General features: G+C 35.9%; 3 protein-coding genes across 3 annotated transcripts; 2 read left to right on the top strand and 1 right to left on the bottom strand.

Annotated features, from left to right (window-relative positions):
* Positions 1 to 5,677: 5,677 nt before the first annotated feature.
* Positions 5,678 to 75,761, bottom strand: LOC109789553 (vacuolar protein sorting-associated protein, putative (DUF1162)). The gene is given in 37 exon segments (XM_083068391.1): positions 5,678 to 6,142; positions 6,145 to 6,343; positions 6,614 to 6,757; positions 7,248 to 7,331; positions 8,456 to 8,578; positions 8,697 to 8,792; positions 8,892 to 8,974; positions 15,045 to 15,193; positions 15,265 to 15,371; positions 15,473 to 15,562; positions 15,650 to 15,772; positions 15,924 to 16,091; positions 16,243 to 16,356; positions 16,857 to 17,176; positions 18,658 to 18,754; positions 18,838 to 19,245; positions 19,321 to 19,582; positions 19,695 to 19,781; positions 19,869 to 19,954; positions 20,069 to 20,346; positions 20,422 to 20,838; positions 39,050 to 39,263; positions 40,026 to 40,081; positions 40,520 to 40,671; positions 41,231 to 41,322; positions 41,560 to 41,676; positions 41,762 to 41,879; positions 41,984 to 42,639; positions 43,043 to 43,167; positions 43,248 to 43,374; positions 43,551 to 43,984; positions 44,060 to 44,333; positions 44,522 to 45,391; positions 56,960 to 57,074; positions 71,974 to 74,180; positions 75,061 to 75,157; positions 75,253 to 75,761. Coding segments are annotated over 37 exon segments (9,411 nt in total). The 5' UTR covers positions 75,534 to 75,761; the 3' UTR covers positions 5,678 to 6,101.
* A 23,842-nt stretch (positions 75,762 to 99,603) lies between these two features.
* LOC109800142 (uncharacterized) lies at positions 99,604 to 103,797 on the top strand. Its single transcript, XM_020360857.3, has one exon. The coding sequence runs from the start codon at positions 100,528 to 100,530 to the stop codon at positions 103,324 to 103,326; it is 2,799 nt and encodes a 932-aa protein (XP_020216446.2). The 5' UTR covers positions 99,604 to 100,527; the 3' UTR covers positions 103,327 to 103,797.
* A 6,168-nt stretch (positions 103,798 to 109,965) lies between these two features.
* Positions 109,966 to 115,341, top strand: LOC109801515 (extra-large guanine nucleotide-binding protein 1). The gene is made up of 8 exons (XM_020362597.3): positions 109,966 to 111,378; positions 111,467 to 111,604; positions 111,716 to 111,820; positions 111,911 to 112,108; positions 112,570 to 112,747; positions 113,362 to 113,603; positions 114,220 to 114,383; positions 114,514 to 115,341. Exons 1-8 carry the CDS (start codon positions 110,368 to 110,370, stop codon positions 115,103 to 115,105), a joined length of 2,628 nt encoding a protein of 875 aa, XP_020218186.1. The 5' UTR covers positions 109,966 to 110,367; the 3' UTR covers positions 115,106 to 115,341.
* The last annotated feature ends 8,563 nt before the right edge of the window (positions 115,342 to 123,904 follow it).

Raw genomic sequence — 123,904 nt, 5'->3', positions numbered from 1 at the left:
AGTTTTGTTTTAAATCTCATGTATTTATTACTTTTACCTCTTATAATATTAATATTGCTTTTATTTTGAATATTTTTAAATAAAAATTTAAATTAAGTTGATTAAAATTTTTATAATTCAAATTACTGAAACGAATATTACTTAATATTATACGTGTTTTATATTTTTTTTTCGGAGAAAAGGTAAGTGTATTTTTTTCTTCACATAATCATGCAATATTTATTAGTTATAGAAAATGCATTAGTAGTAAAATAAATACTTTAAAAAGTAGTATTTCTTTTAACAATATTATAATAAAAATTTTATTTAAGATTTATTTATATATGATATAAATGTACTAAAATTACAATTGTATAAATTTATAATAATATTTGGAACAAAAAACTTATAAAAATGAAAAGTATTATAGCATACTAATGTGGCGAGAAAGAAAAAAGTAAAGTTATGTTTATTGAAAAGAAAACACACACACACACACATATATATATAGAGATAGAGAGAGAGTTATGGAGAGAAGGTAAATTAAATTAAATTTATTAAAAAAGATAGAGAAAAAAAACATGTTGAGCAAAAACGTTTTTGAAAAAATCGTGATACTTGTTTAGAAAAAAAAACTTCCTTTATATATAATATGATAATTAACAAATATCTTGATAAAATTGATTAATATATATATATATATATAATTTATGCTTACTTTAATATTTCAAATATTATATATGAAATATAAGCTAAATATTAATTTAAAGTTTTTTAATGTTGATCCTTCCAATATTTTAAAATTATTTTTAATCCTTATAGGATTATCCTTTCTCAATTTCAATCTTTATAATATTTTTTTTCAAAGTTTAGTCAATATAACTTTATATTTTTTCTTTCTAATTTTTAGTTGTTAGTACGAAGTTACATGAACTAAAGTGAAAGAAAATTATAATATATATTTAAAGAACTAAAATTTGAAAAATCCATATTTATATGGATTAAAATTTAAAGAACTAAAATTGAGAAAACATGAACTTACAGAGACTAAATTCAAATATAAATCAAAATAAACAAAAATATTTTAAATTATCATAATTAAGAAAACAAAACATATACGGACTAAATTCATATTGTAAACATATAAATTATATTTAAAATTTATGATGATATATATATATATATATATATGTGTGTGTGTGTGTGTGTGTGTGTGTGTTTGTGTGTATGTGTTTTAAAAAATCTATATGAGTGAAAATTCAGTTACTTCAAAAGTAACTCTTAAAAGAGTTATTTAATGAATGTAATTACGTTATATATATTGAATTTCTTGTTCAATAAATTAAGTCTAAAAATTTGTATATATACTTTATCTTTTAATCAATAGTTTTATTTAATAGATAATGTTAGATAATACTTAATAATTTTTAAAATTAATATTAGATAATATTTAATAATTTTAAAAATATTTTTAAATATTCAATAATTAAAAAAATGAAGAGATAACAAATAAGATAAAATATATATAAGTAAAATAAAAAGAAAAAAATATGAGAAATTTCAAATTCTTACTTTTATGGGAGAATTTGAAATTATACTATTTCAATAAATTTTACAAATACTTGAATTTCAAATTCTACTAGCAACGAAATCTCTTATTTGCAAGGGATTAGCGAAAAACCTTTTCCCTCACTAATTTGCGACGAATTTGCGAGGCATTTGCGAGGGCTATACTTATAACTCATTAGCGAGGGATTTGCGACAAGAAAACGCCCTCGCTAAATGAAAAATTCATTTTTATATTTTGGCTCATAATTTGGCGAGGGATTTGCGAGGGCCTCAGTTCCTCGCTAAATAAGCACTAGCTTTAGCGACGGATTTGCGAGGAGATGAAGGTTGGTCGCAAAATGATCCTATTTAGCGAGGGATATAAATCGAAGCTATTTCCTAGCTAATTAGCGAGGGATTAGAGAGGGACTGTATTCCTCGCTAATCCCTCGCTAATTAGCGAGGAAATAGCTTGGATTTATATCCCTCGCTAAATTCCCTCGCTAATCCGTGAAATTCTTGTAGTGATTGGACCCTGGAGCACTTGCTAACTCTTAAATTTTCTTAAAATAAATATGATTTCAATTTCATTACCTCCATGTTCATTTAGTAATCCAACAAGATTCCTCAAAGTTGAATCCTAATTAATCTAAAACATGATTCCTTTATGTTTTGAAATTAACACTTTGCATTAAGACCAATGACTTGAACAATAGTGACTAACCATATCAAGTCTATCCCTAGAACAAGAGATGATTAGGTGCAAGATTCAGTTCAGGTTTTCAAAAACGTTTTCCAACAGGATTCAAAAACCAAAAATTCATACAACGGGTGATCAATCCGATATAAGCATTAAAAGTAGAATCAAGCACAAGTAATGAGGATGAAATGCATATATAGATTTAAGAAATAGAAGAGTTAGTAGTTAGACCAAGACCAATCCTCAAAAGGTTTAGCCCTTCATGGCCATTTACAAGATCAAAGGAGTAGAAGAAAAAATTACAAAGGAAGAGATGAAGAAAAGGAGTTGATCCTCATTCCCAAGTGATCCAGCCTCCCAATCTTCGTTCCCACTCTGTTCTTCCCGGCCCCTTCGTGTGCTCTTGACCTTGTTTTTGCTCTGTTTTTTTTTTCTCTTCTCCAAAAGTTCCTTCTTTCCCTTTTATATTAGCTTCAAAACAGGGGAGGAATTGTAATTTTTAAGTCCACCGCTGCAGCTGTAGAATCACAGCTATGACTGTGGAGAGTTCTTCAAGGTGAAGTAAGCTTCACAGTTGCAGCTGTGGTTTCACAACCATAACTGTGGAAACTCCTTCAAGCTTAAGGAACCTCCAACGCTGTAACTGTGAATTTCACAGCTATGGTTGTGACTCTCTGGTGCTCTCTCTCAATCATCAGTGTTCCATGGCTCAAGCTGTGAGCCTATAGCTTTAGCTTCAAGTCTTTGGACCCTTAAATTTGCACTCCAGATTTCCACAGCTATAGTTGTAGAACCACAACTATAGTTGCAACTTTCTGACATTCTGATTTCTTCCCAAATTTCCACACCTATAGCTCCAGAACCACAGCTATGGCTGTGGAATTTTGTCTTCCTAAATTTTCTGCAAAAAATGAGGGAAATCATCATTAATTTTCTACTACTCTTCTATCTTTTAATATAAACTTAATTCTTCCTAATTAGAGTTAAATTATCATATATATATATATATATTTATATTTATAATTTATAAAAAAAGAGTACCAAAAGTTGAATGTAATTCATGAATAAAAGACACTCGACAATATCCTAGGGATAGTTAGTTTTTCTTCCTCCTTTTGTTTTTGTCTTTTCCATTGATAAAAAAATGGAAGGAGAGTATATTCTTAACATTTTTCTTTACTACAATACACTTTATGATGAACTTGATACTCTATCTAACTTTTTATAAAACTCAATTACCAATTCATTAGAATAAAACAAGTTAGTTAATTAGTTTTATATTTTTGGTAACCATGATTTAGGTACAAAGAATCCACTATTGAAAACAACGATTAATTTTCACCGAATATTGTTAGCATGTATAAGATAGATATTTTTCTTCCAACATACTCTTTTCCATACTTAAAGTCATGAATTAGTATAAACAATGGTTAATTAATTTAGTTAATAATATTAAATTTATAATTTTATTTTCAAAACTACCCTTAATATTAATGAAACTCACTCTACAATTACATGAATTTAGTTAAATATATTTCTTGAAAAAAAAAAAACAATACAAAAGACATTTTAGATTAGTTCTTATACATAAAGTTAATACCTTTTATTTGACTTTAATTAGAGCAACTCCAACGTAGTTGCTTGTTGAGTTGCTTAACTCTTACCTACTGTTAGTTGACAATTTTTGGCAATTGGAGCAAATATTGCGGGATTATAAGAACAAATTGCTTATATAAGCAACTCTATGATTGGTTGCTTAGTCTTTTTTTAATAATAAAATAAATAGAAACTAGTTGAGATAAAGAAGAAAAACTTGACAGTTTTTTTTTCTTTTCATTAGAGCAAATATTGTGACATTAAAAGAACAAGTTGCTTATAGTTGGTTGCTCAACCATTTTTTTTAATGATAAAATAAATATAAACAAGTTGAGATAGAGAAGAAAATAGGACCCACACCATAAAAAAGAAAGTAGTAAGAATTTTTAAGTAGGATGTGATGGGTAAGACTCATTAAAAAAAGTATTTAAATAACTATGAGTTTAGCATAGAGATGCTGTCATTATAAGATTTCAAATCCTACTAAGAAATTGAAATATTGAAATGCTTCTTATCTATGTGATAAACGCATATGTTGACTAGAATAAATAGAATAAAAAAAATGTAATATATTATTTTACTCATTCCTTTCCACGATGACCGTAATTTTAGTATTTAAAAAATGTTTGAAAATAATATTCCCACCTTTTAATATAATATTAATAAACTTTTTTTTCCAATTTACTATTTCATAAATTATTTAACATCATAATGCATTTATTAAAAAAGTGAGTTATTTTAGCAAAATTAAATAAAAATATTTATTATTATCTTTAATGTGTGTATAAAAACTTTAAATACAATTATTGTAAGAAGGAGAAAGTATTAATCATGTGTTTCAAGCCACCAAAAGGTTATTATTTAGAAATCAAGATATTGCTGTGATTAAGGCTAAGTCTACCATGAGTCCCAATTGAAGTGGTTCACTGCTGAACTAAGTCATTTTTGCTTTTCAAGATGTGGTTCATGGATGAATAAATAATTTTTAACCGTAAGATATATAGTTATAAAATCAATAGTCAAGATTTATCACCGGTTACTATTTGACAAACAAATTAATTGTAAATTAAGTTATTTTAGAATATTAAATGTTAGCTTTTTCTAATTTGTAATTTCAATTACCATTGTAGTTAGAAGGAAGTTTATTGGACAAATTTTGAAGGTTCTACTTCGACCTCCTTTGTGAGTCCATTACGGAATCCGCCAAAGAACCGTGACAAAGGTGATTATGTCTTCAATTTGGGTTATTGTTAATTATAATGATTTTAATAGAAGCAAGGGTTCAAAGGTAATTATGAATTCAATGAGTTATTGTTAATTATAATGATTTGAGAGGGCAACCCTCAGAAAGCATTAGATGCATATTATGTTGAGAAAATACAAGTAAAATGATGAAGCAAATCATCTCTAATTGCAAAATACAACTAAACTTTTCAAAATTCCCACCTTTTCACCCGAAATAGTAGTAAAAATTGTGAATTTATTGTTGCAGCAAACAATCAAGAGAAGCAACTATGATGTGCTAAAAAAAATGGTGGCCACTGCACTCTGGTGTCTCCGCTAGTCGGACTCCGCTTTTGCGATCTGCATACTATCATCGTCATTCTCCATCGTGTTCCAATGTCGCTCATGGACGAGCTGACACAAGAACAGGACGCCAACACACAGATGGTACTACACTATGCTTTGCGGTGGTGGATCTCGACACGGTGGTGCTATTACGGAGAAAAGAGACACATGCAGTATGTGGGTGGCGAATTGAGCTAAGACGTGAGATGAACTTGCTCGTTTGAGTTTGCGCCGTTTCGGTGAGTGGAGGAATGAGAAAGAAAAGTCTTACTGTAATTTTACACATTTAAATAATTAACAATTTAACCATTAGATGTAAAATTTGTAGAACTCATTAAATCATCTTATTTTATGTTTTACTATTTTCCTACTTCCCTTGCACTACTTTCGATACAAAGACCCTAAAACCTACACATTTTTGACTCTACTAAGCACCTAGTATCCAACTTCTTTCTTTCTTACTATTTCTCACTTTACCCAAAAAGCGTTAATGTTTACTACCTACTACTAGCCATAGGGTATTGACTTTGAACGTGAAGCTACGCTAGCATGTCGCGGATATTCTCATGCACCAGCGGGACTTGACATCCTATACAATTATAGGCAATATTAGTATTACTCATCATCACTTTGGTCAATATAACTCAATAGAAAACCACTAACTACTCTCCGTGCTACAGGATTGGGAATGCCACGACATAGACGTCCATCAATATATGCCAACAAGCCAGAAAAGACAAATTTGCCGATGCCCCATCTTCGAATGAAACTCACTTTCTGCACTTTTTGACTAGAGTTTTCCGCCACATCTGCATGACTGCCAACCTCTGACTTCTTTCCCCATTTTATTCTGAGTATAAAATTGTTCGCCTGCCTCCGAAGTATGCGTATGGCAAAGCTAACAAAAAGATGTTCGCACAAAGTCGAGACTGTTGGTCCTATTCTCCATTCCTGACATAAATATCCCCGAATCAATAACTTTACATCGTGAAATGTTAGTTTGGGAAGCTATTTAGCACATCAAGAATATATAAACCCCTGATTCTCGTATAAAAAGACCAGGATACTTTAAATGAAAGTAGAAAACATTTGCGGGTCATCATTATAATCATGGAAAGTTATTGCTGTGACAAAATATAAGAAGGAAGATGGAAATGCCAAATAGAGAAAAGGATGAAATAAGGGGGATAAATGAGACGTGCTCACTAGAATAGGACATACACTTTCTCCTCGAAGACGGCTTAAAGGGCGAGATCTGGCTGAGGGATCTCCTTTTAGCAATGCCTTGCTCACAAGGAACTCCTTAACACGATCCGTGATCTCATTGATAAGAGAATGATTTGGAGGTAGGTTTTTCAGGATAACCTAAACATGTACAAGAGTCCATCACAACCACACAGTAAAGAGCAAAGTTTAATATTTTTTTTACATTGAAAAAATTCATTAAGAAAGCAAATAATTGAAAGATAGGAGGATAACAAGTCATCCACCAGAAAACTAACAAGAAAATTACAAAGAATCGAAACAAAACTCGACAGTAACAATGCACATCGACAGCTCAATCACGGTGCAGATCAGAATCAAGACTCCTTAATAAGATGTCCTGCATGCATACTTGGATTTTTAGATTAATTATTATCCAATTTGTATGCTCTCCGGTATTATTATTAAAATCAAACCAATCACTTCACCGTATAACATGCAAAGTTCCATGCTGAAACGAATCAAATCGAAAGAATTTGCTAGTGTTCTTCTAAGGCATGTAAAGATATTTTTCCAGATATGATAAAAAACTTGAAAGATAATCTTTTATGCCTACACGACAAACTAAATGTACTCTTAGCTCAACTATTACCTGATTCTCAATAACCCTGACTCTAAGGTACTCTTGTCTGTATACTGTATCCAGCATGGCTTGTATATATCCTTCAATGTATAACTGTAATAGGCCACATATCAAATTAGTAAACTGACGACCAAATCAAGATTTTCAGAAACCAAGATGTAAGAACTGAAAGTATAAATATTTCTTTTGATAAGCATCAATGTATCAACATAATTACAAAAAGTGAGAAATTAAAGTCATAAGCACAATTAATCAATATCCTTAGATTTATAAAACTTTGCAGATTTTGTTAGAATATCTAAAAAAATATAGCATAATACATTTACAGCATCTTAGAATAAATAACATCTTAGGAGTGGTTTCCATATTTCATTATATTTCTTAGTAAGCCCTGAGCTGGTTGCTATCTGTTAATCAACACAGTTAGTGACGGTTACTTATCATTCTAACAGAATTTGACAGATATATGTTATAGAGATTGCATCTGGGATTGAGATCAGGGCTCTGGGACAAAAACTAGGGCCAGATCAATTGATATGATGTGATGCATTACAAAATGAGTTGCAAAACATGAAGCACTAACCCTTATTTATACTAATTCAAGAATCTTAATTCTAAAGAACAAATAACTTCCTAAAGATAAGATCCCCTATGAATAAGATAAAGTTCCTAAAAGGATAATATATTCAAAGATATAATCAATATACTATAGGATATTTTCATATATACCAACAAGATTAAATATTCTCCGTATTAAATTCCTTCCTTCAAATAGTTTTCTAATTAATATTGTATAAGTTATATATTGTGTTGTAACAGTCCCACATTGGTAGCATTTGAAATATTGTAATTACTTTCTAGATCAGAACAGAACATTAGTAACCATAGAAATATATTTTAGGGACGCTGAATACATTTATTCAGAAAATAATATTCAGTCCTCTTTCATTCAATTATTGTAAGTTGTAACCACACAATTTCTAATTTTCTTACACCCCCCCCTCCCCTCAATCATATGTTTAAAATTTTGATACATGCATACATTCCTTCAACCTAAGAAGTCTGAAACGATTTTATTTTAAAACAAAAGAATTAAGAAAGAGATATCCCTCGTATAAACATACATCCCAACACCCTAAAGAATAAAATACAGAGTTTTCAACTTTAGTCATTTAAATATTCAAACACTATAAGTGAAACAAGATATTATTTAACACCTCATCAACTCCTGGACTTCGATCAAGCAATATTTTTCTATCTGGACCACCTTCCATCAATGCAGTTCCCAAAACTGATGGCTCCATAGCCAATTTTAGAATTCCTTGGTGAAAGCCACTCATCTTGAAAATTAAATTTGTCAAAAATGCAAATATAAAACACATCATAATTTAATAGAGAATAAGTCCTTGCTAAAATGACAGTAACTGAATTAACAAACAAAAGGTGGTAACTCTTTACCAATCCATTGAAACCATTTGCTTCTGCACCTTTCAGAACAGAGTCTGATATTTCCGCTACAGCTGCAAAAGCTACATTGGAGCCTGCTGATCTCAACTGCTGAGCAGTCATGAATTGATTAATATGCTGATACTCTATAATCACATTTTTTATTCAATGAAAAAAATAATAGACAACAAGGAGCTAAGAACTTACAGTTTTCCCTAAATCACCAAAGTACCGTTTTGTCCCTGAAAAACCTTTACCTTTGATACATTTACTTATAATTTTAAAAGTACCTAATAGCAGGAAAAAAAATACAAATAGTTAGTAGAAAATACATAGGAATGCTTGTCCTAATGTCATATCTCACATTTGAAACAGTAACACAAAAACACAATTATCAGCCTGCATATTAGAAAATAAATAATTGAGAAATAAGTGACTATTGTAAATAGGCACTAATTTAGGATAGATCATTTTTTGAGATGGCTGAAGACAAGCATTCCTCCTCCTAGTCCGTGGGTCCCAATAAGCCTTCTTTTAGCAAGTAATCTCATTAAGTTTAGTAAATATCTTTGATGTTATATCTGTTAAATTAGACCTTTTGTTATCTATTGTATTTTATTGTACAGCTTTTACAAAAGCTACTTTTGGCTGTTTCTTAAGATCAGTGATAGAAATCGCTGTCTTTTCTTTTGACTTCTTTTTGTATTTTGTACTGAACCTTTACCCATATAAATATACGTTCTACATCAGTGAGGTAACTCACTGTTTTGTCCACTGTCGAGCATATTTTCTAACAAACCTAGGGTTCGGTGTGTCTCATTGAGCGTGGCCTAACCCAAGAGAATTTGGAGGCATCAACCTCCTCACACTCACACACCCACGTGTCTGTTTTTTGGGAGCCTCTATAAGGCACATGTGATACATGCGTCGCCTTCTGGATGTCAAAGCTTTGTCACGCCATCGTCTTTGTGCTCATCAGTGTTGTTTGGGTCCATTCCAACGCTTGGTTACTTCATATTGGAAGTAGTTGGTTGTGTTTCTATTCTTACCATCTTCATTTGGGTTCTTTTCTCTTGCATTCTTGTTGTATGGCATCTCCAAGCCCTTGCTCTCTCAATTTTTGGGACTCTCACCATTACCACTGAGAAGCTCAGTGGTAAAAGTTATTAATCATGGGTTGCCTTTGTGGAGCATTGGTTTCTTAGTCAAGGATACCATGACCATTTAGAAAAAAAAGGATGTACAAGGATCGATAGAAAGCTGAGCTTAGTGGAAGAAGTTGAACTTTCAATTATGAGTAGTTTTATGGCAATCTATAGAACCAAATATGTTAGGAACCCTTTGAACTTTTAAAAGTTGTTATTCCTTTTAGAAGAAGCCCTAAAACATCTATGCAAATGACATCTGACACCTGTACGATGCTGCCCAAAATATAGCTTCCCTCAAACAAACTAGTCATGATATGATTTCCCATGTTGTTGAAGCTCAAGCTATAGTGGAAGAGCTTAGGATGCTTTTGGATGATGATGATTCATTGGAGGGAATAAGGAAGAAACATGGTAGATTGTATAAGTTGATGATTTTGTGGACACTACACTCTAATTTTAATCATGTGCATGACCAAATTCTGATTGGTTTTGAAATTCCTTCAATGGACAACCTTGTTACTAAACTTCTCTGTTTCCACTAAATTGAAAGGTGAAAGCTCAACTGGGTTTATTGAAACTTCTACGATGGTTTCTACCCAAGGAAAAGGTGGATGTGGAAACCATGGAGGAAGAGAGGGTAGAGGTGGTAGTCCTCAATGTTCTTAATACAAGAGGATGGGCCAGACCCAAGAAAACTACTACTCACTTCATGATTTTCTAGAGAAGACAACAAACCTGTCTAAATCTGAAAATTTTGAAGGTTCCCAAAGATGGAAAGCCACATATCGATCTCAGCCATCTTCTACTCCCACTTCTAGTGTTTCAACAACTTGTGTTTCTCAGTCAAGTGCTAATCAGAGTCCATGGATTATTGAATTAGGTGCTTCTGGCCATATAATTGATAATGGTTTTCTTTTCTCCTCCAAGTCTCTTTTTAAATTTCCTCATCTTATTACCCTAGCCATAACAGATGGGTCCACTTTACTCCCAAAGGAAGTGATCAAGTTTCTATTCAAAAAGGATATAAATGATACTCTCCAAACACCCAAAGGTACTACATGTTTGGTAATGTTACATTCTCTGATGAAACTCCTTTATATTCTTCCTCATTAAAATATTTTGCCAAATTCAATTGGTTTTACTTGTCCCTTTAATTTTTGGTCTAGCTTGTAAATTGTGGAGATCTTTTATGGTCTCAAATAGTCTCTTTGAGTTTGGGAAATTTAGCCATGTGATGCAAGACTTTGGGTTGAAATAAAGTGAAATAGATCGTTTAGTTTTCTATTGTCATCCCTCTCTCAAAATGTGTTAATTTAGTTGTTTATGTTGATGACATGATGATTACAAGAAATGATGTTGCTAAAATTTCCCAGCTAAAAGGGCACTTATTTAGTCAATTTTAGACCAAAGAACTTGGTTGCCTTAATTACTTTCTAGGCATTGAGGTTGCCCAATCAAACGAAGGCATTGTAATCTCATAAAGGAAGTATGCTTTAGACATTTTCAATGAAATAGGCACGATTGAATGCAGGTCTGTTGATAGTACTATGGATTCAAATCAAAGTTTAATGGCTACTCACGGTGAACAATTCATAGATTCAAAGAGATATAGGGTCCATTTGTTTAAACTTTTTCTTATAAAAGCACTTTTTTTTAAAAATAAAATAGTCACTATTTTTACTTTTTGATGTATTTGTCTAAACTAGTTTTTTAAAAATAAGAAGTTTTGCTTTTTTTATGAAGCAACTCCTTTCTACTTCTTAAAGAATTGCTTTTTTAAAATCACTTGTTTAGAAACACTTTTTTAATGTTTAAACAAATGGACCCATAGAATTGGTGGGGAAGCTTATTTATCTTACAATCACAAGACCTAATCTTTCTTTTACTGTGGGGGTTGTATGCAAGCCCCTTATATTGATCACCATAATGTTTTATGCATTCTTAGTTATATCAAAAAGGATCCAGGACAAGGATTCTTGTATGAAGACAAGGGGGACAAAATTTCTGGATATTGTGATGCTGATTGGGCAAGTTGCCCTATGTATAAGTGCTCTACTATAGGATATTGTATATTTATTGGTGAAAATATCATTTCTTGGAAGAGCAAGAAACAAAATGTTGTGACCCAATCTAGTGTAGAAGCAAAATATTAAGCTATATCCTTAGTTACTTGTGAACTTGTGTTGTGTGCATTAAACAACTCTTATAAGAGTCAAAATTTTGTGAAGATAACCATATGAAGTTATATTGTGATAATCATGCAGCTCTATACATTGCCTCTATCTAGTGTTCATGAGAGGACTAAGCATATAGGGGTTAACTACCATTTTGTTTGAGAGGAGTTGTTGTCCAAAGAGATCAGCATCGAATTTATCAACTCCTGTGATCAACTTGCAAGCATGTTGACCAAATCTTTTACAGGACCTTGGATACAACTCATTTGTTCCAAGCTTGGTGCAAAAAATTTGTATGTTTCAGCTTGAGGGGAGTGTTAAATTAGACATTTTGTTATCCATTGTATTTTATTGTACATTTATAAAAGCCGTTTTTGGCTGTTTCTCCAAATCAATGATAAAAGTCACTATCTTTTCTTCTTTGTCTTGTTGTATTTTGTGCTAAACCTTCACCCATATAAATATGCAAGTTTACATCAGTAAGGTAACCCACTATTTTGTCCCAAAAGATCACAACTTTAACTATATCTTTGATATTATTAGGATTATATAAATACATCATTATATCTTTGATATTTTGCCTATTTACATTTTATGTTAATTTCCCTATTTCCCATAATAGGATTATCCATTTAGTCTATAAAAAAGGGATTAGAGCTAGTCTTCAAAACACAAATACACTTCTCTTTGTTACTCAAGATGACTCTGGTGCTAAAGGAATAAAGGATGTTCCACCAAAGGAGCTCCCGACCGTGCGACCTCTTTATGCATATGAATGTCGCTAACACCTTATAGTTATTCTGCACCAACCCCTAAGAGAGGCCATGCGAGAGACTCTTCCCTGGCATCAACTCCTTTACTATATTTGGGCCTGCCCCTTGATATTGAGTTGTCCATTGCTATGAGAAAAGGTACACGTTTTACTCGAAACCCATCTCCTCACTATATTATCACAATCTTTCTCCCTCGCATTATATGTGCCTTTGTTCTGTCTTTTTGTGTCTACCCACAATACTCTACCCACAATACTCTATGGGAAACATTATCTCATCCCAAATGGTGGGAAGCAATGATTGACTATTTGTGCACTCCAAAGCAGTTGTATCTAAGAACTAGTTCCTCTTTCCCATGGAAAATTTGTTGTTGGGTGCCAATGGATTTTCATCTTTAAGGTTGGCCCTAAAAGCAAAATCAACTATTTCAAGGCACACCTACTAGCGAAAGGTTATACTCATGTGTTTAGGGAGGACTAAATTGATACTTTTTTCCAATGTCCAAAATGGCTACTATCAAACTCTTGTTCTCCATGTCCTCCATTTGCCACTAGCCTCTTTCAGCTTGATATTAAAAATAGTTTCATGCATAGAGATTTTCAAGAAGTCTACAACAAGCGATCACCTAGTTTTGTGCTCAGAGAGAGTCCTTTACTATGGTATGTCAGCTTCATAGGTCCTATATGAATTTAAGCAATCTCCTTATGCCTAGCTTGGTCAATTTTGCACAATTTCCCAACAATTTTGTATAGTTCGTAGTTAAGTCGATATTGTCACAATGGTATAATTGGGACCAACATGGCCTTCACCACTTGTTGGTCACAACTGCTAATTATACCAAATTGTTGGGCAATAGTGCAACATAGGACAATATTGTCATTACACATTGTGACCAACATAGCATTCTCCACTTGAAATAGGACCTCTCACATTAGCTCCAAATCAAAGACATTTGTAGGTTTCAGTATTTCCTAGGTATCAAAGTTGTTCAATCCAAGAATGGTTTGGTGATTTCTCATAGAAACTATGCTCTTGACATCCTTGAAAAGATTGGTCCATTGAATGCCATGCCAGTGGACACTCTTATGGATCCTAGTGCCAAATTGCTACCCAATCAGGGAGACCTTATTGGATCATGTGAGATATAAGAGGTTAGTTGGAAGTCTAAACAATCTCACTGTCATTTGTCTAGACATTTCTTTTAGTAAGCGTGGTAAGCCAATTCTTGAAATCTCCCTATCAAGATCATTAGGATGCAATAATTCAAATACTAAAGATCATTGAGATGGATGTAATAATTCAAATGCTGAAGAGTGCTCCAGGAAAAGGCTTCATATATGAAGACAGAGGACAAGCTTAGATAGTGATCTACTTAGATGTCGATTAGGCTGGGTCACCCAATGATACGCAATCCACTTCTAGGTATTGTGTGTTAATTGGAGGAAACTTGGTATCTTGTAAAAGTAATAAGTAAAATGATGTAGCAAAGTCAAGAGCTGAAGCATAACACAGGGCCATGGCTTGTGAACTCATGTGGCTGCAACAATCGAGAGCTCAAGCTTGAAGAGACTAGACAAATGACGTTGATTTGTGATAATCAAGCAGCTTTCATATTGCATCTAAACAAGTCTTTCATCATAGAACCAAACATATTGTGGTTGATTGCAATTTCATCATGGAGAAGATCAAATCACGAGATATTACCATGAGCTTATTGGCTATATATGTAACAAGCTGGATGCATGTTATTTATATGCTCCAAATTGGGGAGAATAAATTATTATTTTGTATTTATTGAAATATAGTGGTTTATAGGCATGTAATCTTTAATTTAGAGGGAAAAAATGTCCTTTATTTATGTATAATTAATGTAATAAGCCTATCAAAACCTGCATCCATTGTGTATTCAAAGTTCAAAACACACAGTTTCAGCCTAATATGTCTCTATTTTTCCTCTCTTCTAAAAGTTGTAGAAAGGGGAAATATGTAGCTATTATTCCTCTCTTTTTAACAAGTTGTAGAAAGGGGAAAGCCTTGGAATTGAAAGGAGAGTTTTTTTCCCTTTTTCAGCTTAAAGTTACTATGGTCTTAGTTTTTTAATTTAACAAAACCTTGCATAAGTATTCTTTCACTTTTTTACTTTACTGTTCTTTTAATCCCTTCTACCGAAACTCAGAATCTGTTTCTGGGTCCTTAAAAGAAAGTGAAAGTTATTAGAAAATAAAAGTGGGAGCAGACAGGAAGCTAACAGAGCATATCATATACCTAAGGTGAATCCTGGAAGATTTGCCAATCCACGAGACGGATCAAAGAAGACATCAAGAGATGATGAAGCCAAGTCGTCAAAAATAGAAACAAAATCTGGGGGAAGCAAGGGGCTTCCTTTAGCAATATATATGGCCCTCATTGTATACCTGAACAAGCTCTTCAATTTTCAGTCGTAACTTCGATATAAAATTGAAAAGAAAGTATGTCATAGGCTTACCATGAATAATGTTGTGCACATTTAATAAATAATTCACGCATTGTTATCAGAGCATGGGTAATCAGGACCCCATTCAATTCTACTACCATATTTTTTATGGGAGGTACCTGAGGAGAAAAATAAGGATTCAACATGACTAAGTACATAAGCATCCATCGTGGTTTGGATTCTTTAGGAAAGAAAAGAAGACTAATGTATGTTAAACAACCTTAATCACACTATGAATTAAGGACCTCAGAGCCTCCTGTGTTGAGCTGTAACTCGAACGTGATTCCCCAGGGATAAAGTTTGCAATGATCTAGAAAATACAGGATAGATTCAGAAATGCAAATTAAATCAAAATATTCAAATTAAAGGAAAAATAGACATTAACGAAGAAGGAAACCTTTATTGGATGGATTTCAAAATGATCAAAGTAAATCCGCTGACTCTCTGAGTCATTAAGAGACGTTCTCCAAAATGACGCAATTTTCATTAGTGTCTCCTCATCAAGGTTCAAATCAATTGGCTACACAAAGAGGTATGTCAAAACACATATGGAGCTGTTCAACTGATTCCTTAATTGAACATTATTGGCTTCTAAAAGTCTAAAAGAGCTTAAAAGAAAACATCCAGAAAGAGATGGGGGGAAGGAAGCAATAGCTAGCGTTCAGCTTTACCTGAAGAAAAACTGCCGAGTATCTAAATTGCTTAACATTGGAACTTGACGTAAGTAGAACAAAAACAACCTTAAGTACGCTATCACTTGAGTCACTCAAATCTAACTGATGCTTTCGAAGCATTGATGCAAAAGGAGCTCCATTCCACTTAAGCTCCAAATTCATGTACTGGATCAATAACATATATATAGCATATAATTAATAAAACACTTAACTGCAATAATTTATTTCCTGAGACTCGGCTTGGTATTAAAAAAAACAAGAATTAAATTGTACAAGTCAGTTATAAAGTTGAAATTAAGTATTTTAATCATATTACCTGTAAACTGAACTGGTTATATGTCTGGTGATTATTAGAAACAGTAATCAAGTGCAGATTCCCAAGCTTTGCAATTACAATTGGTGTAAAATCATTGCACTCGTTATCTTCCTCCTTCAAATAGAAGCTTAGCAATCAGTAGAAATTAGAAAGTGCACAAATGTTTCAATGCAGAAAACTGGAGTTTAAATCTTTACGGAAAAAATGGCACAACTTTACCAGCTGTGCTTTCATTATGAGTTGAATACAATGGCATGGTAATTGGTAAACAAGGAAATCATTTCATGACATTAAAACTACACAATTACAACATTTTCTCAATGTTTGAAATTGAACCACTGACATATTATCCATGTAAAATCCTTACTTACATATGTATGTGAAATACCCCTTTCCATTTAGATGGATGGATTCAAGAGCTCTTAAACTACAAACTGAGAAAAGCTCAGTATCACCTGATAGACACAAATCAATATATGTCTTTTGTTCCAAAACTATATTTGTTTATGTTCACACATTACCAATAAATATTAAACATGGAAAGTACAACTTCAATGACCATCAACAGACAATAGATGTTCACAGATTCCAGCACCCAATATAAGCATGAATACCTGTATTGCATGTTCAAGTAGGTGAACTGCAAACTGAGAAACTCTCAATTGAATCTTTGCACACAAATCAAGAACAGTATCTCTCTTGAAACTATCAGAGATCTCACAAATCCGCAAAACTCGGGTTGGACCCTCTGCATATATTTCATACCCCACTTTTTTCATTTCCAGGCTATTATGCTCACTGAAACTCATCATCCGATCTCTTGATCTTTTGTCTACAAGCAAACGTGGAGCCAATACCCTCTGTTGCTCAAGTTTGTGAAAAGGTTTCCATGCTCGCACCTTATCCAACTTAATCTCTCGTAATTGAAGGCTATCTACAACAGAAATCAACAGTGCTATTAGACTTTAACAAAAATGAGTCTTGTAACACTACCTACTTCAGACTTGAGATCCACCTACGTGCTAAAACAAGAGAGGGCTTAACAGTACAACAAAATAATGCAATCATAACAATTAGCACGCTTAATTTTCTTATCAAATCAACAAAATAATGCAACCTTCTTCAAGGAGGGAGAATAGTTGAAAATTCGACAAAATACCTTTAAAATAACGAGTCAAACATGTTAAATAATAGAACTAGTCTTGTGAATGATGAAAATTCTACAATTCATGACTTAGTACAGGCATATGAGAATACTAGTCCCAATCCCTATCAAGCAAACAACAATGAGGCCAAAATCAGAAAGGGAATTGAAACTGAGACAAAACACATGTATAGAACCCTTTGAAGTTTGAACACCACACAAGGAAAAAGAATTCTTATCCTTTATACCACCAAGAATTCGAGTACCCACCAGGTAATTCTTATCCTGAAATTATTCAATAAATGAAACTGGTTCTGAATCTGTTTTACATTCGAAACCCACTGTGTTAGTTGATCATGATCTTCCTATTGCTATTGGGAAAGGTGTTAGATAATGTACCCAACATCCCTCACCTAATTAGGTCATATGAACTGTTACCAAATTTCCATGCTTTTACTTGATTATTGTCATGTATAGAGATTCAAAAATAATGTATAAGATGCCTTTGAAATTGTCAAGTGGAAAGAAGTTGTCCTAGAAGAGATGAAGGCTCTTGAGAAAAATCAAATGTGATAAATGATGGAGCAGCCAAATTGGAAGAGTACAATGGGATGCAAATGGATATTCTCTATAATGTAAAAATGGGATGCAAATGGATATTCTCTATAATGTAAAACTATGATGCATCTATTGAAAATTAAAAGGCTCGCTTCGCTGCCTTTGACCTTTAATTATGGAAAATGCAGCAGTACCATTCTACCTTTTACAGAAATTCAACTTTTTTTTTAATAAAAGATCAGGCGCAACAAAGATGAAAGTCTAGAGTCTAAACTGCATGGGCATAGAAGTTGTGTAACATTAACATGTCATGAACCAACTATCCCGAAAGTTCCATTGGGGGAAAACATGTGTCGAGTATAACTAAAAGTTTCTTATCTAATTCTTAACAAGAAATTTAAGATCAGACCATTCACTTTAATTTCAATGTCAAATACTTTTTTTGTTCAGGAAAGCACAAAACAAGAACCACAATTTAGATAATCATGACCAAAAGTAACTAAAAAATCCAACATTGGAACATTAAACACTGTAGAGGCTAGTGTACTAAGCTCATGCAGACTTAATCATTTAAGAGGTTGATATTCACTAATTGGAAATTCTTCTACCAAGATATACTAAATTTTAACATGCGCAATCATAAGCACCACTCTAGCATTAGTTATACTAATAATTGTTGAGGAAAGATTCTATAACAAGGTTCAAACGACAACCATTGATGCGGATAACCAGTCTTCGAGGAAGAGTTAAATCATCCCACACATAATCAGCACTGCATGCAGGTCCAAGGACCTCTGGCTCCAACAAACCCTGGAAATTTCTTAAATGATGTGATGAGAAAAAAGACAAAAGATTAAGAGAAAATACAAAAACAGACAGAATTGTTATACAACCTTTTGATAGTAAGTTATTGACAGACTATGCAAACAATTCTCAATTCGGTAAGGCAGACTCATATTTGGTGGGTTGTAGAACCTTGAAACAAGAGTAGAACCTTCTTCCACCACATGCACAGCTGCAAATTGTGTCATTTTGTTGTCTGACATTGTAACTTCATTAGTCTGTTTTCTGAATTTCAGGAAAAAATGTCCTAGCGAGGCTATACAGACTGGCCCAGACCATCCCAATCCAGCCTCATTTAGTTGAATCTGAATATATAACAAGGAATTGTCACTGGAGCTTCTGTGCTTTCTAATAAAATGCTCAAATACACTGAACTCTCTTGTCTTTTTAAACCCTTCCTTCAGCTGTAGTGGCATTCGCTGTTTGCTGTTGATGGAGATAACACCTGCCACCTCATCCTTCACAGACAGCTAAATCACTTACTGAAGACAGATATATGAGCACATATAAACTGGTAAATACATAATGCATACCTGAAAATAGTATTGGCGAACAGTGATACATTCTTCAGATTCGTTGCAAATAACATACCGTGGAACCAAAGTCACCATTCGTGATGGCACAACAATTTCTCCTGAAGGAGGACCTATAGAAACTCCAAGCTTTGTTACATATTTAATCCCAGATCCCTCTTCTTTCTCAAAGCTTATTTCTGTAAGGCCTGATAAAGAACCCAAGTCAAGTAATGCCTCTGATGTATGGTCCTCCAGCAATTTCAGTAGCACTCTTTCAGATCTGGGAACAGGGAGAAAGATAAGACACTACAAAAATAGAAAGCATAATAAAACAGTATGTAGCATGGTTTAACATATTAAACCAATAAGCGACAGACAATAAACCATCTTACTTCAAGAACCATGAACTAGTTGACTTTGGAGGCAAACATAACCCTAGCTCTGAAGGAATGCTCGGATTTAAATTCTCTAGTTCAATTCTGCATATGGAGTGCCCAACAATATGTCAAGAATGGATAAAGATGCAATTAATGTTTCTATTAACTGTCTAAAAGTGTGGGAATCACCTGGATAAAGGTGACCTTTTAGTTTCAAGAACATATATGGGGAAGTCTGTATCATTCTTCACAGAATAGGATGTAAAAATGACAACCTGCAAGCAGCTCCACAGATTCACAAGAAATTAGAGTAACTAAACCACCAATGTATATATAGAACTTCACTAGATATCAATTCTACAGAATGAAACAAAGGCTAGCATAACAACCTCTAGTACGCCCCTTTTTCCACGATACAACCTCAAGGTTGCAAAAAATTTTCCTCCATCGAAGTCCAATTTTATATCCAGATGTTGGACATCATTCTTCTGCTTCAGAAACTTCTTTACATAATCCCCACTATTTAGCGGCTTGGAACTTGATTTAGAAGAAGTTAAAGTAACAGTGAAGAATATAACTTCTGGATTGGCATAAAAATCAACTGTTGAACCACATGATATAACCGCCTGCTTCCCAATTTTGTCATACTCAACCAGGTTCAACTGATCTTCACCATAATTAACATCAAAACATTAATTCAAAGTTAAAAGAAATACACTCTTGAATATTCTGATTTCTATACCTGTTTCACTTAGAAGGACATCTATCTCAGAATGCAACATATTGGTCATCCGTACAGTAGGAAGAAGATATATTTCTTTCTGCTCTAGCAATGAAACTGTTGGATTCTCGTTTTTCAATGCAGCAGCAGACTTTTCAGGTGCAACAGGGATATCTCGAGCAACTGTCTGAATCAGAAAATGCATATTGGCAACACGCACCCCCTCAGACTTAAGGATGCAATGTGTTGTGCTAAAGGAACACTTGACTGATTTTACAAATAATGCCTTGCGAACTCTGTAGTTTAATTTATTAAATATTCCAGATAGACGAACAGCTTTTCCACCTTTAACATAATCCGACCATTCCAAAGAAAGAGAACTTTCAGAATTAATCAGTTCCTCTGTTATTTTGGGTCTAAATGAAAATAAGAAGTTACCTGAAAAGTAATCATTAAAATACATCAACCTAGGATAATGGTTAAATAATACAACTAAGAACAAATAATGGCAGATCCCTCGGAAGAAAATATATTTATCAAGAACAAAGTAATAAATAAATAATAATAATAATAATAATAATAATAATAATAATAATAATAATAATAATAATTGTTGAGAGTGATGGTGAATGAAGAGAACATATTCCTTGTGTATTGCAAAGCAAAAGATGTGTTTAAATACAAAGTAGTGGGCCTAGGCCCATAAGATAAAAACTATAAGATAAAAGACTATAAGATAAAATTATATCTAACACTCCCCCTCAAGCTGGTGTATATAGATCATATGCACCAAGCTTGTTACAAATATAATCAATCCTAGGACCCCGTAATGATTTGGTGAAGACATCTGCCAACTGATCAGTAGAGTTAACAAACTGAGTAGTAATGTCCCCAGATAAAATCTTCTCACGAATGAAGTGACAATCTATTTCAATGTGTTTGGTCCTCTCGTGAAATACTGGATTTGAGGCAATATGCAGGGCAGCTTGGTTATCACATATGAGAGTCATCTGTGTAACTTCGCCAAATCTCAGTTCTTTAAGCAACTGTTTGAGCCAAATAAGCTCACACGTAGCAGAGGCCATGGCACGGTATTCTGCTTCTGCACTAGATCTTGCCACTACATTCTGCTTCTTACTTTTCCACGAAATCAAGTTATCGCCAATAAAGACACAATAACCTGAGGTGGATCTCCTGTCAGAGGGAGAGCCTGCCCAATCTGCATCTGATTATCCCACAACTTGGGTATGATTGTTGTAGCCATATAATAAACCTTTTCCTGGAGCACCTTTGATATACTTCAGAATGCGGATGACTGCATTCCAATGTCCTGCACATGGAGAATTGAGAAATTGACTCACCACACTAACCGCAAAAGAGATGTCAGGCCGTGTTACTGTGAGATAATTCAATTTCCCAACCAGTCTTCTATATCTCTCAGGATCTGAGAAAGGCTCCCCCTGACTTGGTAGAAGTTTAGCATTAGGATCCATAGGTGTATCAACGGGCTTGGAATTCATTAGCCCAGTTTCCTCTAAAATATCCAATGCATACTTTCTTTGAGATATTACAATTCCATTTGTAGACTGCGCTACCTCAATCCCCAAGAAATACCTAAGTTTACCAAGGTCTTTTGTCTGAAAGTGATGGCAAAGATGTTGTTTTATCTGAGAAATGCCATGATGATCACTACCAGTGAGAACAATATCATCAACATACACTATCAAGTAGATGCACCCAGCAGTGGAATGTCGATAAAAGACCGAATGATCAGCTTCGCTTCGAGTCATACCAAACTGTTGGACTACAGTACTGAATCTACCAAACCATGCCCTTGGAGACTGCTTAAGACCATAAAGTGATTTGCGGAGACGACATACCAAACCGGAAGACTCCCCCTGAGCAACAAACCCAGGAGGTTGCTCCATATAAATTTCCTCAAGCAAATCCCCATGAAGAAAGGCATTTTTAACATCCAGTTGATAGAGAGGCCAACGGCGAAGAGCAGCCATGGCTAAGAATAATCTGACAGAGGCCATCTTGGCAACAGGAGAGAAAGTGTCACTATAGTCTAATCCAAAAATTTGAGTATAACCTTTGGCGACCAAACGAGCTTTGAGTCGATCAATGGTGCCATCAGGACCAACCTTGATTGTGAAGATCCATCGACATCCAACCACAGACTTCCCAGGAGGCAGAGAAACAAGATCCCAAGTACCATTGTTCTGAAGAGCACACAGTTCATCAAGCATGGCTTGTTTCCAACCAGGGTGGGCCAAGGCATCACCTACATTTTTAGGAATAGACACAGAAGAAAGAGAAGAGAGACAAGTATATTGGGAGGGGGATAACCGGTGATAACTCAGAGTAATATAATGAGGGGAAGGATTACAAGTAGAACGATTACCTTTCCGAAGGGCAATAGGGAGGTCAGACTCAAGTGGTTGGGCCGGAGGAGACAGAGGAGGTGGCACCGAAGTAGAGTCGGGTGAGAGTCCAATGGGAAGGCTGGAGCGTTGCCGACGATGATAAACTTGAAGTGGAGGCGGAGGTGGTGGGTCGGGTGACACAGCAGACACAGGAGGAGTATCAAAGACAAGAGGTAAGAGTGAAGGGGCAAGGACACGTGTAGGAGAAGAGGAAGTAGATGAAAAGTAGAGAGAAGACTCAAGAAAGGTGACATCGGCCGAGATTAAGTAGCGACGAAGGGAGGGTGAGAAACATTTATACCCTTTTTGAGACCTAGGATACCCTAAAAAGACACATTTATGAGACCGAGCGGAGAGTTTGTCAAGACCAGGACTGTGATTATGGACAAAACACGTAGATCCAAAGACGCGAGGAGGTAGGGGGTGGAGAGGTTGAGAGGGAAATAAAATAGAGTGAGGTATTTGGTTGTTGAGGACAGAAGATGGCATTCGATTGATGAGATAACAAGCAGTGAGAAGAGCATCACCCCAAAAAAGTTTGAGGAACGTGACCATGAAGTAAGAGGGTGCGAGTGGTCTCAATTAGGTGTCTATTTTTGTGCTCAGCCACCCCATTTTGTTGAGGGGTATATGCACAAGAAGTCTGATGAAGAATGCCATGGGAAGCCATGAAGGCTTTAAAGGAGTGAGAGAGGTATTTACGAGCATTATCACTACGAAAAGTACGAATAGAAACACCAAATTGAGTTTGAATTTCATTATAAAAAGATTGAAATATGAAAAATAATTCAGAACGAGATTTCATTAAAAATAACCAAGTACATCGAGAGTAATCATCAATAAAAGTAACAAAATACTGAAATCCTAAAGTGGACGGGACCCGACTCGGCCCCCAAATATCAGAATGAACTAAAGCAAAAGGAGACGATGCTCGTTTGTGAATGTTGAGAGTAATGGTGAATGGAGAGAACATATTCCTTGTGTATTGCAAAGCACAAGATGTGTTTAAATACAAAGTAGTGGGCCTAGGCCCATAAGATAAAAACTATAAGATAAAAACTATAAGATAAAATTATATCTAACACTCCCCCTCAAGCTGGTGTATATAGATCATATGCACCAAGCTTGTTACAAATATAATCAATCCTAGGACCCCGTAATGATTTGGTGAAGACATCTGCCAACTGATCAGTAGAGTTAACAAACTGAGTAGTAATGTCCCCAGATAAAATCTTCTCACGAATGAAGTGACAATCTATCTCAATGTGTTTGGTCCTCTCGTGAAATACTGGATTTGAGGCAATATGAAGGGCAGCTTGGTTATCACATATGAGAGTCATCTGTGTAACTTTGCCAAATCTCAGTTCTTTAAGCAACTGTTTGAGCCAAATAAGCTCACACGTAGCAGAGGCCATGGCACGGTATTCTGCTTCTGCACTAGATCTTGCCACTACATTCTGCTTCTTACTTTTCCACGAAATCAAGTTATCGCCAATAAAGACACAATAACCTGAGGTGGATCTCCTGTCAGAGGGAGAGCCTGCCCAATCTGCATCTGATTATCCCACAACTTGGGTATGATTGTTGTAGCCATATAATAAACCTTTTCCTGGAGCACCTTTGATATACTTCAGAATGCGGATGACTGCATTCCAATGTCCTGCACATGGAGAATTGAGAAATTGACTCACCACACTAACCGCAAAAGAGATGTCAGGACGAGTTACTGTGAGATAATTCAATTTCCCAACCAGTCTTCTGTATCTCTCGGGATCTGAGAAAGGCTCCCCCTGACTCCGTAGAAGTTTGGTATTAGGATCCATAGGTGTATCAACGGGCTTGGAATTCATTAGCCCAGTTTCCTCTAAAATATCCAATGCATACTTTCTTTGAGATATTACAATTCCATCTGTAGATTGCGCTACCTCAATCCCCAAGAAATACCGAAGTTTACCAAGGTCTTTTGTCTGAAAGTGATGGCAAAGATGTTGTTTTATCCGAGAAATGCCATGATGATCACTACCGGTAAGAACAATATCATCAACATACACTATCAAGTAGATACACCCAGCAGGGGAATGTTGATAAAATACCGAATGATCAGCTTCGCTTCGAGTCATACCAAACTGTTGGACTACAGTACTGAATCTACCAAACCATGCCCTTGGAGACTGCTTAAGACCATAAAGTGATTTGCGGAGACGACATACCAAACCGGAAGACTCCCCCTGAGCAATAAACCCAGGAGGTTGCTCCATATAAATTTCCTCAAGCAAATCCCCATGAAGAAAGGCATTTTTAACATCCAGTTGATAGAGAGGCCAACGGCGAAGAGCAGCCATGGCTAAGAATAATCTAACAGAGGTCATCTTGGCAACAGGGGAGAAAGTGTCACCATAGTCTAATCCAAAAATTTGAGTATAACCTTTGGCGACCAAACGAGCTTTGAGTCGATCAATGGTGCCATCAGGACCAACCTTGACTGTGAAGATCCATCGACATCCAACCACAGACTTCCCAGGAGGCAAAGAAACAAGATCCCAAGTACCATTGTTCTGAAGAGCACACAGTTCATCAAGCATGGCTTGTCTCCAACCAGGGTGGGCCAAGGCATCACCTACATTTTTAGGAATAGACTTAGAGGAAAGAGAAGAGAGACAAGTATATTGGGAGGGGGATAACCGGTGATAACTCAGAGTAATATAATGAGGGGAAGGATTACAAGTAGAACGATTACCTTTCCGAAGGGCAATAGGGAGGTCAGACTCAAGTGGTGGGGCCGGAGGAGACGAAGGAGGTGGCACCGAAGTAGAGTCGGGTAGGAGTCCAATGGGAAGGCTAGAGCGTTGCCGACGATGATAAACTTGAAGTGGAGGCGGAGGCGGAGGTGGGGGGTCAGGTGACATAGCAGACACAGGAGGAGTATCAAAAATAAGAGGTAAGGGTGAAGGGGCAATGACAGGTGTAGGAGAAGAGGAAGAAGATGAAAAGTAGAGGGAAGACTCAAGAAAGGTGACATCAGCTGAAATTAAGTAGCGACGAAGGGAGGGTGAGAAACATTTATACCCTTTTTGAGACCTAAGATACCCTAAAAAGACACATTTGTGAGACCGAGCGGATAGTTTGTCAAGACCAGGACTGTGATTATGGACTAAACATGTAGATCCAAAGACGCGAGGTGGTAAAGGGTGGAGAGGTTGAGTGGGAAATAAAATAGAGTGAGGTATTTGGTTGTTGAGAACAGTAGATGGCATTCGATTGATGAGGTAGCAAGCAGTGAGGACAGCATCACCCCAAAAAGGTTGAGGAACGTTACCATGAAGTAAGAGGGTGCGAGTGGTCTCAATTAGGTGTCTATTTTTACGCTCAGCCACCCCATTTTGTTGAGGGGTATATGCACAAGAAGTCTGATGAAGAATGCCATGGGAAGCCATGAAGGCTTTAAAGGAGTGAGAGAGGTATTCACGAGCATTATCACTACAAAAAGTACGAATAGAAACACCAAATTGAGTTTGAATTTCATTATAAAAGGATTGAAATATGGAAAATAATTCGGAACGAGATTTCATTAAAAATAACCAAGTACATCGAGAGTAATCATCAATAAAAGTGACAAAATACTGAAATCCGAAAGAGGACTTGACCCGACTCGGCCCCCAAATATCAGAATGAACTAAAGCAAAAGGAGACAACGCTCGGTTGGGGACACTCGGAGAAAAAGAACTACGACTATGTTTGCCTAATTGACACGACTCACACGACAAATGAGACAACTTAGACAGACGTGATACAAGTTGTTGAAGCTTGGCAAGGCTAGGATGACCTAATTGAGCATGGATGAGGGAAGGGGAATCTGCCACCAAACCAACAGGAGCAGAGGTGCGTAGGTGATAAAGGCCATGAGACTCACATCCGGTGCCAATCATCCGTCCCGAACTCCGGTCCTGTAAGAAAACAGAATCTTTAGTAAAAGAGATAAGACAATCAAGAGAGCGAGTAAGACGACTAAGGGATAATAGATTAAAGGGAGACTCTGGGACATAAAGGACATTGTCAATGGAGAGAGAAGGAGAAAGGTGGACAGTACCAACACCATGAGATGTGGCGCGAGAACCATTAGCCATAGTGATAGAGGGTAAAGAAGCAAAAGTAGAAAGAGATGAGAAAAGAGACCGATTACCAGAAATATGATCGGTAGCACCAGAATCTAGGACCCAAGGGCCAAGAGAGGTGGAGTGAGTGAGACCAACAAACGAAGGACCTGTGTGCGCAACAGAAGCAGTGAAATTGGAAGCTTGACGTTCTTCATACCATTTAAGGAAGTCATTGAAGAGAGCTGGGGGCCCAGAGCCAGAACTATCAGAGGGGATAGCACCAGATGCAGTAGAGACAGGAGAGGCAGTGTGGGCAACAGCAGTAGTAGGGCGAGGGGGACGACCATGTAAGACATAGCAACGGTCAATTGTGTGGCCCAGTTTGTGACAGTGATCACACTTGGGACGACCTTTGCCCGGTTTGCGAGAACGCTGACGATCATCACGTTGAGAAACCAAAGCAGAGGAGTCGCTAGTGGGAGCTGAAGAAGGTATGTCAGGGGAAAACTTGCAGGGCACACGCAACAGAGTGGACCAAGCCGAGTTCAAGGTAGGCACGGTCGGAGATCCCAAAATCTGATCACGAATGGAAGAGTACTCATCAGGAAGCCCATACAATGCCATCAACATAAAGAATGTTTGGCGTTGCTCTAGTTCCTTGGCAGGAGTGTCAGCAGGAGGCAAAAGTTCATTGAAGTCATGTAGGAGGCCATGAACTTTGCCCAAATACTCAGCCATGGAGCCATCAAGACGTCGTGGGGAGATGATATTCTGGAGGTTTTGACACACACCATAGAGACGTTGAGTATCATTGGTGTATAACACTTGGGCTTGTTCCCATACATCCACACATGTCTCATGGGCACGAAAAATTTGCTTTAAGGAGGGATGAATAGTCGACTTAAGGACACTACAAATTTGAGCGTCAAATTTCAACCAACGAGGACGATCCTTCTCATCAAGAGAAGCAGCTGTTTGGGTAAGGTGAGCAACATAATCCTGTCCCTTAAGCCAAAGTTTGATATCCGAAGCCCAAGTATCATAATTGGTGCCATCTAACTTGTCAATGGAAAGAGGGACATTGACATAATTAGTGAAAATAGCAGAGTCAGGCCGATCAGCGGAAGAGGAAGCCATAGATGCTGTAACAGGAGAGAGAAACAGCAACAGGAGAGAGAAAAACGGCCCAAGAAGGAAGAGATCCGGGACAAACGATGGCCGATCACAAAACAAATCACAGATCTGGGTAGAGGGGGTATGGGCGAGTCCGGCGCCGGTGATCGCCGCCGGAAAAGTCGCCGGACGCGCCGCCACGCGCGGCGGCCGATGGAGAGGAGAGAGAAACTGCGCGAGCACGGAACCGGCGCGTGGGGGCGAGTGCGGCCTCCGTTTGCCACGCGACTGGCGGCGTTGGGTTCGCCGGAGGAAGGCGAGTTGGGTGGGGGGGTCACCAGCCGGAAAGGCGGCGGCGGAGGCGGCGGACGGCGGCGGCAGCGAAGAAAAAACCCTAAAAAAAAATAGGAAAAAAATTGCCGGAAGGAGACACGACAAGGTGGGTAGCTGGAAAACGGAATGAGACACGTTCTCCGGGCACCGATGAACAGTGGGTCCACCGGGAGGTCAAGGATTAGGCTCTAGATACCATGTTGAGAGTAATGGTGAATGGAGAGAACATATTCCTTGTGTATTGCAAAGCACAAGATGTGTTTAAATACAAAGTAGTGGGCCTAGGCCCATAAGATAAAAACTATAAGATAAAAACTATAATATAAAATTATATCTAACAGTGAACACTCGGAGAGAAAGAACTACGACTATGTTTGCCTAACTAACACGACTCACACGACAACTGAGACAACTTAGACAGACGTGGTACAAGATGTTGAAGCTTGGCAAGGCTAGGATGACCTAATTGAGCATGGATGAGGGTAGGGGAATCCGCCACCAAACCAACAGGAGCAGAGGTGCGTAGGTGATAAAGGCCATGAGACTCACATCCGGTGCCAATCATCCGTCCCGAACTCCGGTCCTGTAAGAAAACAGAATCTTTAGTAAAAGAAATAAGGCAATCAAGAGAACGAGTAAGACGACTAAGGGATAATAAATTAAAGGGAGACTCTGGGACATAAAGGACATTGTCAATGGAGAGAGAAGGAGAAAGATGGACAGTACCAACACCATGAGATGTGGCGCGAGAACCATTAGCCATAGTGATAGAGGGTAAATAAGCAGAAGTAAAAAGAGATGAGAAAAGAGACCGATTACCAGAAATATGATCGGTAGCACCAGAATCTAGGACCCAAGGGCCAAGAGAGGTGGAGTGAGTGAGACCAACAAACGAAGGACCTGTGTGCGCAACAGAAGCAGTGGAATTGGAAGCTTGACGTTCTTCATACCATTTAAGGAAGTCATTGAAGAGAGCTGGGGGCCCAGAGCCAGAACTGTCAGAGGGGTTAGCACCAGATGCAGTCGAGACAGGAGAGGTAGTGTGGGCAACAGCACTAGCAGGGCGAGGGGGACGACCATGTAAGACATAGCAACGGTCAATTGTGTGACCCAGTTTGTGACAGTGATCACACTTGGGACGACCTTTGCCCGGTTTGCGAGAACGCTGACGATCATCACGTTGAGAAACCAAAGCAGAGGAGTCGCCAGTGGTAGCTGAAGAAGGTATGTCAGGGGAAGACTTGCAGGGCACACGCAACAGAGTGGACCAAGCCGAGTTCAAGGTAGGCACGGTCGGAGATCCCAAAATCTGATCACGAATGGAAGAGTACTCATCAGGAAGCCCATACAGTGCCATCAACATAAAGAATGTTTGGCGTTACTCTAATTCCTTGGCAGGAGTGTCAGCAGGAGGCAAAAGTTCATTGAAGTCATGTAGGAGGCCATGAACTTTGCCCAAATACTCAGCCATGGAACCATCAAGGCGTCGGGGGGAGATGATATTCTGGAGATTTTGACATACACCATAGAGACGTTGAGTATCATTGGTGTATAACACTCGGGCTTGTTCCCATAAATCAACACATGTCTCATGGGCACGAAAAATTTGCTTTAAAGAGGGATGAATGGTCGACTTAAGGACACTACAAATTTGAGCGTCAATTTTCAACCAACGAGGACGATCTTTCTCATCAACAGAAGTACCTGTCTGGGTAAGGTGAGCAACATAATCCTGTCCCTTAAGCCAAAGCTTGATATCCGAAGCCCAAGTATCATAATTGGTGCCATCTAACTTGTCAATGAAAAGAGGGACATTGACATAATTAGTGAAAATAGCAGAGTCAGGCCGAGCAGCGGAAGAGGAAGACATAGATGTTGTAACAGGAGAGAGAAACAACAATAGGAGAGAGAAAAAACGGCCCGAAAAGGAAGAGACCCGTGACAAACGATGGCCGATCACAAAACAAATCACAGATCAGGGTAGAAGGGGTCTGGGCGAGTCCGGCGCCGGCGGTCGCTGCCGGAAAGGTGGCCGACGCGCCGCCACGCGCGGCGGCCGGCGTGGAGGAGAGAGAAAAACGCGCGAGGAGGAGATCGGTGCGTGAGGGCGCGTGCGATCTCCGTTCGCCGCGCGACCGGTGGCGGGTGAGTCGCCGGAGCAGGGCGACCTGGGTGGGTTGGTCGCCGGCCGGAAAGTCGACGGCGACGGCAGTGGACAGCGGCGGCAGTGACGAAGAAAACCCTAAAAAAAAAGGAAAAATTTGTCGGAATGAGACACGACAGGGTGGGTAGCCGGAAAACGGAATGAGACACGTTTTCCGGGCACCGATGAACAGTGGGTTCACCGGGAGGTCAAGGATTAGGCTCTAGATACCATGTTGAGAGTGATGGTGAATGAAGAGAACATATTCCTTGTGTATTGCAAAGCAAAAGATGTGTTTAAATACAAAGTAGTGGGCCTAGGCCCATAAGATAAAAACTATAAGATAAAAGACTATAAGATAAAATTATATCTAACAATAATAATAATAATAATAATGATCAAAGACGTAATAAAACAGTATTCAACTTAACACATTGACGATGCATCTTGAAAGCAACCACAAAAGAGCCTCTTGTGTAGTATAATTACAACAATTAGAGGATATTTATTTCCATGATTAGGACAGATTTGATTAGACTTCATTTGTCCAGTTTTTATTCTCTTGCAATTTCATAATTTGGCTAAATGTCATCAATATATATGATTTGTTGTAAGCATCCTCCAGATGTTCTTATGGTTGGGGATCCCTGTGTGGTTTGCCTTTTCCCATTATTTCTCAGTTTGGTTGATAACAATGAGCACGGTCCAACTCAAACCGCTAATTCAGCCTTGCCCGAGGTTGATTGGGATGGGCTTCCCGAGGTTGATTTAGATGGGCTTCGGCTTTCAAATTAGACCCAATGCATTTTATGATGGTTCAGATTATGTCCAGGTCAATCCGGTTTGATAACTAATTTTCTCTTAAAAAGAATAAATTTTTTTAATTATTGTGTATTAATAATAAAAAATTTAATTATTAATATTTTTATAACAAAATATTATATTTATAATGAAATTGTTTATTTCACGATATATATTGTATAATATATCAATTTAAATTTTGTATTTCTTTTATTCTACAATTTAACTATACACAAAGTTAAAATTAGTAGTGTTACAAAGTCAGGTCGACTTGAGCTCTCTGTAATCTATTTGGGTGGTGTCAAGACTGTCAACAGCCAGTGGTGATTTTGACATGTGATAGCCAACTGTGATTCACAAGTGTGTTTGCTTCTTTGCTTTTGTTGAGAGAAATGGTATATGCAATGAACATTTCCTTGTGTATTGCAAAACAAAAGATATGTTTATATGCCAAGTAGTGGGCCTAGGCCCATGTGATAAAACTATATCTAACACTCCCCCTCGAGCTGGTGTATATAGATCATATGCACCATGCTTGTTACAAATATAATCAATCCTAAGACCCTGTAATGATTTGGTAAAGACATCTGCCAACTGATTAGTGGAGTTTACAAACTGAGTAGTAATGTCCCCAGATAAAATCTTCTCATGAATGAAGTGATAATCTATTTTAATGTGTTTGGTCCTCTCATGAAATACTGGATTTGAGGCAATATGAAGGGCAGCTTGGTTATCACATATGAGAGTCATCCGTGTAACTTTGCCAAATCTAGTTCTTTAAGCAACTATTTGAGCCAAATAAGCTCACAAGTAGTAGAGGTCATAGCACGATATTTTGCATCTGCACTAGATCTTGCCACTACATTCTGCTTCTTGCTTTTCCAGGAAATCAAGTTATCACCAATAAAGACACAATAACCTAAGGTGGATCTCCTGTCAGAGGGAGAGACTACCCAATCTGCTTCTGAGTACCCCACAACTTGAGTATGATTGTTGTAGCCATATAATAAACCTTTTCCTAGAGCATCTTTGATATACTTTAGAATGCGGATGACTGCATTCTAATGTCCTGCACATGGAGAATTGAGAAATTGGCTCACCATACTAACCGCAAAGGAGACGTTAGGACGAGTTATCGTGAGATAATTCAATTTTCCAACCAATTTTCTGTAGGTGTATCAACGGGCTTGGAACTCATTCGCCCAGTTTCCTCTAAAATATCCAATGCATACTTTCTTTGAAATATTACAATTTCATTTTTAGATTGTGCTACCTCAATCCCCAAGAAATATCTAAGTTTACCAAGGTCTTTCGTTTGAAAGTGATGGCAAAGATGTTTTATTTGAGAAATGCCACGGTAAGAACAATATCATCAACATACATTATCAAGTAGATGTACCCAGCAGTGGAATGTCGATAAAAAAACAAAATGATCATCTTTGCTTCAAGTCATACCAAACTGTTGGACTACAGTACTAAATCTACCAAACCATGCCCTTGGAGACTGCTTAAGACCATAAAGTAATTTGCAGAGACGACATACTAAACCGGAAGACTCCCCTTGGGCAACAAACCTAGGAGGTTGCTCCATATAAATTTCCTCTAGCAAATCCCCATGAAGAAAGGCATTTTTAACATCCGGTTGATAGAGAGGCCAACGATGAAGAGTAGCCATGGCTAAGAATACATAGGCTATCTTGGCAACGGGAGAGAAAGTGTCACTATAGTCTAATCCAAAAATTTGAGTATAACCTTTGGCGACCAAACGAGCTTTGAGTCGATCAATGGTGTCATCAGGGCCAATCTTGATTGTAAAGATCCATCGACATCCAACCACAGACTTCCTGGGAGGCAAAGAAACAAGATCCCAAGTACCATTGTTTTGAAGACCACACAGATCATCAATCATGGCTTGTCTTCAACTAGAGTGGGCTAAGGCATCACCTACAGTTTTAGGAATAGACACAAAGGAAATAAAAGAGAGACAAGTATATTGGGGATGGGGATAACTTGTGATAACTCAAAGTAATATAATGTGGGAAAGATTATGAGTAGAACGATTACCTTTCCGGAGGACAATAGGGAGGTCGGACTCAAGTGGTTGGGCCAGAGGGGGTCAAGGTGGTGGCACTGGAGTAGAGTTGGTAGGGTGCCCAATGGGAAGGCAAGAGCGTTGCCGACGATGATAAACTTGAAGTGGGGGCTTTGGATGACACAGCAGACATAAAGGAGTATCAAAAACAAGAGAGGTGGTTGAAGGGGCAAGGACACGTGCAGAAGAAGAGGAAGTAGATGGAAAGTAGAGAGAAGACTTAAGAAAGGTGACATCAGCTAAAATCAAATAGCCACGAAGGGAGAGTGAGAAACATTTATACCCTTTTTGAGACCTAGGATATCCTAAAAAGACACATTTGTGAGACCGAGCAGATAGTTTGTCAAGACCAGGACTATGATTATAGAAAAAACATATAGATCCAAAGATGCGAGGAAGTAGAGGGTGGAGAGGTTGATTGGGGGAATAAAATAGAGTGAGGTATTTGAGTGTTGAGGACAAAAGATGGCATTCAATTGATGAGATAGCATGCAGTGAGAACAACATCACCCCAAAAAGGTTGAGGAATGTGACCATAAAGTAAGAGGGTGCAAGTGGTCTTAATTAGGTGTCTATTTTTGCACTCGACCACCCCATTTTGTTGAGGGGTATATGCACAAGAGGTCTGATGAAGAATATCATGGGAAGCCATGAAAGCTTGAAAGGAGTGAGAGAGGTTTCACAAGCATTATCACTACGAAAAGTACGAATAGAAACACCAAATTGTTTCTGAATTTCATTATAAAGAGATTGACATATGGAAAATAATTCGGATTGAGTTTTCATTAAAAATAGCCAAGTACATCGAGAGTAATCATCAATAAAAGTTACAAAATAATGAAATCCTAAAGTGGACCTAACCCGACTCGACCCCCAAATATCAGAGTGAACTAAAGCAAAAAGAGACAACATTCGGCTGGGGACACTCTGAGAAAAGAAACAACGACTATGTTTGCCTAATTGACACGACTTACACGACAAATGAGACAATTTAGACAGACGTGGTACAAGGTGTTGAAGCTTGGCAAGGCTAGGATGACCTAATTGGGCATGGATGAGAGAAGGGGAATCCACCACCAAACCAACAGGAGTAGAAGTGCATGGTGATAAAGGCCATGGGACTCGCATCCGGTGCCAATCATCCATCCCAAACTTCGGTCCTATAAGAAAACAGAATCTTTAGTAAAAGAGATAAGACAATCAAGAGAGCGAGTAAGACGACTATGGGATAAGAAATTAAAGGGAGACTCTAAGATATAAAGAACATTGTCAATGGAGAGAGGAGAAAGATGGACAGTACCAACACCATGAGATGTGGCACGAGAGCCATTAGCCATAGTGATAGAGGGTAAATAACCATAAGTAGAAAGAGAAGAAAAAAGAGACCGATTACCAAAAATATGGTCAGTAGCACCAAAATCTAGGACCTAAGGGCCAAGAGAAGTGGAGTGAGTGAGACCAATAAACGAAGGGCCTGTCTACGCAACAGAAGTAGTGGAATTGGAAGCCTGACGTTCTTCATACCATTTAAGGAAGTCATGGAAGAAAGTTGGAGGTCCAAATCCAAAACTATCAGAGGAAGTAGCACTAGATGCAATAGAGACAAGGGAGGCAACATGGACAATAGCAGTAGCAAGGCAAGTGGGACGACCATGTAAGACGTAACATCGATCAATTGTGTGACCAAGTTTATGACAGTGATCACACTAGGGATGACCTTTGCCCGATTTGCGAGCAAGATTATCGATGGCGGATAACGGTCTATGACGATGAGGCCAAAACTCCTTTATAACTCTATGGCGGATGCCATGGCGGCCTATGGCGGACAAAAAAATAATAATAATAAAAATATTTATATATATATTTTATACAAAGAAAACAGCAAAACAATAAATAACAAGCAACAAAACTAAATTAAAACCAACATAATATCAACTTAAATACTTAAATATCATAACAACAATACCATAATTCATTAAGTCTCATAACATAATTGATTAAAACACAACAAAAAATATAGAAAAATGAGTACAAAAAGAATTTTAACAGAGTTTGAGGATGTTTGACTTTGAGTTTAAGGATTGCTAGACATTGTCCTAAAAAAACAAAATAAGAACAATAATAAATAAAATAGAAATTAAAATTGAAACAATTAGTAGAAGAATTAAGATTAAAAAAATTGATGTTGCAGATGCAACAACAAACTCATTAAAAATTAAAAAATGACTCAAAGGAGTAGGAAAAAATAAAGGGAGAAGGAGAATTAAAACTGCCGAGTAAAAAAAAAACTTTCAGGTTTTAAGTCACCGAAGCGTTAGACCACCACAATTCAGGTCGCCGGCCAGAAACGTGACCAAAGGGTGGTGGGCAATGATGAACGATGATCAAAGGAGGTTTCGAACAACCTTCTTCCTGTTCACGCGCATGTGGTTCAGGTCGTCGGAGTCGTGGACCACCGCAGTTCAGGTCGTCGATCGAAGAGGTGGTCGGCAGTGGTGGGCGACAGTAGAGGAACGTCAACGGAGACGGGTTGAAGAAGGTAGATGAGCTGCGCGAGTGGTGGTGGCTGTCGTGCCTTCTCATTGATGAACCCTAAAACCATTAAGGCATGCTTATTGGGCCTAGGTCGAAGCTCAAAATTGGCCCAGACACCGTTATGTCCGCCATCGCCTTCATAGCGGAACGGCTCAAAACGGCCATGGCGGCCGCCATGGAGGAAATGGCAGACGGCACCACAAAACGCCATTTTTCGGATGGCAAATGGCAGTGAGGCCCGAAACCGCACCGCCATACCGTTATAACGCCGTTATAACGGTTATTCGATAACCTTGTTTGCGAGAATGCTGATAATCATCACATTGAGAAACCAAAGCAGAAGAGTCACCAGTGGGAGCGAAAGAAGGTATATCAAGGGAAAACTTGTAAGGCACACGCAACATGGTGGACCAAGCCGAGTTCAAGGTAGGCACGGTCGGAGATCCCAGAATTTGATCACGAATGGAAGAGTACTCATCAGGAAGTCCATACAATGCCATCAACTTAAAGAAAGTTTGGCGTTGCTCAATTTCCTTGGCAAGAGTGGTAGCAGGAGGCAAAAGTTCATTGAAGTAATGGAGAAGGCCATGAACTTTGCCCAAATACTCAACCATGGAGCCCTCAAGGCGTCGTGGAGAAATATACTCGGGAGATTTTGACACGCACCATAGAGACGTTGAGTATTATTGGTGTACAACAATCGTGCCTGTTCCCATACATCAACACATGTCTCATGAGCATAAAAAATTTGCTTTAAGGAGGGATGAATGGTCGACTTAAGGACACTACAAATTTGAGCATCAATTTTTGACCAACGAGGACGATTTTTCTCATAAACAGAAGCAGCTGTCTGGGTAAGGAGAGCAACATAATCCTGTCCCTTAAGCCAAAACTTGATATCAGAAGCCCAAGTGTCATAATTGGTTCCATCTAACTTGTCAATGAAAAGTGGGACATTGGCATAGTTAGTAAAAATAGAGGAGTCAGGCTTGACAGCAATAGTAGAAGCCATATATGCTGGAAGAGGAGAGAGAAACAACAATAGGAGAGAGAAAATGGACCGAGAAGGAATAGACCTGTGACAAACAAGGTCTGATCACAAAACAAATAGCAAATCAGGGGTAGAGGACATTGGGGCGAGTTCGACACTGGTGAGCACTGCCGGAACGTGGCCTGACGCGTCGCCACACAAGGCAGCAGACAAAGAGGAGAGAGAAACGATGCAAGAACTAGATCGGCACGTGTGGGCGCGTGCGACCTCTATTCACCGCATGATAGGTGGCATTAGGTTCGTCGAAGCAAGGCGAGCTAGGTGGGTGGGTCGCGGGCTGAAAACAGAGGTGGTGGTGGTGAACGACGGCAACAGCCAAAAAACAATGCCAGAAAACAGGGAAAAAAACTATTGGAAAGAGGCACGGCGAGTTGGGTAGCTGGAAAACAGAATGAGACACGTTTTACAGGCACTGATGAACAATGGGTCCACCAGGAAGTCAAGGATTAGGCTCTAGATACCATGTTGAGAGAAATGGTAAATGCAATGAACATTTTCTTGCGTATTACAAAACAAAAGATATGTTTATATACAAAGTAGTGGGCCTAGGCCGATGTGATAAAACTATATCTAACAGCTTTATTATCAAGGATTCATGAGTTGAAGACTTTGGACTGTAGTCAGGGTCTTGTTTGTATTACTAGGGTGGCATAGGACAGACCCAATGTTCTAGTTTGGAGGTCATGAGGGTCATTAAATGTGTGTATATATATATATTCACACACATCTGTGTGTGTCTGTGTATGGTCAGGACATGTGCCAATAAAAAGCTGAAAGAAGATCAAGAAGGCCAAGAGAATGGCCAAAGACTTCTAGGAGCTGTCTTATAGGAACCTTGGGAGAACAACACTACAAAAGGTAACTGTCTGAAGCATCGACTCCGACACAGGATATAAAGGACTAAGATTTATATATATTCACATTTAAAGTTAAGCTTTACAATTTTTACATGATAATGATTCTTAGAAGATATATCATATCTTTTAAAAGTTAAAACAACCGCTAATTCATATGAAAATAAGCCTCACAAAAAAATGTTGAGCCTTGCAATATTTTTAAATAAGTTGATTTTTTTTAAAAAATTATAATAAGTGTTTAGCTAATAGTAGTTGTTGGTTCACTCTCTTGGCCCCTGTGCAAGTCATGTCAAAAAGGTGTCCAAGTTGTATCAAAGAGGTGTCTATCAAAAAGGCGTCTAAACAAAAAAAAAAAAATGAATTGTGACACAGTGTAGAGGTGTTAGACATATTTGGCAAGTGTCATATCTGAAACATGTCGGACACACCCCATGTTATGTAAATGTGTCCGTGCTTCAACGGAGATCCCAAGGCCTTATAAAACCTCACACCAGACTTCCAATATGAGACTCAAGTTCCAACCTTGCAATTAGAGGCATAAAAGTTGCTTAAGTTAATCAGTCGATACAGGTTGTAGTTGTATTATTTGTCTTACGTTTGAGGATCTTCTACTTGTAATAAGCTATAGCTTAGTAAGTTTTATATTGAGAAAGTGAGAATAAATACATTAGGGTTATTAGTGTTATTGTTAGTAGACTTGGGCTGGCTTGTACTGGTAGTACTAGTACTTGACTTGATTATAAGTGTAATCATTGGATTAGAAATTGTATCACACACTCATACCAATAATAGAATCAGATATCTTTCCTTTTTTCCTAATTCTCTAATCCTAAATTTATAATTCAATTGATGCTAAAGCTAAAGGCTAGAGGATCCTTGTGGGGTCCCTTGTGCTAAAAAAACCTTCCCTTTTCTGGTATTAATGTTTGTCTGAATAATACTTGAGAATGAGAAAAAAGCAGCATTGTTAACAAGGATAAAAGAGTTAACAATACTAAAAGCAGCCACATACACACTATCATCATATTCATGTTTCACACAGTAAAATGATGCATTAGAATGGTAAATGGGTAGAATAATATTTGAAAAATATCACTATAACTTTTAAGCGTGAATAGTAGAGAATAGCAATAGAAGTAAAGTTGCGTGAAATGAAAAGGAATAGCAGTGAATAAAAGTAAATGTAGATCAAACTGTATACCAACACTTAAAGAAATCAAAGCCCTCTTTACTCCCCCAGAGAAGTTTATGGCATCAAACATGGCCATAGAATCATCAATAGAATCCCCTGGTCTTAACAACAGAGATGCACACTCATCTTCCTTTGGCTCAAGCCGCTGGAATTGAAGTTCCATTGAAAATCCAGTTCCATTATGTATTCTAATCAAAGGAGAAACCTCAACTGACAGACCGACCTGATAAAAAATAAAATCACTAAAGCTTATAGATGTAGATGAGCAATCTATCTCTATGACTTGTTATACATACACACACATTCAGACAGGTAGACAATTATGTTTAGTTTTATTAATTTATTGCTTACTTCATAAATATATTATTATATTTTTTTTTAATAATATACTATTATCAATTTTATTTAATTAATAAATTTACAATTAAAGGACACTTGGTACACAAAAAACTTTTACTTTCTCATAAACCTGACATTGAGAATGCTAGTTTTTCATGTTTCCATAAGTTTCTCACAGAATTGTTCCCATGATGGAGGTGAGAAATTAACATGTTCGAGTTAAAAATAAAGTTTAAATGTGATAAAAACATCACATCACCTTTATTTGCTTATTTAATTTATTGTAGTAAAAATATTTGATTCACCTTTATTTGCTTATTTAATTTATTGTAGTAAAAATATTTGATTCCCAAGTAACTTTTATAAACATTCTAAGAAACTTTTATAATTAATCAAACAGATTTTCATTACTCCTAGGAATCATGATTCTCAAGCATAAAAAAATATTTCGTGTACCAAACAACCCCTTAAAGTACAGGTAAACTATTGAATATTATATACTCATTTTCTAATATTATATTGTTTATCTTGATATTTCATTTTTCATGCTATTTAACTACTTAATTCTATCCATTCCAAACAAAATTTATATTAACTTATAAATGAAAGAAATTGTATGCATTCAGAACAATGACATTGCAGATACCTCTGAACTTCTGGAAATGTTTACCACAAAAACTGGCCCAGGGAAAGTTCTTGAACCTGCTCATTGAATAATGAAAATAATAAGGACAGTCTTTGCGAATTTTCCACGATCTCAAATATGCACATCAATAAATAAACTGCAAATATAAAAAACATACAACATCCTTAATCACTCAATACCTCCAACCATGGTTAAAAACTGCATAGTAATTAATGAATATGAAATATATTGTTTGACAATAATTGTCATCATGGTCAGACAATCACATTTATATTGCACGCCATAAACCATTCAAGAAGATAAGGTAACAAAATTAATATTTCACTGAAGGCAATTCACTGCATAAGAAATGTAATTCAAATACTTGGCTTAGGTTTCTAGAAATAACATTGCAAAAGTAACAAAAAAATGTCTTTAAATAGTTTTATCGGAGACCATTTTAGGTCATGTCAGTTTAAAAATAATGCATGGGAAAGAAAGTAGTTAAGAAAAACCTTCTGCAGACATAATTCGGGATCTCCAGGCAAGAGTCTGTGTTTGTGAAAGTAAAAGATGATTAGAAGAAGTTGCAAAAGAACCGAAATCAGTAAGTTGGATAGAAATAGAAGTTGCTTCTGAATCTTGATTTTTGAAATCAGAGTTCCTCCTGTCACATAAAATTCACAATCATCAAAAACACAGGTATTCAATAAGAATTAAAAAAAATCCCTTCACAAACAAAAATGAATAAGTAATAACTTAATTACACGGCACAAATTCTATACCTAAAATAGAAGCGAGTACAAAAGAAAAAGGAGAAATGGGATTCTTAGAAAACAATATAATAACATCAAATAAGCACAAAATATGAACACAACTTTATCAAGAGCTACCATCAAATAAAATATCAACTTCAATTAAGCAAAAATCAATATCCTGGATCAAATAGTTAAATTTCCAATCAAATGATTGTGAAATAATAATAATAATTATTATAATAATAATAATAATAATAATAATAATAATAATAATAATAATAATAATAGTAGTAGTAGTAGTAATATAGAGTATGTATGCTTTGCATGAAAATAGAAATTAAACAAGTGTGGGAACAAAATTTCTTTTCTTTGCCAGAAAGCCTACACTTTCCAGAGTCCAGCATAAGAACAAGGACTCATTGATATTTGATAATGTCTTATACATGGAAATGAATCACAATTGCATACCTTAATATTATGGAAGCAGACTGTTTTCTCGGTATTGTTACACTTTGCTGATCAAAGTGAACAAGGAGATTTAAGCCTGACTGATTTTCCACCTGCCATCTAGCAATTATTATTAGTTGATCATAATGATACCCAATAGTACCATTAATTTGTAATAGCTTAAAATAGTAGCTTATTTGACTTCAGGTAAACAAGATATAGACAAGGAGAAGCTCACAAAAAATTATGAGCTTAAGAAAAAATGGAACATGAGAAAAGGACCATCAATTAGGTTCTTTTGTTTCTTTATTTATAATGGTAAAAACACATCGATGCACTAGGTCTAGAACCTTGCAGCAGTTAGCCTGAATGATGGAGCTTCGCAGTGAATAAGGACCAGATAGGTTCAATTTCCCAGTCACAAAGAGAAGCACATCCAACGAATTCTCATTCAAGTAAATGTCCAGCTGCCCAAATAATCAATAAAATTTAGAAAAGTGTCTAAATGCAAATATAAAAGGAGCCAACAAAGACAAATATAACTCTAACAACCTCTTTCATTCTGCAGAAGAAATTAACAGGCACAGCATGAGATCTATATTCTGAAAGCTGGGCTTGAATATTAGATCGGTAAAAGATGCAAATTTCAACAGGATGGAGAAGTTCTCCCCTAAGATTTAAAAACAAAATAAAATAATAGCATGAATGTAGTTCAGTTGAAATGTGCATAAGAAGTGTGAGGATCATATATTTCAAATGGGAATTTAGACTAACCATAAGTTCCTTTCAGCATCAAAATAATGTACTACTGCACTTGATGTGCAAATGACCCTGGATTTTGTTTCTAAACATTGTATAATAAGTTGTGTATGGTTGATGAACAAGCAAATGAGAGGGAAGAGATATTCTGTATCTGAAAGTTTATGAACAATATTCAGAGAAATTTTTTCAATTTTAATATCAATACAAGGATGTTTTCCAGCCTGCCATGAAGTACTTTCTTCTTCTGTGTGCAGAGTAGTTTGTGGAGCTGTCCTAGGATAGCTAGCTGTCTCTGGAACATCATAAGCAGCAGTAATATCATTAAAAATTTTAAACTTGATTGGACTTCCAGGTTTCCTGACAAACTCTAGAGCACCATCGACAAAAGCAATAGCAGAGTCATTCTTTTTGTTCACAAGGTAGAAAGTTCTCTTTATTGATTCATTGCTAGCCTCTATGTCAGGGACTCCTGCATAGTTTTCACCTTGAGGAGGATAGACTCTCCAAAGTGCACATCCTTCATCATTTGTACAAGAGATGTCAACAAAACATGATCCTGGTCGAAAATTTAATCTCAATGGCACACCCATATCATTCTTAGCAAACAATGATATAAAGGAAAACCACAAAACTGTAGACTTCCACCTCCTTTGGGGACAGTGTTTGACCTGTAGAAAAGCTTTAGCTGATACATTTGCTAAATATACTCAGTAGAAAAACTATGAACAACCAATATTTCCAATGAAGAATAACAATAAGATGTGAAAGTTTAGCTCAAAAAAAATATATACTCAGTAGAAATCAAGGGTGGAAACAACCTTTCTCACTTTCTCATTTTAGAATAGTTAAATCCAAACTATAAACTCCAATGCATTGCTAAGACCATAAAATTACTTTATTTTTTTAAAACAGATAATTAAGAGTATGACAAGGACATCGAGAATTTATTACTTAAAGGAGAGGGAGATCTGCAAAATTTGCAGCAATTGAGAGATAGAGCCGAAGATTGAACAGTTAATTAAAAAGAATAAAATAAAATGGAAATGCAGATATGTTAGACATATTTCATACCCTGAAAAGAGCCCTTTCTCCTACAAGAGAATAATGAACGACACCACCTACACTGAAAGTCTTTTCTTCACCTTCAACTGTAAAATACATGTGTTGGTTGACATCTTGAATAGCAACAATTGCCCCTACACAAGATTGTTGCTAATTAAAACTGAAATTTATCGAAAGATTAGAAACAGATAACATATAGCTGGAGTCTGAGTACCGTCAGGAATCATTGCTTCCAAACTATTGTCAACTTCATGGCTAGTAGACCAGTGATTTCTCTCCAATTTTTTTATTGTATTCTGATTGGATATCCCTGATACTGAGGAGGACATTGACAAAATTGTCTGGCAAATTGGCATAAAAGAGTATAAGTTACAACAAATGCATGACTTTGGTAGCAGTAAAAGCAGGAAAAGAAAAACAATAACAAAAGACTGCCAAATTTGATTCAAAAAAGAAACAAGCAGGGAAAACTATTGACTAAACATTATAATAAACTAATAATACTATGAAAGTTCACCTGAATTTCAGAAACAGAAAGTGTCATATCAAAACCTGAAAGAGAACCAAAGCCAAACCAACATCGGGACAAATGCATAGTACCATTATCTGGCCTCTCCAGTGAAATGAAAGCTTTTAAATTTTTCAATATTTGGTTCTGATGAATTAACTGATCAGGAAAACTGTTTTTTGAACTACTTGCATCACTAATTGAGTTCAGTTCACCAAAGTTCTGAAATCCTGAGAGAGGATCCTCTGAAGCAGGCTGAGATGACAAATCTTTTGACATGACAGAAGAAAAATGAGGAATTTCTGTTTGATCTTCTGCTCTCCCTTGAATAATTTGAGATAGGATTGATAAACAAGAAAGATCAATTGTTAATTTCCTCCCCGTAGTCACCAATTTAAAATTCAGATGGATGTCAACCTCTACTACAATTTCTTGGATACCACCTGCAGTAGTGAATTGTATTATATTTGAAATAAAATTTCCAAGTTAAACTACAAACTAAAGATGAGATTATGTACCAGATTTGTTTTCAAGAGCTAAAACAACAGTAAAGTGAGACAAAGATAAGAGACATGAATCTGGTAATCTACTTGCAGCTTGTTGAGATGTGCTAACTGTCCCTTGATCAATCACATCATCTAAAGCATAGTTCTCTCTGCCATTCTCTTCATTCTTGACACCTTTATATCCGTGCTGTGCGTCAGAAGTGAGATTGCCAATATAATGAAGATATGAAGAATAGTTATCAATGGCCATTGCCAAAGATGTTGTTTCAAGAAAAATGAACCCACCCTGCTCAATAACATTTCTAATTTAGTATAACATGTAAATTTTAAATCCAAAGATATTAGCAAACAGATTCAGTTGTAAAATAGATACACCCTGAGGTTCTATTTATAATAAAAGGTGCAAAAAAATAAAAAGATACATGAACATGCCTGAGAGAATATTTTTCTCTTTCTAGCTCCTTAAATAATTACCTGGATCTCCCAGGATATCATACGAAACTCTCCACAAATTGAAAGAGAAGACTGAAGCTTATTCAATTTATGTGCTTGAATCAGATCACTCTTCAGTGAGCATCTCCCTATGAAGATATTAGTTACTGCAACATCTATCATTAACCAGTAATTTGCTGAAGTTGGCACACTGACTTTTGTAGGAGAGCGCAATTTTATAACTGGTTGGGAAGATTGATTACTTAACCTTTCAAAGACTGTCAAATTAGTTTCTCGTACCAAGTAAGATGTATTGCCATTAGTATTAAAACTACCAAATATTTTGCTTTCATCTCCTGAAGATGAGGTATTTTGTACAAGGCCCGTGCATAAAGTAAACGAGCAACCAGAAAGAGATATTTCATGTAAACAGCTAATAGACCGCAATAGTAAATTTTCAAGTACAATATGATCAGCATTTTTTTCAATTCCGTTCTGGTATTCAAAAACAAAAGACAGAATTCCTGATAAATCAGTCAGGAGATCCATTTTCCCTTCTTCACAAGATATTACAATAGTTGTCTGCTGAACAGAAATCCAAATTCCACAGCCCGGCAACTTATGCACAGCCATTTTGTTGCCAGTTAAAGAGTGGAACTTTGTGGTATAACTCTCCAAATTATCACTTGTCCTAGAATTATGAAGAACAATCTCCATAGGCTTTAATCTGCAGGTCACATCAATAAAAAAAGGGCAGACATTATTTGTCAGTAAAGTCCCCTGTGCAGTTAATTCACCGCCATCAGGTGCTGCAAATAATGCTTCTTGTTTCACAATTTCAGGATGTATGAAATCAGAATCACCAAAGCTACTAAACACATAAGATGCCCCAGAAGACAAACTTGCAACTGCCTGTCAATAGGGAAAAGATCGCTTAGTCATGACTCGGTAATATACATACATAAATTACAATATACCTGCGTTTATTAAATATACAGTTGAAAACAAAGCAAAAGGAAATAAAAAATAACCATATAGTAAGTAGTTACCATATTTTTAATCTAGTTTAAGGAATGTAAGCATATTGGTTAGCCTATATAATCTAATCCCTTGTGCAGTTTTAATATCCAGAAATAATATCAAGAAATTCTTCAAGTTGGCATCATCATTGAACACCTTAAGTTTTCTAAAATTATTAAAAGGATGTTTTAATTAATTAAATGAGTTTTAGAAAATATTTTAGCGGCTTTTAATAATTAAGAGTGTTTTTAATTAAATAATACATGTTTGCGAGATTGTTTTGTATAATATTTAATTGGAGAAATGTGTTTTAATGATATTTTCTTATAATAAGTATTTGGAGAAAAAAAAGTTATTATAATTGTTTTATGTGTTTTATTTTATTTATAATTTTGTTCAGAAAATATGTTTATTTTATATATTATTTATAATTTTTAATATTTGAGGGAAGGGAAGTGTGACTATGACTAAAGTGTTTTACTAAAGGGTTAAACATAGGTTGGGAAGTTTTTAAAGTGGTTAGCATCAGTTTTCATGTATAAACTTCTCTCATATGCTTATGCGTTTTTCTCTTGTTACACTTCCTACTCTAAAGAACTAAGAGAACTAGAGATAATTGAATATCACCCCGAAGATCCATGTCCTTCGTCTAGCATTCACCAAAATAAGAGGGAAGTAAGTAATCTCGTTCTAGGCATGGGATAACGGATGGGTAGTGAGATTAACCCCTAATCTCTTCTTTGTTATATGCATTGTATGAGGGGGAAATCCCAAATTGTATCTTATCTTATGTTTTTGCATTCCACTTTCATATAACTCTTCAGTGCTCTAATTGATGTTCTTAACATGTTTGTAAGTTTAATTTCATTTATTAAACTAATCTTGCGAATCTTGGATTTCCATGGGTTTCTAGGGAAACCCTAGGGAACAAATGTATTGGGTTAATAAGGGATAATTGAGATGTTTTGCATGAATGAGTAAATTGTAGAGTTATGGATGAATATTTGAACGTTAATAGCACTTGTAATTGTTTGAATTAAGAGAATTGAGTTAGGTGTGAGTTGTGCAATTTTTGCACTTCTCTGTAGTGAATTTCTCCCCATGGTAGCAAATGGCACACCCGTGATTGCCATGTTGCTGCCATGATTTAATTGCTCATTGTATTGTTGCGTGTGTTTGGGCTATACAGCTATATTTTAGTCATATGTTCGAGTGAGATGTTTCTCACTCCCCGTTTCTTGTGATTGCTTCCTTTGGATGTTGCAGATTAGATGCATCATAATGTTGATGATGTCAGCAATAAGGCCTAGTTCTTGCTTTTGGGATCTTTGCTCTAATAAAATGTGACATTAGGACTTAGTTAGGATTTTATTTCTTTTGTTATGTTTTTAGGACAATTGTTATTTTTATTATTAGATTTCAATTGAATTTCAGTTAGTTATTGTTTAGTTAAAATGCGATATTCTTGTTGGATTACTTGACTTTCATTAATGATGAATTCTTTTGAATTAATTCTACTTATTGCATTAATTATGATATGGTAGAGAGTGTCACAATCACTCCTAATCTAGAAGCCTCCTTTCCACTATTCTCAGCTTTCATCACTGACAAATTGTGTACCCAACCTCCATAGTAGACCCCCTTGTGCCTATCCATTATTATAGGCAACTTACCCAAAGTTCATGACAATATCACTTCCAATTTCACATTTCATCATCCAGATCACTTTTGTTAGATAAAAGAACGATCTAGTACCCCTCAAAAGTTATATTTTAATGTTCACAAACAGAAGTTTTTACAAATGCATACAAAGATCAAATACTAAAGACAATTGTACAAATCCTAGGCAAAGACAATACAGAGTGTTAATTATGCATGATAGTCTTTCATATTTGTTAGCTATAGTTTGACCACATGGGCTTAGGCCCACTATTTTGTATATAAACATATCTTTCATTTTGCAATACATACGGAAATGTTTATTCTATTTACCATTTCTCTCAACATGGTATCTAAAGCCTCATCCTTGACCTCCCGGTGGACTTATTATTCATCGGTGCCCGGAAAACGTGTCTCATTCCGTTTTCCGGCAACCCACCTCGTCGTGCCTCTTTTCGACTGTTTTTCTCTATTTTTCGGCGTTTTCCTTTGCTGTTGGCGCAGTCCACCACCGTTGCCGTCAGCTTTTCGGTCAGCGACCCACCCACCCAACATGCCTTGCTCCGACAAACCCAATGCCACCAGTCACACAGCGAACGACGGTCGCACGCGCCCAAACATGTCGATCCTGTTCTCGCGCATTTTCTCTCTCCTCTCCGCCGGCCGCCGCACGTGGCGGCGCGTTCGACCACTTTTTTGGCAGCGATCACCGGCACCGGACTCGCCCCGATGTCCTTTACCCCGATCTGCTATTTTTTTCTTGATCGGACTTGGTTTGTCACGGGTCCCTTCCTTCCCAGGCCATTTTCTCTCTCCCGTTGCTATTTCTCTCTCCTCTTCCAGCATATATGGCTTCTCTTACTGTTGTTCGGCCTGACTCCTCTATTTATACTAACTATGTCAATGTCCCACTTTTCATTGACAAATTAGATGGAACCAATTATGACACTTGGGCTTCTAATATCAAGCTTTGGCTTAAGGGACAGGATTATGTTGCTCACCTTAACCAGACAGCTGCTTCCGTTGATGAGAAAGATCGTCCTCGGTGGTCAAAAATTGATGCTCAAACTTGTAGTGTCCTTAAGTCGACCATTCATCCCTCAAGCAAATTTTTCGTGCTCATGAGACCTATGTTGATGTATGGGAACAGGCACGATTGTTGTACACCAATGATACTCAATGTTTCTATGGGCTTCCTGATGAGTACTCTTCCATTCGTGATCAGATTCTTGGATCTCCAACCGTGCCTAGCTTGAACTCGACTTGGTCCACCCTGTTGCGTGTGCCCTGCAAATCTTCCCCTGACATACCTTCTTCCACTCCCATTGGTGACTCCTCTGCTTTGGTTTCTCAACGTGATGATCGTCAGCGTTCTCGCAAACCGGACAAAGGTCGTCCCAAGTGTGATCACTGTCACAAACTTGGTCACATAATTGACCGATGTTATGTCTTACATGGTCATCCCACTCGCCATTGACCGATGTCACTATTGTTGCCCATGCTACCTCCCCTGTATCTACTGCATTTGGTGCCACCCCCTCTTATGGGTTTGGATCTGGACCTCCAGCTCTCTTCCATGACTTCCTTAAATGGTATGAGGAACGCCAAGCTTCCAATTCCACTGCCTCTGTTGTGGACACAGGCCCTTCGTTTGTTGGTCTCACTCACTCCACTTCTCTTGGCCCTTAGGTCTTAGATTCTGGTGTTACTTGTCATATTTCTGGTAATCAGTCTCTTTTCTCCTCTCTTTCTACTTCTAGTTATTTACCCTCTATCACTATGACTAATGGCTCTCGTGCCCCATCTCATGGTGTTGGTACTGTCCATCTCTCTCCTTCTTTCTTCATTGACAATGTTCTTTGTCCCAGAGTCTCCCTTTAATTTATTATCACTTAGTCGTCTTACTCGCTCTCTTGATTGTCTTATCTCTTTTACTAAAGATTCTGTTTTCTTACAAGACTGGAGTTCGGGACGGATGATTGGCATCGGATGTGAGTCCCATGGCCTTTATCACCTACGCACTTCTGCTCCTGCTGGTTTGGTGGTGGATTCCCCTTCTCTCATCCATGCCCAATTAAGTCATCCTAGCCTTGCTAAGCTTCAACACCTTGTATCACATTTGTCTAAGTTGTCTCATTTGTCATGTGAATCGTGTCAATTAGGCAAATATAGTCATAATTCCTTTTCTCGGAGTGTCCCCAACCGAGCGTTGTCTCTTTTTGCTTTAGTTCACTCTAATATTTGGGGGCCGAGTTGGGTTAGGTCCACTTTAGGATTTCAATATTTTGTAACTTTTATTGATGATTATTCTCTATGTACTTGGTTATTTTTAATGAAAACTCGATCTAAATTATTTTCTATATTTCAATCCTTTTATAATAAAATTCAGAATCAATTTGGTGTTTCTATTCGTAAGTTTCATAATGATAATTCTCCTTAATACCTCTCTCACTCCTTTCAAGCCTTCCTGGCTTCCCATGGTATTTTGCATCAGACATCTTGTGCATATACCCCTCAACAAAATGGGGTGGCCGACCGCAAATATAGACACTTAATTGAGACCACTCGCACCTTCTTACTTTATAGTCACGTTCCTCAACCTTTTTGGGGTGATGTTGTTCTCACTCCATGCTATCTCATCAATCGCATGCCATCTTCTGTTCTCAACAATCAAATACCTCACTCTATTTTGTTCCCTAATCAACCTCTCCACCCTCTACCTCCTCGCATCTTTGGATCTACTTGTTTCGTCCATAATCACAGTCCTGGTCTTGACAAATTATCTGCTCGGTCTTACAAATGTGTCTTTTTAGGGTATCCTAGGTCTAAGAAAGGGTATAAATGTTTCTCACCCTCCCTTCGTCGCTATTTAATTTCAACAGATGTCACCTTTCTCGAGTCTTCTTTCTACTTTCCTTCTATTTCCTCTCCTTCTACACCTGTCCTTGCCCCTTCACCCACCCCTCTTGTCTTTGATACTCCTCCTGTATCTGTTGTGTCACCCGACCCACCACCTCCACCTCCCCTTCAAGTTTATCATCGTCAACAACGCTCTCGCCTTCTTACTGGGGCCCCTACCGACTCTACTCTGGTGCCACCACCTTTGTCCCTTCTAGTCCAACAACTTGAGTCCGACCTTCCAATTGCCCTCCGGAAAGGTAATCGTTCTACTCGTAATCCTTTCCCTCATTATATTACTTTGAGTTATCACAGGTTATCCTCTTCCCAATATACTTGTCTTTCTTCTATTTCCTCTGTGTCTATTCCTAAAACTGTTGGTGATGCCTTCGCCCACCTTGATTGGAGACAAGCCATGATTGATGAACTGTGTGCTCTTCAGAACAATGGTACTTGAGATCTTGTTTCTTTGCCTCCTGGGAAGTCTGTGGTTGGATGTCGATAGATCTTTACAATCAAGGTTGGTCTTGATGGCACCATTGATCGCCTCAAATCTCGTTTGGTCGCCAAAGGCTATACTCAAATTTTTGGATTAGATTATGGTGACACTTTCTCCCCCGTTGCCAAGATGGCCTCTGTCAGATTATTCTTAGCCATGGCTGCTCTTCGTCCTTGGCCTTTCTATCAAATGGATGTCAAAAATATATTTCTTCATGGGGATTTGCTAGAGGAAATTTATATGGAGCAAACTCCTGGGTTTGTTGCTCAGGGGGAGTCTTCCAGTTTGGTATGTCATCTCCGCAAATCACTTTATGGTCTTAAGCAGTCTCCAAGGACATGGTTTGGTCAATTTAGTACCGTAGTCCAACAATTTGGTATGACTCGAAGTGAAGCTGATCATTCTATTTTTTATTGACATTCCACTGTTGGGTGCATCTACTTGATAGTATATGTTGATGATATTGTTCTTACTAACAGTGATCATCATGGCATTTCTCAGATAAAACAACATCTTTGCCATCACTTTCAAACAGAAGACCGAAACTTAGATATTTCTTGGGGATTGAGGTAGCACAATCTAAAAATGGAATTGTAATATCTCAAAGGAAGTAAGCATTGGATATTTTAGAGGAAACTAGACTAATGAGTTCCAAGCCCGTTGATACACCTATGGATCCCAATGCTAAACTTCTACCAAGTCAGGGGGAGCCTTTCTCAAATCTTGAGGTACAAAAGATTGGTTGGAAAATTGAATTATCTCACGGTAAATCGTCTTGACATCTCCTTTGCAGTTAGTGTGGTGAGTCAATTTCTCAATTCTCCATGTATAGGACATTGGAATGCAGTCATCCGCATTCTAAAATATATCAAAGGTGCTCCAGGAAAAGGTTTATTATATGGTTACAACAATCATACTCAAGTTGTGGGGTACTCAGATGCAAATTGGGCAGGTTCTCCCTCTAACAAGAGATCCACCTCAGGTTATTGTGTCTTTATTGGTGATAACTTGATTTCCTAGAAAAGTAAGAAGCAGAATGTAGTGGCAAGATCTAATGCAGAAGCAGAATATCGTGCTATGACCTCTGCTACTTGTGAGCTTATTTGGCTCAAACAGTTACTTAAAGAACTGAGATTTGGCAAAGTTACACAAATGACTCTCATATGTGATAACCAAGCTGCCCTTCATATTGCCTCAAATCCAATATTTCACGAGCGGACCAAACACATCGAAATAGATTGTCACTTCATTCATGAGAAGATTTTATCTGGGGACATTACTACTCAGTTTGTTAACTCCATTAATCAGTTGGCAGATGTCTTCACCAAATCATTGAGGTCCTAGGATTGATTATATTTGTAACAAGCTTGGTGTATATGATCTAAATACACCAGCTTGAGGGGGAGTGTTAGATATAGTTTGACCACATGGGCTTAGGCCCACTACTTTGTATATAAACATATCTTTCATTTTGTAATACATAAGGAAATGTTTATTCTATTTACCATTTCTCTCAACAATATTGAACATATCATCTATCATAGACAAATGCTTTAAATATCACATTAAATATATTTGATGTTTCTATCATCAGTTGTCTTGATATTCCTTAACAGATCAAAAAAAATAAAATGTTTCTTTGGTATTCAACGCATAAAAGAACGAGATTTTGCTTTACGTAAGAAAAATGACAAGCATATATCTAAAAGTATGCAAAGTTAGCTAAAAATCGTTATTGAGTGACACAAGTGATAGTTCCTATCTTTTTGTATTCTAAAGATGATAACTAGCCTCTGTGATCAAACGAGAGCTAACTATTTGGTAAAACACATTTAATGCAAACATTTATTACACCAACTGACACCTCGCTCTAATAGGAAGTAAGACGAAGCAAGATGGAACAAGTTGACGAGTGGAACTCAAGGATTTGTAACAGTCACCTTCAAAAGACACCTATATAAAGAAGTTTGAACAATTCAAAAAAAAAGTGAACCAACAAACAATCTTATTCTTTATTCATTCTTAGTAAATTACACTATGTACCTAACAGTTTATGACATTTTGTTTATAAGAAAAATTCTTCTTTTATTTTACTCAACTAAAAACGTGTTTTATCTTGATGTCTAGAGAAGCTTTGTTATTTAAAGAATACTTGATGTTGAACCTTAGAGAAGCTTTGTTGTTCAAAGAATACTTGAATAATTTGCTTGAAGAAACAAATCAAACAATACTTAATCTTTGTAAAAGATAGTGGAACTTAATCAAGTTGATCAAAAACTAGACAGTGTCGATAGTTAAGACAAACTAGTAGAAAAACTGTATTTTTTGCTTTACTTCCTCTGCATTCCTTCGGTCTTACAAAAGTACTTCACTATTTCAAAAAAGTATGTAGTTTTTTATTAACACTATTCAAACTCTCCTTCTAGTACCTTTCTTTTCTCTACAACTATCAATTTCACATTCATCTTGTTCGCATTAAAGAACCTATGCATGGTGGATCTAAGATGAGCAAAAGAGGAAATCATGGCAATAAAAAAAATGATAGAAGTATCTTAATATCATGTTAAAATTGATATTAGTCCAAGAAAAATCATAAGTTGGGTGAATTGTTCAATATCAAAGTGCTGAACTGATATCATATTCTGTTACATTGATAATGAGCAATAATGAATCTAGAAAGCAAAAATGGATCCAAAAAGTAGGAACTATTCAACAACTAATGAACCTAGAAATCATAATTCTATAATTTGAACTATTTCTACAACTATTAACTCTCCCTTTTAGTCAAATTCAATTATCTTGGATGTTATGTTCAACTATACAACATAGACTTGATTGTTAGCTTACGATCAAGCAATTAGGTTTGATTAGTAAAACAGGTGTATGGATGCGAGTGAAATGAGACCACTAGTAAGGTGAACAGAGGTCAAGAAGGTGATGAATCAATCTTATTAAAATAATAGTTTATTAGTTTAGTATGGTTGTATAAAGTTGCTTTTTGTTGTATTTTGTTGATGGGTCAAGAGTCACAGGTTGTAGCCTTTTACCTCTGATTGTACCCTTTGTACTAGTTTACCTATAATACACATATATATAAAATACTTCAGTTGAGGGAAACTCTAATTTTACCCCATTTTAAATCTTAAGTTGGTATCAAAGCGAGTAAGATCTCGTTATGTCTTCTTGCATTGTCGATCCATCATATACGTCATTGTCCATAGTTGTTTGATTGTACTTGTTTTGTTCATAATGTCTCTCCAAGTTTAGACAAACTTTCTGCTAAGGCTATTAAATGTGTTTTTTTGGTATATTCTCACTTCAAAAAGAATACAAATGTTATTCCCCAACTACCAAAAGGTACATGTGTGTTGATGTTACCTCCTTCGAGAAACACCTTTTTTTTCTCATCCTCCATAAAAAATCGTGTTTCCATTCGACAGGTTCTTCTAGTTTCATCCTTCAATCCACTAATTATTCCCACTCCTTCTAACTCCAACCAAGATGGAAATCAGCCTCAATCTCACACACATAGTTCACCTAAAGTTGCTCCGCCACCCTTCATTACATATCGGCATGACACAGAGAGTTGATTCTACATTGCTTGAAAATCTTCTTATGATTCAAATCCTCCTCCAATAGCTCCTATAGTACCATGGATCCTTCATCCTCAACACCTTCTCATGACTCCAATTCAGATTGGCCCATTGCTATAAGGAAAGGTGTTTAGTCTACTCATAATCCTCATCCTATTTATAATATTTTGAGTTATCACTAGTTGTCTCCTTCATGCTTCTTTTTCATTTTCTCTTTGTCCTCTCTTACTGTTCCTAAAAATATCCATGAGACACTTGATCATCTTGGATGGTGACAAGCCATAATTGATGAAATGTATGCTCTTGCAAATGGCACATGGGAGCTTGTCCCACTTCCTCCTGGAAAGAAGATTGTTGATTGTAAATAGGTATATGCTATTAAAGTTGGGCCTAGTGAAGTTGATCGCCTTAAGGCTCAATTGGTGACCAAGAGATACACTCAAATATGTGACCTTGATTACTCTTCTTATGTTTGTCTTTACTTCACAATGTTGTTGCTCTTGATCCTCACTAATGCTTCCCACAAAATCCTTTTTTCTACCATGGAACAAGTTGCATAGGTATTTACAATAAAACATGGCGTGTTTAACTCCTTCCGCACTCCTTTTAGACCCAAAAATCTAGCTCCCAAAAAAGACTGACTTCAATAGTTCCATGTTATTCTATGCACCAATATGAATAATAAAATAAACTCACCCCTAACTATCATAAGCGATTCTCATGGTGGGTGACTATAGTAGGGTGGTCTTTTGACTTGAAGTCACTATGATTTTTTACATGTAAGAGTTGTAGGATTTGCTACTATCAGACTTTATCCATAATAGGATAGTTATAAAAGTAGTTAATTAGGTCTTTCTTGTTATGGTTGTTATTCGTCATTGGTCTTCCACCAGCTTGACATTAAAAATGTTTTCCTTCATGGTGCCTCAAGGAGGAGATTTACATGGAGCAACTTCCTATGTTTGTTGCCTAGGGGGAGTATGGTCTAGTTTGTAAATTGTGTTGATCTCTCTATGGGCTAAAACAATAACCCCAAGCTTGGATTCGTAAATTTAGTCATATTGTGCTGATTTTTGGATTGAAACCAAGTGAGACAGATCATCTTTTTTTTTCATACTTCTCTTGGGAAGTGTGTTTATCCAATAGTCTATGTTGATGATACAGTAATTACAGGAAATGATACTACTAGGATTTCTCAACTAAATGAGACTTATTCAACCATTTTCAAACGTAAGATCTAGGTTGTTTGAAATACTTTTTTGGTATTGAAGTGGCTTGGTCAAAGGAAAGTGTTATGATTTCACAAAGAAAACATGCCCTTGATATTCTAGATGAGACAAGTTTGGCAAATTGTAAGCCCATTAATAATCCCATGGACCCAAATCAAAAGCTAATGGCAGACCAAGATGAATTTTTTTCAGATTCAGAGAGATATAGGTTGGTGAGAGATATAAGGTGAATTTCTTTTGCTGTTGGAGTTGTTAGTCAATTCATGCAAAATCCTCACATTGACCACTAGAATGTTGTGATTTGGTTTCTCAAATATGTCAAGAAGGCTTTAGAACAAGGATTACTACATGAGGACAAGGGAAATACTCAAATTTTAGGATATTGTGATGCAGATTGGGCTAATTGTCCCATATAAAGGAGATCCACCTCAAGATAGTGTTTTCATTGGAAGGAATATTATCTCTTGGAAGAGCAAGAAACAAAATGTTGTTGTATGGTCCAGTGCAAAGGTTGAATACAGATCTATGGCTTTGGCTACTCGCAAACTCATGTGGATTAAATAACTCCTTCAAGAGTTGGGATTTTGTGAAGTTGAGAAGAAATGAAGTTATACTGGGATAATCAAGCAACCCTTCATATTACCTCCAATCCAATGTTTCATGAGAGAACCAAACATATAAGATTAATTGTCATTCTGTTCGAGAGAAGTCGTTGGCCAAGGAACTTAGTACCGAGTTTATCAACTCTAACCAAGATTCAATTTATATGTTCCAAGTTTGGTGTATACAATTTATATGTTCCAACTTAAGGGGGAGAGTTAAAAAAATGTTTATTATTTTAGTACAGCTGTATAAAGCTGCTTTTTGTTGTTTTTTGCTGATGGGTCAAGAGTCATAGGCAGTAGCCTTTTATCTCTGATTGTACCCTTTGTACTAGCTTATCTCTCATACACATATATAAAATACATCAGCTGAGAAAAACTCACTGATTTTTGCCCCATTTTAAACCTTAAGTGATCTCACACTACGATCTCTGTGAGCATGGAGAGGCATGGGGCTGTTTCTGCCGGCAAGGCTCTAGGCAGTGGCCAATTTCAGGTGTCTAACAGATCGTGACCTTCCATTAGCAGTATGGACACAAGACACACAGGCTACTGCACAGTCTATAACAAAATAGGGCAAGATGCACAATGAAAGAGCGAAGCACTCCAGTAACAAAGGCATGCCTAAGGCACACTGAATAAACAACAATGACAGCTATGCAATGGGAGCAGAGACCCTACAGACTGCAGAAACACTGACACCAACTATAAAGAAGAATTTTAGAACATTATTTTTCAGAATTTCAACCTCTCTTATGTCCAAAGTTAAATATTTTGGTTATCTTAAAAGAAATTGAAATTGAATTAAAATATTTTGACACCAGCACTAACTGCTTTAATACAGATTAAATATTACCACATAAATAAGAAGCAATACGTTAGAAATATCTAATGCCTCTCTGACAAAGAATTTATTCATGTAAACTGTACTACAAAACAATAAATATCATCTGACTTAAATAGGGAGAAAAGGCATTCACCTTATAGATCATATACACTTCATCCAAAAATGACAAAACAGTGAATCCTTCGGTAGTTATGTCAGCAGCAGCTGAAAAGGCAGACATTGTTGTGCTCAGGGAATAAATGTAATCCCTGCAATATCAAAATTAATCATAGGTTCACAATCACAAGAAGGCAGAAGCTTATGAAACAACATTTTTAAAATATGGAAACGAAACAAAGAAGAGCCCCAAAATTTCTTGCTCCCAATATTCTCTGATTCTAAGACAGTATCAAACGACCATTCAAGACGCTTTTCCTGTATTTCACCTAGAGGACAAGGTGAATCGTTTGAAGGGGTGTATTTTTAGAAGCTCTCCAATAAGGAAAGTCTATGTTAGGAAGAATAAAAGTGAGTGTAGAGAAGTGGAGCCATAATCTATCATTAATAGAAAATTAGAAATTTGTAGAAAATAAGAGAGACGAAGTAATACTAATGTTGTGGGTGAACGTAGCAACTCACTGTATTTTTTATTGAATAAGAGATGGCTTTTAAATAGCCATTGTACAACGTACCAAATTAACAAGAAGATAACAAAATATCTTATTAAAACAAATCTTATCAAAAACTATCTTATTTAAACTGAAACAAATAAAACAGATAAACTAACTCGGATATCTCTAAAATTTAAGATTATCTAACAAAACTCCCCCATAAGGTTAAATTTCTCCTTCTTCTTTCATTCCGAGTAACTTCCTTAACTCCTGAAATGTTGTTGTCGGCAATGGTTTTGTAAAGATATCAGCTACTTGCTCTTTACTTCCTACGTGTTCGAGCTCCACGCTTCCTTCTTTCACCTTCTCCCTGATGAAATGAAATCGGACGTCGATGTGCTTACTTCTTTCGTGATTGATTGGATTTTTGGCTAACTCGATTGCCGACCTGTTATCTACTCGGATCAATACTTTCTCAGCTTTCATAATTTCCAGTTTGCTTAGCAAGTTTCTAAGCCAAACAGCATGTTGAACACTCCAAGATGCTGCTACATACTCGGCTTCACACGTTGATAGAGCTACGATTTGTTGTTTCTTTGATAGCCAAGTAAAAGCTGTGTTTCCCATGAAGAATACGTACCCAGCTGTGCTTTTCCGATCATCCACATCTCCACACCAATCACTGTCCGAGTATCCAGTAAGTCGGTAGTTGTCCGACTTAGTGAAACACAGTCCAAGTAACATCGTCCCCTTCACATACCTTAGTATCCTCTTCAATGCTTTCCAATGAGAATACCTCGGATCCTCCATAAAGCGGCTTGCAATTCCCACACTTAGCATCAGGTCGGGTCTTGTACTTGTCAAATACCTTAGACTTCCGATTAGGCTTCGGTACTTGCTTGCATCAACTTTTTCAGCTTCTCCATTTTTAGATAACTTCGTTCCAGGTTCCATGGGAGTAGAAACTGGATTGCAATTCAGCATCTTTGCCTTGCTCAAAATCTCCTCGGCATACCTCTTTTGGGACACAAAAATACCTGTTGTTCTTTGGTCCACCTCTAAACCCAAAAAGTACTTCATGATGCCCAAATCGGTCATCTCAAACTCCCTCTTCATCACTTCTTTAAACTCCTCAACTAGCTCAGCTTTGCTTCCCATGAATATCAAGTCATCCACGTATAGAGCAACGAACAATATATCTCCTCTGTACTTCTTTAAATAGAGAGCATGTTCATAAGGACATTGTTCATAACCATTTCTCTTGAAGTAGGTGTCTATTCTCTCATTCCATGCTCGAGGAGCTTGCTTCAAACCATACAAAGCCTTTTTGAGCTTCAGCACCTTCTTCTCTTCACCTCTCCTCATGTACCCTAGAGGTTGCTCCACATAGACTTCTTCCTCCAACACCCCATTCAAGAATGCTGACTTCACGTCCATTTGTTGTATCTTCCATCCATGTTGAGCTGCTAAGGACAGTAATAATTGAATCGTTTCCATCCTTGTCACGGGTGCAAAGACTTCATCATAATCAATGCCTTTCTGCTGTTTATAACCCCTCGCCACAAGACGAGCTTTGTAGCGCTCCACTTCGCCATTTGCATTTGTCTTCCTTTTGTATACCCACTTCAAACCAATTGGCCGAGCTCCTGTGGGTAAATCTGTTGGCTTCCACGTCTCACTCTTCTCAATTGATCCAATCTCCTCATCCATTGCTTTCTTCCATCTCTCATCAAGTACCGCCTCTTCAAACTTTATATCTTCTGTTCCTGTCAATAGACATACTACATGTAACTCGTCAGTGGAGTTGTAGATGTCTTGCTCCTTTGCTTTGTATTCGGAAGAGCTCGGAAAACTTGTTCTTGAATGCCCAACACCACGTAGTCCGTGCACCAACTCCTTCCTTGATAGCTCGGCCAAACCTCCAAAGTTTAAATGCCCAAAACGAAAATGCCACATCATGGCTTCATCCTTCACGTCCAGCTTTAAGCACTTATTTTGAATGATGTTCAGCTCCAGTTTATACATCCGATTCTTTTTCATCTTTAAAGGAATTATATGTGAGAGAGAGTAAGAGAGAGAGAGAGAGAGAGAGATGAGAGAAGATTTGCAATAGGCAAAGAATGTAATTCATTAACTACTGAAAAACAGAGTACAAGACAGGTTTTATAGAGCCAATTAAGATTGGTCTATAATAACCTAATTATCTATAATAACCGAAAGATAACCTGATTATCTATAATAACAGAAAGATAACCTAATTATCTATAATAACCGAAAGTAACAATAAAGGAGTAAAACTGTACTCCAATAGCCCCCCGCAAGCTCAAGTAGGATGAGGAGACTCAACTACTTGAAGCTTGGACCGAAGTTCACAAAACCGCGTAGGTGAGAGAGCTTTGGTGAGCACATCAGCACACTGATCAATAGCTGGAACATGAACAACTTGAAGACACTTGGCAGCCACTTTCTCGCGAACAAAGAAAAGGTCTAATTCCATATGTTTGGTGCGTGCATGAAGAACCGGGTTGTGAGCGAGAGCGACAGTGCTCAAGTTGTCACAGAAGATAATTGGAGTAGAATGAGTGACTTTAAGTTCAGATAGTAAAGTTTGTATCCAAGTGACTTCTGTTGTGGCAAGGGCAAGGCTTCTGTATTCTGCTTCAGTACTAGAGCGGGCAACTACAGTTTGCTTTTTGGACCACCAGGATACGAGATTTGGTCCAAGGAAGATGGAGGCGCCAGATGTAGAACGTCTGTCGTCAGGATCAGACGCCCAGTCTGCATCACAATAGGCATGGATCGAGAGGGAGGAAGAAGAAGAGGCAGGTTGTAGACGGAGACCCCAAGATGTAGTGCCCTTTAGATACCTGAGAATTCTTTTGACAGCTGCCCAATGATGTGTAAGGGGATGGGACATGAATTGGCAGACTTTGTTTACAGAGAAGCTAATTTCGGGTCTTGTAATAGTAGCATATTGTAATGCACCTACAACTGAACGGTAGAGAGAAGCGTCCAAGAAATCTTCAGAGCCTACTTTTGATAGTTTGCTTCCAGAGATCATGGGAGAAGAAATAGGTTTTGAGCCTTCCAGAGACCAGGTGTTATTGTGAAGGAGAGCATTGTATTCTGTTTGCATGGCAGCAGACCAGGTCGGATTAGATAAGGCTTGTTTGGTGGTTTTTGGTTCAACCTGGGTTAATAAAAGGGTGGGTTGGAGGCGTGGTTTAACTATACCATCTTTTGCTCTTGTGGTCATAGGGTGCACATTGTGAGGGTGAATAATAGGAGATGAGGAAGGTTCAAGGTTGGAGGATGTGGGAATGGATAAAGTGGAGGGAGAGGTGTGGGCAGCAGTGTTGGGGCTGTAAGAATCAGAGATTAGGCTTGGTGAGGTTGTTGGTGGATTGGGAGAGGTGAGTCTGGTTGCATGAGTGGGTGTGGGAGTGGGATTTATAGTAAGAGGAACTGAAATAGGAAGTTGGGAGTCACTAGCCTTGGAAGAGGAGAAAAGATCCTTGTAGGGAAATTTAGTTTCATTAAACACTACATCTTTGGAGATGTAGAGACGTCCATCAGCAGCAAGGCATTTGTAACCTTTGTGAGAGGTAGAGTAACCAAGAAAAACGCATTCTTGGGATCGGAATTGAAGTTTGTGTTTGTTGTAGGGCCGAAGATGTGGGAAGCAGGAGCAACCAAAGATTCTAAGAGAGAGATAATCTGGTGGTTGATGGAAGAGCTTATGATAAGGGACAACATTTTGAATAGATGAGGAGGGGAGTCTATTGATGAGATAAACGGCAGTGAGAAAGGAGTGATCCCAGAACTGCATAGGTAATTCAGCTTGAGCCATCAACGTGAGACCAAGTTCAACAATGTGTCTGTGTTTTCTTTCAGCAACTCCATTCTGATGGTGAGTGTGTGGACAGATTAGACGGTGTTGAATTCCAACTTCATTCAAATAAGTAGTGAAGGAACGATACTCACCACCCCAATCAGTTTGCAAAGCTTTGATTGGGTGGTGATATTGATTTTTAACCATAGCGTGAAATTGTTTGAAAACATTAAAGGTTTGAGCTTTAGACTTGAGAAGGTAGATCCATGTAAAGCGTGTGTGAGCATCGACAAAAGTTACATAGTATTGATATCCACAAGTTGACGTAACCGGAGCAGGTCCCCACAAATCGCTGTATACTAAATCAAAGGGTGTATTGTAAATAGTTCTGGACAGATTGGAAGGTAATCTGTGGGATTTACCAAGACAACAAGGAGTGCAGAAATTTGATTTATTATTGCTCACAAGTTGAATGTTGTAGTTCCGTGAAACATGTTTCATTACATCAACATTGGGATGTCCTAATCTAGAGTGCCAAGTGGCAAAGGAAACAGGGCTTGTTGCTGCAGTATTGACAGAAAAAATTCTGGCCAGTTGCTGTTGCTGGACAGATTGCGTACTGGGATTAGGAAGGAGTGCAGGGAACTTGTACAGGCCATCTGAACCAACCGAGCCTTGGAGAAGAACTTCATTAGTGTCCTGTGATTTGACCAAGCAAATGTGGGGGTGAAATTCAAAATATACAGAATTGTCCTTGGAGAATTGGCTAACACTGATTAGATTTTTTGTGATGGATGGTACAAATAGAAGATTGTTTAGAGCAAATTGAAACTTAGGGTTGATTGGAGAATGAAAAGTGGTAACACCTGTGGAGTTAATGTGAAGCCCTTGTCCATTGCCAACATGGATTTGATCGGGTCCTTCAAAAGGAGTGAATTGATGAATATTTTGAGAAACATTGGTAACATGATTTGATGCCCCAGAATCCGGATACCAATTGTTGTTGCTGGAAGAGGAGGATGATGCAATCATGGCTTGAGGTTGTGGCTGGGTGGAGGTGAATTGGACTTGAGGAGTAAATTGAGGTCTAGGTCCAAGAATTCCATGCTGATAAGGAGAAGACAAGGTAGGTTGATTGTTGTACCATGCGCCTGGGTTTGTATGTTGGTTGTTGGAGGGGTACGCGGGTGCTTCAAGGGGTGAGGATGGGACATAGGTTTCATCAAAACGATAATAGCAAGCAGAGGCAACATGTCCATACCTGTGGCAGACTTGACATTGGTACCCAGCGAATCTGCCTCGACCACGTCCTGCCCAATTGGAGAAACGACCACCACGAGAATTGGTACGACCCCCTCGACGATGAGAAGGGCCAGACTGATTGTTTTGATGAGTAAGGTGTGCTTGTGGGTTTGTGGCAGATGGGTCAGGTTCAGTGACGGCAGTGGTGACATTAATGGAGGCAGCGGCTTTCTTCTTGAATTTGTCAAGACGGGATTCATGGCCAAGGAGCAAGGTCTCGACTTCATCAATGGTTAGAAGGTCAAAACGGCTACTAATTAGAGACACGGTGGATTCGTATTCTTCGGGAAGACCTTCAAGAATTATATCAAGATGTTCCTTTGGAGAAACTGAGTCGCCTATGGCTGTGAGGGCATCAACTAGGGTTTGAATTCGAAGCACATATTCAGAGATGGACAGATTGTCAAGGGTGGTGCTGCGAAGTTCATTGCGCAATTGGCGGGCTTTGGCATTCATATGAGAGTGGAAGTAGGTGTGAATTTTGTCCCAAAGCTGGAAGGAGGACTTGCAACCAATGACTCGTGTAAGCATGTCTTTAGACATGGAGGACTGTAGCCAAGATAGTAGCAATTGATCTTGCTGTTCCCAGGCAAGATAGGATTCAGAGATGTGACCAGCATCTCGGTCAGCAAGCGTTGCAAATTTTTGAGGAATTTGGGGGTTGACAAGATAATGGTGAAGACGGTGACCTTTGATGACGGGTTCAACCTGTTGACACCAAAGAAGATAGTTCTTGGTGTCAAGCTTTTCGGAGATGGTGTGAGAGAAGGTGAGAGACGGATGGGTGTTAGCGGGAGGATTCTTGGGCGGGACGGTGTTGACTGGGTTAGCATGAATTGGTGGAGGAGGCGGTGGTGGTGGGGAAGAATTCATTGTAGAGTCAGATTCAGCCATAGGGAGATGTTGGACGAGCGGAAACGGAGAGAAGAAGAAGAAGGGGATCAAGAAGCTCTATGATACCATAAAGGAATTATATGTGAGAGAGAGTAAGAGAGAGAGAGAGAGAGAGAGAGAGAGATGAGAGAAGATTTGCAATAGGCAAAGAATGTAATTCATTAACTACTGAAAAACAGAGTACAAGACAGGTTTTATAGAGCCAATTAAGATTGGTCTATAATAACCTAATTATCTATAATAACCGAAAGATAACCTGATTATCTATAATAACAGAAAGATAACCTAATTATCTATAATAACCGAAAGTAACAATAAAGGAGTAAAACTGTACTCCAATAATCTTTACTCGGGTTATTAAACGATCATGTTTGTCCTTCAAATAAAGCACTCGATCCTTCATCAGAACCGAGTTGCCTTTCTCCATCATCTGTCCCATGCTTAAGATGTTACTCTTAAGCTCGGGAACATAGTAGACATTCCTTATTTCTCCAACTCGTCCATCCTTCTGCATAAGCTTGATGGTTCCATGCCCTTTTACCGCCACCTTGGAATCATCCCCAAATGACACGAATCCAGCCTTCACCTTGATGAGTTCGTTGAAAAAACTTTCTTCTCCACACATATGATTGCTCGCTCCAGTGTCCAAATACTAGACCGAGTTGTTTAAGCAACCCGAATCAAGCTCGGCTTCTGACTTCTCATCTGAGCTTGGAAGCTCAACTACTGATCTCTCCACGCAACTCAAGTTTAGCTAAACCTCGGAGGCACAACTCGGACGTAGCTTGGTCTCCGAGCTCTGCATCATCATCAAAATTCCTGCTTTCTCGTCCTCTTCTTCTGTGAGAAGATTCTTCTCTTTCTTTTCACTTCGGCTTTTAGCTCGGCAATACTTTACTATGTGACCGTATTTGCCACAATTGTAGCAATTTGCCGATCTGCATTCCTTTGCGTAGTGGCCGAGTTTGCCACACTTATAACATTCCACCTCCGACCTTGGCTGACTTCCTTGGCTACGATCACCTCGTCCTTGTCCACCTCCATGATCACCTCGTCCTCTACCTCGTCCTTGATCACCTCGTCCTTTGCCTCGTCCTTGATCACCTCGTCCTTGTCCACTTGATCTTCGGCCCTGGGTGTTCCGAGTTTCATTCAAATCAAGTTGCGCCTGTAATGCTTGATCAAGAGTACCCTTCATCTTCCTCCTCCTTTGTTCGTGGGCTTCGAGTGACCCAGCGAGCTCTTCCACTGAGAGAACTGACAAGTCCTTTGACTCCTCAATTACGCATGCAATACTCTCGAAATCATCTGTTAATGATCTCAAGATTTTCTCCACAATTCTACTTGCTGGCATTGGCTCCCCATTCCTTCCGAGTTGGTTAGCCAACTTCTCCACCCGAGTTATGTACTCGGATACTTGTTCCTTATCCTCCATCTTCAAACACTCAAACTCTCCTCGGAGAGTTTGAAGTCGGATCTGTCTGACACGGTGGTTACCTCTATGCGCAACCTCCAAGATCTTCCATGTTTCCTTTGAAGATGTAGCGTTTGCAATCTTCTCGAAACCTGACTCATCCACGGCATTGTACAAAAAATACAAAGCCGATTTGTCCTTCACTCGTGTCTTTTCCAATGCGGCAATCTAAGCCACAGATTGGTCTTCGTCCTCCTCGGGTTCTTGGAACCCCTTCTCCACTATGTCCCATAGACTTTGGGAACCCAACAGGGTCTTCATCTGTAAACACCAATTATCATAATTGGTTTTCTTTGACAGTTGTGGTACGGTCATTCCATTAACAACCTTCGCCATTACTCTCTCTTTCTTCTTTCTTCCCCTTCACAGGCGCATACTGTTTTCCTCTCACACTCGGCACTCAGAGCATAAAGCTCTGATACCAATTTGTAGAAAATAAGAGAGACGAAGTAATACTAATGTTGTGGGTGAACGTAGCAACTCACTGTATTTTTTATTGAATAAGAGATTACCTTTAAATAGCCATTATACAACGTACCAAATTAACAAGAAGATAACAAAATATTTTATCAAAACAAATCTTATCAAAAACTATCTTATCTAAACTGAAACAAATAAAACAGATAAACTAACTCGGATATCTCTAAAATTTAAGATTATCTAACAGAAATGACACACAATAGCAGTAAAAGTTTAGTTAGTTGTCATACAACTAAAATTGGTTAAAAGGAAATCACAGAGATTTTGTGGGAGGAGAGGGGGTATCAATTGTTTTGGAGAAAGGTGAGGAGAACCTAAGTCTCTCAAATACATGGAGTGAGAAAGTTTGTATTCCATGTTGGATGTTGTTCTTGATTTCTGTTCATCATCAAGTTTATACCAATTCAGAACTGAGTTCAAACAACATAGATTCCATCCTTCTACTTCAATTCTAGTCCAGTTCTGTAACATGGGTACTAGATGAAATAGAGAGGCCTATGAATCTTCAACAAACTATTGGCATTAACCTTATTAATTGCCACTATCCAAACGAAATATCTGACCTTAGGAGTTTCAAACTTTCTAAATGGATATACAACAGGACTTATGTGTTCCATTTAAAATATATAAATACAGGAGAATTTTATAAGAGGGAAATGACGAGGGAGAAAGATAAGAAGTCCTCCTTAAAATTAAACTAAAACAAAAACTTGAATATCAGACTCAGAATAATCTTAATGTTCAACCCTTTATTTATAAATGATAAGAAATAAATTATAACAATGATGGGATCCCTTGATTTTAGGGATAATACAATCAGAATCTGAACACATTAAAATGGTAACTTAGCAAGAATAATAAAAATAAAAATATGGAATAATAAAGACATAGATCATATGGAAATCAAAACCAACACTCAAAAAAAAAGAGCGACTATAAACACAAACTATCCTGAACAAATGTAAGAGCAATCAAAAACCCTTAAAACGTGTACATGCATTACCAAAGAATAACATTGATGGCAATCTGCCACAAAGTTCTAGCCTTTTCATTTTATTTTATTTTTTAAACCCTTAAAATTTAAAACACATTCGAAACTACTCCAAGTCAGAAGGACACAACCAATATTCACCAAGAACAACATACAGATTATCCACAACAAATAGCCACCTGTTTCTTAACTACCTTACACGTAGGAGACTTTCAGAGAGAGTTACTAAATTTGCAACTGAAAACTGAATCTGGATAAATGAATCAGTTGGTTACAATTAGGGATGGCAAAGGAGCAGGTCGGGTAAGGGTTTCATGATACCCGTTCCCATTCCCACGAGTCAAACTCATCCACATCCCCGTACCGTACCCGTCGGGTATATGATTTTCATCCCCATCCCTGTTCCCGTCGGGTATCGGGTATACCCTATGATGCATTGATACGATACGGCGATATGATTATTTTAAAATATATAAGATACAATACTTGTAAGATACGTGTCGTCATATATATCAATGTCCATACAATATAATAATTGTGTACTTGTAATTTTGATCAAAGTTCATAAACATTAAATATATAATTGCTATTTTGCAAATCCAAATTAAAAACATACTTATTGTACATTACTAAAAATAATTATAAACCATTTCATCATAAATTACTTTTTATTATTTACAAATAGAAATAATATTACCAATTTTATTCTTTTCTTAAAATTATCTATATAGAAGACAATTTTCATTTACAGTTCATCAAGGACCAATATTTCTATGTTTCTATATTAAACATGTTTATATATCTTATTTAGCTGTAATGGATATTTCATAATTTTTCAAAAATTTGAATACTTTATCGATACGTATCACCAATAAGTATCGGTGAAGTATCTGAGAGTATCGGAATTGAATAAAATTTTCATAATATTTTCAAAAGTTAGGATACTTCATTGACACGTATCGGTGAAGTATCTAAGAGTACGTGTCGGATACGTATCGGATATGGATACGTGAAGCAAATTGAAGTATCAGTGTTTCATAGGGTATACCCGTACCCATACCCGTACCCGTCAATTTTTTTATTTTTTATTTTTTGTAAAAAAATATGATATTTTTAAATTATTTTTTTATTATATTATAATTATAATTAGGTTATTTCTCTATCTCATATTATAATAAATAATCACACATAAAAAAATATTAAAATTCTTTAATATAATTAAATTGAAAGTGAGAATTAAATTAAAAATGGGAACGGATACGGGTACGAGGCCGGTAAGTACATACCTGTACCCGTACCCGATTTAATATATTGGGTTTTACCCGTATCCGTACCCGGTCAAACCGGATATTTCTCGTCAAAGTTAGGACGGGTTCCGGTATTATCCTGCGAGTACGGGTATATTTGTCATCCCTAGTGTTACAATTGTGACAGTTCAGCTATGTGACAGTTCAGCTATTTATGGCTTTCCCTGATTATATGAACCAGAAACTGAAAGAAACATCAGCTAACTAAAACTAACTTCAGTAAGAGGAAAAAAAAAAATTTAAAAAAGGGGAGTAAATGACCAATTTAGTCCCTGAAATTGTAACTGTCACTTTAGTCCTTTGAATTAAGGAAATTAAAAAAAAAAAAAAAAAAAAGTCCTCAAAATTGATCTTTGTTACCCAATTTAGTCCAAAACAGATGTCTATTACTTAACACCATTAGCCACGCTTACTTGGCACGTTAAATGCCAGTTGTCCTGCCACATGGTTCCACATCACAGAACCAAAATGAAAGAAAAAAAAAAAAAAAGTTCATCTGCTACAATAGTAAAAGGAAGGAAGTTAGTAGGGGTAGACAGTTATAACAGAAGTTGTAGGACAGTAGAGGTCTCTTGAATACCTCATTGTAATCTCTTTGGCTATATTGATCAAGGGAATTGCTGAATAATCTAGAAGGTTCACGCTCGAATTCTTTCATTTTATTCAATCTTTCTATCCTATCAATTGGAATCTATCAACTGGTATCTGAGCAGAACAATCCAACCACGAAATTCATGGTTCGCCAAAAGATGGATGCAAGAATTGAAACGTTGGAACAAGAACTTCATGAATTAGAGGGAAGAAGACAAGCTTCACTGCAACAAATGGAAGATCAGTTGTTACAAAGAATTTGTGAGATATTGAGTAATCGTGAAGGTAACCCTAGTCCAGGGGCAAACAGAAACAATAGTGCTAATCTTGGAGGAAACACATGGGGAAACTTGAACCACGGAGGCAACGGCAATTCCAATTACATATCAACGAGTTCAGAGATTGCTGAAAAATTCAAAAAAAATGGAATTACCCATTTTTGAAGGAGAAGATGCACCAAGTTGGATAGAACGAATTGAGAGGTACTTTTGCCCGAGAAACATCAATGAACAAGAAAAAATGGAAGTTGTTCTAGTAGCAATGGAAGGGGAGGCACTTTCTTGGTTACAATGGTGGGACTCTTGCACCAAGAATCTTACATGGAAGGAGTTTAAAGAAGCAATCTTGAAAAGATCTCAACCAACAATGGTGGAGAATTCATTTGAAATTCTTCTAGGGATAAATCAAGAAGGCACTGTTAGGGAATATAGGAGGCAATTTGAGGTATTGGTAGGCCCATTAAAGATCAACCAGCCAAAGTACATGAGTGGGATTTTGTCAATGGTCTCAATGAGGAGATTCGAGCAGAGGTGAGGATTCGTAGGTCGTCTTCATTGAAGTAGATGACAAACATTGCATTACTAATTGATGAAAGGAATGGAATCAGCGACAAGAAGAGTGGGTATTTACAACACAGTACCCAATTCCATAATCAAGGTGGGGGAAGTTAGAAAACAAGTTAACCAATAGAAGGTCGCATTAATTCTAGGTTGCTTGCATACAACAAAACTGGTAGGCTTCAATCAATTGATGGATGGAACAAGAAGGGTGTTAAGAATCAAAGAATAGAGAAGAATAATTGATTGAAACAATGTGTTTCAATACACACCGAATGAATGTTTATATAGATTTATTTCATAGATTACACATGAATATAAAAGATATGAATTCCTATAATCTCTAAGATATCATCTCTACATACTATATTTAAAATCAAGATAAGATGATATCTAAGATTCTTAACAGAGAGAATACAACACAAAGCAAGTGCAGAAGAGAGGAGAAAAGTTTCCAATGGCTCTAGGCGACTTCCTGATGAGGAGTATCATGTAAAGATGAGGAAAGGTCTTTGTTTTACATGTAATGAGAAGTATTTGCCTACACATGTATGCATAAACAAAATGCCTAATATCATGATTATGGAAGATGGTGATGAAAAGAATGAGGAGATTGTTTGGGATGTAGGCTCAACTCCTGATTGTGACAATTCATGGGAAACAGTTGCAAATATGCAACATCAATTCTAGATTTTCACCTTGAGGGCAAGGTGAAAGTTTTAGGGGGGAGTATTGATAGGAGACAGATGGTTAAAAGGGTGTACACAAGACATAGAGGGGGGGACACAACTGGAACTGGATAGTCTTTAAATAGTGAAAGGAAATGAGTTAGTAGGGGTAGACAATTATAACAGAAGTTGTAGGATAGTAGAGATCTCTCAAATACCTCATTTTAATCTCGTTGGTTGTATTGATTCGGAGAATTGTTGAATAATCTACAAGGCTCACGCCTAAATTCTTTCATTCTATTCAATCTTTTTATCCTATCAATTGGAATCTATAAGTTATTTAAGGTACCAAGATTATCATTACTGAATCAAACCCACACTAACTAGGGTCCAAGTTTTATGGTGAATAATATGTGCAAGTTAAACTTTCCGTAATTAGAACGAATATGCAATTGTGCTTTCCTTATTCCAAACAATCCAAAAATTTCTAATAAAATTCTAAGAACACACCAAAAAAGGCAAAGCTCAAATGTGTAAACCTATAAGTCTAGAAGAAAACCTAAAATCTAATAAATATAAATAAATAAGTAATAGTTAACTCAACAAGGAACAACAGAATCCAAAAAAAATAAAAATATTAACATCAATCATGTAAGATACCCCCAGCAACTAAAGAGATTCCAACTATGGAATGGGGGTTTGAGTTTGGAGTAACAAATAGATTTTGTGTAGGAATTGCTTCATTGTGAAGGGAACTCCATGGAGTGGAGAGCATGGCGCATGGGGTTCCGGTCATACATGGTCATTGTATGTGGAGCAAAGGATGAGAGTGGGGTTGAGAGTTAAGGTTGGAAGAGGTGTGGCGGGAAGAAAGGCAACAGAGAGAGTGGCGATGGAAATCCTCGACAGTCATCTCCTAATACTCCCAAATTTGTTGCCATAGTTGTCAGCATTGTGGTTGTGGTTACTAGTGACAATCTCCTTCCAAACATTGTTGATGGTCTTCATGGTCAGGTCACAGACTTGAAGAGGTCGTCCATGTAGTTCAGGCGTAGATCGGAGAATGGGCAAATACAAAAGAGTGATGTGTGAAGATGAATATTCTTTAAATTATTATTTTGGTTGTTCACATGATGTGGAACCATGTGGCAAGAACATTGTCACTTAACGTGCCATGTAAGTACCACTAACAATGATAAATAAGGGACATCCATTTAGGGATTAAATTAACTAACTGGTATCAATTTCGGGGACTTATTTTTAATTTTGTTAAATCTAAGGACTAAAGTGAGGGCCACTTACAATTTCAGGGACCTAATTGGCTATTTTCTCAAAAAAAAATTCAGTTAGAAAGAGTTAACCTATCCTATTTATATTGAACAACAAAACTGCCTTGTAAAAAAATGAGAAGTATGCCAAGAAAACAAGCATATTACATAAATAAACAAGTAGTAAAATTTTTGGCTTTTCGCACCCACTAAATTTACCACATCACTGCTGAAAGAACATATTTAAAAGTAACTTATTCTCCTTTCTACTAAAATCCTTGAAAAATGATGAGAAAAAGACCTCCTAGGGAAACAAATTGAATGCTTCTCCAAACAAACCAAATGAGTGGACTCAACTCTCAAGAGTGTAGTAAACCACTTATTTGGAACGAGGGGACATGGGATGTAGAATTTTAAACTCTTCCATGTTGCAGTTATCAAGGACAGTTATGTGTTTAATAATGCAGAAATACAGTATCTAATTAACCAGGATGAATATGTAGTAGTTATGTATTCAATTCTGCAGAACAATTATGTAGCAGTTGTGTCTAAGTATGCCAGTCAGTAATATGTAGCAGTTATGCATTCCTCGTAAATAAGTACAGGTTTGGAGCTCCCATCTAGCAGGCCAAAACCAGGCCTAACCAAATTAAGTCACCATAGTGACCAATATGTTAGTCACCACACATCAATTTATCAGAGCTAATGATACACAAGCACACAATAAAAAAGGCCTCAACATTATTTAAACTTAATTCAAACCAAAAATTAAAATGTTAAGGATAAGAGAGATAAAGCAGGGAGGAAAGAAATAAGATTCAAAAATATATAAGAACAACTGTAAGAGACTGTCATCATAAAATGGAGGTAGTGGATAATGAAAATAAAGTACCAGCCTGTAGCAAAGATCCTACCTAAAGGACAATATCTTGACAGAAACTGGCTTCAATATAAAAAGTTTAATCTGATGGTTTTCTTCAGACTTCTCTAAATAAGCATTTGCTCCCTTTAGATGAAGGTAGGAACCAATTGAAACTTTTCCTGAGGATACATATTTATCATTATTTGGTTTTAGAATTTCAATTTCCCGAGACTCCAACTTAACACATTCTGCTTTGGCATTGTCATGACCCAATTGACCTGTCAATTGTGCCATAACAAATGAAGAAGGTGAACCAACAACCACTTCAATCTCATTGAAATCAAAAGTGAGGTCAAAATTATCCTGATTGATAATGTCATCAGTGTTTTCACCACCACGATTGGCCTCCCTTCTATGTGAAAATCTAACAGAAGGACCATCAACAAATACTCCAAAATGAATGTGTTTCTCTGGAAGCTTTTGAAGCAAGGTCATAATCATTTCTTTGGAATAACAGTCATATTTATTAACCCATGAAATTTCTGCTTTGTCCACAAAATTTGAAGCAATGGACGCTTCCTTCCTGTCCTCCCAGAAAATAGCATGTTGGATCTGACTAAGAATTAGACACAGCGATGATACTGAAGAATGAGTCAAAACTAAATTTAATTTCCCTAGCATTAAACCACATTCACAAAACCCAAAATATGGATTCTTATGGTCTGGGTACGTGGAAGATATCTCAACCTTAGAGACAAGGCATGGATATTCAGAATACTCGATCTCATCTTCATTCAACTTTCTGCAAATTCCTTTCCAACTCACAGACAACTTTTCCATAAAGCTTTCAATATGAGAATCATGAGAATATTCAGCCTGGCCTGCATCAATTTCTGAAAGGAGAAATATTTGAGCAGGTTCAACCCACATAATTGATTCCATATTATTAATACTTTCCTTCCCATTTCCTTTAGCTGAACTAAGTGAATTTTCTGTGCATTCTTCTGCTGACATAGTCAAAGGTGCAGATTCAACCTTCATTTGCCCACATGATAGAAAGACTCTCTGTTCAAAAATATCTTCAACAGATACTAATAACAAAGCATCAATACAAAAACATATCGAAAGGAAATCTGAGCATACAATCCCAGAAAGTGATTGTAACTTTTGATATATGAATGGATGAATTTCATTGGTTTGGGAAACTGTCATTATGATTTTCCCAAAGTTCAGCATAAAACAACTACTTTGACAAGGGTCTTCAATAAGACTTTCCAAACAACATCCATCAATATCTGGATCTTGCACTATTTTTTTCTGAGAAAAGATATTTGCTAGGCAATGGATAATTGTAGAGACCACTTTCCACATAAATGCCAGTATAAAAAGAAAAGGACGAATAATATTTTTTGTCGTGATAGATTCCTCATGACAATTAATTGAAATTTTCAATGCTGCTCTATGACGAGCTATTCTCCTTGCAAGTGATATGGCTTCAACAGACAACTTTTTCTCAATGTCAGAGATCAACTCCCAATGGCATCTAGCAGAACTTAAAATCAGTTTGTTACGAGACACTTTAGAAATCGACTTTTTCCATGAATTGCCAGTAGAATATCCAATTAATAGCAAAATACTCTCATAAGCATTGACATAGTGTATCCATTGACCTATAACCCCAACTAATCCCTGCAATGACAACCTAGAAGTTACAGCCACATGGCCAATTCTGCTTGCTGCTATTCTCCATAATTCTCTAGCACTTCTAGATTGATTGTACTTATTAGATAGCAATTTGTGAAAAAGTAGACATACAGAAATGCCATTTGGAGAGAATGAAAACGCTAGTTCTGGAAAACAGAGAGTGCAATTTGCCAGCTTAAGATCTCTGAACTTGGTGAAAATTTGCACATCAGAAGAAAGCACAACATGGTCTATGGAATTTTTTCCACATATTCTGACCTTGAATCCAATGCCTTTCAATATAAGAGAACTGTGTTTCATTGGAATAAGAATTGTACTAAGAAAACCTCTGAGAAGACATTTTTGATCCAGATATTTAGATCTTGCACTAAACTCCTTTATTTCCCCAAAACACACAAATTCATCATTTAAGACTGGCAATTGAACCTCAACGTGAATGCCATGTGCCACTAGATGACAATTTTTCAGAGTAAAATTCCAAAAAGATGTTGTAAAATCTTTTTTCTCAGGTACAGAAAATAAGATCCTTTCCAAAATCTGATGCAGTGAACAGCCCTACAATTCATACAAAAGGTAACTGGTAACAGTATCGCCATGATGACATTATGTTTACAAATTGAGTCTGTATGGGGAAGCAAAAACCAATTATCAGCCTAGGTAGGCCTTTCTATTAGGATTCAGAACAGATATCAATCAAAAAGCACATTTTTCCCATTTTCCACAAATCTACCAACTGAGTACCAAGTGGTTCTCCCTATTCTAGTAGTATTCCCTCATTATAAATAGGTATAAAATACAAACGGTTAAAAGTTAAAACATGAGATGGAGATGGCCACAATCTTCCACATTCAATAAATCCAAGTAGAAGTATTTTTCCATTATTTTACATCTACTTTTTAGAATACCGTTCTACAGAAAAAAAGGTTCACTAATATGCAAATCAGTACGGATCTCTTGATTGATCATTTGAAAAACAGCTTTATATATGTTTAGAAGCCTATTTTCTATCCAATTATTTCGAAACCTAGTTCTCCACAGTCTGTTGTCAGAGTAAAAAAAGGATGACTCGTTTTATTAGTTTTTGTTTTCTTTAATTTGTGTTCATTAGTTCTCTCTACTCTGCTCCAAACAACTATTATCTTAGCATTCACCAGAGTATCCTGAAGCATTAAAAGCAATCACATAACAAAACTCATCAAACAAGTGACTTTAAGTAATCATTCCACTAAATAACTTAATAATAGTATCAAACAGGTCAATGTACCATCCTACCAGATATAGTAACCGATAAAAATCACATCTATTATTTTTTAATCTCATTATTAATGTGAGAAAATCCGTTACTAGACTAACAAAGAACCTCACCAACTAGCAACACTCATCATCTACCTCAGTGTGAATCGTAAATTCAGACTCGAAGAAGTGCATTCGTTACCTCAGGATCAAGCGCCGAGAGATTCTTTCTGAGATAATCCGAATAATCATACTTCGAATTTCGCAACCTCCTCACGCATTCCTCCGCTTCCGGTTTCCTCCAAAACCAAACAGTAATCATCAGTTAAGGAACGGAAAAATAAAATAAATAAATAAAAGCTGATAGCGTTTCGTGGTGTGACTGTTTGATTACTCGAACGATTGCACGATGCGCAGGCCGTGAAGTTCGATTGTGAAGGCCGGGGGGAACCAGGTGGAGAATCGAAGCGTGACGCGTTCGATAGTGAGGTCCTTGAAGAACAAGAAGGCGGGAGCGTGGAAGAGGTGATTGAGAACGGAAACGTCGAAGCGGAGGTTGGTGAGAACGGCGAGAGAGCGGAGGAACCCTAAGTGGAGATCGAGATGAGGCTCTTCTCGGAGCCATGGCTGGAGCAGAGACAGAAGCCTCCGCCGGATAATGCTTTTCAAGGGCATGGAGAGAGTGAGAGTGATATCATGGGTTGGTTATTGGGATGGAGAAGGTGAATATGAAGGAAGGAAATAACAGAATTTTAGTGTGGGAGTGGAATGGTTGTCTTACTCGGCGGGAAAGGGAAATCGTTGGATGTATGTGTCCATGGACTGAACAACGCGTGTTCGAGTGGCAAACTGCCGATGCCTCTCATGCTTCCCGTGTGAGACACGTCATCTACTTGTCTTTGTCCTGCTTTATCGTTTCGCTAATATTTGTTTCATTTCAATTTCAATGGGTGATTGGAGTTTTCCTGAAACTATATTAACGGACCCTGCACATTTGCGAGTTTAATTTTTTTTTTTTTCCTGGAAAGTAAATATTTTACTTTTATTTCTTCATTTTATTATTATTTTAACATTTGTATTTCACGGGATAAATTTTTATTATTATAATTAGAATTTATAATAAATTATATATACAAATTTAAATATGTAATTTATATTTAAAATTTGTATAAATAAATATTTTTAAACATATAAGAAAGTTTAAATATTGAAATTAAAAAAATCATTTTTTCAAAATAATAAAAAAGTATCTTAAACCTTAATGAATGCACATAAAGAGATAAGTGATAAAGCACGTTAAGTGTTTTTATATTGGTTTATTTCAAACATTAATATTACGTTTAGTTCTTAATTAACTTGATCAAATTTCATTATCTTTCCAAAAGTTACTTTTCATGCAATCTAGGGGGTGTATTGGTTTAGGATTTCATAAAATTTTAAAAGACTTTTTTTGAATAAAAAAGTTCGTTGGTATTCAATCAGGATTTTATATCACTTAAAAACAATCTAATGGTATTCAATCAGGATTTTCAAGATTTTTTAAAGAGTCCATTAAAATCTATTGGTATTCATTTAAGACTTTTTACAACTTAAAAATAATGCATTAGTATTCAAAAATATAAGAATTTCAAATGATTGTTGTATTAGAGAGATTTTGAAGGACTTTTTAGTAGTATTTATAAATACCAAATTCATAAAACAATCTCATCCAAACTCATAAGATTTTGAAGGATTGTTTGAAGTGAATCTTCAAGTGCATCAAGAATTTTCAAGTGAGTTTTTCATCTTTTTTTTTTCTATGCTCATGTCTTTTCATAATAATACTGCACTACTACTCATATATAATATTGTACTACTGTTCCCATTCCATTTTCCTATATGTTAAAACTTTTATAGGTAAATGATATTGTCATTGACTTGCTTTATTTTTCTCTCAGTTCTCTTTAATTAACTTGTTCTATTTTGTTCTATTTAGTTGAGATTGTTCATCAATTATATAACACAGAAAATGCTTGAAATTTTAACTTTTAATAGTAATTTTTTTTATAATACGCATCAAGAAAAGGAAAATGTGAAAGCTAAAATTGATATCATATCTCTATAATCAACTATAAATCTTCAAGACCTTGTAATCAATTTAGATTTATATATATATGTAAGATAAATTTGAGTTAAGATTTCTGTGAGTAAAATGATAAGAATGGATCTTAGTTGGGAAAAAAACCCTCTCAACAGAAAAACTATGATTTCTCTCGCTCTCTTGAATTTGTTACTGTTATCCTTCCCCTTTTATGACTCAACAATTATTTTTTTTTTACTATGAATTTTATTTTTTTAAAATTTTTATATTATGAAATTAGGATTTTTTATATTTTAAAAAAGAAAATTAACATAAGACAGTATCTTAGAATTCAATCCTAAAAATATTTCTTCATGAATAAATAATTGAAAACAATTAAAAATTAAAAAATTATTTTGTACCTGTAACAAATTTTATGTATATATTTTTTTCTCCTAGTTGATGTTTGTAAATTTCTACTTTAGTACCAATATAAAATGAAGGGACATATTTAGTTATAAGAGAGTAGGGTAGTTGTCCCACTATTTTTTTAATCATTTATAAAATTATAAATAAAATATTTTAAATCACAAATTATAAAAAATTTGAAATGTTGTTTAGAATAATTTTTAGCATGTGCGGTACTACATAACTTTCTTCGTAAAGAATGTCATTCTAATGAATTTCCAATTGGAGTGATGGATAAATCTTCATCTTCAACATTACCGGTTAATGAAAATCATAATTTTGAGCTTATTATTAAAACCCAAGAGCAAGAGCGAAAAGATACTAGCTAATGTTTGCAGAACTAGTATAGCTATGGATATGTGGGTGAATTCTATTTAGAATAACATGATATTATGGAGAAATATTATTATTATTTATCCAGACATTATTATTATTTTTTTATATTTGTCTCTTTTTAAATTTGAATGTATGAAAAAAATCTTGAACTCTTAAAATTTATGAAATTCTACAAAGTCCTGCAGAATCTATTAAAATCCTAACTTAAAAGTCTTGCATAATCCATTAAAATCCTGATTGAAAGTCTTGTGGAATCCTACAAAATCTTAAAAGTCATGAAAATTTTGCAAAGTTTTTTAAAATCTACAGGACTTTTTTCAACTAAAAAAGTCATTTAAAATCCTAATTCAATACACCCCAGTATTTTTTTTTTAATTTTCCTTTTCAAGCAACTATCAAGTATTTTTTTAAATAACAAAGTTTCTACATACTTTAATAATCAAGTATTTTTTTTATATAAAGTCTCTTCAAGTTTCAAGTTAAAATACCAAACTAAAGTTGGGCAATAACAAATTTTTATCTTCCTCACAAAACGTGATACAACAAACAATTGAGTACAAAATTTTGCCTAGAAAGAATGAAATGAATTTTTACAATTGATGTTCTCTCTCTTTCTTTCTAAGTCTTCAAAAAGTTTTATATAAATATTTGATGAAGATGACCATTGCAAATATTGAAGCTTCACTCGTAAACTTGTTTCATCTTTCTTCGTCTTCTTTCATTGTAGAATAAAATGTTCATTAGTGCATTAAATGCGAGCATTAAATATTTCTCATCAAATTGTTACTTCTTAATATAGTTAAAGAGATTACTTATTACCTTTATGGTACAAAATAAAAAGAATTTTTGCGTGTGTCAATCAAAAATGATTTTATCCATGACTTTGCATACTTTGAGATATATGTTTGTCTTTTCTCTTATGAAAAACAAATCTTCATTCTTTTTTAAAGTTTGAATACTAGAGAAGTTTTTATTCTTTCAATCTATTAAAGAATAACATAGACATAGAAGATATGGTTACCAAACATAATAAATTATATATATATATATATATATATATTTTTTTTTTTTCACATATATATTTAATGCATTCATTTTAGACAAACAAAGTGTTTCGTTTGAGAGTTTATACGTTATCATAACCAATTGTCTTATACTATCGTCTTTTTTATATGACCTTAAAAACATTTTTTGTAAAAAAAGTTCAAGTTTGTTATCATTAAAACATGCTTTCCTAGAAGATCTAAGATCGTCCTTTGATCTATTAACCTCATAAAGAATCCGATGAATGCCCTAGTGAATCCTCTACTAAATGGAAGAATTATCATGTTTGGCCAAGATTGGTGAAGAAAGCACTCATCACCAAAAACAAGTTTCAATTCTTAGATGGAACCCTTCTTGCACCAGATGAATTCGATCTGTGCTTTAATGCTTGGGAACGCTAGAATAACTTGGTACGCTCATAGATTATAAATTTTAATGTACCTTCAATTGAATAAAACATATTTTATGTTGAAAATGCATCTAATGTATGGAATGACTTGAAAGAACACTTTGCACAAGAGGATTATGTTTACATAGCAGAGTTAAAGTAAGAATCATACTCATTCAAGCAAGATTCGTTGTGTTACTTATTTTTTTACTAAATTGAAATTTTTATGGGAAGAGTTAGACAATTATAGACATAATCCCTAATGTCATTTCTTTATGGGATAAAGTGAAAATTTTGCCATGGTTCGATCTCAATTACCTCTAATTAAGCCCTTACCAAGTCTTAATTGAGTCTTGTTTATGGTGGTACAGTACGAGAGGTATTGTCTAAATAGCTCGACTCTTGATGAAGATGAAAGACATGTTATGGCTAATGTTATAGGTGCAAGATAGTTTTTCGGTAAAGGAAGAGGAAACTTTAGTAACAAAGCTTGTACGTTTTTGTGGTAAAGTTGGTCATATGTGGACACATGTACAAAAAGGATGGATATCCACCTGGTTACTCATTTGGATCAAAGTATTTGGATCAAAGTATAAAGGTTCTTCTACAACTACAAATTTAGTTAGTAATGGTGATGAATTGGAATCTAAGGATGAAGAAAATGTTTATGTAAAGGGACAAAGTGGTCCCACATTTACTCGTGAAGAATATAAGGCATTTTTTTGTCTTTACTCAATTCACACAACATGAAGTCCAATGTAGAGACTCAAATTTCACATGTTGTAAATCAAGTTTTCTAAAATAATCAAATTGTAGAGAACTTACATGAAGGTATTAATCTCAATACCATATGTTGTTCACTTTCTATGAGTAAAGATGTATTCAGATCATATATGTTCATCTTTGAGATAGTATAAACATTATCATAAAATTTATTCTACTTTAGTTCACTTGCCTAATGGTAATGTTACAAAGGTTAAGTACACAGGAGTAGTTAACTTGAATGATGACATTGTGTTGCTAGATTCAGGGACAAATGCATGAGTAACACAGCAGGGGTTATGGCTACTGGAAATTAATATTATAATTTAATATCAAATATATATTTGTTTTTTTAATAATTTTTTTCCCCTTCACGTGATGGTCTATTACATTTTGACCAAGTCCTTTTTTTGTTTTATTAATTATTTTGTAAATCCTTTTTATTGGTTTTCAAATGTTATCTTGTTACATGCCTTAGCAAATGTTGTGACAACCAGTTTTGTTACTTACGTTGTTTTTTTTAACGTTGTTTACGTTTTGGTTGTTGCATGTTAGCAACTCTTGCAGTAGTACACACTTTTTTTTAGCATTTTGTTTTCAATGACATTGGGATTGCATCTTTATAAATATCGGGGTGGAGAAAATATAGCACACACAACATACATCACAAAAGTGAAAGTTATCTCTCCCTCAAAATTTTCTAATACTATTAAATATTTTTAGAGCAATGTTTTTTTATAAGAGATTTTTTGTTACACACGAACGATCTAACGAATTGACGTATCTTAAAAAAATAGTATACTATAAAATTCAAACTACCAATATAGTAGAGACATTTTTTCTCTAAAGATAACACTTTACGTACTTCAACCCTAACTATTATAATTTTATTATTTCTAAATTTATTTTACTCTTTGTGATTAATTAGTTGTTACTAATTTCTTAGTATTTATTATATTGTTGGTATTAACTTTATTGATAAATATAATTTTTATTTATTGGTGCTCTTGTTTTTCTAACAATCTTGGAGAGAGAAATTCTTTTATTGTTCAATATCAACATGTCTACAAATGATATTTTAAAGTCTTTGAGTAGTAAGTCAAAAAAATTTAATAGTGAAAAATTCTTGTGTTCGCAACAACAGAATTTTGTCTTACAGAGTTGAGTTTATTTTATGTTATTTTAAATGAAAAAACAGGAAAAAAAAATTATGGTACTTTGATTAAAGTTAGTTCTTCTAGTGACAAGGTATTTGTGTCATGATCTTATTTTACATGTTCTATCTAATAATATTTATAAAATCTTTTGTCATATAAAAATTGCATTAGAGTTATAAGATACTCTTGAACTGAAATATGGTTATGATGAAAAAGGTTTAAGACAATACTATTGTGAAAGAATGATTTAATTTTAAATGGAAGATGGAAAAACTTTTTCAGACCAAGTTCATGAATTTAAAAACATTATTTATGACATGAAGAAATAAATTATTTTGCCCGACAAAATGCTTGTTAGTCTTTTAATTTCTAAATTGTCTCATTCTTAGTCTAAATTTGTAAGAAGCCCCAAGCATAAACTTGATTATTTTACTTTAGATGACTTGTTGGTTTCTTTGCAAACTAAAGATAAACATTGTCTTTCACAAAAGGATTCTCATAAACCTCATTTTCAAGTTAAGGCTCATTTAGTGGAGAATTATAATAAAAGTATTTCAAAAAATCTAGTTTTTCTAAAATAATAAGTTTGGTCAAAACTCCCATTTCTCCAAAAATAAAAATAGGGCTTTTAGTAACAACAACAAACTAAAGAGTAAAATTCAAGGAAATGAGTCATTTGCTTTATTTGTAGGTGAAACGATCATTTTGCTAGGGATTATTTTCATCATTGTCGTCAACCAAAAGATGTTGCATCTAATCCAAAATCATCTTCTCAGCCTCAAGCTAATGTTATAATCACTAATTCTAGTTCGGATTCCCCATCTAACAAGTATCATGTCACTAGCCTAGAGTTAAATTGCATTTATAACTCAAATGGTTATTGGATTGATTTTAGAGCTAATGTTCATGTGTGTGCTGATAAAAAAATATTTTTTTTCATATCAAGAATGTGGCACACATATTGTGAGCATAGGGAATACGAGCTTAGCACACATTATTGGTCTAGACTGAGTAGAGTTAGAATTATCTTTTGAAAATCATCTTGTCTCATATGAAGTTTTTCATGTTTCTAATATTAGAAAAAAATGATTAGTGTTTCTTTGTTAGTTCATCAAGGTTTTAAAGTTATTTTTGAATCTAATAGAATTGTAATTTCTCGACATGGTTCTTGTGTTGGTAAAGGATATATTTGTGATGGTTTGTTTGAACTTAATCTCATGTTGTTGAGCTTAGGAGAGCTTGAATCATAAAGGAGTTTTGATGATCACAACAAGTATACAACAACAACTTGGAGCACAAAAACAAAGTTAAAGAAGAGTCAAGAAAATGCTATGAAATGAAGTTATGTAATAGAACTTAGGAAATAAATTGTTTTGAATGTGTTTTTATATTTTGTGTGCTTTGTATGCTATGTGCATAAGAATATCTATATCTAAACCAAGTAGAGAGTATATGATGATGAGTTAAAAACATTGGAAAATTATTGAGTCTTAAAATGAAGTTTTAAGAACTAACTCAAAATAATCGATTATTGTTAAATATAATCGATTATTTCAGCAAATAGGCTAAGTGGAATGCCTTGTTGTAATAATCGATTATTTTCCAAAATAATCGATTATCCCAGGAACAACTCTCTGGAATAATCGATTATCCAGCTAAATAATCGATTATATTGTTCTTGGTTGATTTCCAGAAAATCTGAAGAACAAAATAATCGGTTATTCTTTAAAATAATTGATTATCTGTGTCTGAAACTTTTATAAATAGTTTGAACTTTGAGAAACTTCAGACATGAGTTAGAACTGATAATCAATTTGTGAAAAACGTTTTTGTGAGTCTTTGTGACATCTTGGAGAGTTTTCTTTGTGAAATCCAAGAGTGAAAACGTTTGTGAAAAGCTTTGTTAGAAGATCATCATCATCATATTCTTGAAAGGGGAAGATAAAGATTTGTTCAAGAATTCCAGGTGAATTCGTTCCTTTTATTCTTTGTGAATCTTTGTGGAAAATCTTGAGAAGGGTTTCTCAAGTTGTAAGGTTTCTTGTAGTGGGTTCTACAAGGGGTGCTTTCTTGGGGTCAAGAAAGTGGTTATCTTTTAGTGTTGAAGTATATGCATGTGTGTGTGCTTGTAAACCTTCTTGCTTAAAGATAGTGGAACAAATCTTAATCAGGTGTTGATTAAGGACTGGATGTAGGTCACATGTGGAGTGACTGAACCAGTATAAAAGACTTGTGCAATCTTCTTCTACCTTATCTTTTACTTTCAGTAATTTCTTGGTTAAACTTTAAAGAAGATAAAACTTGATTAACAAGTGTATGTGAATCTTGATGGTTTAAATCTGCAAATGAACATTATTGTTGAACCTCATTATGTTGTAATCAAGTGAGCATATTACATTCATATTTTCATAACAAGTCTTTAGAAGAGCTTCATTTGGAAATTCTGTCATAGAAAAGTTTTTGATTGAAATTAAGATCCAAAATACTCTGATAAATTTTTAAAGGGTCATTGAATCCAATTCACCCCCCCTCTTGGATTGTGCCATTCTTTTCTAACAATTGGTATCTAGAGCAAGGTTCTTGAGAGTTATTCAAGATTTTAAAAATGGCCAACAACAATTTACCCTATGGTGAGGGTGTGTCTATTCATAGACCTCCTGTTTTCAATGGTGAAAACTATGTCTATTGGAAAATTAGGATGAGAATTTTCATTGAAGTTATTGATATTGTTGTATGGGATGCTATAGAAAATGGACCCTATATACCTATGAAAAAAGATGATGATGGTGAGCTTAAGGAAAAACATTGGAGTGAGTGGAGTGATGAGGAAAAGAGAAGAGCCCAACATGATAAGAGAGCCAAAAACATTATAACATCTGCATTGTCTATTGATGAATTTTTTAGAATTTCACAATGCATATCTGCTAAAGAAATGTGGGATACTTTGCAAGTCACTCATGAAGGAACAAGTGATGTAAAGAGATCAAGAAAGCATACTCTCATAAGAGAATATGAGCTGTTTAGAATGCAAAATGGTGAATCTATTTCTGATTTTCAAAAGAGATTTACACACCTGATAAATCACCTTGTTGACCTTGGCAGGAAATTTGAGAAGGAAGAGCTGAATTTAAAAGTGCTACAATGCTTGGACAGATCATGGCAAGCAAAGGTGACAGCCATTGAAGAATCAAAGGATTTGACCTCCTTGACATTAGCTACTCTCTTTGGGAAGTTAAGGGAGCATGAGCAAAAGCTGCACATATTTGATGAACATGAGCAGCAAGATAAGAAAGGCAAAGGAGTGTCATTGAAAGCCTTGAAATCTGCCAAAGGTAAAGAGGTGTGTGAAGAAACAAGCTTTGATGATTCCGAAACCGAGAACTTCAATCTGCTGGTGAAGAAGTTCAGAAAGTTCATGAGAAGAAAGAAGAATTCCCCCTACAAATTCAATAAAAAGACAAACAAGAAAGAGGAAGCAATCACATCCTCCTTTAATTGCTTTGAATATGGAAAACCGGGACACATGAAAGCTGAGTGTCCAAATCTCTTGAAGAAGCAACAAGAGGAGAAGAAGTTTAAGAAAAAGGGAAAAGGAAAAAGGGCCTATATTGCTTGGGAAGACAATGACTCAAGCATAACAAGTGAAGAATCTGAAAGTGAGGAGAACAACCTGTGTTTGATGGTTGGAACTGACCATGACACAATTGTAAGTGACTCTGACCTTGAATCAAATCCTGATTATGATCAGCTCCAAGAAGCTTTTATACAAATTCATGAAGAAGCTGTCAAATTAGGAGCCATAAATTCAAAAGCTGAAAAATAAGCTGAAATGGTATGAAAATGCTTTAATTGAAGCTGAACAAGAGCTTGAAGATTTGAAGCATGAGCATGAAAATCTTCAAACTATGTTTAACTTTAGTGAAGCTCACTCCTCAAAAGATGTTTGTGAACATTGCAAAATTTTTGAAAAAGAAAATGCTGATTTAAAATCTACACTTGCAAGGTTCACTAATGGAAATGAAAACTTGAACATTCTTTTGGGAAAACAAAGAAACACTTTGATAGGAGTGGACTTGGTTTTAACCATAGTATGAGCATGTCATTTAAGTCAAAGAAAGAAGCTTTTGTGAAAAATTAAAATTTTAGAAAATTCAAAAGCAACTTTTCTAGACAAACAACTTGTTTTTATTGCTGCAAAAGAGGTCATACAATAAGGAACTGCTATTCTAGGAAATATGGAGTTCCAAATGGAGAAATGATTTGGGTTGAGAAGAGTCAAAGGCTGAGAACTAACCTACAAGGACCCTCCACATGGGTACCTAAATTTTTCCTCTGATTTTTTGTTGTAGGAATGCTTGAGGGCCAAAAATCTACTTTGGTATCTTGATAGTGGCTGCTCAAGGCATATGACTGGGGATCCTTCAAAATTCACAAATCTGAAATTGAAGAATGAAGGGTATGTTACCTATGGTGACAACAATAAGGGAAAAATTCTTGGCCATGACAATGTTGGTAATCCCTCCTCTCAAACATTGATTGAAAATGTTTTGCTTGTTGATGGCTTGAAACATAATTTGTTGAGTATTAGTCAATTGAGTGATAAAGGCTTTAAAATTGAATTTGATGATACATGTTGCTTGATATGTGATAAAAAGAGTAAAGAAATCAGATTCATTGGTAAAAGAATTGACAATATATACATGCTTGACTTAGAACACTCTATAACAATGTCAAACACAAAGTGTCTAATAACTCAAGAAGAAAACATATGGCTTTGGCGTAGGAGAGCTGCACATATTCATATGGACCATTTGAATAAATTGAGTAGGAAAGAATTAGTGGTTGGTCTACCTAAACTCAAGTTTGGAAAAGACAAACTATGTGATGCTTGTCAAAAGGGCAAGCAAGTGAAGGCTAGCTTTAAAAGCAAAAATCAGATTTCCACATCTAGACCTTTGCAATTAATTCACATTGATTTGTTTGGTCCTTCAAGAACCATGAGCTTAGGCGGAAACTACTATGGCTTAGTAATTGTTGATGACTATTCTAGATACACATGAGTTATGTTTCTTGCAAATAAAAATGATGCTTTTAATGCCTTTAGAAAATTTTCCAAACTTGTTCAAAATGAGAAGTGCTCAAACATCACCTCTATAAGAAGTGACCATGGAGGTGAGTTTCAAAACATGATGTTTCAAAAATTCTGTGAGGAACATGGTATAAACCATAATTTCTCAGCACCTAGGACACCTCAACAAAATGGGGTTGTTGAGAGAAAGAATAGGTCCTTAGAAGAACTTGCTAGAACAATGTTGAATGAAACAAACTTGCCAAAATATTTTTGGGTTGATGCTATTAACACTGCTTGTCATGTGTTAAACAAAGTTCTGATTCGGCCTATATTAAAGAAAACACCCTATGAAATTTACAAAGGTAAGAAGCCTAATATTTCATATTTTAGAGTGTTTGGGTGTAAGTGCTATGTGCTGAACAATGGGAAAGAGCAACTTGGGAAGTTTGATGCAAAGGCTGATGAAGCAATATTTCTAGGATACTCTACAAATAGTAAGGCGTATAGAATTTATAATAAGAGAACTCTAGTTGTAGAAGAATCTGTCCATGTGGTATTTGATGAGTCAAATAAGCAAGAGAGTAGGCAAACTAAAATTGAAGATTTAAATGAGTTGCTTGATCAATCCCTATTGGAGAATGAACCTAATGAAGTGCCTAAGGAGAGTGAATCACATGAAAAAGCAAAGGAAACAAGTGAACAACTGCCTAAGGAATGGAAAACCACTAGAGACTTATCAATGGACAACATAATTGGAAGCATTGGTAAGGGTGTCTCAACTAGGAGTGCTATTAAAAATATTTGCAATACTATGGCATTTGTGTCACAAGTTGAACCTAAGAACATTGATGAAGCACTTAAAGATGAGCATTGGTTAATGGCCATGCAAGAGGAACTAAATCAATTTGAAAGAAATGAAGTGTGGGATTTAGTGTCATTACCAAAAGATCATCCAATTATTGGAACCAAGTGGGTTTTCAGAAATAAGCTTGATGAATCTGGGATAATACTAAGAAATAAGGCAAGACTAGTGGCCAAGGGGTATAACCAAGAAGAGGGGATTGACTATGATGAGACTTTTGCCCCTTTAGCAAGGTAGTGACTTTCTGCCTTGACGACACCAGGTGCAAGTTGTGTGGTGTCAAGCGTGTATGAGGTAGAGGCTCTCTACATGGATGATGTTGGACGTGGAAGGATTCACATCAGGCGTGAGTAGACATGGCACCGGGGCGAGGCGGGGGCAAGTTTTATGTTCCCCGCCCCCCCGCCCTCGCAAATTTAAACCATCCCCGCCTCTGCCCACGATACCCTTTGGGGGTAAAATCTGGGTACCCATCCCTGTCCCTGACAGGGTTCGGGTTTCCGTACCCAACCCTCGCCCCCACTCTTAAACCTTTTTTTCCCCTATTTATAATAAATATGAATAAATTTTAAAAATAAACAAAAGAAAAATAAGATAATACAAATTTTTATATATAAATATTTCTAATTTTGACTTATGTATATATAAATAATTTTTTAATTATATTATTAAGCAGGGGGGAGGACGACGGGGCAGGTATTAACATCCTCGTCCCCGCCTCGCGCCCGATTTTATCAATCGAGAAAACCCAAACCCGTACCTGCTAAACACAGGTTTTCCCCATCCAAATAGGGGCGGCTTCGAGAAGGTATCCATGGAGGTAGGTTAGATTACCATGCCTAGGCGTGAGTGATCCAAAGGCTCTTTGTCTCATTAACGTTGGGCATAGGGAAGTGACGACATCGAGCGCTGATAGGTCATGTTGAGCATGACTATGTTGAATGTATAAAGTTGTATATTGTATTATTGATGCATGAGGAGTATGTTAAGGTCTAATATGATGTTGTGGCGCGTAAGAGGCATGTTGTAGTGTTGAATTATGTTGATCCAATGTATGAAGTATGTTGTAGAGTAGTGTTGTGCTAAGATATGTTTTTGGCATGTTGTTGTGTGAAGTTATGTTGTAGATGTATTATGCATGAAGTTGTGTTGTTTTTAAAAGTTGAAACACCTCATTGTGTGGATATTTGTTGTGGTTCTCTAAAAGCCTAATTGTTGAAACCCTTCCTTGAGTTTTGTTGTCTCTTAGAGTGAAATGTTGAGTCTCCTACAAGTCCTTAGTTATTATTTTGAGTAAGATATGAAGTTCAAAGATAAAATATTTAACTTATTATTAGAAATGTGCATGGTATCACAAGGATAGTTAGCGGGTTGTAATCATATGTGACTTGATTAATACATGTCATGTCATGGTGGACTCATACCTAAGCTATACTATTTCAAATAATAGGTATCAAACTTTTCTAGTTTAAGTGGCAAAATTTGAGAAATCACACTATGTTATGGATTAATATCTAAATTTATTGTTGACCTAAGAAGCCAAAAATTAAGGTTGGGCTATTAAAGTTTAGTTTAATAAGGTCAAGTCACTTAAATTACTCACTTTTGTTGTAAGATCTCTTAGTTGGAATGCACGACGATATATAAGTTATCATATTGTTAAGTTGGCGGTGTTGTTGAGTTGTGATTGCCTATATGTTGAGTTGATATGTTGAAAGTCATTAAGTTATGATTTTATTATGTATGTTGATTTATTTGGTAGAGCTGAGCTTGGGTTGTTGTTGTGTTTTATTTATGGAGTTATTTTGTATAGTTAACTTATTTACTTCTATATTATGTTGTTTATTGTTTAAGAGTTTATCCTTGTTTTCCTTGTTGTTGGACTACAATGATTATATTATTATTGGAGTAAGATAGGATTAGGTTGAAAGGTGAGCTGGACCTTTTGACTACCATGTTGGAGATGGTGGTGTTGTGTTGGTGGTTATTCTGATATGACTTATATAGTAGTTGCTTGATCGTTAACTTATGGTTTATGTTTATAGTTTTGAATGATTGTATATATGTGTGTGTTTGTGTTTGTATATATGTGTATAGGTACAAGATGTTGATGTAATCCCATTAAGAAACTTATATTTATGTTTTCAGTTGATTACTTCCTATACATATAATATTGATGCATGTATATCCAAAAACTATCATATAGTAATCCTAGATAATTAAATTTATGTTTTTTTTTTTCTACTTAGATATATGAGTCGTAAAGTGTAGAAATTTTTTAAGTCATTACATTTATTATATAATTAAAATTTATAATAACTTATATAAAATAATATTATGTTTCAATATATAAAATATATTTAAATTTTGTATAAATAAATATTATTAAACATATAAATTATATTTTAAATTTATAAAAAATAATTTATATTATAACACAAAATTATTTTTATTTATTGATAATTTATTTTAAAATATTAATATTTAATTTATACATAAGAACTGAATTACTTAAAAGAATTTCTACAAACTTTTTTATCAAAAAAAAATCTTAAATGCATTCTTACGTAGGGTAAATTTATGTTTAAGTATATAAGAGTTAATAAAATATTATCGCACAGACAGATTCAAATAAAATAATTCAACTTAATCACATTTTTTTAAAAATATTATAAGATAGTCATAGATAATAATAATTATTAAATTGCATTGGTTGATCATTGTTCATTTGTTTGAATGTATCGTTTACCTATCTACAAGCTCATAAGATTGTTATATCATTTAACATTTGGAATGTTAAATCTAACAATAACCTTTTTCTGATTAACCATCTGGATCAAAGATTCGTTTTTTAATGTTCTCTCTTTTATCTTTAAGGGGCTGCGAGAATCGATTCTTTATGATTTCAATACTAAATTGAATTTGAAACTTAAAGCAACCCCTTTGCTTTGTGCCAAAACAAGGCAAAAACATGAAACGGGTCTTCTTCACACTCCTTTAAATTTTCAAAATAGTAATTTCCTTGAACAAAAATCAAAATTCAAAAATGATCTATGAAGCAAATGATGCCAAATAATACATTACAGCTATACCACAAGTCAGAATTTTACCCCCATTGAATAAATTAACCTAACATGATTCAAATTTGTTCAACCTTTCAAATTATAACCAGGGAGAAAAAATCTACTGTTTTTTTTTGTGAGATGTAAAAGAAAACTATGAAACAAATTTTATAAAGAATACTATTTTAAGAAATTTTTATTTTTATTTTTATTTTTATTTTTATTTTAAAACATTGTTTTGGTTAATTATTAATGTTAAAATACTTTTTTTAATCTTTTTTTTTGTTATTTGTATTTGCAGATGAAATAATCTTAAAAGTTAAAAGGATACCAACAAGTTATTTTTAGACTTTATCTTAAATCTTAAATTCAAATTTTTAAATAAAAAAAAGATAATTAATTTTTTTTTTACTAAAAATAATGAGTCAGATTCCTTAATAAAAATTTATTATTAATAAAGCAAGTAAATAGTTTACACCATGATTTAAAAAAAAATAAAACAATAATTATTTTGTTAAAAAAAATAAAATGGGTTCAAATATACCGGAACTTGGAAGCACGGTATCTAATCTAGCTTGATAACTTACACCCAATATTATAAATTAAAGTATACAAACTTAGAAAAGTGAGTATATTTTTTATCTTTCATTAAAATCTAAAATATAACATATATTTAAAAATAATTATTTACTAATATTTTAATATATACAATATACACATGATAAATATTTATTTTATATAACTAATGTTTATAATATATAAATATGTTTAAATATATAAGATATATTGTAATTAAAATTCATAATATTTTTTAATATACAAATAATATTTAAATTTATAATAAATGATTTATATTGTAATATACAAATATTTATAATAAATTCAACTATCTTCTTTTATATTTATCTTTAAGTTAAATTTTAATAAAATTATTGATAAATGAAAATAAATTTTTATTACAATTTAAAATATACTTTTTTTATTTTTAAAATATCTATTTACTAATATTTTAATATGGAATGTAAATAATATTTATTTTATATAATTGAAAATTTATAATAAATATTTTCTTAATATATATTATTATATTATAATTAATGTACTAAAATGTACAAATATATGTGGCTAGTAAGATGCTTAATTGGAATAACTCTTGAGTACTCAGAGCAAAGAGAAATATTGGTGGATCATAAGAAACAAATGTATCTCCTATTTATAATAAGCAATCTAAGGAATCTTAAACAACATACTTCCTTGTAACCATTAGATCATTAAAATTTAATGATTTGTAAAGGCGTAACCTTTTGACTTCCCAAAGGCGACGTTTCAAAACAAAGAGTCACATATGGTACACTTCTCAAGGCCAACATTATCACTAAAACACCTTTAATTTTCAACCTTATCATCATTCAACTCTTTAAAATTAGGAGGCTTGTGTACCAAAATGAATTAATATGAGCAAGTCTTAAACTTTAAAATAGGCACATTCATCATTTTTGATTATTGAGATAATTGAGATGGTTAGCCTTGACATACAATTGGCCCAATTACGATTGTCTTGACGCACATTATTGCCTCGACATTCCTAGCTATTAAGATAACCGAGATAATCAACCTTGATATACATTGATTCAGTTACATTTGTCTCAATTATACACATTATTGTCTTGGCACTCTCAACTACTAAGACAATCATATATGTAACACTAATTTACACTTATACTAATTACGATTATCTCAATACTCTTGACTATCGAGATAGCCACGACAATCACACTCTTAAGTCATCATATGTGGATTACATAATTGATGAAAAAGATAAACAATATAAGAAGGCTAATCTGTCATTAGCAATCATATTACCTATTTAATATTCAAAAATCAAAGCATAACAAATCAAAGTCTACTATGATCAGTATAAATAATTACATAAATTAAGGTAAAAATTATTACTGTTCATTTATTATTCACCTAAATACTTGTGTCATACTTGACTTGAGTGTTGAAATATCTTTTCTAACAGCAGAACCGTATAACAGCACAGCACAAATTACATGACAGCACAACGAAGGATCTTTCTGTTATTTTTCCTCTTTTCCTTCTTATTTTAGTGACCATTTTACAGCAATAATGCGCTGTCATATATTGTACAGAATATGCTTTATTCCTTTAGGTCATTCCATCCTTTTGTACAGACTATATAAACTGTAATCATTGGTAATCAATACACACAGAAATTCATGTTTCTTAGCCGCCTCTCTATTTCTGTTATGGTATCAGCAGCCTTCTAAAGGTTCCATTTTTTTTCATGGCCGAATCTGTTTCTGATCATGAGGATGAAACGTCTTCTCCTCCTCCTCCTCCATTTGTTGATCCTTGTCAAACTCCTTCCAGTCCCTTCTACATACATCCAAGTGAGAACCCTTCCTCAGTTGTGGTTTCTCCCCAGCTCTCTGCTAACAACTTCCAATCATGGTCCCGTTCCTTCCGAATGGCCATGATTTCGAAGAACAAAATGGGTTTCCTTACTGGTGCCATACCCATTCCAGCAACCACTGATCCTAAATACCCATCCTGGGAGAGATGTAACACTCTGGTTATGTCTTGGCTCCTGAATTCTCTTTCTCCTTCCATTGCTCAGAGTGTTGTCTTTTTCGACAGAGCAACTGATATATGGACAGACATTGGTGAACGATTCTCTCAAGGCGATTTGCTTCGTATTGCTGAGTTACAAGAAGACATTTATACTCTTAAACAAGGAGCCCTCTCTGTAACTGACTACTACACATCCTTGAAGTCCCTCTGGGAAGAGTTGGATAATTACCGTCCTCTTACACCCTGTTCTTGCTCTGCTCGTACATACCACTCACAGGATTTCATCATCCGGTTCTTGAAGGGTCTTGACGAACGCTTTGCCATGGTTCGTTCCCAAATCTTGTTGCTTGATCCTCTTCCCTCTGCCAACCGTGTATTTTCCATGATTATCCAACATGAGCGACAGCAGAACCCTCAATCTTCTTCTTCGATAGATTCAAACCCTTTCATCAATGCTGTCTCTGGCAATCACAGAGGCCCTTCGCAACAAGGGGGGACAAAACAGCCTCGCAAATGTGATCATTGTGGACGCCTAGGCCACACCTCTGATTCTTGCTTCCTGAAAAACAACATCCAACCACCAAAATGCGGCCATTGTGACAAGGTTGGACACACTGAAGATGTGTGTTACGGAAAGTATGGCTATCCACCTGGACATCCCAAATACCCAGGAAAGCCACGCCTTTTCAATAACAAAAACACATTTGCAGCTGGAAACGCTACCACTAGAGGCGCTGCTAACAGCGCTGCTGTCTCCTCTTCTTCAACTCCTCCTTCGCCGGCCCTAACTCGCGACAGAGAAAGACAGGATGGTTCAACTTTGGGCCAAGACCTTCACACTACTATGGCCCAATTCCAACAGCTAATGGGTTTTCTGAATAAAGCCTCTGGATCTGGTGGGGGAAGTTCAGAAACGCCTTCAAGGGCTAACCTCTCTCACTCCACCCCAAACCAATCTCATGACAGTGGTCTTGGTAGTAGGTCTATTTTTTCTATTAACACCACACACACACTTAATAATCTCTCACACACCACACCATGGATAATTGACTCCGGAGCCACTGATCACATAACCACATCCATAGATTTATTTTTTAAATATTCTGAAATTAAACCTTTAAATATTAATTTACCAAATGGGTCCATTGTTCAAGCCCACTTTTCTGGAAGCATACAATTATCTCCGGATTTCGTTATCCATGATGTCCTCTTTGTTCCAAATTTTTCTTTTAATTTATTATCTCTTCCTAAACTGTTACTCACTGCACCATGCCGTGTCATTTTCTCAAATCAGTTTTCTAATATTCTTTGCCAAATACAGGACATGAACACCTTGAAGATGATTGGTTCGGCTAACTTAAAAGAAGGACTTTTTCACTTAGATATTGGAAAGGAAAGGAGATCATCCACTAATAATGCTACTGCCACCCCCATCAATAACTCCAATCTTTGGCACTTTAGATTAGGACACTTATCTAGTAACCGTCTTAATGTCTTGAATCAACAATTTCCCTTTATTTCAAAACATTCTAATGAAGTCTGTGACGTTTGTCATTTTGCTAAACAAAAGAAGTTGTCTTATTCTCCTAGCTCAAGTAGAGTATCTAAGATTTTTGATTTGATTCACATGGATATTTGGGGACCCTTTTCAAAGGCATCCATTCACGGGCACAAATATTTTCTTACCATACTTGATGATTTTAGTAGATATACATGGGTTGTTTTATTAAAATCAAAAAGTGAAGTGAAGACTCATGTTCATAATTTCATTAATTTGGTTGAGAATCAATATGAAACCAAAGTTAAATGCATACGATCGGATAATGGACCGGAATTCTTTTTAAGAGATTTTTTCAATTCTAAAGGAATTATCCATCAAACTAGTTGTGTTTACACACCCCAACAAAATGGGAGAGTGGAACGCAAACATCAACATATCCTTAATGTTGCTAGGGCCCTCATGTTTCAATCTAAACTTCCTTCAAATTTTTGGTCCTATGCCATTAAGCATGCCATTTTTCTCATTAACCGGGTTCCTTCTCCCATCATTTCACATAAAACACCTTTTGAACTTCTAAATAAAATTCCTCCCGATTTTTCCATGCTAAAGGTTTTTGGTTGTTTGTGTTATGCTTCCACTCACAACCAACGTCATAAGTTTGAACCTCGTTCAAGAAAAGGTATTTTTATGGGATTTCAAAATGGCACAAAGGGATTTGTTATTTTGGACATTAATACAAGAGAAATACTTGTCTCCAGGAATGTTATTTTTCATGAGACTTCTTTTCCCTTCCACACATCTGCACCTACCTCTCCATTCATAACCCAACCATCCCTAACCATATCACCAAACCCAGATATACTAACCACACCACCAACTTCTCCAAACGACACCTCACCTTCCCAAAATCCTAATCCAGACGCGTCTGCGTCTCCATCTTCACCTGCCGCACCCACATCTCCTTTCCATGACTCTATTTCCTCATACCCTACTTCCACCGACTTTGATATTGTGCCTCACCACAGATCATCCTCTCCTGCCATTCCACCACCGCGCCGTTCCGAGCGTGATATCCATCCTCCTCCATACCTTTCCGAATATCAATACAAGCTTCCTTCCCTTAAGTCCGTCCAATCATCCACAAGATGTTCACATCCAATTCAAAGTTTTCTGTCCTACACTAACATATCTCCTTCCTACCATCATTTTCTAATGGCCCTATCTTCTGAACATGAACCTACTGGATTCCGTCAAGCTATTCAGAATCCATGTTGGCGTGAGGCCATGACATGTGAACTCAAAGCCCTTGAATTGAATCACACTTGGGATGTAGTTGAAACACCCTCTCATGTACGCCCGATAGGCTGCAAATGGGTTTTCAAAATTAAGCGTTTACCCAATGGCAGCATAGAGCGTTACAAGGCCCGATTGGTAGCAAAGGGGTATTCTCAAATTGAGGGTATTGACTACTTTGAGACATTTTCTCCTGTAGTCAAGATGACCACTGTTCGTGTTGTCCTTGCTCTGGCTTCCATAAATCAGTGGCACATCCAACAATTAGATGTCAGTAACGCCTTCCTCCATGGTGACCTTCTGGAAGATGTCTACATGGAGCTGCCACAAGGTTTAACTGGTTACTCATCAAGTCACAGTTGCAAATTGCGCAAATCACTCTACGGGCTGAAGCAATCCAGCAGAAAGTGGTATGAAAAGTTATCCAATTTGTTGCTTTCCAATGGCTACAAACAAGCTCATTCTGACCATAGTCTATTCACTAAAAGACATGGTTCAGCTTTCACTGCTCTGCTCATCTATGTAGATGACATTGTGCTAACGGGCAATTCTGCTGCTGAAATCACTCGCATTAAACACATTCTGCACAGCAATTTTCATGTCAAGGATTTAGGACAGTTGAAGTACTTCCTAGGCATTGAAGTAGCTCACTCTTCTAAAGGAATTTCCCTTTGTCAACGAAAATACTGCTTAGACTTACTCAGTGACTCCGGAATGCTTGGTTGCAAACCTTCTTCGACTCCAATGGATAGTACTCTTAGGCTTCATGATGATGCCTCTGGTTATTTAGATGACCCCTTGCCATATCGAAGACTTGTTGGCCGATTAGTATATCTGACTAATACTCGCCCTGACATTGCTTTTTCCACACAGCAACTCAGCCAATTCATGTCAAAACCCACCAATGCTCATCATGCCGCAGCCATGCGTGTTCTTCGTTACCTCAAAAGCTGTCCAGGTACAGGACTCTTCTTTCCTAGAGTTTGTCCAATTCAAGTCTCAGGCTTTAGTGATGCTGACTGGGCCACTTGTGTAGCTTCTCGACGTTCCATCACCGGTTACTGTTTCTTTATTGGTAATGCTCTCATCTCATGGAAAACAAAGAAGCAAACCACTGTATCACGATCTTCTTCCGAGGCAGAATACAGAGCCCTCGCTTCTGCTACCTGTGAATTGCAATGGATCATTTACTTGCTCAGAGATCTCCATATTTCCCTTTCTCAGATTTCCCTCCTTTACTGCGACAACACCAGCGCCCTCCACATTGCTGCCAATCCAGTGTTTCATGAAAGAACGAAACACCTGGACATTGATTGCCATATTGTGCGTGAGAAAACCCAAGCAGGCTTGATGAAATTGCTCCCTGTTCCTTCTGCCAAACAACTCGCGGATATCTTCACTAAGGCCTTGCCTCCTCATGCCTTCAAACTGAATCTCTCCAATCTACAGCTACAAAACATTTTTGCACCTCCAGCTTGTGGGGGGCTAACAGCAGAACCGTATAACAGCACAGCACAAATTACATGACAGCACAACGAAGGATCTTTCTGTTATTTTTCCTCTTTTCCTTCTTATTTTAGTGACCATTTTACAGCAATAATGCGCTGTCATATATTGTACAGAATATGCTTTATTCCTTTAGGTCATTCCATCCTTTTGTACAGACTATATAAACTGTAATCATTGGTAATCAATACACACAGAAATTCATGTTTCTTAGCCGCCTCTCTATTTCTGTTATTTTCTAAATACTCTATCCATTGAAGCTATCTGTTCATAAACTTTGACATCATATATTTATCTGTGTACTTTCAGACAAGTACAATTAAAATTTACAATAAAAATCTTTTAAATATTCTTGTTAAAGAAAATTTCTAAAATAAATAGTAACAATAATTTTTTTTAAAAATATTTGTTTCAATAAATTTATATAATAGTAAATAATAAAATTTAATTATATTAAAATGAATATTTATTCTATATTAAAATACTAGTACGATCCCGTTTGATTTTAGAGTCACAAATCCATGCTATTGAGGGATCCGGGAGCTCTGGACTTTGTGGTTTGCCCACTTGGACAGATAACAACTTTTACAAGTCAGCTGATTGTTTGACTTTGTTGCTATGATTCAGTTTGTGGGTCCCACCTCCAACATAGACAAAAGAACCTCATTTCCTAAATAATAGTACCATATTCGAAAATTTATTTTAATATTACTAATAACAAATTTGATTTTTGCAATGGTCAACGTCCCTCTCACCAGAGGCTGGTAATCGGTATTAACCATATTTCTTAGGTATATAATTAGTTTAATTTTTAATTTCACGTGCATGATTTTTTATAAAGAAAAAATCTTTAAATTTTGTATAAATTACTCCGATTTCTTATTACTAAGTTGACCTATGGTTAGAAAATAATTGTTGATGAAAATTATTTTTTAAAATAAATCTCAATAATTTTAAAGACTATTCTCCAACTTTTGACTGAAAATAGCTAACATTCAACAATTTTTTAAACTGAATTATGACAGTTTATAAAAAATATTAAATGGCTGTAACACGTTGATATTGTTAATGAAATAGCATTGATAAATCGTGTCGTGCTTCAATAAAATATTTGTTTAATTTAAAAAATGTACAAGTCATATATCCGGATACAACTTACATTTAAAAAAATAAAAATTCCATACATCATGTATATAAAACTGGACTTGCATTTATGTAATTTTCAATTATAGTGTTTTTATTAATTTTAAAATTTCTAACAATGTACTTTATAAATTTATACAATTTAGTTAATTAACTGTGTTTTATTTTTTTCGTATAATTATGTAGGTTTTGAATTTTGTTTAGAACATATTTCATTTCTAATGTTTAAAATATTTCATTAATTAAAAAAAGGGTGCTAGTAAACATGTCTTGCGCTTTTAGATTTATAATGGAATTAAAAAAAGAAGAAGTTAAAGTTTGGTATTTTATTAACGATTTGCATATGCATTCTATATTTCTTTTAACATCTTTTAAGTTTTAATATTTTATTATAAGAAAAAAGTTTTAATATTTTTGAATCAATTTCATTCATGATTACCATTACTTTTTTTTTCTTTTCACATTGGCATACCAACAACTATTGTTAGAAAATTATCATCTTGTAATACCTCATCAATAAGAGAAAGAAATTGAGATGAAAAAAAAAATGATACCAATGAGGACAATAATAATAATACTAATAATAACTTCTTTTTTTTCCCAAAGACATGTTAAAACAAAAGATGAATAAACACAAGTAGAACATGTTAAAATAAAAAGTGAACGAACACAACAAATAGAATAACGTCGAAGAGTTCATCCATTACGCCAGAAAAAGAGATCTCTTCATGGAATATCATCTTACTACTGCTTTTTTGTCTTTATATTTTGTTTTTGTTTTGTATTACCTTTTAATTTACATTTAAATTTCTACATTTTTTTTAATATATTTGTAGTCTTTTTTAATCCACGTTTAAATTTTATGTTCTATATTTTGTTACTATATTACATTATATATTCAATATAACTTTAAAAACACAATCATAAGAGACAAAAAAAGGAGGTCGTCAAATTTTTTTTAAAAAAAAAACACGATGAATGCTTTGGTTGTTTTTTTTAGTAATATTCCCGATTGAAAATTAAAAATTAAGTTCTTGAAATATTGAAATGTATTTAATGTAAATTTTTAAATAATTTTTGTTATATATTAAATCTCTAAATACATGTTTAAGATGCAAAATTATTTATCAATCATGTGAAACACTACTTATAATATTTATTTTTTAAAAATAAAACTATAAATAATGCCTATATTTATAGATTTAATTTTTTTTTCAATTTTTAAATTAAACAAATTAAAAAATATTAGTAGTATTCTCTCTGTCATAATCTTTTAAACATATTTTCTTTGATTAATTTAAATTTATTAAAAAAAATTAAATTTGATGAATCTCACACATTATTTAATATTTAACGTCTCTTTCTTAATTTTTATAATTTTTAATAAATTATAATGAGTTGGAGTGTTAGGACGTACTACAGATTGCATCACTCTCTTAAACAAATATATCAGTAACCAAAGTCACCAAATACTAGCATCTCCAATTTCCAATTTTCCACCTCTATCCGATAATTTAAAAACGGAATTGCACCTACAGTGGGTGGGTGCTAAGCAAGGGTTGTTTTCCAAGAGTTGAAAGAGGTTTTGGGGTCAGAGAGAGAGAGGACAACGGGGTTACTCTGAATTGAAATTTCTTTACTTTTTCTTTTTTTACTTTTTCTTTTTCAATTTAAGAAGAAAATAGTACAGTGGAGATATCAAACCGTTTCGTTTTTGGTTTTACTTCTCTCATAGTAAAAAGAGAATTTGTTGTGGGACGCATTGCTTTAATTATGCTGCAGTGAATTGAAGAGAGAGAGTGAGAGAACAGAGAGAGAGAGAGAGGGTCTTCCTTCACCTTTGATGGCTATTCAGGTGTTTTGTGGATTGTGTCTGGCTACTGATTGTGCTTCATGATTCTATTATTTGTCGTTTGATTCTCCCTCAAACCCATTTCTCCACAATTCTTCTTTTACTTTGTTGGTTTTCTTCATGTTGTGAGTGAGCTGCCTTGCAAATTTTGGGATCTGGGTTCTAGGGTTTGAGCTTTTGACTTTCTCTTTTCTTGGGTTTCTTTCCATTGTTACCTGTCTCTCTCCTTTTCTGAGGAATTGGATATTGAAATCTATTATGGGTTCTCCACAAAATAAAAGCTTTCTTTTGTCTTCGTTGGTTTTCGCGTGAAATGGTGAGCTGAGTTGTTTGTTTTGATTTTTCTCAAGCAAAAGTCTCATCTTTCATGAATTGGGTTGTTGGGGTGGTGCGGTCTTTAAAGATTCCGGGTTCCTTATCTTGCTAGATTTTGTTAGCGAAGGATTTGAAGCTCAATTTGCTATGTAGGTTGATGGGCTAAACTAAGCCCTCTCTTGTTTGTATTGTTTGAACTTTCAAGTGTCTCAAATAATCCGATATTGGTTTGTGTGAGGAGAGGAGGAAGGAATAATGCATCTCTCACTATGGAAGCCCATTTCTCACTGTGCTGCACTGATCATGGACAAGAAGAGCAGGAGGAAAGATGAATCCAATGGTGACACAAGGAGAAATCCATCAATGCTACGGAAGCTGCAAGAGAACAAGCTGAGGGAGGCTCTTGAAGAAGCTTCTGAAGATGGGTCACTCCCCAAATCTCAAGACATGGACCCTGACTCTGCTGCCAACCAGGATGATGGCCTTGGAAGATCCCGATCGCTGGCCAGGCTGCACGCCCACCGCGAGTTTCTTCGCGCCACCGCCCTCGCTGCCGAGCGCATCTTTGAGTCTGAGGAGGAAATTCCCAGCCTTCAGGAAGCATTTTCCAAGTTCCTCACTATGTACCCCAAGTACCAGTCCTCGGAGAAGGTTGATGAGTTGAGGTCTGATGAATACTCACATTTGTCACCCAAGGTATGCCTTGATTACTGTGGTTTTGGACTCTTCTCTTTTGTTCAGACAATTCATTATTGGGAGTCATCCACGTTTAGCTTGTCTGAGATAACTGCAAATTTGAGTAACCATGCACTTTATGGTGGTGCTGAGAGAGGAACTGTTGAGCATGATATAAAGACTAGAATTATGGACTATTTGAATATCCCTGAGAATGAATATGGCCTTGTTTTCACTGTTAGTAGAGGATCGGCTTTTAAATTGTTGGCTGAATCATACCCTTTCCATACAAACAAAAAGTTGTTGACCATGTTCGATCATGAGAGCCAGTCTGTTGCTTGGATGGCTCAGAAAGCCAGGGAGAAAGGTGCTAAAGTGTACAGTGCGTGGTTTAAATGGCCAACCCTCAAACTCTGTTCCACAGATTTGAGAAAACAGATTTCCAACAAGAAGAAGAGGAAGAAGGATTCAGCTACTGGTCTTTTTGTGTTCCCTGTGCAGTCTAGGGTAACCGGGGCGAAGTATTCTTACCAGTGGATGGCATTGGCCCAGCAGAACAACTGGCATGTCTTACTGGATGCTGGATCATTGGGCCCCAAGGACATGGATTCACTTGGCTTGTCCCTATTTCGGCCAGATTTTATAATTACGTCATTTTACAGGGTTTTTGGATATGATCCCACAGGTTTTGGTTGTCTTCTGATCAAGAAATCAGTTATGCAAAGCCTTCAAAATCAGTCTGGTTGTACTGGATCTGGAATGGTGAAGATTACCCCTGAGTTTCCAATGTATTTGAGTGATTCTGTTGATGGTTTGGATAAATTGGTTGGGATTGAAGATGATGAAATCACTGGGATGGGTGATAAGGCTTCTGAAACTCGTCCAGGAACTCAGTTGCCTGCCTTTTCTGGTGCATTCACATCTGCACAGGTCAGAGATGTGTTCGAGACTGAAATGGATCAAGACAGCTCTGAAAGAGATGGAACTAGCACCATATTTGAGGAGACAGAGAGCATATCTGTGGGAGAGGTGATAAAGAGTCCAGTCTTCAGTGAGGACGAGTCATCAGACAATTCATTTTGGATTGATTTGGGTCAGAGTCCAGTGGGGTCTGACGGTGTAGGTCAACCAAATAAACATAAGATAGCTTCTCCCCTACCACCTTTCTGGTTCAATGGGAGGAAGAACCAGAAGCAACATTCTCCAAAACCAACTTCCAAGATGTACGGCAGCCCACTGTATGATGACAGAGAGGTAAACCTTGGTGCTCAAGAGGACCGCCGCGTGTTGTCATTTGATGCTGCTGTCCTGATGTCACAGGAACTAGACCGAGTCAAAGAGGTACCTGAGGAAGAGCATGTCCAGGAAGAGGATCATTATTCAAGAAATGGTAACGGGTCAGATCATATGCATGCCAATGAGATCATGGAAGAACCTGGAACCAGTGCAGCAGTCAATAATGGGTCTTGGCTCAACAATTCAACGTCTCTTGCTCGGCAACAAAGCTTGGAGAATGGCTCTACCTCTGGAATATGTGCCGATGTCAAAGAGAGTGCCATAAGAAGGGAAACTGAAGGGGAATTCAGGTTGTTGGGTAGGAGAGAGGGGAATCGTTATGGTGGTGGAAGGTTTTTTGGTTTGGAAGAGAATGAAGCCACCAGCAGGGGAAGAAGAGTGTCTTTTAGCATGGAAGATAATCGTAAAGAGTACCTGAGCCAGACCCTAGAGCCAGGGGACATATCTGTAGCTAGTGTAGATGATGAAGAGGTGACTAGTGATGGAGAATATGGTGATGGACAGGATTGGGGCAGGAGGGAACCAGAGATTGCATGTCGACATATTGATCATGTCAATATGCTTGGTCTCAATAAAACTACACTTAGACTTCGGTTTTTGATAAATTGGCTTGTTACCTCATTACTGCAACTGAAGTTGCCTGTTTCTGATGAGGGTGAAAAGGCAAATCTTGTGCAAATCTATGGCCCAAAAATAAAATATGAAAGAGGTGCAGCTGTGGCTTTCAATGTGAGGGACAGAAGCAGGGGGCTAATCAATCCAGAGATTGTTCAAAAGCTGGCTGAAAAAGAAGGAATCTCTCTAGGTCTTGGTTTTCTTAGTCATATACAGATTCTTGATAGCTCAAGACAGCATCGTGGAGCTTCGAATCTTCAAGACACAACTCTTTGCAGGCCCATGGAGAATGGTAGGCGCGATGGAAAAGGTAGTTTTGTAAGGCTTGAAGTTGTTACAGCTTCACTGGGATTTCTGACTAATTTTGAGGATGTGTATAAATTGTGGGCTTTTGTGGCCAAGTTTCTCAACCCATCATTTATTAGAGAAGGGGGTCTTCCTACTGTTGAAGAAGACTCAGAGACATGAGATGGCAAAGTTGCCCATGACTTTATTCAATTTTGGAAGCGGAACGTGAAAGATTTGTGGGAAGTTGCCCCAAGGGGCAGCAGCCGAAGCTGCATGAAGAAGGATTGATGGTATAAACACACTTATTTTCTGCACCAAAGCAAGATAAGGCAAGCGGGGTGAATTTGTTAATTCATGTTTCTTGATGCTTACATTTACAACTGTCCTCTTTTGTTTTTTGAGCTTCTTGTAGAGTTGGCTTTAGAAATTTGTTACATATCGGAAAGCCATGGTGTACTTTGAAGCAAGATTGTATGGGTAGAACTTCTACTGATATATACTTCGCTTCCATTGCATGCGAAAGGATTTCCAACTTCTGTAAAAATGTAGTGTTCATTTTCATGCTATAGTTTACCATACCCATCCAATTGGTCCTTTATTTGTTGACATAAATTTGTTTCTAAATGTTGGTGAAACTTGAGTATTTGTCGACATGAATGTGCTTCTATTTTGATGAGCCAGAAGATAACAATTATCAATACCTCGGTGCATTGTTTTTCTCTGTTGTTTTACATTGGATTTTTCAAAAAAAAAAAATCCTGCTAATTGACAGTGTAGTGAATGGTGATGAAGTATGTCGACAAGGATTGATCCTATTTTTTTTAAAGTGAAAGAACAATAAACGACAAATTGATCAATACAATGTGCTGTTTCCTAAACTGGGTTGGTTTTTATTTATTGTAGTCGTGCACGGTGCACCAATCGCTACAGATTGCAAATAGAGGATATTGTCAAATTTCGTTGTTTTTAAAGCAAACCAAATTTGAGTAAGTGGCAGGAAATGTTAGTAGTAGTTCCGTATGCTCTGTGGATTCTACGCTACCCTTAAAAAGTTTTAATGCCTCATGACTTATGTTTAATTAGATAAATAGTTAACTACATTATTTTAACTAGTTAATTAATCATCGATAACATGTAAACAAATGATTACTTGATAGTGCGACCCCTGCTTGGTAACTCAACTAATGCAAAGTATCTATGTGAAGGAAGAATATCTCTTTTTTGTGGCTCAACTTTTTTGTTTGAAATTATATATTTATTAGTACTGGGGGTAATAATCATTCTTGGGCCTCCCCACTAAGTTTTGCTTCACCAAAGGAACTATTATAGAGGATTTTATGATGCTGCTTTTCCACCCAGCAGTTGACAAATAAGTGAGCTTTACATTGCCATGGGAAAGAAGCGGATTGTTGGAATCGGCTTTTGAAGATGGGACATTCATTGAATGGGTGGAAGAAATGGTTTAACGATTTACATATTCGATTTTGTATTCTTTTATTTTCTATTACTTTTATTGCCATTTTTATATTGATTGTAGTTTTATGTTTTTTTTTTAAATTAGGCCAAACATCCCTTAACAAATAATAATAGAGTTTAATCAACCCCTCCAATCTAATTTTTCCAAAAGATGAATAGTCAGTGAACCATTATGTAAAGAAAATTAGCAGGAAAAATCATCTTCGATTGATAGATATTTAATTATTTATGCAATCTGCTCATCTTACTCAATGCAATGCTTACGTTATTGTTTTCAATTAACCTACAAATTAAAATTTTGTATGGCATGGGATTCAGTCCCAAGTATCATAGGATTTTAAAAACACTACTTCACTGTTTTTCTTTAGTATATATATATCACAAATATTATTTAAATTTAAATATATTTTTAATCTCTTAAAAATTTGGGATAAATTTATTTTTGATTGCTCAAATTTAAAATTGATTTTTTTTAGCTTTTATAATATAAACAAATATTTTTTTAATTCTTATGATAAAATTTCGTTTGTGAATTTATGAAATATTATCGCACAAAATTTACTTATAAATATTATGGTTAGTGAAAATATTACATTAAACATAATTGATATTGTATAATTGTTTTAATCTGTTATTGTCAGTTATGTTACTTGTGACTTAAGAAATTAAAATAAAATTTTTTTCTCCAAATTACAAGGACTAAAAAAATTGATTTTAAATTTGAGGAACTAAAAAATAATTTATTTTAAATTTGAGAAACTAAAAATATATTTAAGCCTATTATTTATATACAATATATTCAATAAAAACTCATAAGTTAATACATACAAGTTTATGTGGTTTTCAATATTGATACATTAATTTGATTTTAACTCATTGACTCAATACTTGACTAAATTGAGGATGGATCCGATTTTAATAACTAAATGAAATCATGAATTATGTGACCAAAATTCATATATTTGTCAAAATGTTGGCTTAGTTAAAGACTCATACTTTTACCCAAAGACTATATAAAGAAGGCCTCATTAAAGAAAAAAAAAAGTTAAAAATTAAAAGTGTTATATGAAAATAAACTTTTTGCATAATTTTCTAAGCTTCGAACTTTAACATTACTTTATTTTCACAAAGATTTGTATCTCTTAACTAAAGTTTCATATCCTCTCTTCTTGAGTTATTTGTGTAAAGTTTTTTTTGTGATATTGTGAAAGTCTATAAAGACTTATTGTTAAACGATACTTTATTAGATAATTTTGCATTGAGATTGTTGTGTTTTAAGCATGAAGAGACACTAAAATATAATAACTTAAAGAATCTTGGTTAAGCTTTTGTTATTTTAAGCTTTGAGAGGCAGTGAAGAATAATTTTCTGTTTGGTAAAAATATTTTTGGTGATAGGATTAAACATAACCCTTGGTTGAAAAATCAAATAATATAAAATTTATGTTTGATTTTTTATTTTTATTTTTTATATATAGATAGATACACTTTTACTCTTTTATTTTTAGATTTAGCTTGATCTTTTATTTATTTTTTTAAATTCAATTTAGTCATTTATGGTTATAAGATGATTCAAAATAGTATTTTCTATTAATTCCATAGTGGTCAACATTAAAAAGACTCGAGATGACCATTAACAATATATACTGACACAATTTTTTATACTGTGAAGGACTAAATGGAACTTTATTGAAAATACGAAAGATGAAATTGGGCCCATTTAAAATCTTAAAGGATCAAATCAAACATATTTGAAAAGATAAAAGATGAAATTAAAATAAGTATTAGCACAATTACATAAGTGGTATTGGAATTGAAACAACCTAAAAGTAATATAGAATTTATTCCAATAAAATCAAATAAATTTGAACAAACTTTGGATCAATTATGAGTACAGAAATAAGTGCATTTACATAATAATTTAATGAAGTTAATGTTTTAAATATGTACAATAACCCCATTAGAAATATGAAGTTTCATTTGGAAAAGTCACTACAAAAAGACAACTACTTCAAAATGAATAGTTAAAGTTAGTTCACACAAAAGTTGGTCAAAGGATTTGATTTAATAGTTAACTAAAATTAGTTCACAAAAAATCAAATTGGAGGCTTCACTACCTTGTTGGTTTGACTCCCTTCTCCTATATTGCATTTGGCTTGGTATAGGGAATTAGGTAGATATAATTGGTTATGTTTAGAATTAATTTGATCCTTTAAATTTTTAAATATATTCATTTTAGTCATTTATATTTTCAATAACTTTCGATTTGGTCCTTTGTCATATTTTTTTAATGTTAGTGTTGTCAACTCATTTTTTTAAATGATGATGGAAATGAGCATTTTGAGTCATAAATAACTAAATTGAAATTTTTAAATGATAAAAAATAAAATTGGGTCTAAAAAAAATAAAGAACTAAAAGTATAATTTAACCAAATTTTTTTTTCATCTTTCTTCTCTCTTTTTCTCACATTATTCATTAAACACTTAGTATATGTTTATATATATATATAGATCCATTTACTCCAAGAACAGGTCTTAATAGACTTACCTTATTTAATAATTAATACTTTACATCAATTTTTAACGACCTAACTATTAAATTAATTAATTATCTTGAATGATAATTATTATATATAAACACAAGTTATACAAATTTAACTGTTAGATCCAACCATATAAAAAAATTAATTATTATCTTGAATTATTAATTTTAAAAATTATATATAAGCATATTCTAGTACATCATTATCCAATTATTTGTTACAAATAATTGATTATCTTGATTGATAATTGATCATAAATAACTTTTTAAATTGGACATTGATCATCTCAATTTGTTTGTTCCTAGTTGTCCCCATAATTAAAAATTATGGATAAACTCTTGAAATTTCAGAATAATTTTAATGTCGTTTTAATTTTTACAACTCAAGATATGCTTAAAGCATAACACCAAGATGTCATAGATTCAATTTTATACTTTATTAAAGATTTTTGTTTTAATCATTTAGAAATAATTTAAAAAATGTTTATTTATAAAACGTTGAATTCAATAAATTAATTCACACAAAGCTTAGATTTAGAAACCTTTCATATTTTTCGTAAACAAATTGTGATTGTACCATTAGGAAAACTTTGGTTTAATTTTAGCTTTCAAAATTCATTCTAATGAATTCTGTGAAAAAATATTCTAATAAATCAATCTCAGTTAAATTTAGAATTTTTTACACTTATTCCTAATTAACAAATTGCTAATATCACTCTCTTAATGATATTCTTTCTATTATAGGTTGAAAATTATAAAGTTTGATGAACCCACTACTAAATTAAGAAAAAAAATTCATTAAATGAAATGTGAAATCTACTAAAATATGTCATTTTTAATTAAATTTAGTGAATAATAAAGAGAGTATTAGAGAATGTTACTAACATTCATCTTCCTAATTAAGATATAACTTATTTATTTTGAATATCAAATCCTTTATATCTCAATAACAAGAGGTCATTTTCTTCAAATCAATCTCATTACATTTGTAATCTCTTTTCAACAAGACTTTAAGTGTTAAGTATCTTTTTTTTTTTTTTAATTTTTAGAGGGGTTTGGCAGTCTTAAAATAAATACTAACTATTTATTTTCTTGTACTTCATCAATAACATTCAAAAGCAACTCTCAAATATCGATATAGTTCACCTTTTCTATTTCTATATATAATGTTATTTTGTGTATTTTTTTTTATCAACAAATTGCATCATTTAAAGCAAAATATTTAAATGATGCAACAACAAATTATTTGTGAGTAATAATCTTTATAAATGATGATTAGATATTGATAATAACACTAATAATGTAAAAATCAGTAATCTTGAAAATCACTTACTTGTATGGCATCAAAAGATGTGATATAGTAATGCATCACAAGATGAAAAAAACAAATTGTTGAGAAAATTATAAGATGAGATGAAAATCATATCATCATCATGAGGAATTAAAGGGTCATAGTAGAAAAGTAGAAATTATTAAAATGGTAAGTGTGTACTTAAGAAAGGAAAGTGTTGTCATAAGGAAACAAAATCTTAATTATGAAAGCAGAACCTCACATTACTTAATTTTAGAAGAATGACAAAAACTTATATTATTTTATTGCAATTGTTTTTTTGGTGTGAAGGTGATCTACGTTTCCTTACATATTTAAGTTAAATTCCTTGTATAATGTAGAAATAACTAATAATTGCTTTATAATTAATATGTTTCCTCAACCCTTGGAGGCCCATCGAAACATGGAAAAAAAAATGGAGTGAGGAAGTAAGTGAACCATATTTCCCTAATTAGAATAATATTTGTTTGAATTACCGGTACAAAAAGTACATTCTAAATAAAAGATACAAAGAAGTTATTTCTCAAAAGATCGTTGAACACCTCCCCATAACAAAACAATGGCAATTCAATCATAGATCAAATCATTATTATATTTTATGCCAAACTTATTTAATATACTTTAACATTTTCTTCTCAAATCATTATTATATTTTATGCTAAACTTATTTCGTATAGTTTAGCATCTTCTGCAAGTAATTTAATATGTTTTCCTCAAATTTCTATTTTTAATTTCTTTATAGTACTATATTTCTTACAAAATAACAAAGTGTAACTATGAACTTTAGGTTTTTAAACAAAAAATCAAATGTGTGCTATTTTTTCATTACAAATTTAATGTAGAATACCATTATCATTAATTATTGATAGTGTTGTCATTTAATCAAAATTAAAATTTTCCTTATGATATATATACATAATTAAAAATCACACCAAATGTATATACTTATTATTAAGATGTAACTTCAATTTTGTTTGAAAAATAATACTAACAAAATCAATATCTATGATATTGTATCTTAAGTTTTGTGTCTTTTTTTTATTTTATTAATCTTAATTATAAAAACTTAAAAAGTATAGACTTATTTTCAAATGTGTGTATATATATATTAATAATTTTTATATCTTTAATTTATTATGAGGCTTATTAATAGGACATTCATTCATTTCACATGGAAGGAGATGTATTCATTGGCTAACTGATATTAATTGGTAAAAAAAAATCGTTTAAATTACAAATAGTGACATTAAATGCATGTCAGTATTTTAAAGTAAAAATTAAATTTATAATGCTATAAATCATTAATTATTTTTTATTGATATTAATAAATAAATAAATTATTTACATATATAATACAGTAATATTTTCTTAACAATAACTGTATTCAATTTTTTTTTTTTTATATAAAAAGAATTTATAAATAGAAAAAGTAATGTTTTGGGTGAGCAGCATGAATGTGGGTTAGTAGAGGATGGGGGTTCAGTTAAAATGTTCACGCGGAGCCCGTGTCATGCTGCGTCGCCATCCTTAACGGATCTCTGCATGGTCCCTCCCATCCATCGTCTTCACTTCACAACCCTCTCACCCACAAAACATTCTTTTCCCTCCCTTTTCTCTCTCTCACATTTTCCTCCTTTTCTTCTCTTCTCCCTACTTTCAAATTTTAACATTCCACGTTAAATTTGAATCCACACTTTTTTTCCTCCATTACCCCATAACTTTCTTCTTTTTACACTAAATCAAATTATTAACATTCCCTACCTTTATTTTGAAACTTCATTTTCTACTCTTTTCAATTCCACTCACTTCTCACCTTTTCGCTTTTCATACCTTCATTTCATTCTTCAATCAATGTTACCTCGCCGCTCAGGACAATGACGCTGCTCGCCGACGTCTCCTCCGACTACTCCTTCGCCGTGCCGTACACCGGACCGCCGCCGCCGTACGATATCCCCCAGGCGCTGCCCATCGCCGTCGACATGTTCCCGGCGGTGGCGGCGGTCGCGCAGGTTCCGTTCTCCGACGCTCTGTCTCTGCCGGTGGTGCAGCCGCTCTCGCCGCCGGAGCTTCAATTCTCGAAGGAGCTCAAGCCGAACTCCGAGCCCGCGGTTTCTCCGACCTCCGTGATCGCCTTCGACCGGAGCGCCGCCAGAACGACGGTGTCTCCGACCTCCGTGATCGCCTTCGCGGACGCCGCCGCGGAAACCACCGACGCGTGCGAGTTGAGCAGCGAGAACTCGTTTTCGGACAATTTAGGGAAAGTGAGAAACTCGAACGGAGAGAAAGAGAGTTCGGATTTCAACGATTCGAGCCAGCGCGATTACGCTTCCACGTTGAGTTCCGATTATCCATCGTCTTGTATTTCTCCTCTGAAAACGAACGAAGCCGAATGCGACGTGGAACGAGGACCTGCGGAGAGTTTTTGCGGCGAGGCGGAAGAGAGGGTTAAGAGAGAGAGTGCGAGGAAGGGGAAGAAAGGGTCGTGCTATCGTTGCTTGAAGGGGAATAGGTTAACGGAGAAGGAAGTGTGTCTCGTGTGTGACGCTAAGTATTGCGGGAATTGTGTGTTGAGAGCGATGGGTTCGATGCCGGAAGGTAGAAAATGCGTTGGTTGCATTGGGTTTCCGATTGATGAGTCTAAGAGGGGTAGTTTGGGGAAATGCTCTCGGATTTTGAGGAGACTGCTTAATCATTTGGAGGTTAAACAAGTAATGAAGGCGGAGAGGTTTTGTGAAGTGAACCAGCTTCCGCCTGAGTATGTTTGTGTGAATGGGAACCCTCTTTCTTTTGAGGAACTTGTTACGTTGCAGAGTTGTTCTAATCCTCCGAAGAATTTGAAGCCGGGGAACTATTGGTATGATAAGGTGTCTGGGTTTTGGGGGAAGGTATGTTTGTGTTTTTTGGGGGATATAGCTGCTTTGTGTTAGATTTTGAGTTTACTGTGCTGATTGTTTGTTTGTGTGGATTTTGCAGGAAGGACAGAAGCCTTGTAGAATTATTAGTCCGCATCTGAATGTTGGGGGTCACATCAAACCGGATGCTAGCAATGGAAACACGCAGGTTTTCATTAATGGCAGGGAAATAACAAAAGTTGAACTTCGGATGCTGCAGGTTGGAAATTCAATATATTTAAAAAAATAAAAAAGTTTTGAAGGCTTGTTGTTTTTTTAATTATTATTATTAAATAAAAGTTGTTGAGAGGATCTTGTTTTGGTTGGGCAGTTGGCAGGAGTTCAGTGTGCTGGTAACCCACATTTCTGGGTCAATGAAGATGGTTCATACCAAGAAGAAGGACAGAAAAATACAAAAGGCTGTATTTGGGGAAAGGTAACTTTTTTTTTTTTTTTTTTGTCTTTTCTTTTATTGTGCCCCAATGATAATTAGCATTATTACACACTCTTTTATTTCACTTGTTAGGCTGGAACGAAGCTTGTATGTGCTTTGCTGTCCCTGCCAGTTCCTTCCAGTTCTAATTCTAAATGTTCAAATTCGTGTGGGTTTCTATCCTCCAATCCGGTTACCAGACCGATTCCTGACCATTTCGAGCATGGAATAGTTCATAAACTCCTCTTACTCGGTTACACTGGCTCTGGAACAAGCACTATTTTTAAGCAGGTGATTTTTCATCGTATAATTCAGTTGTTAATTCTTTCTGCGTTTTGTGTCATGCATTTCTTAGAACTTTCTCTGGTGAGGAAGATACATGTATATGATTATGGTCGTAAGCACGTGCTCATCAAAACTGTCATCTCGTAATTCACTTTGAGAGGAAACTAACACGGGAGAAGTTTAAAGAGCAATGGTGGATGCCATGATTATACACAATAACTTTAAGCATTATTGACTTCGTACTATTAAAAGGTGTTTCAAGTGCTATTTAATGCCTATCAATACGTATGGTCTGGTTTTTGAGTCCTTTGACACTTTCGAGTTTGAAATGAACAACCCCGCTCCAAAAACTCTTGACAGTGTTACTTTCAACAGTTAGCTACATTGTCTGCTTTTTGTCAACATGCGTGTTGTTGCTGAAAGCCAAGAAATCAATGTATTTATAGAATTATAAATTCTTATGTCAGGCCAAGATTCTTTACAAAAACACCCCCTTCTCTGAAGATGAACGTCAAAATATTAAGTTGACCATTCAGACCAATGTCTATGCCTATCTTGGCATACTCCTTGAGGGTCGCGAGCGTTTTGAAGAAGAAAGTCTGGGGAGTTTGAAGAAAAGTCAATCTTCCATGCTTGACAGTACAGGTACGGGTTCTATTTTCTGCCTCCTTTCAACCCCTTCCAAATATGTTAATTTTTATTGAATTTTGTTTCAGTAGCCATGTTTTCTTCCTTTTAATATCAAGCCACCAACAGTGCACCATTAGTTGTTGTTCCAAATGGTATTTATCAAGCTTATACGTGTTTATATAGTGTCATTATATTTCATACTTCATAGCTTTTATAGTCTTTTAGCCCCTTCACCTAACTTATTCTTATTGGTTTGAATATAAATAATCGTATCGTCTTTCTTCCTAGTGACAACTGTGGAATGAGCATTTTAAAAAAATGGTCATATGTGTATATAATATATGCACGTATAGCACTTTAAAGGAGAATTTTTCCCTTTAAGCAACCATATGAACAATAACTATAATATATCTGTCAAGTTGTTCAAATTGCCAAAAGTTTTTGTTCTTGTAGACTTTAAACATGTTGATACTTTTTCAACCAAAAGAAGAAGAAAAAATATGTTGATATATGCAACTAAATGATAGTGACCGAAATAATAAATGACTACAAATTCCTGTACAAGAGACAATTAGATTTCACATTTAGCTTGTCCATTTGAACTAAAGATTGCCCGGTATTTGGTTCAGAAACCAGTCTAAAATTCGGCGACAAGACAATTTATTCCATTGGCACAAGACTGAAAGCATTTTCTGATTGGCTTCTGAAAACTATGGTTTCGGGCAAGCTTGATGCTATCTTTCCAGCTGCTACTCGTGAATACGCTCCATTGATTGAGGAGTTATGGGATGATGCAGCCATTAAAGCCACCTATGAAAGAAGAAATGAAATAGAATTGCTACCCAGTGTTGCCAGTTATTTCTTAGAGCGGGTATGGGATAATTCTTTTCTTTTCTTTGTTTTTATTTTATCAACAGTTTAAACATTCCATGTACTCTTGTTAACTTAAGTTGTCATGACTTTTGAACTATAATTGACATGTATTTGCTATTCACTTGCATATAACAGAAAATGTAAGAGTGGGGTATATATCTTTTTCTGGGTGATGCTGGAAGAAATGAGGAATATGTTGTAAATTTTGTGGTTATCTAAGATAATGGGATCCTCCATTAGGCAGGAATTAAACTTCATTTAAGTTTATGATGTATGAAACATATGAATGATAAGTTCAATATATTTGATCCAAATGAGCTTAGCATATGGATTCTGCTCTCATGGCTTGTTTGTTTGGCCAGACTTGAATTGAAATTTTAGGCTTCTGGTTAATGTTAACTAATTCATCTGCATGACTAACCAAACTCAACCTGCTTTATATCTTCATCCGTTAAGCTTTAGAATGCTTCATCAGGATTATTTTTTTGCAAAATTTGCACTATGTTGTACCCTTACTATGTTGCAAAATTTGCTTTAATGTTTCCTTTATTTTTGTTTACTGTTATTTTTGGGTTAGTGGCTTTGAGAATCTAACATTTCAATTCTTTGTTTAGGCTGTTGAGATATTGAGGACTGATTATGAACCCTCGGATTTAGATATCCTCTATGCTGAAGGAGTTACTTCATCAAATGGGATGGCTTGCGTAGAGTTTTCATTTCCTCAATCACCTCCGGAGGAAACCGTCGACACTGCTGATCTACATGATTCTTTAATTAGGTGGGTGAAAATAGTTGCGTTTATTGTTACATGTGAGAATTTTTTTTTGGGTAGCCCTGATTGATCCAATTGGCAGAGCTGCCATAAAATGTTGCTGATCTGTACCACATTTTGTTCTCCTTGATTACAGGTATCAACTAATTACAATACATGCAAGAGGGCTAGCAGAAAATTGCAAGTGGTTAGAAATGTTTGAGGATGTTGGATTGGTCATTTTCTGTGTTTCCTTGAGCGACTATGATCAGTTTTCTGTTGATGGAAATGGCTGTCGCACAAACAAGATGACATTGAGCAGGAAGCATTTCGAAGCCATTGTTACTCATCCTACTTTTGAGCAAATGGACTTTCTATTGATATTAAACAAATTAGATGAGTTTGAGGAGAAAATAGAACGAATTCCACTAACTAACTGCGACTGGTTATCTGATTTTCGTCCAGTAGTTAGTCGACACCGCTCTGGCATCAATATGAACAGCATTAATACTAGCCCTTCCCTTGCTCAGCTAGCTTCCTATTACATAGCGGTTAAGTTCAAGAGACTTTATTCATCTCTTACAGGGCGAAACTTGTATGTGTCCCTGGTAAAGGGGTTGGAGCCTGATAGTGTTGATGCAGCACTTAAATATGCAAAGGAGATTTTGAAGTGGAACGAAGAGAGACCAAACTTCAGCTTAAGTGATAACTCGATGTATAGCATTGAGGCGAGTTCATTCTCTCATTGACTGTTAGTTCAGAAAAGAGTGTTAGTTAAGTCATGTCATCTATGACTTGGATTCTTCTGTTCATGTACATATGTTGCTAACTAGGAGTTGTACACGGATGCACATATCGAGTTGTGATAAGCATTGCAGCTGTTTCATGCTGTTGGGGTATGTTGTGTGTTAGCACGTGCCACCACGGATCAAGGTGTAATGTTCAAATTCATTTTTTAATACGGAAAGTAGTCGACCTCTATTTATTATATTAAATGTGACTATTTTAACGTGAAATTCGTTTTTTTAACAGGGACGTTTGCGGAAATTTTTTTAACATTTTATCTAATTTTATTTTTTTATTTATATATTTTTTTAACGCGAAAATTATCTTGTCTATTAGCATTTTTAAGGATTTATTTTTTACTTAAGTGTTTATAGAATTTTTTTTAAACTTATCTAGTTAAATTTTTTTATTTATAATATTTATTTAGAAATTAAATTTTAATATTTTTAAAATTATTAATAATTAAAAATAATTTTATCTTATAATTTAAATTATTTATAATAAATTTAAAATATAATTTATATGTTTTAAAATATTTATTTATAAAAATTAAATATAATTAATATATTCAAATATAATACTTATTTGTCTATATAATTTATTATAATTTTTTGTTATATATAATATGTAGTTTATTATAACTTTTGTTATATATAATAAATATTTGTCATGTGAAATACAGGAGCTAAAATATTATTATATATTGATGTTTGTATTTACAATATGATGCTGAATTTCTCACTTCTAATATTATGTATATTTTATGTGTTTTTTATTTAATATTTTATTGTTTTTTCTCTTTTCTTCTAAGAGTGTATAATATAAGTGTGTAAATATTTTTTGTTAATTAATACCTATCTTCCTGCATTACACTATATAAGAATTATTTTCTAATATTGTCAACAATAAAACAGATTCTGCTCATTGTTATTATCATTGAAACTAAAGACAATTCTTTATTGTTTTAATAACCATGCATCCACTGGTGTTGTTCATGACCAATTTTTTTCTTTTAAGAAATATAACCGATTATCTTTAGTTATTTTTTTTTTCAATCATGATTTTATTTTGGCTGATGTAACGACCCGCCTGGTCGTTACACTGCAAAACAACACCACACATTACTAAAATATACATACATAAAAGAATATATACATATATCCAGCCTTGAGACTCAACAAGTCAAAGTATATATAATACTAGCAAAATGCTACTCCAAAGCAGCCTATACAAAATATTAGCTCCAAGCACCACCTGTGGCACTACTACTACTCTCCAGCATATTCCTGCTCTGCTCCCATACCACGTATGATCATCACAGTCCACACTACATGGAAACAAAAAGGTAAGCTAATGAAAAGAATCAACATATACATATGTATAAACAACTTACAACACAACAACACTATCATCATCCTAAATAGTTCAACATGCAACACATAACAACACACAACTCAATTGCAGCTTCACAACTCAACAACTTTTATTCAACTTGCATCACACAGAATCAACTCATCAACAACTTATGCGTCGTCGCGCATTTCAACTTGGAGATCTCCTACAACGTGGGTGAGCAGTCTAAGTGGCTAGGTCTTACCGAACGACAACACAGAACCTTTTTGGGCTTGTTAGGTAAACAACAAATTTGGATATCAATCCACAACACGATAACGGTTTCTCAGACTTTGCCACTTAAATAAGGAAGTATAGTACTCTATCAGGATAGGACAACTAGGTTTAGGCCTACCATGACATTAGCTAGCTTAACTAAGCCACCTATGGGATTAGCCTACTGACTATCCTCCAAATACTACAATCCTCCGATACTCGATTAGGAACTAAGTTCCCAACTTCGTACTTTACTCGAATTGGTCACTTGTAATCGGTATAGCTTGACCTGACCCCACAACATCGCATCAGTTTAATGCTTATGAGAGTGATTGGGGTTTCATTAATTTCTTCATGCCTCTTGTTGAAGTTCTAGATGTTAAAAGTCTGAGAAGCATTCACTTTATGCACACTTAAGCTCTTCTCTTCTCTTTCCTCGTTTTCTATTAATAAAATGCTTTTGATGTTTATCTTATGGTCATGTTGTGTTTTAATCGACTTTGATACCAATTACTGTTCATATACCGTAGTTGCTTTGTACACGTGTGCCTCGACCTTGCCCACACACGGGATCAACTAACTCCTAAAGGAGAACAACACATCATCCACTCCAAGGGACAACTTCCCAAGGAGGGTTTTTCAACAAATTGGGCTCTTAGAGTACCACAACACTCTCAATCCACACAATGAGATGAGCAACTTTGAAAATATCTCTCCTAGTCCTAGTGATCAACAACTCATCATCACAGTTTTCAATGCATCATCTTAATCAACTTTCAACTTAAACAACGTAGTTAACTCATAACTTTAACAACACAATTTATCAACATAACAACTCCTCAACAATGTTTAACATGTTTTAGCAACAAAGCAACTCATCCAAATCATACATACAACATCTCTACACAAATACACAACTTTCAACTCGCAACTATACCTTCTCATCATACTACAACATTCAACATTTCTCAATCATAGAACCAAACACATTCACGCCCAGCGCAAGTAAACTTGCACCTGACTTGAACCTAACCCAAGAGCTCTAAACCTCTGTCACGCCTGGCGTAGTATTATCACGCCTGGCGTATTTGCAGGCATAAACTCCCAAAAGTCTCCATGCCCGACACATCCAACCTATGCCCGACATCATCCCAAGCAGAGACCCCCAAGGAGTCTCCACGCCCGGCGCCATATCAGTAACCAAAACCCCAAGGCCAACATCTGATATCGCGCCCAACGTGATTCTTTCACACCCAGCGCGACTTCGTCCAGAGACTCCCAGTCTCAATCACGCCCGACGCAACTACCCTTGCGCCCGACATGAGTTGGAACTGGGTGCTTCTGATGAATGCACACCCGGCACCAAGAACATGTGCCCGGCGCAACTTCAAATAGCCAATCCCAAAACTTCAAAATTTTCTTCAAAAACCTAAAAATTATAAGATTTTCACCACATGCAATCCAAGCAATGCAACCCATAAACTCCATACAACTCAAAAACAACCTCAAAATCCACATGCAACCACACCATGCATCAAAATAACCAAATTCCCAATTTTCCTGAAACCCCAAAAATGAGAAGTTCTTCAATTCAACCAATGATTCTCAACATTCTTACTCCAAATGAGTTCCTAAACTCACATACAACCAATAAGTCTACAATCTAGCTTCCCTCATCTGAAGATTGGCTCAGAATGGCCAAGGATAGGAAGAAGAAGATTTACTCCCGGCGCTCAACCCACAGACTTCAATCCTCCAAAACAAGCTTCTTCGCCTGAATTTCAAGAAAAGATAGAAGGAATTAGTGATCTAGGAGAGAAGAAGAATCAAATAGAGAAGTTTGGGAGAGAAAGGAACTCACGGACCAGAGTAGGCATGACAATCTAACCCGCCCCTGTGGGTACCCGCTCGAACCCGCCCCGATTTGGATGGGGAAAACCCGTGTTTATCGGGTTCGGGTTTTCCCCGATTGATAAAATCGGGGCGGGGGCGGGGGCGGGGGCGGGGATGTTAATAACCACCCCGCCCCCGCCCCCGCCTCTGCCCCCACCCCTTTTAATAATATAATTAAAAAATTTATTTTTTATATATATAAACCAAAATTATAAATATTTATATATAAAAAATTATATTATTTTACTTTTATTTTATTCTTTTTTAGAATTGTTCATATTTATTTAAAAGAAAATAAGAAGAAAAAAAAATAGGAGCGGGGACGGGGGCGGGGCGGGGAAACCTGAACCCCGCCGGGGGCGGGGATGGGGACCCAGATTTTATCCCTGGCGGGTATCGGGGGCGGGGGCGGAGGCGGTTTAAATTTGCAGGGGCAGGGGCGGGGAACGTAAAACCCGCCCCTGCCCCGCCCTGTTGCCATGCCTAGGCCAGAGTCATTCTCTTTAAAACCTCTCTCTAGGTTTCTTTGAGAATGAGCTTATGAGGCTCTATTCTCAGAGAAAAACTTAAATACTCTTCTCTCTAGCATTCACTAACCTTGAACCACAGCTGAATTTAATACCCTACTCAAAGAATTCAAGTATAATACTACTTGCATTAACGATTAATTTTGTAATAAACTCAAAGTAAATTTTGTAACATTTAACCCATTTTGTCAAATATAAAAAAGTTAATATTTTTATTTTTCATTTGAACATTTAGATAAGATTAGATGGTTTACATGAATAATTCCCGTTTTTCATAATAAGAAAGGATATATATATTGTTCTTACCGGAGATCTGCTGTAGAGATGATCCGCCGAGTAAGATCAGTGAGCCTCCTTCACTGGTATGTTGGTGCTCCAAGATGGGGGTGGTACCTGCCAAAGAGACTTCGATGCCAAAGTTAGGGTTTGTAGGAGTATGAGTCTCGTATAAGTAATGCACGTACCTTGGTGTGAATTAGGATTGCGTTGGGCCTTGGGCCTGAGATTAGTTACAATCTGATTAAGTGACGAGCTGACATCACACAGCACCTATCCGAGGTTGTCTTGCGCTGTGATGCTGAGCTGTGAGCTCGGCTTCACAGTACGGATAGTACACTAGCCCCCCGAGCTCCGAAGACCGTGGGTCGAGGAGTTTAGGACCGAGCTCGTCAAGGAGTAGTGACCTTTCGTGTATATCTGCTTGTCAAGATGCCACGCGTTGTAACTGTCGTTCCATATTTCGAAACGCGAGGTCGGCGCGTTAGTGGGCATGACAGTTATGTAATGATGGTTTCCTCTATCATGATGGGTCTCTTTTAATGCGTGGTCAAGCGTGTCCCTTGGGTGACACGTGTTGTGACCGTTTTGAATTCTAGGGTGCTCTTTTTCTCTCACTCGCGCCTCTTCCCCTTCGACTTTACTCTTTTCGTTTTCTTTCTTCTTTGGCTTCTTGCGCAAGCTGCTTTCTGCACTTTCGCTTCTGTTCAGTCTCCGTCGCCGTTTTCGGCAACTGGGTTTCGCCTCTTCCTATTCGCTCTTTCTTTTGTGAAAGGGGTACCAGGTACTTCGATTTTCCTATTTTCTCTTTCTTCTCCAATCTTTCCTTCTTCGAGTCTTTCTGTTTTCTTGATGGTTAGAGAGAGTGGTGCCGGGTCTTCCGCGCCTGCCAAGGGCAAAGGTAAGGCGCGCGACAAGGCAGTGGTCACCGGGAAAGCCGCCGCCGAAAATAAGAATTCGTCTTAGGACCTCGATCCAGGCATCCCTGGCTACGACTGGGTTAGGCGCGATGTGGGGGAGGCCCAAAGTGTGTTTAGGTCTTTCCTTGAGGTCAATGCGGTTTGGAAATCGCACAAAATTTGTGACCCTTCTATCTCCCAAATGATCCGGCTTGAACCTTGTCAGGCTGGTGAGGGTGTGTACATGGGGAGGTCTACTGACCCTCCCCATTTCTATGTCTACCAGTGTTTCTTTAGGGATTTAGGTGTCTGTCTTCCTTTCACTCAATTTGAGTGTGATTTTTTGAATTTTATCAACTCGGCTCCTTGCCAGTTGCACCCAAATAGTTGGGGTTTTTTGCGGGCTTTCCAAGTCCTGTGCTCAGTCCTAGGGATAGAGGTGTCTCTTCCCGTTTTTCTTCATTTTTACCAGCTGAAAATAGGGGTTCCTCCTTATGGTTTGCTGTCTCTGAGTGGGAGTAAGGATGGGGGTTTATTCACTCTTTACTCCCAGTCATATAAAAATTTTAAACAAGATTTTTTCCGGTTTGCACTTGTGGATGTCGACCCGTTGGAGGATGGGGGTTTCTACTTCGGCGGGTTGCCGAAGTTCCCCTTCTATTGGTGCCCCAAACCGGCTAGGTTTCACGAGGTGGGCCAATTGCAATTGACGGCTTCGGAGGCGGCCGCCATTGAGAACCTTGCAGCGCTTCCTCGCCCGCTGGATTGCAAGCTCGTCTTGTCGCTTGCGAACTCGGCGTACAAGGATAGGGGCTTAGAGAGTGAGTATTCCATTTTCCTTAGGTTGTTAGGGTTTGTAAAACCTTCTTTTGCTGATGTGTTTTATCTTCCGTGTTTGCAGGCATAATGGGCAGGAACAAGTGGCGTGAGCTGAAGCACCGCTACAATGTTGCTGAGGTTGAGGTCCCCGAGCCTCGGGAGGAGGAGGTTGCCCCTCTGAAAAAAAACAGAAAAAGAAAGAGGGCCGAGAAGGAGGTCGGGGGGACCTCTGCCCCTCCATATGCCAAGGAGGTGACCTCCAAGGTTGCTGACACTGACGCGGTGGAACTCACCGGGAGTCCACCGCCTGAAGGGGCTCCCCAAATGGCCGCCACGCAGACTGTTGAGCAAGTTGCTCCCTCTACCGAGGTGAGTGTCTTGGTTTTATTTTTAACTTTTCTTCTATGTTAGTTTTCTTGGTTTGTTGAGGTACTATTACTCTTTGCAGGTAGGGAACGCTGCCGAGGTGGGGGCCCAGGTTGCTGAGCAAGCCGCCCAGGCCGCCATGGTGAGTACCTTGCTATTTATTTTTCCTTCTATTTGCTATGTGGTTTTTTTTTGTCTTTTGACATAGAGCCATTTTTTGCAGGCAGGGGACGTTGCCGAGACCCCGGTGGCTCCAAGTTCGGAGGTGCCAGGGGTGGGCGTCCCGTTGCTAAGCAGGGGATGCCTGTTGCCGCTTCTGTTGCTTTTGAGGATTGTGGTAAGGGGCCGAGTTCTGAGGTCCCAGCGACGTGATGAGTCAATATTTTCCCTTATTTTCTTACCTTTCTGTACTTATTCTAATCTCTAATTTGTGCTTAATTGTTTATATTCTGCACTGTTTTCTATTTGGGCTTTAATTGGACCGGTAATTCATATTTTAACTAATTTGAATTTTCTGAATCTAATTATTCCAAATTTTATTTTCAGGGCAGTTTAATAATTATTTGAGCTTGGAATTAATTTTTGGACTCCAAGAGGAGCTGCCACGTCATCTGCCACATCATCTACCATGTCACCACTGCACCATTTTCCACCTCAGCATTTATTTTCAGTTTTAACTCTATTTTAATGTAACTTGGGTCAGATTTGTATTGTTGGGGGCCCAATTTCATTTTAGGTCAACTGCACCTAGGGTAGGGCTGTCTTGGCAGCCAATAAGGAAGAGAGTGTGATGTGACTACGTAGCCAGCTGCCTCCCTTGGGGTTTTTCACGTTTTTCTTTCATGTAGCTACAGTTTTTTTTACGTTTTGGTTCCCTGTTGCTTTCTTTTACGTTTTGTTCTCTTTGAGCTGCCATTTTCGTTCTTCTATTCTTTTCTCTGGTTGTGGAACTTGAATATTTACATTTGAAGAATACATTGCATTTTTGTTTCTGTTGTTTCTTCCTTGCATTTCCGTTTTCTTTCTCTTCTCTGCCTTGCATTTTCATTTTCTTTCTCTGCCGACATTTTCGTTTGTATTTTCGTTTGTATTTTCGTTCTATTTTCGTTTGTATTTTCGTTTGTATTTTCGTTTGTATTTTCGTTTGTATTTTCGTTTGTATTTTCGTTTGTGTTTCCGTTTTAATGGAAGGCTAAAAACCCTTGGGGTTGGTTCCTTGAGCAGATTGCAATATTTATTTGAGGTTTTATTTGTATTTTAATCTGTGTTCTGCTTGGTTCTTCTTCATTGAACCTCTGAAACGTTTTTGACACCTGTTCATGCTTAATGAATCAGGTTGCTCACAAGTTGCTTAATCTTGTGGGGAGGTTTAATGTTGTATACGTTTGCTTAATTCGTGTAGGGAAATCTTGAGTTAATCTTCGCTTAATTGGTTAACTCGGATGGAACAAGGATTAAGTTATGAACAAAGAAATCTTTTGAGGACTAGGGATAAAAGAGTTGCAATTTTGTATGAATTTTGTGTATCAGTTTGGTGCTTGCGTTTTTGTGTCTTATTACATGTTATGTTGTGTATTTGTGCTTGTTATTAGTCTCCCCAGGTGTAGCAAGTGAGCCAGCTGAAGAATTCATGTTGTTAAGTCTGATGAACAGTAAACCAATGGAACAGTAACTCGAATTTGGTTTTTGGTGCATTTGCTGTCTGATATCTATTGCATTCCATAGCTCATTGACCAATTATTTTGATTCCATTTGGTGTGCTAAATCATTGTTGTGTTGTGTTGAGTTTCAATTCTTGCATAAGTGTTATTTAATTTAGAATCCAAAAATTCAGCTAAGTGCAAAATCTGGTGCATTTTGGTTAAAAATCTGGTGCATTTTGGCTCAAAATCTGGTGCATTTTGCTATGTTTTGGTGCGTTTTCTGGTCCATTTTTGGTGCGTGTTCTGTTTCGGTTTGGCCATGCTCTATTTTGGCTGCCTACTACTCCTCTGTTCGGGTTCTAAAATGGTGGGAAATTGGTGCGGAAGTGGTCCAATTTTGGTGCAAAAATCTGGTGCAAAATGTGGCGCATGAATAGTGCTGAATAGTAGTTGAATTTTCCAATTAATTGTGATTTTTGGTTTTGATAGCTAGACTTGTTATTTTTTTCTCAAATTTTTTGTGGTAACTTCTTTTAACCTATATTTTGTGTAAAAAAATAGCTAGGGCACCCAGTTTGGTCAAGATTTGAAGATACCAAAATTTTTGAAAATTGTTTTCAGCAAAACTTCAATGGGCCATAACTTTGGCTCTGGTTATCGAAATTAGGCAAACTTATTTAAAGTTTACCATTTCTTTTTTATTTTTGAAGTTTTATTTCACTATTTTTCCA

The sequence above is a fragment of the Cajanus cajan genome, chromosome 2, assembly GCF_000230855.2.
Source record: "Cajanus cajan strain Asha chromosome 2, NIPB_CcT2T_4, whole genome shotgun sequence".
NCBI lineage: Eukaryota > Viridiplantae > Streptophyta > Magnoliopsida > Fabales > Fabaceae > Cajanus > Cajanus cajan.
Note: the sequence above shows the minus strand (reverse complement) of the source record. Positions and strands in the feature narration are given on the sequence as shown.

Coding starts and splice junctions, on each gene's coding strand:
- LOC109800142 (XM_020360857.3), top strand. CDS start 100,528: ATGCATCTCTCACTATGGAAGCCCATTTCTCACTGTGCTGCACTGATC.
- LOC109801515 (XM_020362597.3), top strand. CDS start 110,368: ATGACGCTGCTCGCCGACGTCTCCTCCGACTACTCCTTCGCCGTGCCG. Junction 111,605..111,715: donor TTGAACTTCGGATGCTGCAG/GTTGGAAATTCA, acceptor TTGGTTGGGCAG/TTGGCAGGAGTTCAGTGTGC. Junction 112,748..113,361: donor TTCCATGCTTGACAGTACAG/GTACGGGTTCTA, acceptor TATTTGGTTCAG/AAACCAGTCTAAAATTCGGC.